This window comes from Notolabrus celidotus, chromosome 10, assembly GCF_009762535.1.
Source record: "Notolabrus celidotus isolate fNotCel1 chromosome 10, fNotCel1.pri, whole genome shotgun sequence".
NCBI lineage: Eukaryota > Metazoa > Chordata > Actinopteri > Labriformes > Labridae > Notolabrus > Notolabrus celidotus.
The window spans coordinates 23,069,015-23,204,288 of record NC_048281.1 but is presented as its reverse complement, the minus strand read 5'-3'; the positions used below and the strand labels follow the sequence as shown (position 1 = coordinate 23,204,288).

The window sequence follows — 135,274 nt, the reverse complement described above, 5'->3', positions numbered from 1 at the left end:
TGATGCTGTTTAGTATGTCCCCTCAGTCCACAGCAGTTACATATTTGTCTTGGTTCTGTCTACTCAATTTCAAAATTATGTTTGTGTTAGAAAGTTAAGAAAAAGAACACCTTGGCTGATTGGCTGGACCGTACACAGTTTTAACCCCTGTGTAAATGACAGTAACTGGTTTGCCCTGACTGAAACTGACTTCTTGGGAGCTGCTAAAAAAATATCAGAACTCTGTAGCTGTATACGTAATTTTACACAGTAATGAATTAACTTGAACAGTTTGCAGATTTGTTTTTCTTGGCATTGGTGGAGTTTTTGTCACCTTTGTCCCATCCAAAGGACAGCAGTGTCAGAATGAGCGTTTTATAGCCAGAGGACCCTCCCATAGTTAGCAACCATAGCAACCATAAACCTGCACAACTAGACTACGCCCCAGATTATCCTGAACTTTTTGAACATAATGAATGTTGTAGGTATATAGTAAATTTCTGTCTCTACACAAGAAGTTGAAACATATCTTGTTCACAAAAAAGTGCTTTACGAGGAAACACGAATGTAAAACTTTAACCTGTGAGGACATAAAAGTGTAGATCTTAGAGCTGCTTCCCAGAAAAAATGTAAAGACTGTGAAATTGAACTTAATGACCTATTTTACTGTCTATTAAAGACAGTTTATCAGAGTTTTGACCAACTTGAATGTCAGCAGGTGTGAAAGGGGGTGTGCCTGTTTTTGTTTTGTTTTTTATTGTATGAGCTAGAAATCTTAACTTTGCTGTGTATACAACAAATTATCCAAGGAGATTAAGAAAAAATCTGATTAAGTTGATTTATTTCTATTACGCCATGTACTTTTGATTTAAAGAACTAGTTTCAGGTCTCGTGACATGTGCAGTAATGTAATTAATGGTAAACAGAGTTCTCATCCAGAGAAAAATCAAAGATAAAGTAAAACATTTTTTTGTGTGGCTACCTGTGGTTGAAAAGTGGCCACACCAGCAGCCTGTCAACCATGATGTACAACGCAATTTGTCTTGTATCGGTTATCCAAACATGACCATTAATGATTCCATAGAACCTGCAAAGTAACATCCAGAGATGGAAGCTTCAAAAGAGGGGTTCATAAACTAAAGGGTGAAATCTGAGTACTTCAGTCCACTTGTTTTGTACAGTGTGTGGTGGCGACCAAATACAGAGCTAAAACTGAGAGTGAAACTTTTGATAATGTTCAGCAGGTGGCTATTAACATGAACCTATTTGAAAGAAGATGTTGATGTGTAAACTCTGGATGTGTATAAAAGCATTATGTGCTACCACAATAAGGAATATACAGCATTCTGGACAACCAATAACAACATAAAATACAATTTAAACTCCTCTTCTTCATGACAGTTAAAAAAACGTAACAATTCAATTCTAATGAGATAGCCTCTTCTCAAGATTTCTAAATTGGACTGCACCAGGCAAAGCTAGTTATACCTTATAAGGTGGATACAGCTTGTACATGCGTAAAATTCCAGTGCAAACTGAAAGATTTTGCCAATTCATATAATATATGAAAAGTATCTAGACAGGTACATTTTTGGACATTTCTTGACATGCCACATTTCCTCATTTTTAAAAGCTGTTTTTTGTAACTGTAATGTCAGCTCATAAAACACTGAATATTGTCATGTGAAGGTTGTTTTTTTGTTGTTGTAATGACTTACACTTTTAAAATATTCAATACATTTAACTTTAAATACTTATTTTTCCTTGACAATACAATTCCAATCTGATTTCTATCAGTTGGACTTGGGCAAGTGATGTCTACATTTCCTCGGATGCATTGCTGACTGTAATGCACCCACTATGATATTGCCTGAAATTGCTGATTACCACCTGTACCTTTGACCACTAAACAGATGCCTGCTTCATGGCTTTTTCTTTCTACCCTTCCTCTGAGTACAGACGGCATAAGGCCACGGCCTTCTGAGACATTCCTGACACAAGACACTGTTAAATAACTCAGCCTTTAGGCTCACCTTTGGCCTGTCAAAGTTCTTGCATGGAGAGAATTGGGAGGAAGGGGAGGAGGAAGTGGAGAGCAGGTTGAAGATACAATAGATAACAGGACAGCAGGGACTGCAGGGACAGGTGAGCTCCTCCTTTGGTCTGGAACACTGAGCAGAGAAGAGCTGGTGAGTTTAATTTCTAAACACTCAATTATTCAATTAAAAAAAAAGTATTCTTGAATATCCTGTTATCTTCCTTTAATCTTTGATTAAGTGAAGTGACTGTCAATCATTGCCTTTTAAGACTCTTAAAAACTCAGTTTTTGGTAAAACAGGTCACTAACAGTGATAAGGTTGTTATGAGAAGACGTGGGTTTAATGGTTATCATTAGTTCAAATTGTTGGGAACCATCAACATCCAGTTAAATATATATTATTTTATCACATGAACAGTTTGTGAGTCCAATTGTTGAAGGTTCGGTGTGTTGCTTTCCCTTAATTGTGGAAACTTTGAGATGAAAATTTAAGTGAACTTTTGTTCAAAGTGTCTTTTAATTCTGAGACTGTTAGCTTCTTGCTAAGTTTCCAAAGTTTAAGAGGATAGGAATCAATAAGGTGAGTTTGGGCGATGATATGTTTGGGAAATTCTACTATTTTCTCACAAATTATGTGGGTTTGAATACTTCAAACAGTAGCATCTGTAAATTCAGATCAAAGTTGTGAGCAAAATTACTCCAAAAGAAAGTTAATGTGGAAATTAACTGTCTAAGATATTCAGGATAAAATGGCTGGAATGTTTTTATTGTAAAGATTGAGACAAAGCTTACATAGTATGAAGGTTTAAAACACGACCAAACAGTATCAATAACCCAAAACAAACAACTGGCTCCAAACCATCAGCTGTTTTGAGTCCAAATACCAACACTAAATGGAAATAACATATAATAAGAGGATTACAGTGAGAAGCGTTCCTCACATTCAAAGTCCAGTTTGTCATTTAAGGGAGAGTCATCAACTCTGCCAGCTGTGCCTCAATTAACCATTAACTGATACCACAGCTCTGGTATGGAAGATTAACTTTTCATCTCAAGTTATCAGCACTTTTATGCTGCTGCTTTAGGTCAGGGGTTATCTGCTATTAAGACGCTTTATGAGTGATAGTAGGACAGGGGGTTACAGAGAACAATATTCTACATCTGCTACCAGTCATTTTTATTAATTTGAAGTTGATATAAACCAGTTCTTACCACTCTTTTCTGTAGGACATGGCTGGGTACAAGCCAAAGGTGATTTCTCTAACCAAGAAGCCAAGTCAAACATTTGGTTTTTACCTGAGGGTGGAGCATGGGGAGGAGGGTCACCTCATCCGCTGCCTGGAAATGGGAGGTCCAGCTGAACTGGCTGGTATGAAAGATGGAGACCGCATCCTGAGAGTGAATGGAGCGTTTGTTGATGGAATGCCCCATTCAGAGGTATGTGGGGTGTGGAATTACCACAGTGCACAAATTCAAACAGAAAGACTGATTTGAACAAGACCAGATCTGAAATAATATTTTTTTTTAAGTTATCGGATTTGTAAAAAATAAAACTGGATACATGATTAAATAACAACTAATTTAACTTACATGTGTATTATAATGCATAGTCTGGATTGTTTCTTTTCTAACCAGTTGGTAAAAAGAAAAAAAATCCTTAGACACGGCTAAGTTCATGAAGTTAGCTTAGTTGTTGCTAACTAGCAACCAATACTGTAAAACATCTTGGTTGAGCATATTTGACATCAGCCACAATATAAACTGAGGAGTACAGAAAGTAATACACATTTATGTTACTTCTTTTTGATGGGGACAAAAGACATGACTCTTGGAGATTATGAAGCAATGAAAAAAGAAGCATGGTGTGCCTGAACTTCACAGGAATGTTAGCAAGCTTAGCTAGCACTAGCTTGCTGTTGCTAGAACATGTGAGCTACTCTTACAAGATTGATTAGGAAAGTTTAAATGTTAGGATGGGTGGAACTTTCAGATAAATTATTAAATGTGTGTCAATAACATTGATTTATTATCAAGTAATTGTGGTGACGGAAGAAATAAAGATTAAGCCTCTGAGTTCAAGACCTTTACACTATTTAAATCAGGGTAACGGTATTTTTTATGAGTTCTTCTCTTGTATTTCTAGTTTGGCTGATAACCATTTAAAGGTGACATATCATGCAAAATTGACTTTTTAATGGTTCTTTACCTGAAATATGTGTCCCTGGCATGTCTACAAACCCCCCGAGAATGAAAAAAATCCATTCTGCCCCTGTTTTGATTTCTACACCTTTCTGTAAATGTGTGTGAAACCAGCCGTTTCAGACTTCCGTGTTTTTGTTACGTAACAACAATATCCGGTCTGTCACGGAGTCAGAGCTCGGAGCTTGTTCAGCCCATAGACTGTATAAAATAATACTGAATCCCTCCCCCGTTTTTCATTACCTGCACAAATGTGTGCTAACAAGGAGCTTAGGAGGGAGGCATGCTAGTTGTAGGCTGTCTTAATAAACACAAAGGTTGGTTTTACTCCCCACGTCTGCAGATTTGAAGATATAGTGGATGATTTTTATTTCTCATGGATAAGTGCTAGCGCTAATTAGCATAGCCACATAGCTATATGTTCATAGCTGTAGCTGTAGCTGTAGCTGTATACCAAGACACACGTCGACATACTGACAAATAAAACAACAAGAAACACTAAATCTGTGACCAATGGTTCAGAAAGGTCCCGCTGCCTTTCTGGCAGAGGTCGGTTTTACTCCCCACGTCTGCAGATTTGAAGATCTAGTGGATGATTTTTATTTATCATGGATAAGTGCTAGCGCTAGTTAGCATAGCCACATAGCTACATGTTCGTAGCTGTGTACCAAGACACACGTCTACATACTGATAAATAAAACAACAAGAAACACTAAATCTGTGACCAATCCTTCAGAAAAGTCCTGCTACAGGCGCCTCTCCGTCAGGATCAGATTCAGAGGGTTGAAGTAACGCGATCTCTGAGCAGCCGTGTATATTCAGCCAACATGTAAACATTAGATCAACGTGCTGGAGAGCCGAGGCACATCCACTTCCGGAGGGGGCGTGGTCAGAGGGAAAACAGAGTGTTCTGATGAGGAATGAAGAAGAGGACTTTTCAGGCATGCCAAAATCTGATTTCAAAGTGTTTTTTTGAGCATAAACTTTAAAGACATGTTTTGGGGACCTCTTAGACCAATATATATTGATGAAAAAAGCGTGATATGTCCCCTTTAAGACATTTTATTGGTGTCCAGCATTTCGGGGCTATATTGATGAATATAATCTGTGCCAGGCATCTGTTTCTATAACAATAAGCTGTGTATCTATCTCATTGGATGTAGGTGGTAGACTTGGTGAGAAACAGCGGTGCATCAGTGACCTTTCACATCCTGGATGAAGCCTCTTACAAGAAAGCCAAATCAAAGGGAGTGAACCTGTCCAACTCTCAGGGCGCATCAGTTGCCAACAGTGTCTCCAAACAGGCTGAAAAACCCAAACTCTGCTACATGGTTAAGACCAGCTCAGGCTATGGATTTTCTCTGCGCTCAGCCAAAGGTGAACTGACTTTCTCTGCTTTTAGCTCTTTGCTTTTGCTTACCTTTAGCAGTTTATAACCTTGCTTGATCAAAGTACATGGTGTCATCAGTATTGGGTGCGGTTACAAGTACAACGTCAGCACTGATTACATCAAACCACACAACATCTTTTAACCAGGGAGAGCAATGAAACGCTGGTTTACAACCTATTCTTGAGTTACTCTTTAATTTAAACTCAGTTACATTTACCACTGCTGACTTGATGGAGTGGCTCAAGAAACCTGTAGCCTTCTGATTATATAATAACATTTATGATGAAAGATGTGGACAGGTAAACAACTGGTTTGTTTAATTCCACTGCTAACCACTGTGAACTGCTCAAAAAATGAGAGAAAGTGTATCTCCAACACTGTTTCGTACATTTGGGGGACCCAATTCTTGTGTCTCCAGTTGCATGTCAGACTGTAAACAAAGGAACCATTACTGTGTACTGGATTAGCTAAGCAGTTAAATCCCATGTCCTATGTACAGAGGTTTTGGTCCTTGGCCTGGGTTAAACTCCAACTCAGGGCCCTTTGCCAGAAGTCATCTATCAGCCGATTGGCTCCAAGATTGTTCTTAATCATGGAACACAAAAATTCTGAAGATAAAAACAGCAAAAGGGATCCAATAGCAGCATAGAAATTAAATTACTCGCGAATAACTGTCTGGATACAGTAGCATCTTAAAGCTTGTACATTCTACTATTTAATACCTCTTTCATATCCTTTCTAGATGAGAGGGGTTTGTTCATGACAGAGGTGGTCTCAGGCAGTGTGGCTCATCAGGCGGGGGTCAGAATCAACGACCGTCTTCTGGAGGTAAATGGGGAGAATGTAGAAAGCCTGACACACGAAGACGTAGTGGGCAAGATCAAGTCCGCTGGCAACTGCATCATGTTCCTACTGGTTGATGAAGAAACAGACAAGTACTACAAGAACAAGCATATGAAGATGGGGGCATGGTCAGCCACAACCAGGTATCTCCCACACAAGCCACGTAAAATCAACATCACCAAAGGACCTGATGGCTACGGCTTCATGCTGAGGAAGGAGACCAACCAAAAAGGCAAGAGCATGATTGGTGTATACTCACTAGCATTTTAAGGGGTTTGTTTTAGGCTTTGTTTTTACTGTGTGCTCATTTACCCAATGCAGAACACTTCATCAAAGACATTGACAGAGGCAGCCCAGCAGAAGCAGCAGGACTGAAGGAGATGGACAGACTTGTGGCTGTGGACGGCAAGGAAGTAGAAAGCTGCAACCATGAGCAGGTGGTGGACAAGTTCATGCAGAGTGGCAACAAATGTCTGCTTGTGGTGGACAAAGAAACGGACCAAATGTGCAAGCTGGTGAGTCAGTGTGTCACTGTCATACTTTGATATGGACAGTAGACGATCTACATAAAAACATTCTGATGTCCCTCACAGGGGAAAGTAACGCCGATGCTTTTCTGGGAGGAGATGCATGATTCTAACTTGCCGCCCAGTTACACAGAGGCTATGAAGTCACCTGCTCCAGTCCAACCAGCCATACCTGCTGTGGACACAACAGTGCTAAAGCCTAAGCTGTGCAGGATGGAGAAGGATCCTGCAGGCTTTGGCTTTCACCTAAATGGCATTCAGGGTGTGTCTGGACAGTACATCAAGGATGTAAGATTAACCAGAAATCAACAGCATTCAATCAAGCATGTTTCACTCGCAAGTTTTAAGACACTCTTTCTTTTAGGTGGTGAGGGGTGGGGTAGCAGACAGATCGGGTCTGGAGGATGACGACATCGTGGTGGAGGTAAACGGGATAAATGTGGAGCAAAGCGACCACGATGAAGTGGTGCAACTGATCCGCAGAGGTGGAGACTCCTTGGAGATGTTGGTGGCCAAAAGGAACGTCTATGACCAACTCAAAGCTAAAGGAGTGAACGTCACACGCCTGCTCCTCGGGGAAACATCTTATGCTCAGGTCCACAAGGAATACACTCCAGAGGCTAGCAGAGAGGAGAAACACGAGGAGGCCAGCAGAGAGGAGAAACACGAGGAGGCCAGACCTGAAACCCCCACTGAAGCAGTCAGAGAGAGGGTGAGTGGAGACTTTTAAAGATACTTATCAAAGAACAAGATATGACCCTCGTTGTAAAGACATATTTTCCCAGACTACATGTTGTATTCTTATCAACCAGAAGGTCACTAATCTTCAAAGCATTTTATTGAGACTACACCTAGTCACTATGAAGTTCCTTAATATTTATGATTGAACATATAAACAACAATTACCAATGTCTAAAATATTTGATTTTACATTTTCTCTCTTCTAGACCTCATCTTCATCATCGTCTGCATCAGTGGACAGTTTAGATGAGAGATTATAAGAAGCCACCGGATGACGTCCCTCATTTCACCCTTGTCATTCTTAATGTTGATCAATCTTTTTGACAATTCACGCAGCCGATCAATGTCAGGGGAGTTAGAAAGATGACATGGATACATGGACAGTGATGACTTTGGAAGCTCAGTGTCATACCTCAATCATGACTGAATAGCAGCATGTATAAAAAGTTGAGAATGAAGCATAATCCTGAGTCATTTTGTCTTCCTTCAATGCAAATCGTTGATCCAGCCACAGATGTGTCGGCACGATGATCAGAGGAATGCTCTTATTTAAACTTAAAAACCTTGAGAATGAGAATTTACGACCTGCAGAAGCTCAAATTAAAATGTTGCCAGTTAATGCTGTGGTCTTTAATGTATAGTTCTGTAAGCAAGAGTTGCTGTCTTTATTTAATGTTCTGAAAATTTAACTTTTTATTTTCATTTCTGAAATTACAACCTTCATGAACACAAATAAACACATACGATCTGAACTCAGCGTACGTCTTTGTATATGTTTATGTTCCCAATAAAATCACACAACAGTCTTCAGGATGAAGTTCACACAACATGTTGATCTTTCCTTCAAAGAGTCGATTTATGCACTAAAGTGGAGATGTGCCAAGAACAGTCCGGCTCCAGTGTGTTTAGACTGCAGGAGAAACCCTTTAAGCCAAAGTAGTAAAAAGTTTAAGAGCACAAAGAACAATGTTTTGTTTCGTTGGTGAATCACATAAAGGTATGATTTTTGTTCTGTGAATACTTGAATTAAGGAAGTGGTCTTTAAAGGTTTATTCATCCTTTGCTCCATCACCTACCTCTAACAAACAGCCGTTCCTGATTCAGGAACAGGCAGTCCAGATAATTATGTCCAATGCTTAAAACAAACTCATTCTGGATGTGCCGTAATACCAGATTCAAAGTCCTCCCAGGAGCATGGGGATCAGAGGGCCATGTGTTTCTCTGGTGCCTGCTTGTGCGCGAGATAAAGGAAGAGGATGCTGGAGAGGGCGCTGACCAGGAAGATGACGTCAAACCACCGATGGTAGAAGTTAAACTGCAGCTCTCCCAGAACCTCTGTCACGATGGAGCGATACTCCAGCGGCATGCTCATACGCATGAGCAGCACGGATGATACAAAATACATCCCCTTAGAGAGAGGCAGAGAAGAACAGTTTCAGCTTATCCGTCTCTTGTGGGTTTATGCTCTGATTATTAAGTTAAAGCAACACTCACCATGATCTGAGCGAGGACTAACACGATGACGTTGGACGACTTGCTGCTTGAAATTGCGTAAAAAAACTAAGGATGCAAAAAAAGCAGTAGATGTGGTTAGATAGACGTACATCTTTAGCCTCTGCTGTTTGTATCATGTGATAGCTTTACCTTAGTGAGCGTGATGAGTAAGCCACGAATAGATGTGACGATTATTATTCCCACCAAGATGAAAGAGATGTGCTGGGACCAAAATTTAACCTGCGATGGTTAGAGAGAGAACAAGAACAGAAGAGAAGAAAAGAAAAGCAGTTAAGTACAGAAGAGGACAATTTTCTATCTGCATCTATCCTCTATTCATTAAATATAAAAGAAAGGCCACACTCTGAGTGTGAGCGATGAAACTCACTCTGAGTGTGAGCGATGAAACTCACTCTGAGTGTGAGCGATGAAACTCACTCTGAGTGTGAGCGATGAAACTTACACGTATCATTTTCTACATGGGAATGATGTGAAGTGATTGTTATCAGGTTTACTGCAGAGAAGGCAGCACAGAGAGATGATAATGCTGCAAGTGATTATCTTTACAGGAGGCCACGCAGTGTGACATGTGGCTGTTTCTGCAGGTGTGTGTAGGTGTGTGTTTGTGTGTCTTACATCAAACTGGATGCCCAAGTAGTTTACTGTGATTTCAATGCCCCTTGTAACCGGATCTGTCTTTCCAACTCGATCAAACACAATGTTGATAGTGGCCTGTGATCAACAGAAGGAGGATTTTAATCAAAGATTTTAACAGATTATTTTTTGTTTTATCTGTGAATGTCCTCACCATGAAGATCTTCCAAACACAATAGATGGAGAAGAAGTAGCCCAGGAAGTTGAAGTACTTCCCCTGGAATGTCCTCGAGTACTCGATTCGTTCCTGAAGATAAGGAGAGGTGATGGTGAAGACTGAGCAGAATGTTTATCACACATAGGAACATCAAAATGGGCAGAGTGAGTGGAAATAAATGTGTTTATCTGTTATGGCAGTAAGTGGCATCACAGATACACACATTAAAATAGTAAAAAACTTTATCAGGGACTGATTTGAGCAACGATTGATAAACATGATGTTAGATGCAGAGGACTCCAAAATCTAACCTGTATGTGTTTCAAAAGAAAGCAAAACTTTGATTTATGTTCTTACTTTAGAACCTGTTGTGTGCTAATAGTAATAATGATGTAATAACAGGTGCTTAATTTTTTGTTCGGTACCAGATTAGCAGAGTTAAGCAAAATTTTGTAGAATATTTAGTTATTCAGCTATCATTACCATTAGCATTAATGAGGATTACATGGTTTTTAGAGATGATAGTAAAATGGTCAGACAACTAGAATGATCGCAAGTTCAGTCTGCAGTATGCATCAATGACTTTCTAAGCCTACATTGGATAATCACAACCTTAACCCTAACCCTAATCACAACCCTAACCCTAATCACAACCCTAACCCTAACCCTAATCACAACCCTAACCCTAATCACAACCCTAACCCTAATCACAACCCTAATCACAACCCTAACCCTAACCCTAATCACAACCCTAACCCTAATCACAACCCTAACCCTAATCACAACCCTAATCACAACCCTAACCCTAATCACAACCCTAACCCTAAACACAACCCAAACCCTAATCACAACCTTAACCCTATCCCTAACCCTAATCACAACCCTAACCCTAATCACAACCCTAACCCCAACCCTAATCACAACCCTAACCCTTACCCTAATTACAACACTAACCCTAATCACAACCCTAACCCTAACTCTAATCTTAACCCTATCCCTAACCCTAATCACAACCCTAACCCTAATCTTAACCCTATCCCTAACCCTAATCACAACCCTAACCCTAATCACAACCCTAACCCCAACCCTAATCACAACCCTAACCCTTACCCTAATTACAACACTAACCCTAATCACAACCCTAACCCTAACTCTAATCTTAACCCTAACCCTAACCCTAATCACAACCCTAACCCTAATCACAACCCTAACCCTAATCACAACCCTAATCACAACCCTAACCCTAATCACAACCCTAATCACAACCCTAACCCTAAACACAACCCAAACCCTAATCACAACCTTAACCCTATCCCTAACCCTAATCACAACCCTAACCCTAATCACAACCCTAACCCCAACCCTAATCACAACCCTAACCCTTACCCTAATTACAACACTAACCCTAATCACAACCCTAACCCTAACTCTAATCTTAACCCTATCCCTAACCCTAATCACAACCCTAACCCTAATCTTAACCCTATCCCTAACCCTAATCACAACCCTAACCCTAATCACAACCCTAACCCCAACCCTAATCACAACCCTAACCCTTACCCTAATTACAACACTAACCCTAATCACAACCCTAACCCTAACTCTAATCTTAACCCTATCCCTAACCCTAATCACAACCCTAACCCTAATCACAACCCTAACCCCAACCCTAATCACAACCCTAACCCTAACCCTAATCACAACCCTAACCCTAATCACAACCCTAACCCCAACCCTAATCACAACCCTAACCCTAATCACAACCCTAACCCTAACCCAAATCACAACCCTAACCCTAATCACAACCCTAACCCTAACCCAAATCACAACCCTAACCCTAATCACAACCCTAACCCTAACCCTAACCCAAATCACAACCCTAACCCTAATCAAAACCCTAACCCTAATCACAACCCTAACCCTAATCACAACCCTAACCCTAATCACAACACTAACCCTAACCCTAATCACAACCCTAACCCTAACCCTAATCACAACCCTAACCCTAATCATAACCCTAGGATCAGGGGGAGAATGGTTTTGTAACAGAATAAATGCACACAATTGGGCAATTATAAGGCTTCTCATAAGAACACCGTACGTAAAAGGGTTTTCAACACAAACCATTAGTTTTTTGCAAAATTAACTCTTACACTCTTAGTTGCCCTTGGAACTATTTGTATTGTAAAACGTATCAATGTAAATACTTCAGACCTGTACCATAGTGATAAACAGATAACACTTCAATTTGAATCAAGTAAATACCACTTGTATACTTTAAAACAGAGTGTCATTTCATTCCTTTAGGACTCAACATGACAGCATTTATACTTTTCAAGTAATTGATCTTAAACGCTTTCAGAAAATTAACAGTAACAAGACTCACATATCCCAGCGAGCCACCAAATGGTATCATAACAATGGTGTATGCTGTTTTGTAAAGACACAGCACAATTTTATGATTTACTAAATGTATTCAAATTATTTCACGGACCCCCCAGTCTATGGTTCGCAGACCCCCAGGGGTCCCAGGACCCCACTTTGAGAACAACTGAGCTAGAGTACGCTAATTGAGCCAAATGTACAACGTAAATGTAAACCTTAAACAATATACCCCCGTTTCCTGTGAATGCATGATTATGAAGTGAAGGAGAAAAGATGTGAAAAAAGTTGTGCAGTGTCGCTGTCTTTCCCAGCACAGCATGCACTCAACTTTCAATGAATGGGGATGTGTTTTGTTAATCGGGTCAGGTCAAATGCAGCCATGTTGGAATAATTCTCCAGGACTATATGGGATTTTCCAGGACATTTTACTTTTTCTCCCATTTTCCAGGTGTTTTCCAGTACTGGAAAACTGGTCAACTGTTTTCCAGGTTTTCCAGGACGCGTGGGAACCCTGTTTAAGTGTGTTCTCCCCTTTCCTTTCCTACCTCAGTGCAGTCTGCTTTTAACTGTCTCAATAATCTTTGACTGGCTTGGGCCTCCCACAGCACACACTGCCCATACTGCCCACTGTAATAATCAACTGAGGGAGGGACAAACTAGGATCCCAAACAGAGATGGGAAACACAAACAAGCAACCACACCTGTATCATGGTGAATAAGTGATAAAATTCTTATCTGATAACAGTCAAGAACTGAGGGTCTGTTTCAGAATAACTGCCTTTGTTGACTGATTCCAACTGAGACAGTGAAAAGTCAGTCAGTTTGAGTCGGACATCTGTAGTCGAAGAAACTACATCCTATATATGACTTGATTTGAGCCTTTTCATAAGTCTTGACACGGTCAGAGCTGTCACTGTGCAAGTCAGGACAAACACAACAACTAAAATAAACATGACGCATTGACAACAGATTTACTCGGGCCACTTGAGGGCAGCAGAAACACGTTTGACATATGACCTTTTAAGCTGTTGTGTTAAACTTTTAGAAAGCATCTGATTATTTATCAATTAGTGGAACCAAGCATGATTGGCGTGTTTGTACATCTGCATACACATATGTGTTACCTTTGTGGCTTGGAGGTCCACAGTTTCCAAAAAGAGCTGTCGACTCAGTTCCTCGAGAGCATCAACCTCCTGCTGGATCAGAGAAAGGTCTACAGAGAGGAAGTTAAGGCTTGTATCTACTTTATAACTTTATGATGACATGGACACAGCTAAACATAGTATGTTATTTTAAATAATGATGTAAAGGATACTTTCACTGCCTGTTTGAGTTGAGGTAACACTTTTGATCATGCCCCAGAATCCTCTTTGTGTGTTCTGGTCCTCTCCACGCTGGTACATCTGCCTCCGTGTCATTGCGATTCTACACACACAGAACAAAAGTCTAGACACACTACAAATTTGTTTTATTAATCATATTGAGTTCCTTTTTGTATTGTGTGCTCACCGTTTCTTTTTGCTGACAATCATGTCCATCGTCTGGAGCAGCCGCCTCTCCAGAGCAAGAATGTCACTGTCTGTTACATTTCTGTGACAATCAGAAAACAAGCAGCATTAAAGCATCATGTCTCACACAGGTGATTTTGAATGATGATGTCAAATGACAAGAAAACCCAGAGCGGAGCTCACCTGAGGAAATAAGACATGTACGTGTAGGGACAGTTGACCGCACCAAAGCCGGACAACAAGGCCATAAGCGTGACTCCGATGACACCAACTCGACTGATTAGCTGCTCAATGGACAGAATGCCTAAAATAAAAGAAGCACCAGTAACACTTTTGTTTTGCTTTACTTTTCATATGTGTTGCAGGCTTTTAAAATCTGAGGAAGAAACGTCAACAAGTAGGCATAAAATGTCAAAAAAAAAATGGGTGCAGACTTGCCGTGTTTTGGACTCAGGATGGGGAAGGGGTCTCCCAACTTCCAGAAGAAGTACATGAAGGTAAACCAAACCATGCAGGCGAACAGAAGCTTCTGTCTCTGCACTACACATACACAAAGCAAACAGCTCACTGATATGTGTAAAAACATCTTTTTAAGAGCACCTGCCACTTTAATTCAATGTATTTATTTAAGAATTATCAGCTAATCAGCTTTACTTACGCAGGCGTATGTTACTGACAACAAAGTACCCAATGTAGAAAGGCACCACAAAGATTAAAACCAGCAGTATCACATATAGATTCAGCTTCCAGTGGAAATACCTAGAACTGGGGCAAAGAAAAGAAGCAATGATCAATAAGCAGATACATACAGAAAACATATGGTCATATATTACAGAAAATGAACTTACCTACTACTTAAGGCACCCAGGATCTCAAAGATGATAAGCTCAAACATAGTACATGAAAAAGCAAACGTGATGGAGAAAACCATCTGGACAACATACTGTCGCACCTGTCAGCAACGAAACACAAAAACATTAAAAAGTGAGTCCTCAGAGGACTTCCTGATTGAGATACTGAGTCCTCTGGTTATTTGACTAGCAGTCAATACATCCATCTTGATGGTTATTTCAACTTGTGAGTAAATGTGCTTCAAATGACACTGTACCTCATAATCTTTGAACAGCTGCCGCATAAAGAATAACCACCCAAATCCAAAGAACAGCACCTGTGTTGGAATAAATTTTAAGAGAAAGGAGAGAGGAGAAATTACAGTGTGAGATTTTACAGCAACCAAAATACAACATACAAGTTTCAGCAATACCTCTGTCGAGAGATGGCTGTTTTTTACTGTAAGGAATGTGTTTATAAACCTTTAGCCATTGTAATAATAAACCTGTTAATATAAAAGACAATCATATGTTACAATGTTACAATGTTACAATGTCATTTAGCAGACGCTTTTATCCAAAGCGACGTACATACGAGAACAAGAACAACACAAGCAAATATCGAGACAAGAGGAAACAAGAAAAGTATGGATAACAAAGTGCTTCAAGTCCATTTGGGTGCAGGTACTGCCAAGCAGTGTAAAAGCAATGCACAAAGTAAATAAGAAAAGGCAACTTTTCTGAGAAAAACTACAACGTGTCTGCGAGAGCCTTCAAAGCTAGCTACTTAGTAGCTGAACTCGTAGACAAATCAAAAAGCCACACACTGTGGGAGAGACATTAACACTACCTGCAAAAGCCATTGTAAATGAGATGCTTTGCCTTGACACAGTTAAAGAAGTAGCCAAAGCCCCTCTCTCAGATAAATACATTCATATATTGAGAGAGTCATTTTGGAACACTTTTGGGGCTTCCCCCCTCACCACCCTCAACAACACTGTGTATAGTGTGGACAACTTCCGGTTCCTGGGATCTACTGTCTCCCAGGACCTGAAGTGGACCTCCCACATCAGACTCCATCAGAAAGAAGGCACAGCAGCAGCTGTACTTCCTCAGACAGCTCAGGAAGTTCAACCTGCCCCGAGAACTGCTCATCATCTTTTACACCTCCATCATCCGGTCTGTCCTGTCTCTCTCCATCACTGTTTGGTTTCCTTCTGCCTTCAAACGTGACAGGCACAGACTGCAGCGCACAGTCAGGTCTGCAGAGAAGATCATTGGAGTCAGCCTGCCCTCCATCTAGGACTTGTACCGGTCCAGGACCAGGAAGCGGGCCAGTAACATCTCTGCAGACCCCTCACACCCTGGACACTCACTTTTTAAACTACTCCCCTCCGGTCGGTGTTACAGAGCTCTGTACGCAAAAACATCCAGACACAGGAACAGTTTCTTGACCCAGGCCGTCACACTGATTAACACGTAACACTGTGGCATAAACTAGCTACCTCATGGACAGAGCCACCTTCATCCTTGCACTATTGCACATTTTCATGTTGTCTATTGTTTCTTTTATTGCACTCGTGCCTTTTGTACTTATATATACTTATATATACATATATATACATATATACATATATATTTATTTTTTTACATATTTTTTATTAGTACTTGATTTTTAGTTTCTGTCTACTTATGTTTATACAGGGAGTACGCAAAAATACCGGGGTCAAATTCTTTGTATTCTTGAGATACATTGTGATTAAAGTTCTTTCTGATTTCTGATTTCTGGTGGTGTGACTCCGGATTTTTTTAATGTAAGAAATAAGCCTCTGCTCTACAAAGGTTGAAAAACACTGAGATAGCTAAAGAGTTATTAGCACTGTTTAGACATCATCCACATAACATCCAATCCTTCAGTAAATCAGTCTGATCAGTGCTTCTTTGAATACTTATTTAAGGGTGAACACACACAGTTTGACACATCTGACATAAAAATCTGTGCAGTTGTTTCTTGCAATGCAACAGGTTATTAACTTCCATGTTTTGTTTTTTTTAATGTATGAATTTCACAATGAAATTACTGAAACAGGCTATGTGGTTCAAGTAAGGAAAATCAATTAATTTGTCAAGGTGTGCTTGGCAAGTAGGTTTGTTTTGATGCAAATTTTTCTATAGCATATTATTGCAAACTGACTGAGATTAAACTAGACTACTGGTTTCACTCAGGTCAGCTGCTGTTGTGCTGGTTGTGTAAAGAGTTTTTTAAAACAGTGTGAAAAGGGTTCATTCGAGTGCAAAAATCAAATCAACATCAGGACTCTTGTAAAGACAACGTCAGCACTTCTACTAAAACAGTATGTGTTTTTAAACTGCTGGAACTTTTCTATACAAAAGTACGCACAGGAACAACTAACACGTTGTGGCACATAATAGCCACAAATCTAAGGATAACAATGCAAAAACAAGTTCATCTTATTCTCTGGAAACACGCGCTGAATGTTATACTTAGTGGTAGCTTTACATGTAGCAATGTGCCCGACTTTACAACTCATCGTTACCTGAGAGGTGAACATGATGACTGAGTCCACCAGAAACGACATGATGCCTGTAAAACAGCTCCTAGTCCGTAAAAAACTGGCGCAGCATGAGCAGAAGGGTCAATAGTTTTTTTAGTTCATGTTGATATGAAGAAAGCTAGGCTTGAAATGTTTGTTACGTTGTTATCGCGCTCATTTTGAAGCATTTGTGTCTCAGCTGTCAAGTTTCAACCAGGTTTCAACAAGACGGTAGTCCACATGTACGTCATCAATGTGAGCCAAATGAATACACTTCCGTCTCAGGAGTGTGACGTCAGACAAACGCGAGACTGAAATATGGAAATATCCCATCACAAAAATACTCCAAAAGGAAATAATTCAACACAACCCACGTGTATTACTGAAAGTAGCTTTAGTTATTAACTTAATTGGTATTAGTGTTACTTTATGTGACGACATGAGGACTTTGCGAGATCGTTGCAATCCCCAGGTTCACCTGAGGAGGGCGACAAAATTGTAATCTCCCAAAATGTACTGCTTCTTCTTACAGTTGTTCTCAATTGTTTACACACATATATACTGGTACTTGAGACACAACGACCACAACATGTAACCCATGCACCAACCCCCTGAACCAATTCTGCTAAACTACAAGCACAATTCCTGCTTTACACTCAAATTGTAGTTCTAAATCACACTTTTTTCAAAACACTACACACAACTCTTTGCATTTGGCACAATTTTCATGAAGAAAATCTCTAGAGATCTCCACAGAAAAATGTGGATTAGGTACTGTGGCAACAGCAGCATGTTGTTTTTTTTTTACTGTATCTGTATACAGTGCATTCTTCAGTTGTTTTGTATGTAGACCACTGTATGTGCAACTTTGTGTTGGTTGTGATGTACACTGTGTATATGTTTTTTTGGGGGGGGGGGGGGGAAATAAAATGTATTTGTTACCGTGTATTTATGTGTTTTGAGTATAAAAACAATATTCTAAAATATTGTACAACACACTTATGTATGTTCTGTCTGTAGTAAGTGTAACTGAACAAAAAAAAAGCCTAAGTCATTATGATGAATGGAGAAGAAGTGTTTTCCATTCATCATAGTGTTTTACATTGAGCACATAAGTGTTCAACTGGTTCTTATAAATGTCTATTTATATGGTGGTTTGTGTGTGTCATTTGAAAACAAAATACCATTTTGGGAAGAAATAACATTGTTTTGAATGTAAAGTTTCATTTTGCAGGAGCATTGATGGGTTTTGCCCATTGTGTGTATGTTTTTGGATTTGTGTGTAGAGTTCTGAGAGTATGATGCGTGCTTTCAGAAAATGTGTGTAAACAATCGAGAAAAAATTTGATGTTAAGACCAAAACCACAAGAACAACACAAATGTTATTTTGTCTCGGATATAAAGTCCATGAAAGTGTTTTTTTTTTTAATCAATTTTCCTTCAGATGGCGTATCTTTTTTTTTTTTACAAGAAGTGTACAACTTTATCTCTTAAAACCCTTACAATGAACATTCTAGTGATGGGAATTCAGACTCTTTTTAAAGATCTCGTTCTTTTGGCTCGGCTCATCACAAAGAGCCGGCTCTTTCGGCTCCCAAGTGGCTCCTCAGATTTTTTCTTGTTCAAATTAATGTATTACCTAAAATAATGTAAAATTATATGTAAAATGAGTTACTAATGTAAAAAAAAACATACATTATATCAATTGTGTATTATTCATAAGGCTTTATTTATATACTCAACGTGGAGCAGAGTGCTACAAAAAATAATTATAAAGTACAAAAACAAGACCCATCTCAATTAGACAAAACGGTCCAATCTCTGATTTATTTATAAACTTGTTAACACCTTCATTAACACCAGGTTCCCTTTCTTCCAATTGCACTAATGGATAAACACTTCGAATGTCCATGATCTGGATGACTGAGAACCTTCACAGACAGTGTCTTTGCAGGTTTTTTGTGTAGCCTGATTGATGACACTTTCACATTGCACAGTCAACACTCTGCTTTTAAACCAGGGGTGTCCAAACTTTTTTCAAAGAGGGCCACATATGATGTTGTCAGAATACCTCAGGGCCAGTGGCTCCTACTGAGACTTAGGAATCATACAAGTTATGAAATATTTAATAACAATTATTTTAAATGTTGTCTCAATAAATCCGTAACTAGGAAGTCCTCAGTTCTCCACAAGCCATGTACACATGATCAAACTTTATCTTCTTCTAGAGGAAAATGTTTTTCATTCGGGTCGGGTAATGTGGTAAAAAAATATTGTCTCATTATTTTCGTATGGCAGAATCATGATCTAGATTTCATCACACTTCTTTTTCATGTTGTTTTTAAGACTTTTCTGACCAGCAGACAACATTTTAAGAACAAAATAATTATTTTCTTGAGTTCTGAACATTTTTTATGCACCAAATTTTGCCTTTTCTCCACAATTTCTTAATTTTGATCTTGTCTTGTGTCCTCTTTTGTGTCTCCTGAAGTTTTAGTGTTCATCAAGAACATTTTCACATCATGATAAAAACATTAATTTGAAAACCTGTCAGCTTTAAGAGTTCTTGTGTTTCTTCTTTATTGCCGTCTTGCAGAATTCCCAGAGCTTTGGCTTTAGACAGGTAGTCCATATGAAGCTTTTTGAGACGGTTCTGGATTGACTTTAGTTTTGTTTGTAGAAAGAAACTGTGATTAATTTCTGTGCTATAAATAACACAATTTAAGATGGAAGCTTGGGGCCATAAATAAATGGACCTTGGGCCGCACTTTGGACACCCCTGTTTTAAACTGTCTATGCTGTTGAAATGCGTCCACATTTTACTGCGTTTCCTGCAGTCACTCGTTTTCTCACCTTTCCAATCACGTGAGGCGTTAACATGAAAAGACGGAAAATGAAAATAAGGCTCCCATCGTTCACCCCGGATTTTTTCGCGACCGACACATCACTAGAACATTCAACTAGTTTCAAAAGAAAACACACGGTACTCGACACTGGAGAGCGCTGTTGGCTCATAACAATTATGTGTATTCTCCTCCACTAAGAGCTCTGCCATATCCAGCAGACAGGAGTTCGGAGCTGCCTCCGACTGGTGCTCATTGTGCTGATGGTGCGCGCGATAGAAAACAGTGGGATGGGTAAAAAAACTTGTTTGTCGCTTGTGAGGTGATGTTTCAGAAGACTGCTGGATCATAAGGACGGGTAAGATGTTGCAGAGGTAGAACATCTTCAACTTTTTGGTTATCACCTTTTTACTGTTGGACAAGTGGAGGTAAGTTTTAGATTTATATAAGAGGGGTAAAGTAATATGTAGATCAGAGCAGATCAGTTATTTTCCATCTCTTTGGTTATAAACCGTTTTTCTTTTTTACTAAAGCAACAGTTTCAGAGTATGCAGTTAACTTTCTCACATAATTGGTGTGTAATTTTCTATATTAAAGTTGTATATTTAATTTAGCTTATTGCAATTACTGGTATTACACTTGAATCTTCCCTACCAATACATTTCACAGAGAGAAACTGTTTAAATGTTGAAAGTGTGCTAACAACTCTGATATCCACTGATAAGGGTAGATCTTAACATCTTTGTACATTGCATTACAGTGGTATTAAAGAGACTTTTAATTAAAAGAAACTATTAATTCAGTTGGAAGCACTTTAGGTAAGAGGGTCAGACGGCATCTAGTGAACACAGAGGCTGTTTGGGAGAAGGGGTGAAAAATGTTTGATCATAGAAATCCCTTGTTATCACTTTTGGACCAAAAGTTATAAGAACTATAGCAGGTTAGTCATTTTTTTAGACTGTACTAACCTTCTTTTTTCCACATCTCAGTTGTACTCATAGACCTCCCTGATAAATGAGCAATGATGAAGATGATGACCCAGGCCTCCTGTAGGATAGGTCTGCAGGTGTGTTTAGTCCTGTTGATGGTGGGCGGACTACAGGGTGAGTATGCCATGCCAGAAAGAAATGCAAAAATTCAAACTGTGAACTCAACAAATGGTAATCATTTTATAATTTATTGCTCTTGCAGGCAGGGTAACAGCACCAGAGCGCCTTGAAGCTCCTGTTGAAAACCCCTTCACCCTGACTTGCACTGTTATGAGGGATCGAGGTGAGTCTTTGAGGCAGGTGCGATGGCTGGATGACCAGAACCAGACCCTGCTGACTTACCAGCCCGGCCTCAAAGACAGTGTGAGCGGACAGCAGCATGTGGAGCTTGCCATTTCTCCAAAAGACACCTCAGCTATCACTATCCGCAGAGTGGGCTTCCGTGACGAGGGATGCTACACCTGCATCTTTGATTTGCATCCTTCTGGTTCGAAGCAGGGGCACACCTGCCTCACTGTTACCTGTAAGTAGACTTGATAATGACAGCAGAATCAATAATGGTCTGTGTGGTCACTTTGTAAGGAACGGCTAATCTTAAGCTACTTGTAACAGATTGTGTCCCCTCATTTTCTTTCTACTGCTGGCAAATAATGGCCATCAATGCCTTTAAAAAGAAATACATCTCGGCTAAATAATTATATTTTTGTTCCATTAAACATCGTTAAAAACCAATCTGTTTAAATAGTATGTTAATTAATAAACATCAAAAGAATATAGCTTGATCTTAGCCTGTGAAATGCTGGGATAAAGCCAAAAAACATATTGCTTGACATGTTTTAACCCCCTACAGAAGGCATTCAGATGACACATTAGTTTCTACAGTACAAGCCAAGAGTTGACTCTGCTATTATGATACACTTAAGAAGGTCATGAACCAGGTGGGAGAGGCTTCCTCTTGAGCAGAGGTTTAGTAGTGACTGTGTTGTTACAGGACAACACCCAACTCACCCTTAGACATTAGATAGAAGAGCTGAGGCATCCAGTGAAACTACATTAAATCAAAGGAGAGCCGTATAAGTTAGCTGTAATGTTGCTGTATATTAAGTAACAGTGTTGACATTTCAAGTGCCAGTGCTGGTGCACATGCAGCCGTTTAGCCCACACACAATTTTTGACTTCGCTCATTCTGTGAGATATTGTTTGTGTCAGAAATTCCTGCCATCTGTCTTAAGCAGTTTTTATCCCTGCTGCTCATAATTATGGTAAAAGCTGAAAGCAACATAACTGATTTTGCATGCTTTCACTGCGCTCCCGCCCATTGCTATCAAACCAAACCAATTCTCCCGCCCACCAAAACAACATTTACCTCTCCGTGTGACCACATTATTAATGTACTTTAGGGATTTACTGAGAAAATATGTGAATATAGATGTCCCTACCCCCTCCTGACCTCTGAACACAAGTTGATCTGCCAGTCAGGTTAATAAAGCGCTGGGGGAAGGAGGGTTCACATTTCTAACTAGAAACAGCTGCTGCAGATTCCAGTGATGGGTTTCTGTTTTGGTGCCTCATATTCCTGGATAATAGCATTGCCCTGTTTTTTTACCTTCTGTCTCTTTCTTCTCCTCCTCTTCGGCCTCAGCACGAATCACTGTCGACGGCAACAAGACAGCAGTGAGCGGCAAGAAGGCCTCCCTCACCTGCTCCTATGGTTTACCCGAAAAAGTGCAGGAGATCACGTGGAGACACACCCCTCTGCACGGAGACTCTGTAGAGGTTGCCTCCTATGCAAAGCGCAGTGACCCCATGATAGAGCCATCTTACCAGGGGAGAGTCTGGCTGAGTGCCTCCCTGTCCGACAGCCAGCTCATCATCCAGCCTGTTGCTATCGAGGACGAGGGCTGCTACACCTGCATGTACAGCACACATCCTGAAGGGCTGAAGAGCTCCACGGTTTGCCTCGCCACCTATGGTAAACAGCTGTTTCCAAGACAGCTATACTATTGCTGGTCTTTAGATTTCATGAACATAACAAATATTAGGAGAAAGAAGTGGGGTGGGGGCCTGCACCAAAGTGCTTAGGGCTGCTACCTAGAGAACTGTAACCACTGAATACAGGTCACACACTCTAACCACTGAGCAGAACTTGCAACCTGTGTGAATTAGGGAAACTTGAGCTGCAACCTCCGGTCTTAAAATATGAAGCCCATGCAGAAGTGTTAAAAATGCAGTTCATCAAGCGTCTGCTTGAGGCTGCCTGCAGAAACATCGGAAACCACATACACACCCATTTAAAAAAGACGATCTTTGCAGCAATAATAAACATGTTTACAGCCAGTTTCAAAAAATGGTTTAGGTCTGAATAGCTAATTTCTCTATCGGGGCACACTGTACGTGGGTGAATTATTTTATAACTTACAAGTTTTGCCCAATAAGGACATGGCTGTCTTGATTGACGGGGGCATCCTGTAGTTGTTAGCGAAAAGGCTATATGCCTGCCTCTTTATCTCACACTAGCTTGGACAAAGTTTGGTTGTGTTCAGCATTTCCAACATGGCACCTGCCCATGATAGGCTTCAAAGCAGCGCTTCAGGAACAGATGGGTTTCTTGACTGAATATTAATACCTCCTTCTCCTCCTGTTTTGAGAAGTGAAGCCAACATACCGCCTTTATGGGCACTGATATATTAGGCTGGTGGAGCCAAGGCATCCTTAGAAATCTTTTACCAGATGTTCATATGTTCATATGGTTATATAAGGCTACCTTCAGCAGCTTAGTTCAGCCTACTTCAGCATAAAGACTGGGAATATAGGGTGACAGCTGCCTTGGCTTTGGTCCTATCAGCAGCTGACTTGAGCTGTAGAAAGGTAACAGAAAACACATTTTAAAAATCAAAAATGTTTAACTAATTTCAAGTTAAGCTTCAAATTGATTTGTGTCTCATGCTGCCTGAGCAAGCCACACAAAGATTCTGATGCTCATGTGGTTTCGGTTTTTCTTATGTTTTCTCTCCTTGTGTTTCTGCACATGTGCGCACCAGAAGATATTCATCTGTCAGTGTTCTTCAATGAAACACAGCCTGTAGAAACAAAGAAAGTTACTTTGAACTAAAGAAGAAACAATGATTTGACTACCCTTTCAAAGTCCCATATTGACTTTCCGTTAAAGAAAAATCAAAGCAAATTGTGAATGAAAAGTTCATACACTAAAAGTAGAAGCTGGAAAGACAAGAGTGTAACAAAAACGAGTCGGATGTGTTTAAAGCCTAAGAGACTTTGACTTTATGTCTGCTGGAAACTTGAGTACCTCTGAGGATAAAACAGGAATGCTGAACTTTTTTTCATGATAGAGTGAGCCTAAGCTGTGGGCTGATATTTTAACACATGCAAACACAGAACAGTGTGTCCATGTGAAGAATGGTCCATTGGAGAGAATGATGGAGGCAGGGAGCGAGGTCCTGACTGTGTCAGTGTTTGCATCAGACACTGATTCCCTCTGTGCTTTGTCTTCCTCGCTCTCTTTCTGCTCATTTGCTTTTCCACTTCTCTCCCATTCCCTTTCACTCAAAGTTATCTCAACAAACAGATGGGCTTTTGTTTGACATCAGACTGTACAGTACAGTAGGTGTTTCTGGTTGAGGGGCTTGACTAGCATCCATGCTAATGTTTAATGCTGCTAGGAGCCTCCCATACACATCCCAGTCGAGCTGTTTTGAAGCTCACTCCTCTCTAACATGCCCCTAAAAGGTGAGAGATAATACAGTACATGCAAAAGTATAGACTTACAATTAGAAGTTACTGTTTTGGTTCACCCCACTGTTCTCATAGTTTTTCTTTGGTTGGTTTAAGCCAAATCAAACAAACTGTACACCACCTAAACAGCACCAAATAGCAGACAGACACATTTGGTGACAAGGTGGGAAAAAAAAATTGAGCATTTAGCAGCTTATAAGGAGTTGGTGGAGACAAAATACAGAGCTAAAAGAACTGGGATGTCAAAACTCAACTAAAAGTCCTTCATCATCATTTAAATCAAATTACATACAAACAAGACCCAATACTCAGTATTAAGTGTTATAGTTACAATAATAAGAATAATAATTCATAGGATTTATATAGCGCTAGTAAGATTTAAACAAGCTATATGAGAGCTATTTTGAAATCGCACATGATACTTTTTACTAATTTAATATTTTTCACCATTGTAGGAGGTTAAACCGAGGGCGGGGGATGACTTGTCATTATTTCCTGTCTTTATTTTGTCATGTTGTGACGTTTAGTGTTGATTCATTGTCAGCATCACATTTACCCATCAGTCATTGTACAAAATTGGCTATGCTTTGCTAGCTCTGAAAAACCCAGTGCATTGCCTTGGTGTACCCCCCATGTAATGCCTCTGGGCCCCACCTGGTGTCATGTCCCCCAGTTTGGGAATCACAGCAGTGCTCTGTAGTGAATTACCATTGCGTGTTCGACGTACGTTACAAATGTGGTTAAAAGATATGGGAACGTTTTAGATAAACTATGGAATTTCATTTTGGATAAGAACCCCAATTTCACACCAGCTTTGAGCTTGTTCACAGGGCATTGTGGTTGGGACTGTTACAATGTTTTTCTTGTGTTTTGACTCACCTTTAAATCTGATAACACCCCACCCCAATGGAGGTTTAGGTTCACTGCCTAGAACTCTGAAAAGAGGCTAAAACTATGAGGGTGAAATAACTGTGGCTAACCGTGTTCTTGCCAACAAAAACGCTCTCAGCTCCAACGTATCACATTCCTCCCTCAGCCCAGAGAGAAAGAGATTGAAAACAGCCAGAGATTCATTTGTGGATCTTAAGTGTGCAAGAATTCAAAAATCTGAGCTTATCCAAAGGCTTCAAAGTATCATCTTTTGTGCTAACATTCCCAGCCTTCTTGTTTTTGCTTTCCCTTCACAACACATGATCAAAAAGAAGAACGTCATGCTTAAATGTGATATTTTCCATGCACAAGAGGATGAGATTGTTTTTGTGTGTTATAGTGAGTTAATATCAGTTCTATGTTTACTCCTCCCAGTGCTGCCCAAACCTCAGGTGAGCTACAAGACTACCTCTCCAGGTGTGATCGAAGCCAATTGCACCTCGGTGTCTCGCCCCCCAGTAGAGATCGTGTGGAATGTGGAGAGGGATAACCGCACCATGGGCCCTCCAGTAACGACGCAGCTCCCACTGGTGGACGGGACCACTCTGGTCATCAGCACGCTGACAGTCCAATCAGGGCTGCTGAAAGACGTGTCAGTCAAATGCTTGGTGCACCACAAAGGGCTCGAGTCACCGATTGCTGTATCCATGAACACAAAAAGTGAGTTGCTGATACACTTCCTCAAAACTTTAGATTGTTTTTTTTGTTTTTAGAGATCTTCATGTTTCTTTTAAATCTCAAAGTTATTTGTGTCATCATTAATATATATGTTTTTGAAAAGCACACCTAGAAGCCTGCCGAGCCGTTACCGCTAAGAATATTCGAGTAGAGAGCAGAAAGTTGAGGGCCTAGCAGAGTGCAGCGTGTGGAAGCTTTATCCCTTCAAAAATGAAAAACAAACTGAACACAAAAGATAAACAAAATATGCACATTTAACCAACTCCTCTTTGTTCTTAATTATTTTGCTACATGATGTTCAGCCTCATGTATGCTTGAAACTGCCCTTTTTCATAGAGGCATGCTTTGTCACAGTTCATTTTGAAAGAGTTAGAGAGTAATCCAGCTGTAGTCTGAAAGGTTCAATATGAGATAAGATAAACTCTTAATGTAAAAAGCTCAAACCACCTGAGTTATGTTTTTGTTAATCTTTTATTGCTGGTCTCTGATGTTTATTAACAGTACATTATGTTTAAAATTCATATAGTGTGATCTCCCTTCTATAAAATTATCTATATTGTACAGTGTTGAAGTAAAACAAAAGAAATTATTAGTTTGACTGCATCATAATCAGACTGTATAATAAATGGAGGTAGTATCTGTGACATCACCCATCTGTTTCTGAACCGCTTTATGAAAAAATTCACCCCTTTTACAGTGTGTGCAGATCAAGAAATTAACTATCCAGAGTACACTCATTTTTTGTACCATGCTGTAAACATGTTTATTTCTGCTGTAAAGCTTGTCTTTTTTGAATTTGTGTGTATGTGGTTTCTGGTATTTCTGGAGTCAGCCTCACACTTCAGCATTGGCTTCAATTCTTGCTGCTGCTTGATCAAAATGTGTGTTTCAAATGTGCACATATGCATCATGTGTGACATCTTAGTCCTGGAGCACAAACTTCACAGAATGAAGTCAGTGGCACTACCTCATTTAAAATCCAATTAGTGTTTATTAGCCCAGTCCAGTTTAACACAGGTCTAGTAATGTTACGAAAACATAACCACATTTTCCCCTTCATGTCATTTAATTACGTCATTTAACCAGTTCAATCTATTTTAAAGAAATGTGTCCATTTCTCTCCTAGTTGGGACGGCTCTCACCATCCTGATCTCAGTCACCACGGTGGCAGCACTGCTGGTCATGTCTCTCTGCTTCTGCCTTTGGAAGTGTTTCCTTCACAAAGAAGGTGAGTCTGTTTGTGAAAAAAAAACAAAACATGTTTACTAGTGTAATACTAACAACATTGGACTTATTTTCACTAACTGATGTGAACTAAGCCTGGTTGTAATTTCTCAGACAGTTTCTGTTAAGACAGGTCCTGCACTGAGACTTTTCACACCAGACAGACTTGAGCCAAGTCTTAACTTAACCTTGTCTTTGCAAAGTTCGTCCATGTGATAGCCCACACCATGTGCATTGCTCGGATGTAATGGTAGCAAGTTCTAGCTGCCTTGGTAAATATGTAACACATCATTTGTGACTCTGCTATGGAGAATCAAAGGAAAAAGAAATTGCATTTCTCACACGTTAAGATAAGCAGAAAGAGCTGCAGGAACAAGAACAGTCTGACCTCTTTGCTGTCAATCTCATAACAAGAAGATGGAGTATTCAACTTGGAGGGAAATGAAAAACTGAACAATGCATAATCTGAAATACGACAGCTACAGGTGTAGAATAGCATGGATCTGTTGGAGAATGACTGACAAATGTGGTCATTTAGATTCAGATCTGCAGAAAAAAGTCGGAAGAAAATTCTTCAAAGAACAAAGGAAGTCTACATTGAGACCACAATGAAGCAGCAGTTAAGTCTCTGTTGTTGGCCTCGACCCACACCTTCCTCAGGTTGAAATGCATCAAACACACGTTAACCACTTCCTCTAAAGACAGAACAACTTTTTCCAAACTGATGCCCCGCGTTTCTCTTCTGGTTTACTTTGAAAAGTGTCTAAAGCTATCCCTCCATGCTATCGTCAATAGAATTTGATTTGTAGGGCTTTCTTTCTTACTGTTGGTTTTCGAAAACAGCTGGGATGTCTATGGAAACAATAAAAAGGAAAGGTACCCTGTGATGTAGTGTGCAGTAACACTGACTGAACCATAAACACTTTGGTAAGAAATGGAGGTCAGAACAGTTACTCTGTCTGCACAAGCTGTCTCTTGTCTCTGTAAGGAGTTTTTGTTGGATTTGCACTCTGAAGAGAGCTGAAGTACTGATGTCAGATCTGTCCTAACTCCTGCTCTGTTTTATCATCTTGATTAATTTCACACAGAACATTTTAAGGACTGAATAGATTCCTGTCAAGATGTTAAACATCTCCACTAAAGTGACCTTTGCGTCTTCACTTAATTTTTTTCATACTTGCACTCAATCTGCTCTTTACTCTCAGGTCAAGCTAATATTTTCTGTCTGCAAATAGAGGAAAGTAACCATGGATCTGAAAAATAGGGACAGCAGTGCAATATGTATAATACAGTATATAGTGCTGAGTGAAGTAATATTTGTACATGCGTGAAAAGAGAACTGAGGCTGGAGCCTTATTGAGAGGAAAACAGAGTTAAATCTGATAAAAGTGATATAGTCTGGTACACACAGTTATTAGCTGGAACTTTAAATGCAACCTCAATTCCATAAGAGTTTGGACACAGCAAATGTTGATTCAAAATAAAATTTTAGTCTATGTTTAATTGAAGATAGTTCAAAGTAAACATATCAAATGTTCTTAACAGTATGGACAGGGCATGTTTACCGTTGTGTTGGATCACCTCTTCTTTTAACAATGCTCGGTAAACGTGTTGTTTTGAATGCAGTGCCACCCAAGGCTCCACCGATACAACTAGTTCCATAGTTTGACTCAAACTAAACTGTTTCCAAACATCTCTCTCCTTCCCAGGTTGCCTACTTTGTTGTGTTATCATAGCTGCTACAGTTTAAGTACACTTTACATGTAAAATGTAAACATACGGGAACTTTTAAAAATGTCACTTTTTTGTTACGTTTTCTTCTCCTCTTCCTCTTCATTACTTTTCAGCTGATTAATTTTTCAGATGATACCAGACCGGGAAGAGAGGCGGGGCTTCTCAGAGTCAACAGGACAGAATTGTTCCCTGCATCTTCATCATCATCATCATCATCCTTGGGTCCAAAGGGAAGATGTTCTGACACACCTCTATAGGATGTCATATGCAATCCTATTTATGAGCTCAGACTCGTACAGCGACATTCATCTCTGCTCCTCTGAATCCGACTCTTATCTAATCTCCGGGCTGTCCTCACATAAAGTCAACAAGGAGACGCTGAGTGGATATGTTTTCTCTCTTTAGCTTTTGTGATTGATTGGTTGCACATTCCACCACACACAGCAGATCTACTGTATGATAAGTAGAAATACAGTGCTTGCTGTTGCAGTATATTGCACATGTTAAAAAATACTGTCCTTCGTCCATCTGATGTCTGGTGATATAGTATCTGTCTTACTTGGTCTGAAGTACAATAGCTTATTTCTCTGTTTCACACCATCGCTAATGTTGTCCAAAAACTATTGAAGGTGCATGAGGGCCTGTGTCCATTAGCAGCATTTTCTGCAGTAACCAATGCAGTTCAGCGTTTTCATGATTCAGCATCCTAAGCACAAAAAGCCCCTGGTGTAGGCTAATTTTTGTCGCTGTGCTCACAGAGCTCTCGGTTGAAAAGCTTTAAAACACTGTCGCAATCGTCAGTGTCATTTCTTCATCACTGACCAAATAAAAACAAGAAGGGGCGGGACTTCTGATGTAAACTTTGTCAACAATAGCAGAGGTCAACATCGAGGCAACCTACCACATTCTTTTTCCAAGGTTACAATTTCCAGATCTAAAGTGGCTGCTAACGCTACAATGCTACAAATTGCTTTTACATTTTCTTTGTGAAATGCTATTGAATGAAAGCAAATATTGAGCATACAGAGTAATTCAACACAGACTTAAAGGTCACTACTAAGGGAAGTATAAGTGCTACAGGACAACTTTTACAATCTAGCAACAGTAAGTGCCGGCTGAGGTGCTCTGAAATTGAGGTTGTGGGTGCTGGCAGCTCAAAAAAAATGTCCTTGATGGACACAGGCCCTTATTGAGTCACTTGCAACATTGGCATGAACACGGCAAATGTAGTTCATTGTATTCTATCTAATATACACCAACTTGATTAAGTATGAGAACACTAATGAATGTTTTGTCTGTGGCTAAATGTAGTCCCCAAGACAAGCACCATTTACCACTATTTGATTAGCGTTTGCAAAAACGTTACATTCCTCAGCTTTTTTTTTTTAACTTTTGTAATTACAAAGTTTTAATTTGTGCACTATTTTTCAAGATTTATGTCTTTATTATTTTCTTAACCATAGCAGTATTAGAGATAGATGAATGCTTTGTTGTTGCGTTATTTTTTTTGTTTTTGTTTCTTTCTTTTTGTTGTTTTTTTGACAATAGGAAAAAACAGTATTTCCAACTTTATCCAGTGAAATAACAGCATATTGGCACTTTGAACGCTCCCTTAATTCTAAACTTTATTTTCCTCAGTTGAAGGCATCTTTTGGCCCCTTTTGCATATTTTTAAAGCATGGTGAAGTCAGTTGGTCCTCATTGGTTCAACTGAGGTGGCTGTATACTCATGTCTTGTTTGTGTAATATCTACTGCAGATGTTCTACATGCTTTAAGATCTGTTTGTGTATGGTATGAGAGTGAGAGAGACAGAGAGTGTGTGTGTGGCATATTTTTTGAGGATAAATTCCATGGTCATAGTTTGCATGAATTCCTTGAGGGAGCCATGCAAAAACCTTTTTGGTACCCCTGTAAGGAATGCATGTCTTGTTAGCTGAAGGCATGGCAGAGTGCAGCAAGTCCCTGTATTTGAAGATGTGATCGGTTTGAGAGGCTTGTGATTTAATGCCAGTTAAGACCCAGCGAGTCACTTTCGGTGTTTTCTTTTGTTCTGTTTTATTTAAAACTTTGCCTGCTCATTTGAACATGTCTCTGGATCAAAGTGGTACTTATTGCTTCTTGGATATACCATGTTTGCATGTGTACAGGAGCTTATAGAAGTTTTACACTGATATATTCTTGTACATAAAAGCATAATGATTTGAATCTATCAGTTACAGAACATGACTCTAATGTCCAATCAGGAACATCACATTCCTCACCAGTTAGAAGACTCAAGACAGCATTCCTCTGTCTGCATAGTTTCACTGTATATGAAGACAACACTCATGAGCTGAAAGAATGTTTTAAATGAAGGGAAATGAATCCCAGTATTCAGCCCTGTACAGAACAACTCCAGTTACATTTTTTAAATGACCAGCTATGTAAAGTTGATTAAATAAATGCAACAAACAGAACAATAAAACAAATAAAAATCTGAAATCTGTCTGTGTCTTTTTGAACTTCACTTTTTGTATTTCAAAGTAATGTGAAAAATATGTAACTCCTCTCTGAAGTACCAGACCTGGCCTCCAGATGCTAAACTTTGTGGTTTTTTCATCTACAGCCAGGCGGCTGTGTGCATACACATACTGGTCATAGTGAGATACAGACACAGGGCCTGCTGCACATGTCTGCTCTGCTGTATTTATAGCCCTGGTTAACATACAGAATGCATTGCTTTTGTTGGATAAATGTGTATTCATTTCTTCTACACACTGACAGATGCAAAACGCATCTCACACATCTGGTTGAATTCAAAAGAACGTCATAGCTTGCCTGAGTCGTTTATATTGAAAGCTAGATTTTACAACTCAATCAGCTATCAGTCTCTTTGATTTATAGAAAATTGAAACAAAGTGTTAAATCCTGCTCATTTAACATTACATCTTGAATTTTGACATTTTAATACCATGGCTGACAACACTGATCTCTACTTTCTTGTAGTATCCTTGCTGGAGAAACTTTTTTGTTTGTTGGTTTGTGTGTTTGTAATGTACAAAAGCACATGCCGACTGCAGCTGTTGACTCAATCAAATCACACCAGTTAGGAATACATCTGAGGGTTTCAAAGTCATTTCAAAAGAGTGTGTTTCTTTGTTTGTGCATGAGTGTACATTGTGTTTAAATGTTAAATTCCACTGTCGGAAAGTGTGAAAGCAACATCCTACGAAAACATTTCTTGTTCCTTTAAGAGGCATGCATCTCATTGTTTTTGTGCGTTTCAAAGTCAAGTAAGGTAATATGTACTGTGTGTGGGCAAAAATATGAGCGTACAGGCCGAGCTGTGGTGGGCAGTTTTAAGAAAGGGGCTCAGTGACGCATCTGACCACATTTAGCTGTTGCCTTTTACTTTGGACAGCAAAAAAAAAACACTTTACTCATTTAAAATGAAATAAAACACTAAAATAATGCTAACTCAATAGTTTAAAATTAATTGCAGGGTTGTCTAAATTAATGCTAAACTAAAACTCCAACTCAATGTTTGTTAAGAATGTCTTTCCTGTCTTGACATTTGAATGACAGTGTCAATTTTCATCAGATTGTTTTCGAGTAGGAACAATTGCATTACTAACAGCTCTGCACCTCCACTCCTCGTCAGCTGGTTTATTTAGCCGCAGCGCTGCAGAGTCCACACACTCTCAGAGTGACCTCAGGCTTGATCTTATCGGGCCCGTCTCAAACGCTGCCTTCACACAAGCTCCATCTCTATGAGGTCTGAACCAGGGCTTTGTCCACCACAGAAACAACACAATTACTGGTTGTGTGTGTGTGTGAGATAGAGAAAGAGAGACTTTGAGAGCAGAACTTGTGTGTGGGTAGTTCCAACCAGAGACTGTTGTTGAGATGAGAAAATTCAATCCAAAGATGGTAAAAAAGTTCAGTGTAAAAGGATTTTAAGGCCACATGTATTCAACTTTCAACTCTTTACCTTTCTCTGCTGAGAATATAAATCTCTGAAAAATACAGAAAGAAACATTGAAGCTGGCTCACATCACTCAGGAGCACCTTTTCATTTTACACACCATCTTTTTGACTAAGGGATCTTAGTGAGTGTGGATAAATTGATGAAAATGTTGTGATCTCAAGTAAACAACATCCTCTACTGGACTCAATACATAAAAAAAAAAGGATTATCAGCATGTTAGGCGGCTTGACACACTGTATGAATTCAGGATTATGAACAGTGCTGGAGGATTTCTGGTATTAAGGTGAGTTAAGGTGAGCAGGGATGAGCCAACATGGTAAACAACCCCTGCTTTTGTAAGGCTATTCTCATATGTTCCATCTCTCAGGCTGAGAATGAGATTTTTTCAGTCAGATTAAATAAAGTGTAAGGTTACTCTGAGATCCTGCTCACAAAATATATTCAACTTGGGACCAAAGTAGTGAAACTGGTCCCAATAAATTTAGCCAGGCTTAACAACAAAATCATCATCTATTTTGAATTGTTGCAGGAGGCAAGCCTATGAATGGCTCCGTGTGTTACATTAAGACAAATGGTGTACCAAGTGAGGGATAAAGTAATTGGCCCCATTTGTAACAAGAGATATCTTCAATGTTATTTAAGATAAGGCAAATAAATTAATTGGGCTTATAAGCACCAAGGAGCAACCTCCGGCCGCCAGAATTGAAGCCAATGTGGAAGTGTTAAAAACTGCAGTTCTTCAAGTGTCCACTTGAGGCTGGCTCCGGATGTACCGGAAATCATACCTAAAAAAAAAAGACAATCTTTACAGCAGAGATAAACATGTTTACAGCCTAGTACAAAAAACGAGTGTAGTCTGGATAGCTAATTTCTCGATCGGCATGCACTGTACAAGGTGTGAATTTTTTCATAGAGCAGCAATCTCGAAGATATTAAGATTATGAGTGTTCCATTATGAGAGGCACAGCAGAATTGATTGACAGGTGGGAGCACTGTAGCTGCTGGCTAGGAGGCTCAAAGCCCGCCTCTTTACCTCACACGAGCTTGACAGATGTTAGGTTGACTTCAGCATTTCCAATATTGCTTCAGCCGATGATTGGCTTGAAAACAGCGCTTCAGAAACAGATGGGTGACGTCACGGATACTATGTCCATTATTTATGCGTCATGCGTCTTTGTCTGAATTACATTTGCATGTGATAAAGTTGCATCAAGTTGTACATGTGCTCCCCAACATAAGAGAGTCTTGTGAAAAATATTAAAGAGGTTAAAATAGTTTGAGAAAGAACAGCACTGTTTCCTGTTTTCATATATCTTTAATTTTCTTTTCTATAAATGCTGTTTTTTTCCTCATGAAAGGCTGATATAATTTATTTTCTCCCTCACTCTTAAAAACCTTTTTAACCCAGCCTTTTCACAACCTGTGTCCACAATCAGGCTCTACATTCAGGGCTCATAGGTACAAATTGGAGGACAGCAATAGTATCAGAATAACAAAACCTGCTGTGAGTTTGGTTGAGTTCATTACCCCCAAAACTCTCAAATTTTCTTTAAACTGTAGTCATCAGTTCTGTTTTTTTTCTTGCAGTTTAAATACCTATGATTTCTGCACACAGCTGAATCTACATGGTCTCGGTATGGAAACAAGTGGTTAAGCAGAAATGGAGGCATCTCGTACCTCGTATGTCAATGTTCATTGTGAACTTCCTGTACATTTAAACTAACCACACTGGTGAGGTCCACAGACCAGGGGTTGAATTTTGTTTGGTGACAGTACAAGCAGCGAGGTCTGCATGGGAAAGTTTGTGAAAGAAATACAAGAGTCAAATAAATGTTTGCTTCTAATTTATCTTTACTTTAATGTATATATTCAAAATTTAATATAGGTTTATCAGTCTTGTTGGGTACATTTTTCATAAAGAATAAAAGGGTGAGCTGAAAAAGTTATTTTTCATGTAAAATGTTCATAAAAAAATGAAAGCATTAGCATTTACATTCAAAGCATTTGACAAACAAAACAATAGTCAAAAATAATCCAGGGGAAAAAATTAAATGATATATATATATATATATTTACAAGATTAAGACACCTCCTCATTTTTTTTAACAGACTGCCAAGGTTCAAGGAAATTAACAAAAAAGAACGTTGCCAAGAATTAAAAATCTGCGACCAAGAGAAGATGTTCAATGATGCTTCTGGTTGTACTGTGAATCATCATGACCGCAAGTCTCCTCCGTCCATCTCTTTTTTAGCGGGGTTGACATCTCTTTTCCATGACACCACACACTTTTACATTTTCCACTTTCAGAGTGTGTCTATGATGAACTAGGAAACTTAATGGTAGCATATTCTGTGTTCTTATGGGTAGCGTGGTTTTGTAGTTCTCTGGCAGGTTTCTCAGGCTGCCGGCGGCTTACAGCAGCATACACGGCATGGTCTGACCCAAGACTTTTATCTGCTGTGTGTGCCACCGAAGACTGGTTCCCACAGGTCATCGGGGGAAGTTGTAATGCCGATGCTGGAGCAGGTGGAGAGTAATTTTCATGCAGAACTTCGAAGTTTGCTGGCAGGACAGAAATGGAAGGAGCACTCCCCTTTGGAGGGTCTGGTATTGTGTGAGTGGATATTTCCTGTTACACCAAAACACCAACAAGAGACAATCAAATACTCAAACGTATCATATTTATGACTCAACGCTTAGTTCAGGAAATTGTCACAAATTTCAGAAAATTGCTTGTTTACTTTAATGTAAAAATGAATATTGACAATACTGTCATGCCTACACACTAAAGCTAGCTAGCTATTAGCAAGACCTGCTGAGAATAGTTGCTAGCCTTGCTCTGTATCAAAGGTAACCTAATGGGGCGGCAGTAGCTCGTGGGGCGGCAGTAGCTCAGTCCATAGGGACTTGGTTGGGAAATGGAAGGTTGCTGGTTAGAGTCCCAGTCGGGACAAAGTTTGGCAAGTGGACTGGTGGCTGGAGAGGTGCTGGTTCACTTGTCTGGGCATGCCGAGGTGCCCTTGAGCAAGGCACCGAACCCCCAACTGCTCGGGGTGCGCTGGTTGATGGCAGCATCCTCACTCTGACATCCCTCCCTAAGTGCATGTACACTGCATGTTTGTGCATGAAAAATTGTATGTATATACCAAACTGTGTGTGTAGCACAAGTGGCAACCTCCTGTCTCAAACGATGAAGCCTGTGCGGAAGTGCTATAAACTGCAATACATCGAAAATCCGCTTGAGGTTGGCTGCAGAAACACTGGAAACCACAAAGACATGAATGGGAAAAAGACTTTGTAGCTTGGCCCTACAAAGCTAATCTCTCTAATGGCACACACTGTACGGGGGGTGAAGTTTTTTCTAACGTGACGGTTCAGAAGATATTAAGATTACGAGTTTTTGCCCAAATAAGGACATGACTGACATGACTCCCGGTCGGGAACACATAGCTATTGGCTAGGAGGCTCACACTAAGTCGCACTCTGCCTGGTTGAGTTCCGCATTTCCAATATGGCTGCCGCCGTCTATTGGCTTCAAAACAGCTCTCAGGAACAGATGGGTGATGACACGGATACTACGTCCATATTTTATACAGTCTATGGTGTAGCACGACCAAAAAATAACACGAGTGGAAAAATGTAATTTCCCCCATGGGGATTCTTAAAGTACATTTCTTCTTTCTTCTTCTAATAATTCTCCAACAACTCTTATCTCATCCTAAAAATTAATGGGTGTCTTGTAAAACATTGTCACATAACCTGGATCTATACCAAATCAGTGTGGGTCTACATACATAGTTCATGCAGTTTTGGGCCTGTATACACATGGATAAAGCACTTTTTATGACGCACATTGAACAATAGCAAATCATGTAATTTGATGCTACCTTCTAGGGTGTATGAAAGCAATAACACATTTTACATTGTTCATTTTCAGAAAAATGTGAATGCAAAAGTGTAAAATAATTTTTCTCAAAGTGCTGACCTAGCTTACGTGTTAGCTGGGCAGTTGCCTCTGATTATCTGTCAACCTCATTGTGATAGCAAAAACCAGGCCAAGAACTGGTCAGGCACAAAACTTTCTAAATCACTACATGTCTGATTTACCCCTCAACTTGCATCCGACTGAAACAAAGGCAACATAAAATTTTGATAGCTAGTGGGCTGAAGAGCTGCAACTTACCTGATTCTTTTTCTGGTTTATGGTCAGTATTCCTGTAAGGAAGGCAAATTATAATACAACTATTGGTTAGTTGGTAAAATTTGGACCATTATTTAGACTCTGATTACACTTGGATGTTCTTACGTTTCCAGCAATACAATCTTAAGATTGTTAACACTGTCAGTATGGCAGCCAGAGGAGCTATGCTAAGAGAAAGGTAGAAGTAGGGCATCCAGGACAAATCCTCAACATAAGCAACATTTGGCACAGCATCTACATAACAAGAACCAGATCAATAGTATTAGTCTCTTTACTTTAAAATGTTAAGTATGTAAATAGGTTAGCTAAAAAGTTCTTACCAGCATGAGTATGCACGTTTTGAATCCCCTGGTATGAGTCTGTAGATTTATATGAACAAGTTAGAATCGGCATCAGAAATTAAATATCTTACGCTTATATTTCATCACAAAAGGATAAAATGTACCCACCTGAAACTGATATGTTGATCATGTGACTGACCTCATCTTCATATCCTCTTAACTCACATTTGTACATGCCGTCATCTAGAATGGCAATTCGTTTGAAAGTCAGACGTGAGATCAGTTTGTCCTCATTCGGTTTGCTCTCCTGTGCAATTTCCACATTCTCTGAATGATTCATCACTTCAAATTCGTCTGAGTCCAGGAGTTTATACCAGGTGACATTCAGTGATTCTCCACAGTGTTTGACCGGACACTCGACTGTCAGTTTTTGGTGTGGGGCAGCTGTCCAGGTCATACCCCTCTTGACTAACAGATGAACTTCACAGGATGAAAACCCATCTGAAATACATCAAGAAAAAACATAATTAAAATGTATCCATAATAACCTAATGCATATTGGATAACTGTAGTTTGCATACTAAGGGCCAGTAAGCTCAGCCTTCGATTGTTTGTCCCGGTCGTTGTGTAGTGTCACTACAAGTAACAGCTATCACTTTGGCTGTAATTTCTGATGTGTCTTTTAAAAGAGACAGAGAGAAATCATAACTCATAGGTTGACTAGGTAGATCACATGATGTCCAAAATATGTCTCTTTTGTTTCTTAACTGTGTACGATTAGAGTTGTGACACGACATTTAAGTTTGTCTTTGCAAGTTGTGATCTCCTGGTGTATTCACCTTTATATCCTGAAAGCAAAAACTTTATATCTATAAAGTTACCCTTTCCTGTTTTGCTCCACAATGTTTTCTTATCTTAATTGCTCATGATAGATTAAATAACTGTAATGATTTTAAGAAAAATAACTTAGAGTAATGTCTAAGTTGTGCCTTCTCCCTTACTTACATACATTAAATGAGGATACCCCATGTAAATAAATAGATAGATAAATAAATCATTATAGTGCTACTTAAAAACTATGAAATACAGGTGCAATCTGAATCCCTCTGTTTTAAGCTAATGACTCACATCTATTGAAAAGGTACTTTTGTGTTGTTGTGAAAGTCATTACAGGAGTTGAAAGCCTGTTGTGCCTTACCTCGATCTCTTCCAAAGACGCAGAGAAATGTGAAACAGCTGAAAATCAGCAAGTAGGTGAAAATTAGTCTATCCATTTGCCTCGACATGTTCATGAGTCAAGACCCCCTGGAAGATTATCTAAGTAGCTACCGCATGGGCTCATTTCACCTGTGACAAAGCTCACCACTTCCTGACCACCCACATATTTTTCAAAGACCACTCAGCGCGAATGTGTATGTCAGCATATATCTTGTCATATGCAGGTTGACATGTGAACTAAAGTGAAGACTGCAACTTGTGTATTATTCTTGTTATTTCATTATTTAATCAGGTCCTTCAGAAACACTTGTGCTAATTAAGGTCATAGTCAACATAACAACCAACAATCAATACAGCTGAGAAGGTTCAGTATTAGGAAAAGTAAGGAGGATAAGTGCTTCAACAGTAGATACTTTACATGTATGTGTGTGAACAGATTGAATCAGTCAGCACCAGAGCCAGAGATAGTACAGAATGTTCTCATCATCTTCATGAAATAATAAGATGCTGCTTTTTTTGCTTATCCAATCTCTCCACAGGATGAAGAAATAACAAAAAAACTGCCAAAGTGTGTTTGTAAGCAGAAAGGATAATCAACGAAAATCAAACTGTGGTATTTATGAAAATAAAAGCCACTTGTCAGTACAGTTGGTGATGGTTGATGAATATAGGTAAAGTCATTTTTTTTGCTTCATTCAATTCAACCAGAGGTGGTGACATATGCCATATTTATTTAATTCATAATTTATTTATTCATTCGAATGAGAGCATGTTCTTGATCAATAGTAAGTGAAACACTCAGACTGCTCCAACAGTGCCCTCCAGTGTTAAGTGTTGTGCACTCCATGTATGATGGATGATTTTCAAACAACTGTGAGTTGCTACTTTAAGATAAATAAAAACTATCCATGAATCAATCAACTAGACTTTATTTGTAAAGCACTTTTCATACAATACTATTGTAACACAAATTGCTGTACATACAAATAACAATGGTAGTGATAAAATATAATACATACTAGAGTACAAAGAAAGACCCCTGGCCCCCAAACCCTACCCAAAATTCACAAAAATAAAATAAATGAATAAAATAATAAAACACTAAAAGATTAAACCAGTAGAAGATACTAAGATGCTACAGTAAAAGTTAATACAGCAAAGTAAGACAGAATAAAATATTAAAATGCGGAGAGGTAATCCGTAAAAATAGATGGAATAAGCTAATATGTAATTGATAACTAAATATATAATTAAATAATCCACAATAAGTAAATAAATAAATACACATAAAAAGACTGAATAATAAAATATATTTTTTTAATAATTTAAGATAAGACAGTACATGACTTTCAAAATGGACTATATTTTGAACAAGATAATAAGTGAATACAGTAAGATGGAATTAGTCTCAAGTTAAAAGCGAGACTAAAATCCACATTTATTACATTTTGCTTATTACCATGTCATTGACCTTAACCTTCAAAATGTGTGTGTGGGGGGAGTTGTTGTTGTTTTTATGACAGATATATAGTGAGCTAAAGGAACTGGATGGTCAGCTGAAAAGGTGAATGATGTCCTTTGTTCTGCAGCAACAAAATTTGCACAATCATGCAAATTAGAAAAGCATCAGCAACAAGAGCAAACATTACAGTTAAGAGTTACTAAACTCGACTACCACTGGTGTTCAGCCCCATTTGTTGTTTGGACTTGTACTTGTGCTTTTCTGGTAATTCTGACTACTCAAGGTGCTTTTACGCTAGCATACACACCCACTCACACCGATTCATACTATGAATGGCCGAGGATGGCATTGCAGGGAACCATCAGTATTAACTAACACTAGTGGCAGGCATTCACACACAGCAGGCTGTGCTGACCTCGGTTCAGTGTCTTGCCCAAGGACATGTGCTAGGATGGAAAGGCTAACCTTCCAATTGAGAGACAACCAACTGAGTCACAGCCGCCTTGGTTATTTATTCACACTTTTTTTTTTTTCCAGTGAAGCTGCATTAATGGACTGTTTAGGCTTTAGCTTCCATTGGCTAACAATTTTAGCAGCTTCTTATCATTAAAGTACATACTTTAACTTATTTCAGATGTGTTAGCACACTTTCTCAAAATATTTCTCTATTTTGTCAGCAAAGTGCTTCACATTTTGAGACAATTTTGGAATTTCAGCCTAATAATACTAACAGCAATAGCAATAGCAATTTTATTTATAAAGCACATTTCATTACATGTAAGTTCAATGTGTTTTACATGGAGAATTAAAAATAATAATAATAATCCAAATAGAATAAATAGAAACAGAAAAATAATAGATACACCCATCATACATTGGACACAGCAATCAAACAAGCAGCAATTGTTGCTGCACATGCATCCAGTCACAACAGTCATCATATCATTCATACGCGCGAGAAAATAAATATGTTTTCAGTCTTTTTTTAAAAGTGGAGTACCGTAATAGTACTGCAAGTACTAGCTTACTATTTTGAAGCCTATTACTTTTAGCTAGCTGTTTCAGTTGTTTACCCATTGCTCTAGTTCACTATGGCAACCATTGTTTATGTAGGCTATTTTTAGCAAACTATCCATTATAACAACTTATCCATGGCTTTAAGTTAACCATTAGGTTCAACAATGTAGTTACTCATTTAAGATTGTGAATTACTTTTAGCTGACTTTTAGCTGACTTCTTTGCTTTCTAGCTTATTTTCAAGCACTTGCTCATGATATGAAGTTTTCAGGGGTTACAGCTGAATAAAACCACAGATACGTTTCTTCTATAAGATAATGATAAGCATTTGTTTATTAGTTGAGCAACTCAGCAATCTTCATCTTGATACAAGCAAACCCTGGGGTACTGAACATTAGTGTGTGTGCTCGTGTACATGTGTGTTGTAAACCATTAACACAGGAAATCAAAACAAAAACAAAAGACCATTGTCCCAAGTACATCCCCCCACCTCTCACACTCTCTCCACTTTCTTCCTCTTCTCTCTCCCCCCCCCCCCCCCCCCCACCCCCCCACCCCCCCCCCCCCCCCCCCCCCCCCCCCCCCCCCCCCCCCCCCCCCCCCCCCCCCCCCCCCCCCCACCCCCCCCCCCCCCCCCCCCCCCCCCCCCCCCCCCCCCCCCCCCCCCCCCCCCCCCCCCCCCCCCCCCCCCCCCCCCCCCCCCCCCCCCCCCCCCCCCCCCCCCCCCCCCCCCCCCCACCCCCCCCCCCCCCCCCCCCCCCCCCCCCCCCCCCCCCCCCCCCCCCCCCCCCCCCCCCCCCCCCCCCCCCCCCCCCCCCCCCCCCCCTCTCTCTCTCTCTCTCTCTCTCTCTTATCTCTTCACTGTGGCCTGTTTGCACTCAAATGCAGCAGCAGAGCGAACAGTGAGGTCAGTGTCTACCACAGTGTCAGTCTTAGAGTTGGTTCAAAGAAACCACGTACTGCAACCTGCTACCTGCTACCTGCTGATAAATAAAGGGTGGAAATCCAGACTCAACATGGGAAGCTGCACCTCAAGGTAAGTAACTGTCCTTAGATGGACACAGAGAAGCACACTCTCAGGTGCCAAACAATCATATTGCATGTAAAAACTATATTCTTAAGCTTTACAAAAAAAAAAAAAGGAAAAAAGCTGCATATGTGGAAAGGTTATATATGAAAAGAATTCAGTAAAACACAGACATACGCTTTGATGTAGTAGTTTCAGTGAGACAGTGTTGCTCTTTGACAAGCCGCTTCTGCATTTGCCTCATCAAGGAAGTGGTGGTAACCAGCTAAAATTAGACTTTGTTTGAGCCATCTTCTTGTCAGTAATCTATAGAGAATTAACATTTTTGCTGTGATATCTTTGCATATTTGTTTTCACTTGGTAACTTGGATGTGCCATGAGCTTTCACTCACTGACATTGAGTGATAAACTTTGACAGAAGTTAGTTGTGGGGATATGCAGTGAGTTTCCTGTTGCACCACGTTTTGACATCAGTTGAGCTGTCAAGGAAACTCTGTTGTACTGTAGGGTAACCCCCATATAAAGTTGTAAAAATAGTTTTATGATGACAATGTTTGTGATTTTGGGAGGATTGTAAAGGCAGTATAACCTCTACTTGGAAGTTCAATCAACCATTTATTCATTATTTTACGATTTTAAATGAAAATACGTGTTGTTTTTTGTTGAGGTGGTAGTTTCCTTACTGTGCTCCATTTGTTTTATTGACAGGATAAAGAAGAAAAACAAAGGTAACATCACTAATAAAAGTATTGATAATGAATATGAAATAATTCAAGTTTCACATACATGCTATGTTTCATATACATTTTCTCTTTCAGGAGATTCTACAGATGATACAAACACAAATACAAAGGTAGGCTTTCCCACTTCTATACTGAGTCTACTTTTGTGGAGTCAAAATTTTCATAGCCATTAGTTCCAGCTAAATAAATGTCACTGTACTTTTATGATAGTCTTTCCAGAGTTACAGCCTTGTTAGATTTGCATGCTGAATGCATATAAATGTGAGTTCTCTGTTGTAAACGCACTGCAGGGTTTTTTATTTCACCTGCAGGAAGTCATAGCCACGAACCACATCAGAAACATGTCAGTTGCAGTAGCGCTGAATAAAAGAAGAATATCAATGTAAAGTCTAACATATGTTCAAAAGCAAAGATTTGCCATCTCATTGTATTTTATTTCCTGACAGGTGGACGAAGATGTAACATATGCTTCTATCGACCACGGCACTGCCAAAGGATCAAGAAGAACCAGAGCTACAACTGTGGATGATTGTGACTATGCAACAGTATACGTTCCTCCAGCGCTTCTACCTCGACCTGAGTCTGACAGCTCATCTAAAGGGGAGTGTGAAGATGACTATGTACCCATGGGCTGATTAAGAACAGGAGGAAAACTTCATCCGATTTTTGTTTTAAGTTCCAAAAACTCATGAGCATTTCAGCTTCCAAGTACCCAGTTGAAATGTCAACCAAGTGTTGAAGAAACTGTGATGAGAGCTTGATCACAAATGTGACGTTTTACCAACTGAAGATAAAGATGAACTGTGTTCGACCTCTGTACAGAAGAAACTCCACCTCAAAAGGGAGAGTGCAGCTTTATTAACTTTTCTGGAAATGTCCAGAGAGTAGCAGATTATTAGGAATCAGTTATTAGTATTGATCTGAAGATTTTTGCAGTGAACAGAGGAGTTTGTTGTACATTGGTTTTGAAATATTCAACTGCTGTGTCTTCTAAATAGCTGACCCAGTAGCTTTTGAGAAAAAAAATAAGAAAAAAGCATATGGCCTTTTGATGACCCGATCTCAGGAGGAACATCAACCCACTTAAAAATATATATTTTGATGATACTGTTTTTGCTGGTTGAAAATGTGGTCCTCAAAACTGATAAATTTATTAAGTTACTCACATTACTCAGAAAGTATGTGCGGTTGTGGTACAAAAGTTTTTTTCCTCTGGTGGAAAATGTGAACAATGAAGAAAAAGGTAGATATGCTGTCACTATGATTATCTACTGGAGATAAAAGTCCTAGTCTGTTTTCTGGGTCGACCTTTACTAACAACAGCTCAAAGCTTCCAATAATGCTTCTTTTGGGATTTATAATGGCAAAACTATGTGCAATGTTGGGTCCACTATTATGTGTCCTTTCCTATTCCTTCATTAAGGATGTGCGAAAAAAGTCAGAGAATGAAGCAATGTCACCCTTGCTAGTCATCACCAAAATCACTAGTCAGCTGAGCTAACTTCATATTTTTAGATTTGTAGGCCCAAAATGCCAGTCATGTTTAGTATCTAAGCTGTAGCGCAACCATCCGCCACCAGCTGGGGCTATATCTCCAGTTGATACAGTTTTTTGTTGTTGTTGTTGTTGTTTTTCCCTGGCAGGCTCTATTTTCTATTTAAAGCTGGGGTTGGTAGACAGATTTAGATACACTTTTTGTTATACTTGTTAAAAGGATCTTTATGTCCCGATGGCAATCAATACATGTGTTCTTAAAAAAGAGTAAAAAAAAGCCGCTATCTACAGCCGGAGTAAACCTGGGAAAACACCAACCAATCCCTTCCTTTAGGATCCAATTTATGAAACCAACAAACCCTGTCCTGCCGTTCTGCCCGCCTCCTGCACGTACATTTCCCCGGCGTGCACTCCCCGTCCCCTGCCTCTGCTTCCCCTGACTCTATTTACTGCCCCTGTCGCTCGACCTCAGGCCTGTCCCCTCTGACCCGATGAGGTGCTTTGCTCAGGACTGTAGTCCGGGTCAGAATCTAAAAAGCTCTCACCACGGGGGCTCTGACAAGCAAAAAAAGGAATGACATTTAGTAAGTCCTACAGAAATTTTTGATGTATTATGTATTATAGCTTTACTCCTGATATCGTGTCACCGGTACAACTTGATAATGACAGTTGTGAGTACTAACAGTAGCAATGTTTGTTTGTCTTTTTAACTTTCACTATGATAATGTTTTGGTGTTTTCTTACCACCGAGTGAGACATGAGTTGACGTAGTGCTAAACACAAACGATGTGCCGAGGACCGGTTTTGAATCAGTCACGATCATATGGTCGTGAATCAGCGGGGGCATCGTTTTGGAGGAGCTCCGAGGGGAGGGATTAGACAGAGTCCTGAGGAAATGCTACATTCAAATTCACGCTAGTTTTCTGTGACTACCAAACCTAGCTTTAAACCAAATGCAGTTCAATGTTTTCAGCACTGAAATGTCAGCTATTATTGTCGCTGTGCTCTCGCTCTCTTTTGGAACACCACCGCACTACCCCATCACCAATCAAAATTAAGAAGGGTTGAGATTTTAGATATTGTCTTGGCGACGGTCTGTAAGGGGGAGAAACTGACCATACTTGTTTAGATGAAGTACGATTTCCAGGACCAAGGCTGCTGTTCAACTTAGACACCATTTATATTACTGTTTTTACTTGATCTCTGTAAAATGCCAGAGTGAAAGCAAATGTGAAGCACACAGATCTTTTTAAAACAGACTAAATGGCCCCAGGGAAAGGAAACAGAAGTGCTGTGGGGCAACGTCTTTTAACCAAACGTCCGGCACAGTTGGGCAGTATGCTGTTCCAAAAAAAATAACATAAAGTTGTAAGTAGGCTGTGTGTGGTTGAACTGATATATAACCTCTTGACTGGAGAAACACACAACCTATACACAATGTTGACATTAGGACCACTAGCTCTGCTAACGTTAGCAATACTCAGCAAACCAATTTGACGTAATTTACCTGCAGACTCTGTGATCCCGCTTTTAGCTGTGTTACATAAATTGTGCTCCGTTGTGACTGTTAGCCGAATGTTTTCTAACTTAAGCCAGTTAGTTAGCATTCAAATTGAATCAAAGGTGAACATTGTTTCTTTGAATCATCCCTTACCTTCATCTCCTTTTACAGTTTATGCATAATTGCTCCAAAAACGCTCCTGAGAAAAATACAACCACCCAAATATTCTACAAATGGATATTTATGGTCTGAGAAGTCATTTTATCAGTTTTGCATGCCTATATGAACCTGCAGACATATTTATGTTTGACTATTCATGTAAGATAGCTGCATGTTGCAATTTACTTCATGATGCTTTTTTTATTGGTGTTTTATTTTTGGTTTATTTATTTGTATAAAGTAAAACTTGACAGAACAAACACACACTAGTTGAACAATTTTTTATGCAACTGCATCACTGAAAACCATCTGATAAAAGTCATGGTGATAATCATGTTGACTGAAAGCGTAACACGCACCACAGGTTTTGGCACCCTTTCAATGAGGAAATGTAAAAAAAACAAGAGAGCACGAGTGTGGCATGTTCCACGGACAGAAATACATTTGTGACACCAAGTTTAAAGCAGCTTCCTCTTTTCTATCAGCCTGATAATAATTAATCTGAGGGTAAGAACATAACAGTTTACACAGCCAAAGATTCAACAGCAGGATTCAAACAGAAAGTTTAGACCCAGCTTACAGCACTATTAATTTTATAATCTTTACAATGTTACAATGTTACAATGTCACTTAGCAGACGCTTTTATCCAAAGCGACGTACATACGAGAACAAGAACAACACAAGCAAAGATCTAGACAAGAGGAAACAAGATCAGTAAGAGTAACAAAGTGCTTCAAGTCCATTTGGGTGCAGGTACTGCCAAGCAATGTAAAGGCAATGCACAAAGGTATATAAGGATTTATTTTTTTTTGTAAAATAAGGAACATCTACAATGAAGCAACTAAACCATTTAAGACCTTCCATTATCATCATCAACAATTAACATCACCACAATAATGACCAAAGTACCAAGTGCTGGGTCACTCAAGAGCTGAACACAGATTCCCAGAGTAGAGCAGGACAGTGCGAGTCAACTGTAGCTGGAAGACATGATCTACCACTGTGGACAACAGTGAAGAACAGTCTAGCTAAGTGCATAGTGCTTCTTAAAGAGCTGGGTCTTTAGCTGTCTTTTGAAAGTAGAGAGGGACTCTGCAGATCGAATGGAGTTGACCAATTCATTCCACCATTTAGGGGCAACAGAAGAGAAGAGTCGAGCTAGTGATTTTGAGGCCTTGTGTGCTGGAAGCACATGATCTTTGTAAGAAGGTAAGAAAGGCATCTTTCTACGGAAGAGGATCAGGGCCACTGAAAAAACGTTTTGGTGAGGGCGGACGAGCAAAAGAAATTTGTCTAGGTTCCTTCTTAATTCTGAGAAAAAAAGTCAGAATTCTGACTGCAATATCAGAAGTCAAAAAAATATTACACCTTACAAAAAAAGAATTGGAGGGTGAGTGAGCAAAACAAATATTAGGCATTTTTTTATTCTGAGAAAAAAGTCAGATTTCTAAGATTAAAGTCAGAATTCTGAGAAAAAAGTCACAATACAATACAAGGATTACAGAACTTTAAAATCTGAAATAAAAAAACAGAACACCATAAAAAACTTGACTTTTTCTCAGAATTCACAACAACATTCTTTTTGCTCGCCCCCCTTCAATTCTTTTTCAGTGGCCCTAACCTTCTTCTGTGTCTTTCAGTACAGAGGATGAAGAGAGGGAATTTGTTCAAATGTACATGAGGACATCTGACATCTTCAAGATGTTAGTTTGTATGTATCTTTGGTTATTAGGCATCTGAGCACAGACAGTTAAACAGCTCATGATTATCATTGTGGTAGACCATGTTCTGATTTCCTACAGTAGATGGCAGAAGTGTTCTTCAGAGTAACATCCCACATCTGCAATCTGACAGAGTCTACAGAGTTGTCAAGAAAGAGGCTACATGAAAGCCTTACAGAAAGACAACATGCTGGTGAAGATTTTGAGGGCTAGGTGTGGGACTGCTGGTAACGCCTGGTAATAGGCGGACAAACATACACCCCAAGTGATTCACTATAATGACCAAAGCTCTGCTGACTTGTCCAACTCAGCCAGTGGAACTACACAGTAGCTCAGGTCAGCACTTTGGCAACATGGGCCACAAAAATCAGAATTTTAAGTAACTGAAGGGTCAACTTAGTGTCAGAGTTTCATTCCACTATTCTGGTTTGAAGTAGTTTTAAAAAATCCTTACCTGTTCACCCTGACACAAAGACACAATGAATTCCACAGCAGTGCAGAGTTTCAGCTACAAAATATTACCTACAAAGAGAGAGAGAGAGTGAACATTAAGATACCTCAAGTATCTGCTGGAAATCAATCCTACACACATATCATGCTTTGTGTCTTGTGATTAATCAACCAACATTTTTAGGGTGTGACACAAAGTATACCAATACTTACTCAAAGCCTTTAATGAGTCATTTGAGTGAACAAAGGTTTGGTTATAACAATTGTGCTGGATTGGATTTGGCTGATGTGCTGGGAATCTAACATGAAATCTTTTCATAGGGCATAGATTTGTGAGTGACGTGGCTGCCTCTGATTCTTCCTATTTGTTTGGGATGATTAAATACTGATTTAGTAGTTACCTTGAGGTGTCTGGTGAAGCCAGATGTGGGTCTATCAAAACACCTAGATGCAAATACAATGATTTATGTCTTACCTTGGTTAACAGTAGGGATTCAAATTCTGTCCAGGTATTGAATTGAAGCATTATTAGTGAGTCTAAGGAGTCAGAGGCCTCTAAGGAGCACCAACACTGATGTTTCACATGAATCAGAGCTCAGATTAATATCATGACCAACTTTTTCACTGCAGTCCCTGCACTTTGATGTCATCTAAAGACATCAATATCAGTCCAGTATCAGTGTCAGTTATATCTTATAATAAAAGGAATACAGAAAGAGAAAAAAATATAAAACTAAAGAAACCTAATGAACTAATTAGCCAACCTGTATCCTTCAATAAGATAAGATATTACTTTATACAATAGGCCAAGCTAAGATAAATTCCTGATAAGAGTGACACATTCATATCCTCTTCAAGCAACTGCCTACTTTTTCAGGAGTCACGCTAACAGAGCTAACACCGGACACGAATGCCACATTGGATGGATTTCACCTGCTGTGGGCGGACAGGATACAGGAGAGCAAGACTGGACACTGATGAAGGAGGCCAGCTCAGTCCTGGACCCTTTGGAGGTGGTGGCTGACAGGAGAATTATGGCCAAGCTGTCGCCTCTGATGGACATTTTTTTTCCATTTACATTCTTGTTGAAATTCTTGTACTGTACACCTTTGTGTTTGCTGCTGTAACTCCATGAATTTTCCCGTTGTGGGACGAATAAAGGATTATCTTATCTTATCATGCTCCTCTACATTCTCCATAAGAAGTACTGAATGCTGAAAATCTAGCCTGATGGTTTTGGTATGATCGTGGCTGAAGTCTAGTTCAACGGCAGAAATGAATGGCCAGTCATCAGTTTTCCACGAAAAAAGGATGCTTGCTCATTACACTTCTTTAGAGATGAACTCAGAGGCTGATCTCACCATTAGATTAGTTTTCTTATCAGCTGTGGGGAACAGAGTCCTTATGTGTTGTGACACTAGCTCAAAACCGAACCTGGTTGCTCATGGGGCAACCGTTCGTTTCATTTATGACTGACCGAAATAAAAAGATATACACATTTTCTATGTTTTATAGAAATGCTGATTGTCTTCAGAGTTGGTTTATTCAGTGTGTAACTCAACTTTTTGGGCAATGTTTGTAGGCCATGACAGTTGCTTTTTTCCCTGAAAAGATCGCCTTTGTAAACCTGTAAACAGGATAGGATGTTTTTCGCTTTTTTTTCTCTATTTTTGGGCTTTTCCACCTTTATTTACAGATGAGAGGACAGTGAATAGGCTAGAAAACCAGAAGAGAGTGGGGGAATAACATGCGGGTAAAGAGGCTGCAGGCTGGAATCAAACCCGGGCCACCTGTTATATGTGCATGCAACTTAACCACTATGCTAAATCCGTGCTAAGGAGGGGAAGTTTTTAATACATACATTTTAATCTTCATACTGACAATATTGACCTTTGCCCCGCCTTCACAGAATCATCATTCTAGATCCCAGGAAATCAAAAGTTAACCTTTAAAGACCTAGACCATTTTTGGGGGTGCCAGACTCTCCTGAATTTGAATTTGAATATGCTGAATGAGACAAATGTAGTATCAATGGAAAGCTGAGAATGTCCGCTGTAACTGAGTTTCTAAAGCTTCTTGATAGGATTAGCGGTTCAAAAGTTATCAAACATTTAAGAACAAGAAGCCGGCTGTCTAGGTCTTTGAGGGTAAACACCTCTACCAGTTGGGAATTTATCTTCCTGCTGCTCACATCAGACATCCTTCAATCTCAAAACCTCCCCATAGAGTCCAAATGCCAAACCAACGTGTCTCTCCTGATTGAAATATGGTTGTCTAACCAGATATGGTGACAGACCGTGTTCTGACTTCTATCAAAACACATCCTGTCTAGAGTTTCCATTTCCTTTAAATCTTAACAGTTTCGACAGAAATGGCTTCATGCTTCAACTGAAACACAGACTCAGCATTAATTTTGCCAGCCCAGCTAATCATCAGAGATATGACAAACTGAGGATGTCTATACAAGATGCCTTTTTGCTGCACGTCTACAAACGGATGTTCACGTCATTTAACCCTTCAGTGTTCTCAATCTGACCACAGTTGAGAGTTTGTAGTAATCCAACACATGATCAGCATCGGAAAACATCCAGTCCACACTGACCGAATGTTTTTCTGGATTCATTTTAGAGGATGTATTAAATTGTGTAGCTTAGCAACAGAGATATAAATTGAGTGTTTTTTAGACATTTATTTTACTGAATCATACATTAAGACAAAACATGATTACTTCATAAATTAATACACACATTGAATAACTAAATACTAGCTTTGTTCGCGTCATAGCACTTTTATTAGTTTCAAAGATGAATACCTCTTTAGAGTTGGTTTATAAATGTGTTATAAGAATGAACATGTGTTAACAGGCATACAAAAGTCTGTCTGTAGTCTCTGTGTGCTGCATCCAGATGTAGACCATGTTCTTTGTTATACAAGTGCATTGTGGTTTATTAACAGTCTCAATGACACCCTCGCATAGAGGTGTGGATCATGGAGCAGGTTTGTGGTGTCAGGTAAGTCCCCTTTTCCATCAGTCATGCACTCATTCAGCTTCACTTCTCATCAATGTTTGTTACATCCCTCACGTTTTTCTTTTTACCACAGTTTCACAGCCTTGGTTTGCTCACAGAGAGCCAGATGCATTTCAGTGTTGCATGTGTCATGAAACTGCAGAATTTTATGTGAACAAATCAGCAGATGAGTTATAGATTGAGTTCACACGTTGAACGTAGCTCGCATATGGCTCCACTTCCTCCACATCCTCAGTCTGAAAAAAAAAGAAAAGAAATACAGAGAGGTGTCATGAACAAGGCTTGTTGAAGTGCAATGAAAACTACAGATTATAAACTGCACAATTACAGAGGAGTAACCTACAGGTGGAGCTTTGGCTGAGTCTGTGTGCTGGCAGAGCCTGAAAAAAGTGCAGAAATGAAGAAACCTGCTCAGTGAGTTGACTGAAAAGCTTGAAAGATATTTTTGTTAATTTTTGAGAAAAATAATTCTTACCTCAACATTCTCAGTTTCTTTCCTGCAATGAATAATAATCCTGCCAATAACACGACGATTATCACAACGATAAGAATGTACAGCAATGGAATCTTTCCTACTGGGAGAAAGTAAAGAATATGTACACATGAATCTTCTGGACATCAGTACTTAAAAAACAACAGGTATTTTTGTAGCTATAGTTAAAACTGTGTCTCAATACTTTTAAAAGCTTAATGTATTTCTTCTGTACCAACCGTAGAGTTAAAATCTCCTCTCTCCTCTCAAAAAGCTCACCTTTTTTGGGCTCCTGCAACATTTTTTCCTCTTTCCAACAGGGGTGTCTGATAATACAGCTCAGGTTTGCGGCATCTACTTCGTCAAGGACCTCCAGTTTACTTTCCACTGTATAAAGACCCTGGGAGTCAAATGAAACATTTGACTTACAGTTCCCAGCACGACTCCAGCTGATGTTTGCAGCAGGGTTTCCACTTTCAGCTTTGCACACTGCCACTGTCCTGTTCTCCTTACGCTCCAACCACATCGATACTTTGGGAGGAACTGAGTATGGGGGAGAGAGAACCGCGGTAATACAATGAGATTTAGATTACTTTAAGAAGTTGACCACAGATTAATCATAAGAACACCATGCAGGGAAAATAGTTCTAATTTTCATGCCATAGCGTTACCTATTACATGATATCAGGATTTTCCATTGATTAAACGTGATTTTTCCTGCAGAAAACTATCACATACACAAGTGCCACCAATGTATAGCACAAGAAGTTACAATACCTCATTCTTTTCAGGGTCTGAAACATAAAAAGCCAGGCCATTGACAAACCTGGCACTTCTTCTGGCACTAGATGGCAGAACCTGTGGCCAATCAACTTGAAGCACTTTGTCGCACTTACTAAAGTTTTTCCCTCCAGTCTAAATTCTTGCTTGTGTTGTAGGTCGCTTTGGACAAAAGCATCTGCTAAATGAAATTGTAGAATTGTAGAAATCTTCAACAAAAGGGATAAAAAACCAAACAGATATCCCAACCATAGTCTGTCAGTATTTACTCCTACGGGTTACTAGCCGGACTGCCCACCATACAAATGTCAGTGAGGCAGTTTCGACCCAGTCTATGTTACAGTCAAGCTAAGTTGCTATTGCTAAGTCTGTATCGCTTGATGAAGCTTTTATTTTGGTATTTCTGCTAGGCGGCAGTGTGATTTTGCATATTAGATAAATATTTAGGATTGCAGAGCAACATATAACATTTATATTTAACAATCAACATTTATATTTAACATTTATATTTATATTTAACATATAGATTTAGATAGTAAACTCAATTCTGAGAAAACAAATGAGAAAAGAAAAAGTCAGAACTGAAAAAAAAAAACCCTCAGTGGCCCTTATCTTCTGCTGTGTACAGTATGAGTATCCTGGGCATTTTGAAGTTACCTTATTAATAAAGTGGTTTGTGAAATCACTCTTGTAAGGAGAATAATCCTACCTGTAACAGCCACATTGATCTGAACATCTAGAATTCCTCCTCTGAAACTCCACTGGCAATTGTAGACCCCAACATCATTATACGAGAAGTTTGGGATGTGCAGGTATGACTGAGAGCTGGACTTGTTTCGAAGAGACTTCCTGTCGTTGCAGGTGTTTTTACTTTCACCAGTAAGGGCGAAGGATATTGTACAATTACTGTTTTCCTTGCGTTTCAAGGTCATGTTCCAGATGATATAAATGCTTTCATTCCAATTATGATCGCTGCATGTCAGGTTTACATCACTCCTCAGATTGAAAGATGCATTTCTAACAACTGCAAAGAAGAAAACAAGTGACAAAAGAAATTACATAAAGCATGAACAGTGGGGAAAGCATTGAGGTAACAGGACATCAACAAAAAAATGAGTGCGAGATTTGTAATGTTAGGTAACCCTGTATAATAATGTGATGTTTAATCCAAAAGAACTGCTGTCAAAAATGATTATTTAATTTCCCCTTCAATCAACTCTAGTTTTAAATAGTCCTTTAAAAAACAATAGCTAACAAGTCATACTTGAAACATTTGGCTTATATTCATTATTTCATATTCACACTTAATTCCAAAATAAACTAAACAAAGAAAAAATACCAACCCTTTTTTCCAGGATAAACTTGCTTGCAAATCATTCATTCCAATAGTGGCAATGTATTTCAGTTCAAAAGATGCAACATATCTGAACTATGGTTAACAAGGACAAGGATAGTATAAACTGCCTATTAACTTTCTGTGTCACTGTCATTTTTGTCCTCCAAAATGTGTTCCTCAAAATGTCTAGAAGTAGGATAGAAAGAATTTACCATAGATTATAGGAGAAAGGTTGCTGGGGATCTCAGGAGTGCTTTGATAAGGTCCTGAGAGAGACAGAGGTGTATGTGAGGAAAAAGTTAGTAAATCATCAGGGGTTTTTTGTCAGTCGGAAAGCAGTAGTTATGATAGAAAAAATCAATTTGTTCTGGATGTTATTAGTCATTAGTTTGTTAGCCCGTTAGTTAAAGTGTGAAGCTGTATGATAAGCATACGACATGATCAGCTCCAGCAGAGCTAGCTTAGATCGTTCACAGCTTCTGAAACGGCACCATATCAGAAAACGTCACAGAAAACTGTATTCAGAGCAAACATTCACTGCTGATTGTGACACGGGTCTCAAACTTGTTTACTTCAGACAGGTGTAAACAAACCCAGTGCATGAAGCGAGCTTGCAAAACCACAGACCCTCAAAGAAGAGTGTCTCTGCCACTGTTTAGAAACCCCACAGTGGAGAGAAAGTTGCAATCAGGGGGTTTTCACTCTGATCTACGACCCCAATTTCCACTGAGGAGACAAGCCTCGCCATATTCATTCAGAAACTGTGGGGAAACCTTATCATACGTCTGTTGTGGAACATTTCCCTCCCTTGTTAGCTTCTTTCACCCCACCTCCATGCACGATCTTTCCACTGTGAGTCAAAACTCCACAGTTTAACAGAAATCTCAGGGCCCCCTGCCAGTTACGTTCTCTTACCATTACAGTCTCTTACTTGAACTGAGTCAGAGGAAAGAACAACCGCTTTATAGTGCCAGAACAGATTTACAGAGTATTGAATAATTGGCAGATTTGTATAAAACATGAACAAAAACTAAAACATATGCTTGTATGTATGAGCTATATTTCATCAAGGCAAATAAAAAAGTTCTTGAACCACCTTCAAACAAATGTTTTAAAGTTCAAACCTTTATCATTGCTCCATGCTTCAGAAAACAAGAGGATAATCACGGCATAGCTCCACATCATGTTCCTCATCTCTGGCTGCGTCAAGTTTCCTCTGAAAACTGACCACCGCAGTCCTTTTACTCCAGTGAGAAACGCATAAATTGGGTTACTTGCTCCTCAGTCCAGATCCCTCAAACTGGCTTCACTTGAGATAATGTCTCATTTAACCCTTTTAGATAGTTTTCACTTTCTCTAGTTATGCTCGCTAAGCTCAGAGTTTAAGAACAGCAGGTTCTCTACCACATCCAGACTAGACTGAAAATGCTTGGGCAGCTCTTATGAGGAAATATTAGATAAAAAAAAAAAAAACCATCTGACTACCTAATCCCTCCCTTCTTCTTTCTCTTCCTCCATCGCCAAACTGCTTTCCACATGAGCATCTGCCTACTTCTCCCACACAGGATGACATCTGATAAGTCAAGAAACCGGTTTCCTTTTGTTAGTCACATGATCATACTGCAGAGACAACAGAAAAAGCACACAGACATTCACAGTGCGGCTTGGCATTGTTCTCATTTATAAACTCCAAATGGATTGAATGTAAGAAAGCCTCACTACATGAATGCCATACTATTTAGGGCACACATATCAAGCTAATGTTGTTCCATGTTCAAGGATCAAAAATTCAGTTTTTTGCTAAAACTAAGACGGATGTGTTGATTCTGCGTTAACAGTTGAGAGGCATACTGTAGTTGTGACAGTAAAATAAATGTAACTCCAATCAAACTTGATTCAGCAAAAGGTGCTCAACAGTTTGGTCATATCAAAACTCAATGCGTTTGTATTACTCAGTGTCAGTGGAAATCTCTGTTTTGAGACAAAGGTGCTTGTTTGCCTTCATCTAAGGACTTCCTTCCAGGGTGCAGGCGTTAATACCGACTCTAACCCCATTTGTAAGTCAGAGACTAGCTGACAACTCATTTTGCAGTTTCTGTGCATTTGTATATGTGGTTTTGATGTGCAAGGCCAACATGTAGTTTGTGGTTTCTGAGTGGGTTAAGCTTGCAATTAGACATCTTGATACCATCTATCCCATCGTTTAACTGTGAAAAAAATGACACTGTTCTTTTGTGTGTATGCTGACAAGTCTTTCAGTGCAGAAAACTGCTAGACTTTTATTACGGTTAATAAAAAACATTTAAAAACGCTGGTTGGCTGGTTTTCATAACCAGTGTTGGTACCATTGGGAGGAAGTCATTTTTGAAGTAATCCAGGCTTTTAACTAGTCACAGGACAGTTCTTCTTTTTCTGGGATCTAATATTAGACATTGTTTATCTCATATATATAGCTAGCAGAAGTTCAGCTGACTGTGAGCTGGCAAGCTGGCCAACTTCACACTAGTAATAGCTTTTCCACAGAGTTGCAAAGATCTGCAAGAATGTGAAGTAATATTGCTCAGTTTTGTTCCTCAAATCCAAGAAAGCATTTTAAAAAATAGGTCAAAGCTCACTTTGAAGGGATGAAAAATAGTCTCTGTGCCACATTTTGTTTGTATGTGTATGTGAAAACTGTTTCCCTCTGATAACACCAACTTCCTGTTGATGTCAAAAGACCTTTTTTTTTTAGATCTGAGAAAAGAGAAAATGGGTGTATGAAGTGAAGCAATGAATATTTTCTCCAGACAAAAAATAGGAAAATGAACTAATTTTTTAAACCAAACAGAGCACTCTATTGGGTATTTACTGGGTAAAAGTGACAGCTGAAACGGACCAAATATTAACCAAATACATGACGTTTTGAAATTTTTTAATTCAAACAGACAATAGATCTTTTGTTTCAAATACATGGACCAGACTTGACCATAAAACAGACCAGAGGACCTGGTCCTGTGCCGTTCCCAGCTCATTAGTGCAAGTGAAAGCATCATTACTTTTGAAATAGATAGAGCCTTGGTCTAAAAGTGTTAGCAGACAAATTCAGGAGTTTGTATGAAGTTGATTAAAAGTATCTTTATGGCTCACTCTAGCATATTTACATGGATGCTATGCTGAAATGTTCATTAATATGCACTGTCCCTTGAAATAAATACATGTTTGGCTCTCCCTTCCCTCTCCCTACACTGTCCCTCCTCTCTCTCCTCTATTCGGCCAACTCCAGCTTCAAATCAACAACCTAATAACAATGAGGAAGCAGCCTAACCACCAGGCCAGTTTGCCGCCTGTTTTGTTTTTACTTTTCAGGGTATATACACACTTTCCTTTTTATTCTGGTAGTTCCAAAGCTTTGGCCCAGCTCTATAAAGAAAGGCTGAAAACTGGGTACAAACCCAGAACCCTTTCGCTGTGAGGTAGCAATACTAAAGACACAAATGTGCCTCTTTTCAGTGCTTACTTCTAAAAAGGTAGTGTACTCTCTAACTCATCCTAGTAGTTCAGAATCAAAGTCCACTGTACAGTGAAAGAAACCAAATGCACTCTCACACCACACAGGCACAGAACCCTTTTGTCGTCAAGTTTGCAGTGTTTATCCGACATTGCAACAGCTCACTTATTAACCCCCACACTATTGTGCAGCCCAAATGTGCAGCCCAAATGTGCATGCTTGTTAGGGCTCTATAACTTTCCAATTTAGTCATGTTGTTGGAAGTTATGATTCACGCACAAATGAGGGTGGGGGAGCCACAATCAAGATCAACCTTGTCCAAAATCACGGTTGACACTTGAGTTCGAGAAAGCTGGAAATTTAAGTAATGCTCAGTAAGGCCTGAACTCTAAACCCTCTTGCTTTAAGACAACAATGCTAACAACTTGAACACTTACCAAGAGGATCAATTAGAGAACCAGGTCTCTCACTACTCGCATACAACGATCACATCAGTTTTGTTAAACCACAATCTTTCTTAAATATTTGGGGTAAATATTAATTTTGCCTGCAGCCCATGTTTCATTACATTATTGCACAAAGTGCTAGTGCTATGTGGTGTATTTAATTTTCAGTGTGGTCCTTTCCTGGCTGTTAAAAGTTGTTAGGAAACATGAGTTGCTTCAGGACAATGAAATATGATTTTGATCCTAGGGTATATGTTACCTGTAGTGTATTTATTTGCTTTAAAGCTCAATGATGTTCCATGTAAAAAAAAAAAAAGAATTTACTCAGAAAAAAACAAATACTGCTAGATTTGAAAAAAAAAATGTTTTGAGGGAAGAAAAGCAATTTTTAAAAACCTTTGTGCTGGGTGTACAATAGGGCACTGTGTCTACAAAGATTGAAATGTTGCCACTCTCTTCTGTTACTTTCTACAGACAGAAATATACACAGATATATAAAATCTTCCAATACTGTAGATGTTGCACTGGTAGATGTGATAAGTGGGGATAGAAAAGGTATGGGTGTGCGCGCAGTGCACATGCAAGACCTACTGCAAAAGTCTGTGCCCTAGTTTGGTCAAATATGTCTGGTTCTGCTTTTTCTGTTAGTGTTGTGCTGATATGAGATATTTGTGCTAAGTGGAGGTTATCTGAGGTAATTATGAGTTGGGTTGACTGTCTCTGTCTGAAGATGAATAAGTCAGGAGGGAAAAACCAGAGTCACTTCAAGAACACCCTCTTAATTTACATACTTTCTCTTACAATACAATACAATACAATACAATACAATACAATACAATAGAAATAAATAGAGAAATGAATAAATGATTCAATTAATTAATAATTTATGGAATGAATGAATGAAGAAATTACATAGAAAATGAAATATACATATAATTTAATAAATGCATAATTGTACAAAATACATCTCTGACATGCTTGTGTCGTATGAACCTAGAGGACACTACGAACATCTGGGGCTGGCCTACTGACCGTCCCAAGAGTCAGAACAAAGCATGGAGAAGCAGCATTTTGTTAATATGCAGCACAGACCTCGAATAACCTCCCAGAGAGTATTAGACAAGCCCCGACTCTGACCACTTTTAAGTCCAGACTAAAAACACTACTCTTTCACGCTGCTTACACTACTCAATAATGGATGCAACCAATTTTTAAACCTTTTAACTAATTTTACGTCTTAATTTTGTCATTTAATGTCATTTTTTAAAGTTAGATATTTTTCAATTTTAATGTCAGATTTTACAATCGGATATTGTTGGGCTGTCAGGAACCCTCAAGAGGTTTGAGCCAGCTTTGGGCTGCTGCTCGACACAGTAAAGACTCATTGTGTGAGTCTTAATCCTTGGTAAGAAGTTGTGATATTAATCAAATGATTAAAAGGGCTCATTTCGGTTAAGACAAGATCAGTTGTGTTAATCAATTGATAATTAAAGGGTATTTAAAATAATCCCTCCCAATTACAAAAAAAAAGACCCAACCGACTAAAACCTTAACTCTGTAAAGCACTTTGAATTGGTCTTTGTATGAATGCTGCTTTATAAATAAACTTAACTTGCCTAATTGCAAATATTTTATAATGTAAATAAATAAATATAAAATTTCAGATAAGGCCTTGTGATTACCAAAATATATTCAGGTACTAATGTATTCATTAATTTCTTTTTTAAATAATAATAATTTATTTATTTAATTTATTTATTTATTCAAACGTATTTCGTATAACATAAGCTTCAACTTTTGCTATTTTTACGCAATAAAAATACAAGGAGCGCCAAGAATAAATATATTATATATTTTATACAGTCTGTGGAATAAAGCCCATCTACTTTAAAACGGTGTGTTTACCGTCCCCATGGTAACCTCATACACACTCGGTCTTCGCCGTCTCTGTCTGTGGGAGATTTGTTCGACAGTAAAAGTCGTTTAACGATTAAAATAAGAAAATGAGCGAGTCTGTGACTCACACAGTTCACCGAAGACATAAAGCAACCAAGGTTGTTAATCGACAGCGGGCTTATGACCACCTTTACGGTAAGTAAACACACCAAAACGGCCTTTGACGTGAGCTCACATGTATGAATACCTGACTGTTGTTGAGTTCATGCGAGTTGTTTTGCTACAGATCCAGTTTACACAGTGTCATCGGAGGTAGACCATGTCAGGTCCAGCCTAAAGGCCCATGCCTCGAAGGACCTAGTAAGTTGTGTCCAACATTCTATATCTTTTATGGTTGTATTATCCAATAACACTTGCCACATATAATTCCAATTAATTATGACAATAAATTGCACAAACTAAGTCCATTGGCTTAATGATTCTTACACATTATTAGATTAATCCGTGTTTTTATTGCCATAGGTTTATTTATTTTTAAGTATGCACATGTCATTTCTAAAAAAAACTTAAATAGATGAAAGAAATCTGTTTAATAATTGACATACTCATACACACAAGAAGCTAGAGGCCATTCTAAATTACACAGATCATCCACTTCACAACTTCTTTGTGGACTAGAGAAACAGAGGCAGTGGACGGCTCATCTCTCTGCACAGCAGGACAGAAATACAGAAAATCATTCATCCCTGCAGCCATTAGACTTCATAACTCTCTAGCCAATGGGAGATGAGCTGACAGACACCTGCATTAGTTGTTTTATGTGATTTTTATAATTGTATCTGCCAGACACCTAAATTACCCCCTTGGGGGATGAATAAAGTACATTCTATATTCTATTCTATATTAAATCTACTCACTAATAACTGCAAACAATTGCAGTTTACTATAAATCAGCTGGGGCCATTCTGTGAAGCTTAGTTGTTTAAACAGAAAAAGAATAAGGAAGGTTATGAAGAAAATCTTTGCAACTATTTCTCTCTGTCCATCAGAGGAGAGTACCTGAATTTGGGTCAATGTTCAGTAACCTGCCTCACCACCCGCGGTATACTATTAAACTGGACTCCTCTGACCCTGTACCACCCACTATTGATCGTCGCTGGCGGGGCCACACGGAACAGCGCAGAGGAGCACTGCAGCAGCTGGCTGGGTAACACAAACAAACACACTTCATTTGTATGACCAGCTCCTTCTTTTGACTAATATAAACCCTGTTTCTTGTCACATATGACTTTGACTTTCTTGATTACTTTCTTCACAGGGTAATTCCAAATACGCGGGTGTGGCTGCAGAGCGAGGATTGCCATGTGACCGGAGCAGACCGCTGGAAATATTTCCAACGGTTTGATTTACCAGTCTACACACTTGACACTTAAACTATAGCTGTATTACCAACATGTAGTGGGTGAGCTCCATGTTCAGGTTACAAGTCAGGGAAATTGACAGCGAGCGAGTTGGCTGATGTAATGACATTTCTATCATGCAAGCGTTGTGATCATTCTGCACATGAAGCTAATTCATACTTTGAAAAGGGCATATGTTGGAATATAATACCTCAAATGTCACAGTGAAGCAGTCACCCCTGCCTGACATTATGACAGTTCACTATAACACACTCATTTCTCCATGACATACCGACAAAGTCTTTGATTTGGTGTTCCCTTCTGTTTCTTTCAGCCCTCTGGTTCCCTTCTCACAGCATGTCCCCCCAGATTTCTTTCGTGCTTTGCCAAAGTAAGTTCAACAACCTGCATTTCTTTCCCTGCCATTTCTGCTGTACAAGTCTCTTTTTCATCCTCTCAGAGATGATTTTGAACCTACATGTGGAAAAAATGCAGAGAAACAGCCTACTCACTTCACTGTGGGGGTCCAGACGGACTACAGAGAAAGCGAAACACAGACTGACCCCTACAGCCCAGAGTATGTGGTGCAACCAGGGACAACACCTTCAGAGCTTCTGCAACTGGCAACTTTGTCTTGGGGTACGTAAATAACTATGATACTCTTCACCATACTATACCTACTGGTGCTCTTAGTTCATACCTCTACAAAGTTTACCACTGCTGACCCTCACCTCAAACATCATATTAGATTTAATTACATTAAATATACTTTATTAATCCCCCATTGTGGGAAATGATTTTGTTCCAGCAGCTTACAACATGGGACAGGGGAATGCAACAATTGTACTTACATACAGTTGTGCTCATAAGTTTACATACCCTGGCAGAATTTGTGTTTTTTTTTTTTTTGGCCATTTTTTCAGAGAATATGAATGATAAGAGAAAAACATTTTTTTTTTCACTCATTGTTAGTGGTTGGGTGAAGCCATTTATTGTAAAACAACTGTGTTTACTCTTTTTATACCATAATGGCAATATAAACTACCCTAGAAATCATTAATTCTGCCAGGGTATGTAAATTTAGGAGCACAACTGTATTTAAAAAATATATATATATATATATATATATATATATATATATATATATATATATATATATATATATATATATATATATATTCACATATAAACAATAATAATGGTAAAAATAAAACAGAATATAATAACGCAAATATTACAGATATATACACTATATACACTTCTATCTTATAAATAGATAGTAAGGTAAGTTATGCACAGATAACATTGCATCAGTTTATTAAAAACATAGTATGAAAACAGTGCGATTCAGATGTGAGATATTAAAACCTTCTTTGATTCCCCTCAGAGCGAGGTCTGCCTGCAGGCCGAGCAGAGGTGGAAATGATACAGCGGGCTCGTTCCAGACGAGCTTGGGAAGCCACCCTTCCGCCATTAGATGACCTCAGTCAGCTGGACAAAAGGAGACGTATGATGGAGGAGATGGAGGTCGAAGAGTGGGCTTTCAGAGAAGGAGAAATCCAGAAGTGAGTGTTGCTGCATCTCAGCCTCTTATATTTAGATTTGTGGCCTCAGTTGGGTATTTTATAAATGGGTCATTGACATGACGTGCATATTTTTGTGTCCAAATCCATTATTTCTTTTGAAATAATTAGTTATTTCTAAGACATACATCAATTGATTCTATAAAATCTGCTTATTTTAAATACAATTTCAGTACAATCAAATATAGAGATTTATTTTATTTTAAAGTATCTCAAACCCTGAAACTGTCCGAGCAAGTGAACTGACTTAAAACACTATAAAAAATGTATTTTAAGAATAGATACAAATTAAAACACCATGGCATGGTTTTACATATACAAGCTTTGAAATAAACATAATTTCATAAATGTCAATAGTGTAAAGGCACCGAGGTTATTTAAAAACTTTTGTCCGGCAATTTGCATGTTCTCAAATGTCAGGGTGGCACCACTGTACTCATGGACCTTTTATTTTGAAAGTAAGTAGTTATAATGGACTTCAACATATTAAATCATTCAGAGGACCCCAACTAATTGTCATGGCTGAGTTAAAAGGTTTGTAGAGGTCTCTTAATAATAGAAAAGCTTTTATCAACTTATAGGTGGACGGTAACACTTTCCATGTCAGGTAGTACAACCAACCTAAAACTGTAAAAAATTATATTTTATACCTGGCCAATAGAACCACTCTAAGGGATACTTACTAAAAGTTTCAGATTTGAATAAATGATAGGTAAGTACATGTATTTTGACAAATATCTGGTTGCACCACCTGACATTTTTTGGGTGTTCAAGTTAAGAAAAGGGTAAAAAAAAACGATTGAAACACTTAAAAAAAGCTGTTTAACGTATAAGCCTTGTTAGAACACATTATTCCAGACACAAAAATATGCATTGCGACCATTCTGGAAATACTTAAAAAGTTTTTGAGGCTTATTTGTCACCGACCCAAATGGAGAAATGTGTTGGTGGAGTGGTTTAAGCTACCTGAAAGTCCCTCTTGGCCAAGATGCATTACAGCCAAAGCTTCCTGCAATACCATGAAGTCTCAGAACTTGTGTAGTGGCATTTCTTGCACAGATTATAAGAAGGTTATGATCATTATTGTTTTTTTCTTAAAATGACTGTAAATGTGAGATTGGTCAGTGGTAAGAAACCAGCATAGAATACTTACTTGATAAAGCAGTTGTTGTGGTCATAGCTCATTTTTGCTGCCCCCAAGTGGACAAAATTGGTAAAGACTGATACATAAGTTTGAACAAGATTATTTATATAATTGTTAAACCACCCTCTGTTATCAATACTACACTTAAGGGGACTATATGTCTGACCAAAACATCTGTGGGTGTTTTCCAGGTTGCAGGAGGCTCGTCTTGCTGTGCTGAAGGACCTCTTGAGGCAGAGAGATGAAACCCAGAAGAGAGTTACAAGTGAAAGAATTGACCAGATATATTACAGACACCTAAAAGACAATGATACTAGGATGAATAAGATACAGAATGACTACCTCAGGTGTAAGTTGGACAGTCTTCAGATTATAGATGTAGTTATCTAAAGCTTTGTTTCACCCTTTAAAAATGTTCTTTTCTTTGTCATTGTTTTTGTCTTCAGCTCTCAGAAAATTAGAGGCAAAGAGAAGAAATCTTCAAGCAAGGAGAGAGCAACGTGTCACTTTAAAAAACGACTCAAGTTCTCGGGCATATGCTTCTCATACCTCCAGAGACACCAACAAAAATGCATTAAAAAGCCACTACTTGGACACATATGAAGGTCTGGATTTAAATTAAAGTAGAACTAGGTACGCAGTTTCATAATGATGTCATTTGTTTGTAAAGTAATGTGAAACTTTGACTCACAGGCTTGCAAAAGCTAGAAGCAGGACTCTCTGCTTCAGTTCTCAAGCCACAGGTCATAAAACCCAAACCCCAAGTCAAACCCGTAAAGGAAGTGGTCAAGGCCCCTGTGAGCAGAGCAGTACAGTTGATGACGAAATACAAGGTGAAGAAGAAAGACGTGTTCCTTAATATGAATCAGGTTTGAGATGCACACTGATAAGCTGTTGTGGCTCTACAGATGCTGAGAGAGGAGCAAAAGCAAGAGAGGGCGGCTCTGCGTTTTCAACTGAGGAAGGAGAAACCTGTTCCTCGTCCCATCACCCCTAAAGTGGAGGAGCCACCAGAGGTCAGCAAATTATCTCTAAAACAAATTGACCATGTTTGTTTTACATTATTAGAGAGGGTATTGATTCATTTATATTTGCTTATTAGGGGGATGAAGAGACAGAGCTTGCAGTCATCCATTTGCAGAAACTACTGAGAGGAAGAAGTGTCCAGTTTGAGGTCTGCACATGTCTGCTAGACACACATGTTTGTGAATTCTGCATGTTTGTGCCTACAAGTGTGTTTCAAGTTGAAAGTTAATCTCTATTAATCAGTGTACGTTGTTGTGCAGATGTTTACAGGTAAAGAGAACCACCTCAATCTCATCCAGGAACTGAGAACTGTCCATGCCCTCCAGGCAGAGAAGCAGGAGTTACAGAAAGCTGACAAAGAGCTCATACTCTCAGAGAAAAAGCAAAGAGAGAAACTCAGACACAAGGTGAAACACAGACACAGACACACGCACAAAAGTTTATGAACTCCAATAAATCTCATTCCCTTCTCTCTCTCTCTTCTCAGACTTCTCAAGTGTTTGCGTCTCAGGCCGCAGCAGTGGGTGCAGAGCTTGAACACCTCTTCAACACCTTGTCTAAGGACTTGATTCATCTCCAGGAGGAACGACAGATCCATGCCTTCACGCTACTGGCTGAGAGAGACCGTCGGCAGAGAGAAGCAGAGGAGAGCGGGAGGAGGCAGGCGGAAGAGCGAAGACGCAGGGAAGAAGATGAGATCTTCAGACAGGTGCGCACGTTTGAACCAAGCAGCAATCTCCGGTCTCAAAATATGAAGCCCATGCGGAAGTGCTAAAAACTGCAGTTCATCGAGTGTCTGCTTGAGGCTGGCTGCAGAAACACCGGAAACCACATACACACCCATTCAAAAAAACGATCTTTGAAGCAATAACAAAAATGTTTACAGCCCCTAAAAACAGTTTTGGTCTAAATAGCTAAGTTCTCTATCGGCACACACTGTTCAGGTCGTGATTCTTTTTTATATTTGTGTATTTTCAAAGATATTAAACTTGCAAGTTTTGCCCAAATAAGGACATGGCTGACTTAATTGACAGGAAGGCACCCTGTAACTGTTAGCGAAAAGGCTAAAGGCCCGCCTCTTTACCTCACACTAGCTTGAGCAAAGTTTGGTTGCATTTCCAGTATGGCAACTGCTGATGATTGGCTTCAAAACAGTGCTCAGGAACAGATGGGTGATGTCATGGATACTGCGTCCATTTTTTATACAGTCTATGATTTGAACACTTTTGTAAGTCAGGAAGGGAGATGGTTGTAAGGATTGTATCTGTGTTTGGTTCACAATTGAAAGTATTTGTGTCACAGGTGGTGCAGGTGCACCAGGAAACTCTGGATTTGTACTTGGAGGACATCATTTTAGAGACCTTGGAGCAGACAGCTGACCAGCAAGCCAGAGAGGAGATCCACAAGAGGGCAAAGGAGGTCAATGATATTGCTTATGCCGTGGAGGAAAGGTGATTGACACCTCAGTATGCCTGTCAACGCATTTCAGAATGAAATTCAAGCCCAAGAATATTAAAGTCATGTCCTTTATGTTTTTGTACGTAGCGTCAACAGTCTTCAGTCTGAGGAGATTGTGTCAGAGCTGGTGTACAGTTTCCTTATCCCAGAGGTTGAGAAGATCACCGTCAGACAAAGAGGTTTGTTTTTTTCCTCTGAAATTTCTATGGTTATCTACAAATGAAGATGCACCACATTAAAGGCCCTTTCCAAATAACAAACAAGATTTTTCCAATGAATCGTAAAAGCTAATCTTAACTTGTGCTCTCTGTCTCTCCTAGTGCACCAGAGGCAGCTTAGACACTTGCAGGCAGCCCGGAGTATCATCCAAGGTCCTGCAGAGCACTCTGGGTTCCTCCCTAGTATTCAGGAGGCCTCTTTGTTGACCTGTCCTTCTGAAAGGGCCTCAAACCAAATTCTTGAGGGGATGATCCACCAAGTTGAACCAGAGCAGAGAGAGGAAGAGAAGTAACACCACACAACAACTATAGGAAATACAAATGTGTTCAAGATGAAGTCCGATGTCTAAAATGACTCTTCTCTCCTTTGATTGAAATACAACATTTAATTTCAGCATTATTTCATTTAAATGGGGTATGATTTGTCAATTTTAAGGAACTTAATACAGCGCAATGAGTGCATCATTTTTCGTTCTCCACATTGGTACCGTAATTACACTAATAGAGGCACATCTGCAGACGCTTCTAGCAGGGTTTTGCAATCGTCCCACCTAAATTTAGTGAAAGTCCCTGACATGTTGGACTTTCGGGTACAAAGGAAAATCACCAACATGTCATTGCTTGTCATCAGGAAAACTTATAGAATTGCTAACAGTACCAGACAGGAGAGGTGAGATGCAACAGAATGAAAACAGTAAAACATATCTAGAATTGTTCTTAAAGAAGGGGTATAATGTTTTGTTTTAGACTTTTTCTGTCCCTCTAATAGTGTTTTAGAAGCTTTACATGTTTAAACTTCTTATTTTATCTCAGGCAGGTGTTGTATTATTTAAGGTTGATATTTTTGAGTGTTCCGTCATGGTTGTTGTGGATAGTCATTGTCTTTTGCAAGCTACCTAATGTGAAATCCACTATTCCCTGGGGTCCTTTCATGCGGTTGTGCATTGGTTAAAGACAACAAATGTCAGTACTAACACTAAATAAACATGGCTGATTGTGGTTTCATATTGTGTGGAGATCAATGAGAGGGTGTGTGTCTCTGACTAATAAGATTTGTAAAATCACTTCAGATTTTGCATTGTTTTAGTTTCATTTAACAACATTTATTGCCTTGATGACTGAACGCAATAAGACAATCGTAATAAACTTTTGATGAAAACCTGTATTTACCAATTTGTTTACAATTATAGTCCTGATTTAAGTTTTTGATAGTCGTTCATATTAACGGCTATCAGGTAAAGGAAACTTTTTTTTTTTTTTACAGTTCACTGTGCTGAGACCACTGTGATGCAGATCACTTCAGATATGTATTATATTATACATGTCTTTGTTAAAAATATACCATTTTGAGGCAAGATTCCAAAGGCTGAAAATCAATACTGGATGGCCAAGATCTGCGCCCTCAGGCATTAAAAACAGACATGACTCTGGAAATCACTGCATGAGCTCAATATCACTTCCAAAAATATTTTGCCTGTTAACACATTAGTTCAGATGGACAACGTCACCCCCTGCAGGAGACACTAACAACACTGGGAAGCTAGTTCAGTGACTGGCTCCTTCACCCATGGTGTCTCACGGAGAGATACCACAGGGCTTGTAAATTTACTTATTTAGTTCTGTACATACGTTTAAGATTTGCTAATTTACGTTTTTAATTTTTTTTTTTGCTTGTGTTTTTATTGAAGTTTGTAACCACAAAAATACAGCTTTATCATTAATAATTTTCCACTTTCACAACTGTATGGCTGTATCTCAAGGTTTAACAAATGAACAAACAAGACAATAACAACTAAACAAAATAAATAAATAAACAAACAAACAAATAATAATAACAAATAGAATGAGCAAAGCTTCTCTAAATCAAACAAGGCTGTTCAATTTGAACGGAATTAAATCAAGGTCAGTTGGCATATATTAAGACAAAATGAAAGAATCTGCATTTCTACATGGATTTTGGGACTGCAGTGTTGAATTGTTTTTTAACATAATCAATAAAGGGTTTCCACATTTTTTTAAAAACATGTTCTTTGGCTCTCTGGATGTATGTTATTTTTTCTTATAGGAGGGTTGACAACATCTGATTTAACCAAAGGGTGGTACTGGGTCTGTTGGTGTCTTTCTAGTTTTGTGCAATACATTTCTTTGCAGACAGCAGACTATGGTCAATAAATGTGCATTCACTTTTAGTGTAACCATGTTTTTCTGGATATATTGCTAACAGAAACGATTTGGGGTCTAGTATGATCTGTTTGGCAATTATCTTCTCAATGATATTTTTAACCTCTTCCCAAAATATTTTTATTTTCTTGCATTCCCATATACAGTGCACCAATGTTCCTTTACATTCAATACATTTTATACATGTGTCTGGAATGTTCTTATTCTAATTTACCTTTTCAATTTCTAATATTTTTTAAATAATTACTATTTATTTGCTCTTGTTTACTTTATACTGTTTTGCATCTGCTTTGCTGCTGTAACACTAACACACAAGGAATATCTTAGCTTATCCCTGCTTCCACAAACGCAGGTTAGAACTGCACCATGCAAAGAAGAAATCATTGTCACAATGGGTAAAGAAACAAAGGAAGAGGACCCATGTGAGGAAATGAAGATGTATTAAACAAAAGAACAAAACATAAAAGGTAAAACAACACTTACTTAAAGATGTCCACCAAGAAATATCCAAATATGTCCAAAGAAAACCACTGGGAATGACGCAGGAGACCACACAATGATGCAACAAAGAGTGGTGAAATCAGGGAGACTATATACACATGGGGCAATCAAATACAGGTGTGATAACGAGACACAGGTGAACAAATTAGGGTAATCAAAGTGGAGGGAAACACACACACAGGGGCAGGAAGTAAAGCTGAAGCAGACACACAGGGAGCAACAACTACAAAATAAAACAGGAAACACTATAGACTAACAGGAAACGAGTGAAAATACACAGAAAGCATCTAATTAACTCTATCACTGTTGTTCTCATCTTACCACATCATTTCTGTTATTTTTGTTAATCCTGTTTTTCACCACACTCTGAGAAATCTGGATCTGCAGGAAAAGGGGTACATTCTCATGCATGCCATGTCTCTGCCAGGTAGCAGCAGAACCTCAGCAGGTCATCCAAGTTCCTTCTAATCAAACTTTCATGATCCCTGTAAATATTTCAACCAGAGAATTCGTCAAAGCCAGCCAAACATAAAAACGCACTTTCAGAAGTTCGCAGGTTGCTTTTGATTTATACAGATTTGTTTTCTATTTGACCCATCATTGTCCTGGCTTACAGCATCAGCGTGTAATTGATGAGGTCAATGAAAACCTAGCACTGGCACTAGGATTCTGGATTGACTGCAGGAGAACAGCACCAGAAAACAGAAAGTGATATTAGAGTCATTTCAGTACATTCAGTCACAGATTGGACCTCCTCTGCTTCCTCTGTGCCTCCAGCTTGCCGTACTCCATTGTAATGCCATCTCGCCTCTCATAATGGAGGTGGTCAGTTAAGACTTCTGAAATTATTCTTAAAACTGACTCATTCTGAACTGTATTTAACTTCTCTGGGTCTACGTATGTCATTGAATAATGGTGACACTTTACTACTGAGTGTGCTGAGAGATGGAGACTGAGAGCTCTGTGTTTCATAATTGAAAGAGCTTAAGCTGCAAAGACATTTTTTGCATTTATACTTTTTACCAGGATGGGAAATGTGGTGTAATAATTACACCTATTGCAATAAAGATTGCCTTATTGTAAATAAAACAGACAAAAAGCATCAGGCATAGTTAACAGCATTATAAGAAAAACACAACTGTCTATGTTTACATGAGACTTTTAATTCCTCTTTAATTCCGAATTAAGATTAAATCCTCTTTAAAAAGATTAAAAATGACCATGTAAAAACCTAATTCCGAATGAAAATGATAATTCCGAATTAAACTTAAATCCGATGTTAGTGGCTGGTTTATTCTGATTTTAAATCCGAATTGAATAATTCCTTGATCATGTATACGTATTAGATGAACATGTTGCAAGTACTAATGTCCTTCTTGATGATATCTTAATGATTTTCGTTAGATCCATTGACTTCATCTAGCCATCGTTTGGTCAGAATGTCAGAACACCCTGCTTTAAAGGGGAAGTGTGTAGAAATGTAAATAATAGCGACATCTAGCGGTCCGATTCTAGAATGAACCCCTCTGTTCTTAACATAGACTGTATATATAACGGACAGCGTCGCTTCGCCTTTTCCCATTGTACGGTTTTGAAACCAAAATATCCCGTTCCAGAACGCTGCCATCTTGTACATTTTCTGCAGCCAGAGTCTGCACAGTAGGGAGGTCCTAGCTTCCCGAGGTCCTACAGAGTTTCTCTCTACGGCAGTTGTCAATCAAAGTAAAACCCGTTAGTAAAACCGTGTTTTTTTAACCTCTAATAACTAACGAAAAAGAAACTTTTCAGAAAAAAGAGGCCTTGAACACAAAACAATCAAATAATAACTACAAATCACCATCGCATACGGATGGGAGAAACATTCATACAACGTGCATTTATTTTTTAAAGTTTGACCGCAGCACCATTCAAATGAATGGGGGTAACAGAGTTTTTGACCTATACTGCAGCCAGCCACTAGGGGGAGGAGTTTTTGTGGCGGCCTCACTTCGAGCCGAGCAAGATGACGTCCATTTTATATTCTAAAAACCATTTATGGAGGGCATAACATATTAAAAGTAGTACACAGAAGTGCCCCCTTCACAGACTTAACCCGGTCACTGACCCCCCCCACCCCCCCAAATCAACGCTGAGGTCTGTCATCCTCAGGACTGAAACGCACACACTCACTTTGATTTTAAATTGCACTATAGCAAAGTTTTTGCACTATTTCAAAACTGTATTTTATTATTTTTATTAGCTTCCTCTTTTTAATTTTAGCTTATCTTTTTCTAGCTATTTCCTATGTTTATCTGGTGTTGTCATTGCTAGGGTCTGAGAGAGAAACGTAATATCAAATCCTCTGTATGTCTGGTGCATACTGCAGTTTTTGACAATAAAGAAGACTTTGACTTTTGACTTTTAAAACAGCCTCTTCATCATGACTACTGTTAAAATGACACTGTGATCATGATGTCTCTGAATTTGTCTGTACAAAACTTTGGAGTAAGTTACCCTTAAAGAATCAGAAGTGACACATGCGCTTTTAATTTAATTAGTATCGATTTTTTATTAAAGTAATCGATACTCAAATGAGTGCCGTGTAAATATCGATATATCAATACCACAGAATTGATACGCCCACCACTAGTGTTAGGATTCAGCCCAAAGCGCTGCTGTGTCACAATGCACTCTCACAGAGCTGCTAGAATCTAACCTTTCGTACACTGGAGACGTTCTTTTAAAGTTTTAAAAGTGTGAAGAGAGAAAGGCATGACAGACAAAGAGCGTGATCATTTCCAGGCTATCCTACTCTTTATTTAATGCAAATTACAGTACCAGGGAACTATTCCTCAGAGCACGCAGAGGGATTATTTACAGAGGTGCACATTTAGCATACCTTCACAGAACAAAAAAAAAAAAAATAAAAACAAACAAAAAAAAAAAAAAAAAAAAAAGAGTTCAGTCACAAACAGAGGCATTCAAGTAGTAGTACTGTTATACAGGATGTTTTTGTAGTATTTTCTATGATTTTTCTTTTATTGAACCCCAGTTAGCATATGTATGCAAGTATTCTATGTTATACTAGCATACATACTTGTTTGCCTTCTTTTTTGGTAACTTTGTGGTGTCTTTGTTGAACTGGAGCTGGGGGTAGGGTGAGGTGGTCAAACTGTCTGGTGGTAGCAACACGTTCATGAATGCAAAAATTACAGCAAGCAGGAGACGGGAGAGAAGCTACATGACTCGACCCCCTTAGGTGCTACTGAAGTCCCCCCCCCCCCCTCCCCCTGGATGGCCAGACAGAGAGGGGGACAAGCAAGAGGACAGAGAGACAACAAAATATCCGGAGATAGAAGAAGAGGCACAGAGGTGCCTTCGAGGATGGCTCAACAAGACTACATCTTAGTTTGGCTTTGGTAACGGAACCAACACTGTGAATAATACAGAAAATGTACTGTATCCTTTGTATACAGTATATGAGGCCTTTATAAACCCCTTGCTGTTAACCATAACTCCTCCCCTCCCCCACCGAGCCCTGGAATTGGTGCCAGGACTGTGGTGTTTCCATGTTTGTGCGTGTATATGTGTCCAAGATAAAACATCTCAAATAAACACTTCATTTAAGGAGAAGATCCTTACAATTAACATTGTTTTTTACATTAAGTGTGCAATGACAAAGGGGAAGAGGGACAGACGATCAGGTGGAAGAGTGTATTGCAGGATAGCAGGACATTCAACAGCACCAAAGGGAGAGTCACAATTTAAATGTGTGTGGGGGGGAGTGGAGGTTTGATGGCGAGGGTTGGGGGCAGGGGAAGGAGGGAAACAAGGCGAACGTGTATGAAAGCAAAGGCACTCCAAACTATAGTTACACTATACATGACTAGTTCTTGTTACAATAATACAGCTGTCATCTACTGTACTGTACAGGTAAGATTGAACATATGGCTGGATAAAGCTCATCATCATCATCTACAATATCCATGAACAACATCAGTTTTGCCCTGATTCTTTTTTTTTTTTTTTAATCATTTTTCTTCCCCTACCCTTTGTCGTCTTTGTTTTTGCTCATAAACAGTACATGGGTCTGCATATATACATACCTTGAACACAACATGGAAAAAAATAAACATAACAACATAAAAAAACAACATACGAGTCATACAAGTCAGACTTTTGGTGAGGAGCATTTATACTGTATATACAAATTCTGCTTTTTTCTTTTCTTTTTCTTAAACGTAGTGAGTATTCTCTGTAAATAAGACGCTTCGACAGACTGTACCGAGTGGCTCTATGTGCGGCAGGTGGAGGAAGAAGGATGCTATAGGCTAACACTTCAGTCAGTGGTCACAAAAACATGAGAGAGAGTCAAACGGCAAGCAGAGGACCACCGCCTAAAAACTTCTCAAGGAGGTCGAGGAAAGGATAAAGTGTAAGAAAAAATCTTCACGGAGACAGAAAGAGAGAAAAGAAAGAGAGAGAGCGAGAGATGGGGAAGATGTTTGTCTGGACGCTGCACTGTCACAGAAACACTGCTACAGACAGAGTCGGTACAAAGACGTGGAATAGGGCAATGCCCTAGATCCATCTACGGCCTTAATACAGACGACACAGGAGAGCAGAGAAGTGAGTGCTGGAATCTTAACACACTCCAGCGAAAAGAAACAGAACACCACCTTCTCTAAATCTATTGTCTTTAGGCAGCAGCAAATATTGCCGCTGCTCTGCCAGATATGAGCTCACCATAAATGATTTCTGAACCATTGTAGTTAATATACATATATCTATATATACTTTTTATACATAAGGAAAAGTAATATATAAACTGTGTATGAATGCATGTTTGTTTTGTATTGTATGTATATATTATACAAGCACACAGGACCAGATACATGTCACATCCATCGTACATGGCAATCCAAAATCAAAAAAACAAACGTCATCTGCCTGGGAGTACAAAACTAAACTTTAAAACAAGGTCGAGTAAAACAGCTGCTAACCATTTAAAACCAACCCCAGGCAAAGAAAAAAAACAATCCGTCCAAAATGTACCCCCCAATCACAGGTGGGACTGCTTCTTCTTTCCACATACATCAGGGTCATCATGCATCCAGGTGTGTGTGTGTGTGTCTGTGTGTGTGTCTATGTGTGTTCTGTGGTGTGTGTTTATGAGTCTGTATGTGTGTATACCCGTGCGTGAGCCTCATGCCTTGTCTGCAGAAGTGGAGGTGAGAGGGTGGGGTGACCCCCGGGTGATCCTAACCATACTCAGGCCATGCACTACAGGAGGAACTGAAGGAGGGAAGGGGGAAGACTGGGAGAGTGGGGGTTGGCCAGGGGGGCGCAGGGGTCAGAGGTCGAAGGATGAGGTGGCAGAAAAATGGAGGAGATGGGAGGAAGAGAGGGTCAAGGGGAACAGCTTTAGGACTTTTTCTACAGATTGTCCTCTTACAAACATTAGCAGGCTAGCATTGTGTATACATGTACAGTGTACTTTGATCAATAGTACAGTCGACGACACCTCTGGCCCTGCGCTTTGCTTCCCCATCGAGAAGGCGCGGAGAGATGGAGTAGAGTTCAAACAGCTGGGTGAAACAGGGGCCAGTCGTGGGGAGGGGGGGGGGTGTAAAAGAGACAGATCGGAGGCGCTTTGTTTGTGGTTGTGGCGTGGGGTAAGGGGGTGGTTGTGGGGGGCTGTTGGCTAGCTGTTGAACCCGTACTGCGTCAGCATCGCTCCGCTGCTGTCAGGGAGGAGAGCGGGGCAGAGCAGAGCAGCGCTGAGCGGAGCGGAGCTCGACCCCTGGCCGGGGCAATGGAGAGGCCGTGGGCTGGGGCTGAGACCGGGGCGGGTGTGTGGGGTGGACTGCGGGCTCAAGAGGTGGAGTTGGAGGCTGAGGCAGAGGCGGTAGTGGTGCTGGGACCTCGCTCTGTGCTGCTGCCATCTATGGACAGGAAGAGGATATCATCATGTGTTGTAAATTTCTACATCACTTTTTTAAGGAGATGGGACAATTATTACAAACAATTTTAAACACATTCACTTGTAGCATGAATCATATTCTACAGAACTATAAAATGTAACATAGTGACCATTTTAACCGTGGTTCTAACCTGTGGTGGCAGAGGCATTAGTTGGGGTGGAGGCAGCAGCCTGGTTGCGGGCGTGGGCAGGGATGAGTATGGAGGCCAGAGAGGGATTACTGGATAACTCTGAAAGACACAGAAAAAAGTTTTTGTTGTTGTTGTTGTTGTTGTTGTTGTCTTTTAGTACCAAATTTCTTTTATCCCATGGATGGATATCAGGCTGAAATCAAACTGCATGTCAGCCTCCATTGGAAACTGTCCAGGGGTGATATACAGTTATAAAAATAACAAGAGACAGGGCGACATTTTTAGACATAATAATGCCTAGTAACAAAGTTTGTATGAGTAATTACTACTGAAGTGTTGTGCTTATGTGACTGATTGTGTATGCAGTAACAAGAGATGACTTTTGCATTGTTAAATGTATCATTTGAAAGAGTTTTTGATACATTTAATTTTAATTTGACGCTGGAACTCATGTTCAGCATGCATTTGGTTTTTTTTGGTTCAAGTCTTTCCCACTCTCATATTCTGACCAAGCAGCAACCTCCTGCAGGGAGAAATAAAGCCAATGTGGATGTGTTAGAAACTAGAGTTTCTCAAGTGTCTGCTTGAGGCTTGCTCCTGAAGTACCAGAAACCACATACACACCAATTCAAAACAGCTGATCTTAACAGCAGAAAAAAACACGTTTACAGTCTGGTACAAAAAAATTATTTAGTCTGAATAGCTCATTTCTCAATCGGGGTTGAATTTTTTCATAACACGGCAGTTTTGAAAATATTGAATTAATGAAGTTTCCATTATGAGAGGCACAGCGGACTTGATTGACAGGCAAGAACACTGTAGCTGTTGCCTAGGAGGCTCAAACCCCGCCTCTTTACCTCACACTAGTTTGACAGAAGTTAGGTTGACTTCAGCAGTTCAAATATGGCACCTGCCGACAATTGGCTTCAAAACAGCCCTTTAGAAACAGATGGGTGATGCCAGGGATACTTTGTCCGTTTATTATACAGACTATGATTCTGACATCAAGACTAAACTGTACAGTCCCTAGAATTGAATTAAGAAGAAGTCCAGTCAAGATAGTCAAGGAGGGGCTGAGAAATATCTCTGTGATAAAGACGCCATGACAAATGAATGTACTGTTCCTTTAAGGGCAGTAAATATGTTAGTAAATCGTGTTCAAACTTCAAGGCAGGCTTCAGTCTTGGAGCAAATAGTTTTGCAGATTTTGTGTTTGCATACCCTGGGTGGTGAAATTGAAGAGCGAGGGCTTCTCCCTCCCGTTGGGCAGTTTGACGTTGGGGTCACGCAGCTCATCGAAGAAGGAGTGTGCGCAGGCCTCAAGAGGGGTGAGGCGGGCCGTCGGTGTGTACTCCAGCAGGCGAGAGCACAGGGCGATGGCCTCCGGAGGCGTGCGCGGCCGGAACACCTGAACACCAGTCACAAACACAGAAATCATCAATGACCACAGGATTTTTCAAATAACAGGAGATCATTTAAGTTTGTTAATTGACAAACAAACACATAAATGAGTATGAGCTCTCTAACTCGTCTCCACTGGATTTCATGAAATATTTCACATTGGGTGTATTAGTTTATAAGTAGGGATAGACTGTCTTTGATTGCTGCACAGTGACTGAACGCAGTTGCAGAAAGAGACCACAGCAGGGCGCCCAAGAGGGGTTAAGGAGGACCTGCTGCTGCGTGCTGATTCGACGACCTGGTTATCCAATAAGAGGGCAGAGCAGCTGAGGAGGCTAGGAAGAGAGCATAATCCTTCTCCCTCTTTTTAGACAGTTTTAAGTCAACAAACCGATACCAGAGCTTGAAGAGTCACATTGATGTGGTGTTTATTAAAGACAGGCTGAAATAAATCGATATATTAATAAAATACATTATACTCAGCTCTGTTTAGCCTGACACTTAAATGTTTAAAAATGATCATGTTGAGCGATGAAAACCGACAAATGGTGAGGAAATGAAGAAGCACGCTGAAGATTGTTGACGGCACAGTAGGTTTTGAAGAGATTTTTAAAGATATGAATACTTTTTGGCTTATAAACCGTCAAAAAATACTCGTCCAATACGATAATTATAAATGAAACAGCTGCTATCTTTGCTTTTTGAATATGTCAGAAATGCAAAGCAGCCATTTTCCCGTTGAAATACTTCTCCAAAGACTAGAAACTGAAACAAAAACGACTTAAGGAGTATATTTGTAATGTTCAGTCATTTTTCATGATGTCTGGAGAGCTCAGAGCAGGCGTGGAGCTGTTTTGGCCTCATGCAGCTCTGTTGAGTGGAGGTTATGGGGTTGAGAGGGATTGGAGTGGCATGCTGGTGCAGTATGACAAAGACGCAAGCATGGAGAGTGGTGAGGTCTTAGAAAAGTAAAAGGGCTCTTGTACCTGTTGACTCACCTTAGTCCAAGGATGTGCCTTGATCTGGGGGAACTTGAACTCGGTATAGTTTGGGTTCATCTCCCGGATCTGCTCTCGGGTTGGGGTGCCGAGAACCTGGAGAAGACAGGACAGAGAGGAGGCAGTGTTACCAATTCTATCTATCTCTGTATTTAAGGTAAAGAGTATGTCAAGACTTTTTCCAGTCCTGGTGATCACCTTGATGATTTCAACCAGCTGATCTACGCCGCTGTCACCAGGGAAGATCGGCTGTCCTAGCAACAGCTCTGCCAGCACGCAGCCAGCTGACCACACGTCTGAAAGACAGAGGCAAATCACCACATGGTTTTTTAGCATCAAATGACTTACAACATCTGATCACATGTCTACAATTGGATACATAATGTTGAATAAGAAGCAAAATGTATATGTGCTGCCTTTTAGTTTACTGGTAACAGCTGGAGTCGGCCTACCTATGCTGGAGGTGTAGTCAGTCGCACCAAAGATGAGCTCAGGAGCTCGATAGTAGCGAGAGCAGATGTACGACACATTAGGTTCTCCACGGACCAGCTGCTTAGCACTGCATGGAAAAAGGAAGCACATGACAGTCATTAAAGTACTGTGGCGTATTTTGACCAAAGAAGAAGAAGAAAAAGTAAGAAAAAAAAAAGGTTTATTAAATTAAAAAAACACTACTAGACTCGATCCTTTGTGGTTGTGGTTCTGTAGTTGTTAGAATAAAGTTGCTAATTGGTTCATAGCCGTGATTTAGAGATCAGACTCTGGTTAGTGCCCTTTCTTTTTTACTCTGCTAGCTCTTCAAGCCAGCTGCTGGCAGAAGATCATCATCCCGAACATCCCTCCCAAACAAAATGACAAACTGTCCTCGCCATGCTGTGAAAACAAGACCACCGCTGTCAGAAATTTTTCAGAACACGGCTCCTGCGTCTCACCTGCCAAAGTCACAGAGCTTGAGCACAGCGGTCTCCGGATCCAGCAGCAGATTCTGGGGCTTGATGTCCCGATGACAGATCCCGAACGAATGGATGTATGCCAGGCTCCTGAACAGCTGGTACATGTACAACTACACACAGAAACACACAAAAGTTACTGACAGACACACTCAGTTAGGCGCTCAGTTTTCTTTGCAGGGTTGAACACAGCCACTCAAGATTTTCATTTAATCCCCTTCAAGCACAGAACAATTAATCAGCTGTGTTTGAGCAACAGTGTCTCACTCAGCCTCTTTAAACCCTGAAATGGTGTAAACAGAGCTTTTAAGAGATCAAACAAATGACCTGTCTGCAGAAATAAGACTTGATGCTCTGCTTGGATTCATCCTGAAAGTTGTGACTTAGATGAAACTGGTTCTTTGGCTGTTAATGCATTACTCTACATTTTGTATCATATACCTCTTTTAAACCTACATACTTGTCAAAAAAAATTGGCAACATCTTACTATAATTCAGTTGCTTTCCATTATATATTTTTATTATTTGATTTATCTATTTATTTAATTATAGGGACAGTGAAAACTGATCCAAATTTCACCGCAGCATATATGTAAATATGCCATTTTCATGTATAGTCCTGGTAGGTCATAGCAGAGTTCATAACAATATAACTTTGTTTCCTGTTTCCTGAAAAGGACTACTACTTCCTGTTAATTTAGTGTTCCAGTATGTGCCAGATCATCTCTTCCATCTCCTCTGCTAAATGATATTCACTCTGATGCCTGCTTTTTAAGGTAACTCAGTTCTATGTCACTCGTTGAAGTATTTAGACTTTGCAAATTATTCACATTTTTTAAATGTTTGAGTCAGTGAAGAACTGGAAAGGTAACAAGTCATCTGCGCATACAGCATTCAAAGTGTGAAACAGAAAACATATTAGACCCAAGGGATGTTACTTTTTGCATTTCATTACATTCGTCTTTCAAGAGCAAAATATTTTCCTCTCACATAGAGCAAGAAAAAACTGTCTTTACAAAGTTGATGAAACCAAAAACATCTTAAAAGGTGAAGTTAACACAAGGCCATTGCACCTCAACGCAGTGTCAATGAGTGATATTACTGTGTACTCATCTATCAGGGTAGACTGTTGCCCTTTTCTCTACTTTTCGTTTTTTTTTAATTTAACCTGTGTTTTTAAATCACCTGATGCTGGTATGTAGATAGCTGGAATGTCATTAACTGTTGTCCTTGTTTGCTTCGGCCACCATGTGTGCTCGGGCCTGAACTGATTTTATGCTTGAAGGCTCCTGATCTGTCATTTTCTTTTTGGATCCAGAGATGCCTTATGGCACTATACACTCCATGCCATTGAATTAATGTGCACTAATGTAGTGTTTAGGGACAATTGTGTTGTTGTTGTCTCATTTGTTGTATTTTGTGGTATATGTGTACTTGTTATTATTTGTTTTATGTTGGGACCCCTACCAAAAGCTTTTGGAAGCTTATCTGAGGTGTCCCTTTCATGCATCTTTATTTTCTTCACGTAAGAAAAAAATCTAATCTAATCTAAATTAGCTTGAAGTAGAATTGAGTCAAGAGTAGTGGATCAGTGAGAAGTTTTTTAGAACAACAGACCTTTGTATGAATAATGCCTGACAGCATGTCTCAGTGGAAGCTGGGCGGATTTAAAGATGTGGGACAAATGTGAGTTTAAAACACAAACAAGAGGTGTAAAATGTGTGGTGCTTTCAGGGACAGGTCATAAAACTACACATTTTTACCTTCCATTATTAATAAAAGAAATACAATTCATGAGCAGCTTTCTGTCCAGCTCACTGCCCAAAATGCTCTCTAAGAGTCTAAGAAAGAAATTAATATACTACATTTATTCAACAAAACGGGTATAAATGACTCTTTGGATATTGTCAAAAAAAGATCTATATTTTTTTTTAATTATATCAAATTTATAGTATTTATAGAAAGATTGATTTTACCAAAAAAAAAAAAATAATAATAATAATATTAATTAATGCACTGGACTGATGCTCTGATAAGATGCTGAATAGATATTCAGTAAGGTCTTTATTATATAATGTCTGTACCTGGTATTCTTGAAGATAAGGGTTAGAGACACACACATATACACACACATTTGCATACCTTGACATAAACCATGGGCAGAGTCTGTTTGGCTCGGCTGTAGTGTCTGGCCACTCTGTAGACGGTCTCAGGTACATAATCCAGAACCAAATTCAGATAAACTTCATCTTTCTGTTGAAGAGAGAAGCAAAACCAAGAAAAAGAGAGGTTAAACATGCACACACACAAACACACAGTGGAAATAAACAGCAAGAAATCATTAAGTATGACAATAAAAATCTTTGCAACAATCAAAGAACAGTGAGTAATTTAGCTAAAAGTCACATTCATAGTCTGCAAGTTCAGACATTCCAGCTGCCAAGTAGGTCAACTATTCTGGAGAAAATCTCCTGTCACTCCTTTCCTTTTCTCTCTCCTACTCTCTGCCGCTGAGATGCATCTTCCCCTGATGAAAGAAACTGTTTGTACGCTGATGTAAGCGACATTTTTTTCGGGGTCTAACTGGTGGTCCATTGTGCACTGCTCTTCCCCCGAGGACAGGAAGCACACACAAGCATGCGTCATAATGGCCCTGCACTCCTAAAGAGGCCGCAGACAGTGATATCATTTCCTCATTTCCTGGTTGGACGAGTTCGATGCTGAAGGGCGGGACTCTTGCACGTTCTCCTCCGGAGCACACTGACCCCCTGAGAGGATGCTGTGTCGAGGCTTCTCCACCCAATTATTCCAGGACTTCCTCTTTCCTTTGATTCTGAGCAGGGTTGGCCCGCACTGAGTCACGGGGTGTTTCTCATGAAACTATTGTTCTGGGGGCTATAAGTCAATCTGCAGATCACACTCAAAGCTTTGAAAGCAATGAATATATATCTTTGTATCTATAAATACTCACAAAGGAAATATCTATCAAGCTCAGCCATGCATTCACATCCAGTTTGTAGGACCCTGAAGGTTTGTGAGGAGGAGGAGGAGGAGGAGGAGGAGGAGGAGGAGGAGGAGGAGGAGGAGGAGGAGCTGGACCTTGAGACGACACACTTTGGCCTGATGAAGGGATGGAATGTGATCAAGCAACAACTGGCTGAATGTCCAGAAAAGTTAGTGACTTCTTTAATCACCATTTTATCACTTTTAGACATCTCAGGGAAAAAAATGAGGTCGAAATTTTAAAGATTTTATCTTCTTTTCAACTCTTCCATATATGTAATTTGACCTAAAATTAAGGCGAGGCGATAAACGATAATTGTTGTGATATTATTTTTCTCAATATAAATATAACGAAGGTATGATAAAACGTTGATATATCTAAACCTGTAAATACACACCCAACCACTGGAAATGGAGGGAGCTTGTGTGTCTTAAACGCGAGTTCCCTACATTAAACAGAAGAAGAAGAAGTCAGCATGGAACAGCCAATGATGTCGCAGGGTGAGAGGTAGGCTGGGCTTAAAGACGTTTTGAGCGGAATATAAACACAGCTGAAACGAGCGACAGCGACACGGAAGAAAACATAAACCTATCAGCTGATAGAGTGAAAACCAAGCGGCAAACTCCGGTCTCAAACGATGAAGCCAATGCGGAAGTGATATAAACTGCAATACATTGAAAATCCGCTTGAGGCTGGCTGCAGAAACACCGGAAACCACAAAGAAATGAATGGGAAAAAGACGATCTTTGCAGCATTAATAAACATGTTTACAGCCTGGTTCAAAAAACGGCTTGGCCCTACAACGCTAATCTCTCTAATGGCACACACTGTGCGGGGGCGAATTTTTTTCTAACATGACGGTTAAGAAGATATTAAGATTATGAGTTTTGCCCAAATAAGGACATGACTGATGTGACTCCCGGTCGGGAACACACAGCCATTGGCTAAGAGACTCACACTACGTCACACTCTGCCTTGTTGAGTTCCACATTACCAATATGGCTGCTGCCGTCGATTTGCTTCAAAACAGCTCTTAGGAACAGATGGGTGACGTCACGGATACTATGTCCATATTTTATACAGTCTATGGTGAAAACATGCTCAAAAAGAAAGGACACTAATATCATTAGTTAAGATATTTTGGATATTTACTAGACTACTAAATCCCAGATACAGGCTAACAAACCATCTGGTTTCTTCAACTTTCACTCAGGAGGAAAAAAATCTGCCTTTAAAATGATGTTAAAGAATGATTTGATATTTCACATGAAAACTATCAATATCAACTGATATGAAAATTGTTATTGTGATAAAAAATGTTCAATATCGCCCAGCACTATGACTCAAATTCCCAGATTTTCACGACTCACTGCTTTCTCAGTTTTTAATCGATCTGTGAGCAGTAAAATAACTCCAGAAGCATTCAGCTTCAACAGCGTGACCCCTAAACGTATCTTGATGGCAATTGAGGACAGTGTCAGGGCGCCAGTTTAGCTCAGCTGGTGGAGCAGGCTGCGCCACATGTACAGAGGCCACAGTCCTCAATGCTCTGGTCATAGAATCAATTACAGAAATTGAATCTGTAGCATAAGTCTCTTTCACACGTGCTGCACTCCTAGACATTTTCCGATATTCTTGGGACTTGGGTGCATTTGTGAACATAACTAATAATATTAATAATACATTTTATTTAGAAGCGCCTTTCAAAGCACTCAAGGTGACTTTACAGACAGATTAAAACACAATAAATAAAACAACATGATGAAATAAATAAAAACAAGCATTACATCAAGTTAAAATGAGGCAGTGTAACTAGCCAATTGTCTTCACCGCCACTTTTTTAAGACAGCTTCCTTGTATAATGAGTGTGAAGTTGAGGTTAGCGGATGTGTAAACAGCCGGTGATGGTCCAGAACATTTGCTGTGAGTAACTGAGCGGGGTAATGACATCACTTCACTGACTTTTGCTAGTTTGTTCTCTTAACTGCTCGCCTCAGTTGTCAGTATTGTTTATTGTGTTAGTTAGTTGTGCAAAAACAATCCTTTACATTTCGCAGTGACATTAACACGGACACCGTCACCATAAAGGAAGTGTAAAAGTGTCACTGAACAGTACAGCTGACCAGCGTCCAAGCGTAAAAACTCACACTGTGAGACATACTGCCTCGGGGAACTATGGCAGGGCCTCCGACTTTAATTAATGAAATTATGCTCTCCCTCTCACTGAGCGTCGATTTCCCTTTGCCTCCTCTCCCCCATCTGTTCACAGAGTTGACAGCCCGCCCATCATGACGACTACAGCTTCCTGCAAAGCTCAATGAGTGAGCGAGCTTGGCTTTGTGAAAAGCTCCTAGACAGACTTTTTTGGTCCACTTCATTTGGCTCGACGTCGTCTTTTCAACTGGTTTCCCTCTCTTACTCTCTAACAGGCAAACACACACACACACATATATATATATATATAGAAGGAAAGTGAAACACAGGGAGAAAAACAGGTGCTGATATCACGCATGGTTAGAAGCATTTCTCCACCAGCAGGATTGCTACGTTTACACACATACTGGTCACTAGCCCCCTCACACTCTTCTTCTGTGTGTCTTTCTCCTGCAGCCGTGTGTGTGTGTGTGTGTGCGTGTGCATCCATTCTTTCTCCAATCGCAGAACTCCCATTGATAACATTTGTGACGACTAAAGGGCCCCACTCCACCTCCTGGTACCGCCACCAAGGCTATATTTAGCCTAGCAACAGTGATGACTCACTTCCTGCCTCACTACAAAGCCACTTCCTTGGCTCTTTCCCAGATGGTTAGCCAGGCGGGGCTGTGATTGGCTCCTGAATCACTCGCGGCTAAATAATTCAGCTTCCAATTTGCTGAGAAAACCACTTGCACCTGAACGACTGGTTCAGCTATCTATCAACTGCAATAATCATGCTACGTCATCCCAGAGGAGGGAGGGGGGGGGGGGGGGGGGGGGGGGGGGGGGGGGGATCTGTGCAGGGAGAAATACACTGTCTGCAAGCCAGGGTCTATGAGCTTATATTAACATGTATGATCCCTGGTTACTGGCACATATCATGAATGGCACATTAAATCTGATCATAAGTCGGTAATTATGCAGAATGCATATGTTAATACATCAGATCAGATTAGTGCTTAGAGACATTTGCAGTTCATGATAATCAATCTATGATTCATCAAGGAACACAAACCGAGGAACAGAGAGGTAGAAGGACAAACAAAAAGTAAATTTTCCTTATTTTTGTTTACAATATTTAAAAAAGAATAGGTGTAACTTCACCTCACAGCTAGAAGAACAGCACTGGAGAAATGTGCAGGAGCAACATCATGACATGAAGCAGGTAGTGTGTCACCATAAAACTGTCATGACTGTCTCACTGTTTCATGGCGAATCCTGTGGATGTAACAACCACACACCAGACCTCACTCACTCAGTATCCAGAGGCAGAGCTGTTCAACCACAGATGGTCTATTAACATCAGAATACAAATGTGCACTTTGTAGTGTGCTTTTATGTATACCAATTGAAATTTCCATCATACAATCACAATGTTTAGGATTTGGGGATTGAAGTCTATTTTTGTAGGATACAGCTCGGCCACGTTAACGGCCCATTTGTGTGACAGTAGATTCAACCGGCACCGGGGTGAGGTGCCGCTGGCAGGGGGAACTGGCAGCATCAGTATTTCTGTGACGCAGCAGCAATGGCGTGTATTTTAACATTTTACAGCCATGCTCAGTCCCTGCAATTTTCTGAATCTCACAGTGTTATATTCGTATTTCAAGCAACTGTCACAAATGTGTTTTCTCCTTCTTCTTCTGCTTTTTAATGGAGTAAACATTCTTCTTCTCCTGTTATTTATTGCGGTTAACAAACAGCTTTAAGATGCTCTATAGCCACTGTCTGGTGGGAATTCCGTATTACTACCAGGCACCACTGAAAATGATGAAAAAATGTACTTTTTTTTTTTTTTTAAGTTATGTTTTTGGGCATTTTTCCTTTATTTCATAGGACAGCCAAAGAGACACAGGAAATGTGGGGAGCAGAGAGTGGGGTAAAACATGCAGTAAATGGTCGACCGGCCGGGATTCGAGCCGGCAACCTCTGCAACGAGGACTGTAGCCTCTATAAACTGGGCGCTTAGACCGCTAGGCCACCAGCGCCCCGAAAATGTGCTTTTAAAATGATATAATTTTAATATTAACTCTTTGATTTTTAATCAGTCAACAAAAAAATTGAGCATCCAAAAATCCTGCCCCATCACTCAGCACTGAAAAATGGAGCCCTCTTCATCTCCTGTTACCTAAAGCGGTTAGCAAACAGCTTTCTTGCGCTTTACAGCCTCCGTCTGGTGGGAGTACCATTTTACAACCTGGGACCAGGAAAAATTAGGTAAAATTGTATTTTAAAGACGAGATAATACTTGTATTGACTCTTCAATTTTCAATACATTCATGAATATTCGAAAAATAACGACCCATCCCTATGCAAGTAACCATCATAGAAACTGCATCGCATAGACTAAACATGGCTGCCTCTGAAATCCTATTACTGCAACATCTCTTGATTGCTATTTTACCCCAACCAGACCACACACTTTTTTAGGGATATGCACCATATGAACAGAATCAAAATAATTATGAACTGAGTTTGAAAGCCTTTATAATTTCTATTAATACTTAAGCATATTATGGTTACTGTATGTATGCTAGCTATTGTCAATGTCGGATCTCATTGGATCAAACATGGGACAACAACATTTGTCTGATGTGCTCAAAAAATTTACTTTTAAATACATGTCTGGACAGAAAAAAAGAGACAGAAAGAAACAGCTGTTCAGGTTTCCCTGACTTGATTACAAACCATTCATAGCCTAAGTTGCATGCAGTGTTTCTTAACTCTCCTGTTATGTTGCAGGTCAAATTGACCCTTTTTAAAGTCTATTTTAGGCAATATATGCCTCCCAAACTAGCTTAATGCAGCAAAAAAATCTGGGCAGCATGGGACAGAAGAGGTGTCGTGTTAATTTATCAAAATCACTTCATAAAAAAATCAAAAAAATCAAAATGTAAAATGAAATAAACAAAAATCTATGTCATGTAAAAGTATTTTATTTATATTTAGGGCTTTCAAATGTACATTAAAACTGTTTTAACATGAATTTTAATGAAAAAGGAGCTAGTTATCCTCATTGAACCATGATCTGTGAGAATTAAAGAACACTAATGGACTAAATCTTGATTTGAATGGTTAGTGATGGAGTTAAAAATTAATGTGTATTGGGATTTTTTTGGGTTCTCGCACTTTTGGATAATTGAATATGCCACGGGTCAAACTGACCGAGGAACATTATTGCTGTTCCAAAGAAACGAATATAACAGGAGGGTTAATATGCCACACTTACTGTAATTTGTTGTTCTGTAAATTATAGTGTGCTAAATATGTAACAATAAGGAGCAATCAATGCTAACATTACAGGATTGGCTACATTACCAAATCTGATGCCAATATTTTAAGAGCTATGGTGCTTTATGGTGTTGATCATACAAGATTAAAGGTGGTTTTAACAAACTACACACAGAGTAAACCTGTTATTAAAAGCGTTTGTGATTTTTTTTGTGTGTACACAGATGTGACCCTGAGAGGCGCTCACAGCAGAGGGCAGCTCTAAGTCTCTCACACACACACTCACACACACTCTCACACACACACACAAACACTACACACACACACACACGCACACACACACACACACACACACACAGTCTTTGTGACAACACATTTTAAAGAGGCAAAAGTCAAACCACTGTTTGCAGAACTGCCCACGCAGTTTGGACCTGTGGCCTTCTGTTTGAATAGTATTATACAAGTGGTTAAAGGGTAAAAAAGCAAGAGCATGCTGTGTATGCCAAGGGCGCCGCATGCCAGTAGTTACATAAGCCTACCTGTGCGCACGTTGACTGCTACGCTGACAGCTGTGGTCCTAACCTGCTCACAGCTGCACCCAGCGTGAACCCCCCCCATCAGGACATTGACAGCACCCCACACAAACTCATGACTTGACCTCATCTTATCTGTCTCATCCTGTGTATTTTTACACATCTGCCAGCCATCCGTCAACCTGTCTGCAACTGTGCATCCATGCAGTAAACTCCCTGACATTACCTTTTGCCTTATTCACAAGCACCCTCTACTCCTCTCCTTTGCCTCGCTCTGGGCTCTGCGGGTGGTAAATCCCCACACCAACAACATGGTGCCAGTCTCCATAATTAGCCTGGATTGATATGGAAGAGAGGGGGTTGGATAAGAAATTGATATACGACAGGGAATACAGGAAGGGGTGGGGAGATTTAAATGGTGCAAATATAAAAGATTGAAACTGGATCTAGTATATCAGATACAATCCGAAACATCAAAGTCCTGTGATTGGATCAAATCAAGTTGGAATGGAGCATGGTCTTCTCTGTGCCAAGTCAGTGTGTCAGTGTACCCAGAATCAGCTTCAATTCCCAGAGTTCACCAAGCACATGGCATGAGGCGAGGGGTGGGGAAGTGGGTGGAGCTTGCCATGCAGATGGGAGGGTTTGGCTGAGTCTAAATTTAACCCATACCAAGTGCTCTAGCAAACAGAGGCCCCCTTCCCTGACTCTCATTTGTCTCTCCTTCCACCTACCCTCACCATCCCCCCCCCCCCCCTTATAATCCCCCCCTCAAGCCTTCCTCTTGCCTCAGTAGGTGTCTAACATGGGAGCATTCCTAACTGCAGAGTCATGGTTAAAGTCCCCGTTGCATGTGAACGTGTGCTGGGTTCATGTGTGTCTATATTTGACACATGCTGCCCGTTTGTCAGATAGTTAAATGACACATCCCCCGCCTTGTAGTCTCCAAGGGGACTCCAGACAGACAGCAAGGCTGGGCTGCATCCAGAGAGAGGGACATCCCTGTCATGATGGACTGTGTGCTCTAATGAATGCATAAAAGGCTGTACAGGCACAGAAGAAGACGGATGAATCAGGCCACTGCAGGCGAGAGGTTACAAACACACTGAAACAGGCTGGAAAGTTGAGATATCGTGCGTATTAATAGTGATTACACTAAGTCTTTGTGATGGGAGAGAGCGATATTATGTTACCACTCTGATTCAAGCCAACTGCTCAATGCTTTGAACACTGTGATCCCAGGAAACTTCACAGTGCTCTTAAAGAAGAAACATCTTGAAAATACATGCTTCAAATAACCTCAGATAGAACGAGGAGCGCTAAAATGCGAACGTAACAACAACAACAACAACAGGAGAAACTTAACTTACTTATTTAATATCACAAATAATATGAAAAGCTTCACCAAACTGAAGACTTTGAGACTTATACCAATATTGATTGTGGAGAGGAAAACCACTGATAATGAGGTTTATAAGCTGTTTCCTAATAAGGATCCTTTGAAGGATGCAGCCTTTGAAGCCAGCTAAGGCTGGACGGAAAGGAGACAGATTTCCTGTTTGCGTCAATACAATAAAACTGGCACTACACTTAGCACTGCTGCCTGGCTACAGGAAGCTTGCTTGTTAAATACAGTGCTAGTGTCACTTAACTTAACGGTCATCACTATAGATACTAAAGATCCTTTAGAGAAGTTTCAAGGCATTTTTCTTCTATCTGTTTCTGAAGCGCTGTTTTGAGGCCAATCGTTGGCGGCAGCCATATGGCTGCTGTCGAGCCAGTGTGACATAAAGAGGTGGAGTTTGAGCCTCCTAGCCAACAGCTACAGTGTTCCCACAGTCAGCTGTGCCTCTCATTGGAAGACTCATAATCTCAATATCTTCGAAATTGTCGCGTTAGAAAAAAAAAAAAAGCCCCTCAGTGTGTGCTGATCGAGAAATGAGCTATCCAGACTACACTTGTCTTTTGTACCAGGCTGTAAACATGTTTATTTCTGCTGTAAAGATTGTCTTTTTTGAATTGGTGTGTATGTGGTTTCCGGTACTTCCGTAGCCAGCCTCAAGCGGATCCTCGATGGACTGCAGTTTTTTAGCACTTCCACATTGGACTCATATTTTTCGACCGGAGGTTGCCGCTTGGTTGAAACCAAAGGGCAGAGAATCGTGCGATATGATTGGCTGCTAAAATTAGGACACATTTGTCGGCCGCATTTGAAGGAGCCTTTAATGGAACAGCCTTCAATGCACCGCCGTAACACAATCAGTTTTCAAACGCACCATTTGAAGGACACAGACCCTGAAGTGGGACACGGCTATCGTTCATTCCTGAGCAAGAATGAGAACAGAGTTCATCTTGTGGATTGTGCATCGAATTTGAGTCTGGGCCACAGACTCCTTGGCCTAAATGTTCTCTTACATGCGCCGTACACAGTGGTGAGGGTGAGGTGATCAGTCCATTGCCATAGACCCACAGATAGGGAAGCATATAAGCCAATGCTCAATTAGCTGCGTGATAGGCTAACACAAGTCCGTCTGACAGGTCCTTCAATCGGTAGATGATCACATTACCAATTTTATTTTGAAAACAGTCGTGTCTCCTGAGGTAGAGCTCGTCCTGCAATCACATGCTTGGCCACCTCTTCCTCTCCACATGTGGAAAGAAGTGCCTAATCCCAAATTCTTTCCACATGGTCAGTAAGGACAGAGAATGAACCAGTGAAACCTGAGAAGAGAAGATGGAAGAATGGGAATCAGTGTTCTCAGGTGACTGACCTTGTCTCCACTGGAGTAGAAGAAGTAGCGAAGGCGGACTATGTTGCAATGGTCCAACTTCCTCATGATCTGCAGCTCGCGGTTCTGTAAAAACACAAGAAGATAGACACGACGGATTAACATTTACAGCACAATAAGAGAGTATACTCAAGAGCTGTTCTCACACATGCATCTTACGCCTCAGACGTCACTGACACCCAAATGTCTGATTAGGCATGGCATTGAAATAAAGTTGAAAACCAGTCACCAAACTCTGAGATGGGAAACACTTCAGCCATTAACTGACTTCTAAAAAACAATCGTCTTGTCCGGGATCAAGATGTCACAACATTTAAAGCTGGAGCACCAAAAAAAAAAGCAAATCAAAGGAAAAAAAGGGGCGTTCAATCCTTCGGGATCTAAACCCCTCAGGCTGAAAAACATGAAGACAGTAATGCATTGAGTGGCACGTTGCCTGTTCCCATCAAAGCCACAATAATTAAACCAAAAAGGCACAGGAGAGCACAAAGAGGTCTAAACACAACAGAAACATCTCAGAAATAAACACCTCAGCAACGCTAGAACAAACTGTAAGCCCTCCATGTGTCTGTATTACGTCTACAGAATGGTTGTGCTTATGGGCTTCACTGTTCTATACACAGAAAGGAATTCAAGCATTACATAAAGCCCTAACAGCTCCATTATCGTCCATACTTTCTCATTTCTCTTTCCCTCCCTCCTCGTCTTCGTCACAGTGCTCGGAGTCGATCTTAAGTGCTTGTGTAACATTTAAAGAGCGTGGAATGGAAAACCCAGAAATAAAAGGAAGCAAGATAGAGAGGACAGAGGATTAGAGTGACAGTGTGGCAACCTTTCCCTGTGGACGCTGTAGATCAATCATTACAAACTCGTATCCAACTGGATATCACTTCTTCTTGCCTCTTGAGTATAAGCTAACTTTCTTGGTATTTTGTTTAATCCAGTTCTAAAAATAGAGAGGTAGAAACTCAAAGGAGAGCGGAACAAAAATAATGAATTAAAACCAGTATGTAATCAGCTTATGGACTACATTTACTGAGACATTTCTGTTGTGTTTTTCAGCTGACCAGAAGGCTCGACAACCAGTGACTAAAGCACAGACATATTCCCTAGTTGATAAACTCAACACTTGGTTGTTAAGCTAAATCAACTGTCACTGCTTCTTCCTCACCAACAACTCAACCTGGGGCAGTGTGTGAGTGTCTCTGTGGAAAAGGGTCAATGGGACTTGTAATTCACTCACTATCTGTCCACTTTTTAAAAGAAAATAAACTGGATATCTTTTAGTATCTGACATTTGGGGATGCCTCCTTGGATTTTGTCATTCTGGAGATGGAAAATCCATTCAATAAACAAAGCTTTTGAAGCCTTCGACAGGGACGTGATTGGCACTGGACATAAAAAGCAGGAACAGCCTTCTGTATTAAGACACATGGGAACAAAGCGATGATTGAAACCGGATCAAACTGATTAACTGTGACGTAAGCTGGCGGCTAATGTCATATTGTATTTTGAAATACAACAGGGCCTGTGAATGAACACTAAAAGATTAACATGGCTCCTTGTGTCAAGTTATGGTATCAGGTTGAGTTCAACCTCTACATAAACATCATCCCCTCACATCTAGTAAGTTTTGCTCGTTTCACTTCCCCCTTTCTTTAAAAATGTTGTTCACATAGACTGTATAAAATATGGACGTAGTATCCATGACGTCACCCATCTGTTCCTGAGCGCTGTTTTGGAGCCAATCGACAGCGACAGCCATATTGGAAATGCGGAACTCAACCAGGCATAGTGTAGCGTAAAGAGGCGGAGTTTGAGCCTCCACACAAACAGCTATGTGTTCTCGACCGGGAGTCGTGGTTTATACTTCATTGAATCGACGCCATAGCCTTCGCCGTAGCAAACGCCTTAGGTCTGCGTAGCCCTTTTCCAAAGCAGAAGCTCACACATGTAGCCTGATGTGCACCTCTCCAAAACGTAACTACGCGGCAAACCGACGCTGACCACAATCCATGTGATTGGCCCACTGGATGGCACTGTATTTCCTGTATTTACAGCACTTCCCGAATCGCCATACATTTCAGCTCCACCGACATCTCCGCTCTATTCTTCCATGTAATAATTGCTATGTGATAAACAGCAACATGTATCAGCTCTAATTCAACATAGTACACTTGGAATCGCTGTGAAAAACAATCAGAAAACGTAGCAGGACCAGATTATCATAGAGACCACACTGCCCTCAAGTGTTTTGGCGGCATACTGCAGAGCGACGTGGACACAAGTCTCGTAGCCTCCTCTATCTGACGAACCTGAACCTAAAAGGTATCTATAATTAGACTATTGTCCTAGAATATATTTTTAAAAAGCTGCAGATTTGAGAGGATAAACTAGCTTCAAAAATGTCTTTGACTATTACTTGATTATAAATGATCAGAATTGAAGCTTTAATCGATTTATCACAGACCTTCCAGGTGCATCTATAGACTGTTTGGTATGTCATCAGTCAGTTTTTACCCATAATTCCTTTCAGTCAAAGTGCTGCGTGCTCACAGGTTACCCTAAGCCCTGTCAGCGCCCCCTGCAGGCTGTAGACACCCTGATGATGGAGGTGTCGTGTGAGTTTGTCCTGATGGTGGCGCTACAGAAAACACATTCTGGTCCATCCGAGTCCGTCCTGTGAGTTCACTCCCTGTTTGAGCTCAGCCTCCCCTTCCTGTTTGCCCTCCATGTTCAAATGAATCAGAGAGGATTCTGGGAGGTAAGACATCACCTTTGTTAAAGAAACTGGTGTCTGTATGGTTTGACATAACAGTGAAAAGCCATGCTAGCTGACTGACTGATGGGGTGACTAATGAGCTCCCCTGCTATGTGGGTCAGGACCATGCTGGCTGGCTGGCTGGCTGGCTGGCTGTCATTGGGAGATATGCTGCTGTCCTTCCACACTCCTCTGCCACTTATGTGGATTTAATCCTCCTTCATTCATTTTTTAATGGAGCAGAGTGAGTAGTCTGTCCACTAAACGAGACACCATCGTCGTCTCGCAGCAGCAGCAGCAACAGCCGCCTGGTATGGACAATTTTCTTGTCCTAATTCACTTACAGGCAGACACCAAAGGTTCCCACAGTCCTCTTCCCTGCTTTTTCTCCCTTTTACACAACTGCACTCACACATGCAAAACCCCCACAACATAAAGTGACATCATAGCGTGTGGGTCACCGACCACCAGCCATCGAACCATCGTGCACTGCAGACAACGCCCTCGTCCTCTTGCAGTGGCTTAGTGGGAGTGTTTGAGGTTGAGTGTGTGTGTGTGTGTGTGTGTGCGTGTTTGTGTGTGTGTTTTGTAATGTGTAAGAAAGATGGTACCATATGGAGGAGGAGCAGACAGGCTGTTCAGTGAAGCCCTGCCCAGCTCCAGTTATACTGCAGTCATTCCTGCTGACCTGTCATCCTTCAGTGTGTCAGCAGCACAGCCAGCCAGAGACACAGAGACACAGATTGAGGGACGACGATGGAGAGAACACCTCGACAGCATACTATGAGATCCATCCTTTTTTTGGTGCCGATGTGTACCGCCACCTCCAGTTTTCAAAAAGATTAAGAGGAGAGAGCAATCCAGTACACCGCCCTCACAAAGAAAAACACACTGTCTTACTGTTCTGCTTGAGTTCCAGCTTACTGCTGATAATGACTGCAGAAAGTGTTAATGTTAACTAACTTTTGGCTTTATTATCATTTGGATTATTGGCTCAATATAGATTTGTTTAAGAGGGAGTCAAGCTTTCAATGGTAAATAGCTCTCTTGTCGTTGAAAAGCATGTCTATTAGCTCATGTATGTAAGCAGAGTGGAGGTCAGGCAAGTTAATCAAATTTATATACCAGAACTATTTTTCGGTTCAATTAATCTTGAATATTTTCATTATTGCAGGCCTGAATTACTTAGCTGTAAGCCAGCCACCCTTTACTAGCTAGTTAATGCTACTGCCATTATGCTATAATGCTCTACTACCCGTATGTAAAGAAGCACAGAGAGGTTTAGCATGGGAAGTAAAGTAGTATGTAGGCTGTGTCTGATCTAACTGGTGTATTACTACTCAACCTGAGGCATGTAGACCCGCAAGGAAGACTGACAGCTGGGGGTGCTAGCTCTGCTAATGTTAGTCATAGTCAGCGAACTACTTTGACATAATTTCCCTGCAGACTTTTGACATCAATGATATAAATTATACGTTAAGTGTTTTCTGATCTCAAAGCTGCTGTTGGTGGATCGTTGTGCGCGTTAATGTGTTTTACCATTGTTGCAACAAACATTTACTTCTTTTGCGCGTTCTATGTGGAAGTAGTGCCGGCTTCAAATCCAATCAGGATGACGTAGCAGGGACCATCCCTCAACCAATCATGATGAAGGGTCAGAGATTAGCTCCGATTGGTCTGTGATAACAGGAACGAGGGGAATAATAACATTGCTTGATACAATGGCATTGGAAAACAGAGATTTTGCCATAATCTCAAAATACTTCAATTACTGAAGAATACCAATCGGTATTACGACTGATTTTCGAAACCCAGCACAAAAAAAGTAATTTTTTTTACCACATTCCTACCAACTGCACCTTTAAGGCTAGTTAGTTAGCCAACATTTTGGTTCTCATTTAATTGACAATGAAAAATAGTGGTTCTGGACTATTTTACAAAATTTAGCAAATTCACTAAGAATATTTGTAAACATTTTGAAACTTCTTTTATGTTTTTCTTTTTAATCTTACAAGTGAATTCAGTTATATGAAGATATTTCACTACATCATTTTGCCGTTTTACTTCTTGTGTGACCAGGCCTGAAGTCTATGTCTAACTGTCCCACTCTGAGTGTGGTTAGTTAGAAAAAAAAATGTGCCTAGGAACTGTGACAGCAAAAAAATTGAATGTCAAATATATAACAAAAAAACTACTACTACTACTACTACTACTACTACTACTACTACTAATAATAATAATAATAAATCTAATATTAATCTAACAAACTGGCACAGATTTTTGCAGAATTAAGTCTAACAAATGCAAACTGCCTTATAGATAACTATGTACAGTTGCAGATTAATAATGCATTTTAGACAGATGTGGCTACGATATGTGATTATTTAAATAATATTTCAAGCACTTTCAATGCTGAGGAATATGGTTTATCTGGCTCTGACTACACAGACATCAATTTTTAGTCAGATAAATTAAAAGGTCATCAAATGTTTTTTTTTGCCTGTATGAAAAAACACAGGGTATATAGCTGGGGATATTCTGTAACAGTGTTGTGTAAATGCCATTACCAGCAGACATGCTCTCACCCTCTGTCTGTTTGAGTGATTGTTGGTTCTAACATGAGCATCCATTTTCCAATAGACTGACATGTGATCCCTCTGATGGGAGTGGAGGAGAACCTATCCCACAATGCATCAGGAGCAGATTGTAAACCCACCAAGGTTTTTCCCTACACATTCATCAACTACTCCTTCACACAGAGCCTATTCACATGATTATCCTGTTTTGACTCGTGTGTGTGTGTGCGTGTGTGAGTGTGAGTGTGTGAGTGTGTGTGAGAGTGAGTGATAGTTAAGAGAAAAATAAACCGTTCGCACATGTTTGACTTGCATGGTTCTGCTCATCCAGGCTCATTCCACAAATGAACACCAAATGAGACAGAAAAGAAGAAAGACCAAGAAGAAAATAGAACGCAGGTGTTTGGGTATGTTTTCGAGTGTGTGTGTGTGTGTGTGTGTGTGTGAGAGAGGAGAGGGGGGTTGAGGTACACAAACCAGCTTGGCTGTCATGTGAGGAGTCTTAGAGCTCATTTGCTTCAGTTTTCATAACAAGCTGCTCACAAGGAAGGAGTGGAGGCAGGTGGACGGACAAAGAGACAGCTCTACGTGACACACGAAGAAAACAAAGTGTGTGATCGTCAGCTGACCCATGCTTCAAAATGTAACCTGCCGGTGCGTCATGCTAACCACAGGCTAACCATGAACAGGCTAACAGGAAGCGCAGGATATGACCTCATCATGGCTAGTATGCAGAGTCACAAAGAGTGCGTGTGTCTCATGCAAACATTTTGTGTATTATGACAGATGGTCCCCCCCAACAGCACTGTGTGACATCATTTATTTTAGTAGAGCAAAGTACTCACACCTGCTGAAAAGCTCCAAGAAGGTTGCATTTGGGGCATGGAGCTGCTGAAGCATTTGGTTGAACCGGTTTGCTCAGGGGTAAAAAAAGTGCTACAGGCAAATGATCTGAATGAACTTCGACTAAACTTCAGCGACTGTCATTGAATGCAGCTGGTTTGCAGTCCAGAAGACAACGCGGGACAACTCATCACTGCCGTCACTCTTTTTCTACTCTCTTAGGAACACACCCTGACTCTCCTGAGAGGACAGAAGTAGACATTAAGTAATGAGGGATAGTGGAGGACAGCCCTCAGCGTAGTAGAGTGCTTCAAGAGACACTCTACACAAATCAAACTGAATTAATTTATTCATGTGATGATTATTCTCACTCTCTCTACTTCTTAAAGTTTTGCATGCCTATGTCTGATTTATAAATGTCTTCTTGGCTTGGTCCCAATGTATTTGTGCGTGTATCTACAAAGATCAAAAAGCCACTACGCCTTGCGCTCCTGTGACACCTTTCAAATGTGTGTTCCCCGAGTTCGGACAGAGTTCGGTACGAGAGCGTTTAGTTTTGCTGCTCCTACTGCTTGTAATAAGCTCCAGAAGGACTTGAAATTGTCAGATCTTAACTCACTTGACACCTTTGGCTCCATCTTAAATGAAAGACAGACCCCAGAACAGTGCCTGTGTTTTAAAATGCTGTTTTTTTGTAATGACAAATTGCACTTTATTTGCAAATTAGTTGCACTTTTAAATTATTGATTGTTTCTACATACCGTCTGTTTATATGCTCCATGCTGTTGAGTTGTGCTATTTATTTTGACGTGTGCTGCTGACCTCTTGGCCAGGTCGCCCTTGTAAATGAGGTCTTGATCTGAATGGGTCTCATCTGGTTAAATCATGCCTGTATGGCAAATATGAAGCTACAACAAGCAGCCGGTTAGCTTTGTTGACTGCTAAACTCCACAGGAAGCATGTATGTTGCATTCCAACAGCACCCGATTTTGCTCAGTGTGCACACCTCTCCTCACTGGAGGCTTGTTTTCAGCAGCTGGACTCAGTATACAGAGATCAACATACTGACAACATGTTAGTATGCCTTTCTGTGGTTCATTTATTGCTTAACTGTTGTCACTGACATGGATCACAGATGTGTGGTTGTTTTGAAGTCATCAACAAGATCCATCAACATTTTTTTATTCCTTATCTATACGATCTGAAAACAGTAGGGAGTCTATACTTGGTGTTTTATCTTAAAATTGACCATATGGTATGTACCGTTCCCCAGTGTGACTTCCTGTTCAGGTTCAGGACTTCCTGTATGCGTGCGGAGTGGGGGCTCCATCTAAAAAGCTGTCGGGACGTATCTTTAGCAGAGGGGGGAGACACTATCACCGCTCTTTCTCTCTCTTAATCTCCTCGATCCATTTTTCCAACCCCAACTCGTTTGAGGCAGAAGCTCTGGGTTTCTGCCTGTTAAAAGGAAGTTTTTCCTCGCCGCTGTAACTTGCTAAATACTGCGAGGTGCAATGCTCATGGTGGATTAAGATGAGATCAGATCGAGTCCTGTCAGTAAGAGGGGACTGGATCATATCCTGTTTTGTGTTGGGTCTTTCTTAATAATTTAACATTGAGTGGTCTAGACCTGCTCTGTTTGTAAAAGCGTCTTGAGATAAAGTTTGTTGTGATTTGGCGTTTTACAAATAAAGATTGATTGATTGACTTCTGAGACAGGGTGTTGCGCTCCCTATAGAAACACGAGCACTGGGGTGCATTGGCCTAGCGGTTTAAGCATTCACCCAACATACAGAAGCTATAGTCCTCGTTGCAGCGGTCCCGGCCTCAACCATTTGCTGCATGTCTCCCCCCACATTTCCTGTGTCTCTTCAGCTTTCCTATGTCCCAAATAAAGTCAAAAATGCCCCAAAAATGTAACTTAACTGGTAGTAAACACATTTTCTCCAACTTATTTGAACCCTATGCTTTTATGTGAGGTGGTATATCCCTTGCAGCATTGTTACATTAACATTTTAACCTTCATTTTCTCATACAGTCAAACATGTTATGCAACATGATACTTAGAATACTTTTGAGAGGCTTGTGGGTAGATTTTCCAATAATGAGACAGCCAAATTATATGCAAAGACAGCCTTTTTGCTAAAGCTTAATATTTCTATACAGACGTGAACGATATTTTAACACTGAGTTTAAAGGAAACCGAAACCTTGTTTGGACCAGAGCATAGCGGGTTGTTTTTTGCGAGTCCACATGTGGAAAGCATCATAGCTACAAAATGTATTGCATCATCTTAAGTGTGTCCCCTGGCTATATATATACTGTGCCCTGTGTTGTGAAATTCAGGGCTGGTGCGATAGTAAATAATAAAAACAACATACTAAAGTGTAGCATGCATAGAGGCCATCATTAATGGGACCATTACAGATGATGTCAGCATTTTGGGGGGGCTTCTGCAAGAGGTTATTATTTGACATCTTGGATTGATTACAATTATTTATTAAAAATATATCTTTTTTAGACAGCAATATTTCTAGTTTGGTGTACTAATTGAATGTTGGGAAAATGTTGACAATTAAAAGGAAATATTCTGACTACAGTTGAAAGTTGATAACACTTATGTTGGACCAGTAATACCACCGTGCACCCATAACTCTAACCTCTGAAGACTATAAACTTAATGAGAACCTAAACAGCTGTCCTGCAGACCTGGCATCTTCTGCTCATTTATGTGAGCTGGCACCAAAGACAATTTAACCCCCTCCCCACCACCGAGAGTGAAGGCAAAGGGAACGCAGACAATGCCGTCCCGGCGAAGAAACAACAAGGCATCAGTCAAATCTATTCAAAGCACGGGAGGAGGTTTCCAGCAGAGCTTTGCCTGCAAGTTAATACGACGTTCACACGTTGGTGACTGAAGTGAAGTTGACAGATGACTGGGTATTAATGGGTTCAGGTTTGTTTGTGCAAGAGTTGAGCTTCCCACCAAACACACACACACTTCCTGTGAGGAAATGCACAGATTAAAGCAAGGATGTTTCCCTCTGATGTGTCAGGAGCTAAACATGATGTAGCTCTGCCTTTGTTTTTTTCCTTTTGCAGTTTCACTGATCTCATTGTTCTTGTGAAAGATCGCTCCATTCATGTCTTCTTCACAGTTACTCAGCCACATTCATTTATGCAACAGGTTTCTACTTTGGTTACATTGTGAGAAAGTAAAAAAAAAAGAAAAAAGAATGACCACCACAAGAGAAGAGCATGTTGAATGTGTTAATGTGTGGTGCTCCTCTTTTACCTTAAACCGCTTGTCTTGCAGGACCTTCTTGATGGCAACAAGTTCTCCGGAGTCGCACAGTTTAGCTTGGTAGACGACGCCGAATGAGCCGTTGCCGATGACCTTTGTGTCCGTGTAGCTCACCTCCTGTGGCCGGTCAGGACCTTGACCGGGAGTGGCCACGACTGTTGTTACCTTGCTGCCATCTTTATCCCCTTGAGAAGGAGAAACAAAGAGATTAGAGAAATGCTTATGTGTAGAGCCAGGTTTTCTTGTGCAAAAACTCAGCACTGGAATTAGGAGTACAGTTGGAGGCTATTGAGAAAGTGCAACAAAAACCTGCTTTTCCAGCATAGTGTAGTAAATGGTTAGTTGAACTAAGACACCCTTCTGAGAATAGGCTACAATTATAGCTTCACTGTATATATCAACAGTTACAAATATGATTTCCTAGTCTGAAGTCAATTTATCATTAAAAAGAAAATTCAAATTCTAACTCTGTGACTAGTCTTACAAAAACCTCTGTGATAAGCTATTGTTGGGCGGCTAATGCAGAGGTACCACCACCAGCCTTCAGCCGAACTGATTACGCATTTCTCTGATCACATGTTTATAAGCTAGTTTAACAATACATAGCATACATACAGCTCTCATCTCTATGTTTTAAAGCAGAATATCGTCAAACCTCGCCTCGCTGCGCTACGAGATGCCATCTGTCATCTGTGCTTGTTTACATCCTGGTAGTAGAGCATTATAGCAGTAGCTATTAACCGCAGCTACAGCCCCTACCTAGTACAGCTCTGTCAAAAGATACGACCATCCTATAATAATAAAAACATTAATCATTTGTTTGACCAACTAGTAAGTCAAGTGACAACTAGGAAGGGTGATGACGAGATATCAGATTTCATTGTGACGGCATAAGTGTAGCTGCAGGCTTTGTGGTCCTACATTAGCATTACAAACTTGTAATGTAGTGCTTTTTTTAGTGTGAAATTGTATTTCAATATCTCCACATGACATCATGAAAAAGGTTCTGACCTCAATTTTCTTTGAATGAACCCGAGTGGAATGTCAGAATTCAAAATTGACCCTCACTTCACCTTTGAGGCCCACATCAAAAATATCTGTAAAATCTCGTTCTACCACCTCAGAAACATCTCCAAACTCCGCCCCTCACTCTCTCTCCCCGATGCAGAAAAACTGGTCCATGCCTTCGTCTCCTCCAGGCTAGATTACTGTAACGCACTACTCACTGGTATGCCTGACAAAAGCCTTCAAAGGCTGCAGTTCACCCAGAACTGTGCAGCCAGGATCCTGATGAGAGTGCATAAACATGAACACATCACACCCATCCTGCAATCACTCTTCTGGCTCCCGGTTTCATACAGGATCGACTTCAAAATCTCTCTGCAGACACATCAGTGCATGCATGAAAACGCCTCCCACCTACCTGAAAGAAGGACTGAACCCACAGGCCACCACAAGAACCCTCCGCTCCACCAACACCAACCGTCTTCACTGCCCTCGAACCAGGCTCTGCACTATGGGAGACAGGGCTGTCTGTTTTGTTTAACTACACTGTTTTTAACAAGTGTCTGCAATCTATTGTCTGTTTTTACTTTTGCTTGTTTCAGTGACATGTAGCACTTTCAGATTTGCATTTTTTTTTTCTCCACTACAATTTTAAGAGACGGGCATCAAACATCTAAACAGTCATTTTTTTTCAGTTCAACAGCCTTTTGTTTACCAATGTGCCTTTTCCACATCTTGTGAAACTAATCCTTTGACAATGGCTCAGTTCCATTCACCATGAGAAATAATGGTTGACAGTGAGCCACCATGAGCAAAACAAGGAACCCGAAACTGAAGCAGCTAAAGAGAGTTAACTCATCTCTTATTTAATAAGCTACACCTTTGCTTCCCCACTGTAACTTCTGTAAAGTCTTTCAGAGTCTTCACCTCTCCAGCGTGTAACATCCCTCTTGCTGGAGAGGTTGATTTCTGATTGGCAGGTTGCAGGTTTCGGTATCTGCTGAGAGACACAGAACAATAAGGCTTCCTTACGGCCACTTTAACCCTCATTTGTTCCAGCTGGGCTTTCTACTGGTCAACAGCTGTGGTTGTGCTGCTCAGCTCCCAGCTGACTGGCTGAGTGTGAATCATGAGGTGAGCATCAAATTGCTCCTTAAAGACGCACTACATGGTGCTTTTAAAACAACTGAAGAAGTGCATTTTTTTAGTTTTTGTGTTGGGACAGAAATACACTTGCCCTGTTTGGATGCTATTGATCTTTATTACATTATAAAGTATAGCTGCTTCCATCCAGATGGATCAATCCATCAAATATGGATTATAATGGAGTATTTTTCTGAGACGATCCACCCTGGATACGACTCATTACCCCGGACGGACTCACCGACCTCCGTGCGCAGACAGACTTCTGCAATACACACGATTATGATCAGTGAAAAGTCAGACACTAATAAGACTATATCTGATGCTAATGCACTATAGATCAGTATCTGCCCCTCCCTCCTCTCCAGTCAGCGAGGAGCTGCCTCTACTCCCCTGAGATCCCAACATGGAGGCTCTTTCCTGTTTAAGTGGGCTCTCTCCCTCCTCCTCCTCTCGACAGTGTCAAGGGGCAAAATTCACATTAGCTGGCTGTTAAAGGACGAGCAGGGGAGAGTGAGTGTGTGTGTCGTGTGCCACAAATGTGCGGCAAGCAATCTCAGTTTAACCACACATTCTGTGCAGTTAAATCCCCTCCATATTTATCTATTATACTTATTAGTTATCCCTTTTTATAAGCAGGAATAGTTATGTATATAGAACAAAAACACACACTTTGCTAAAATAATCAAAATATCTGTGTTAAATTTTGGACGTGGCAGTTGGCGGCAAACACATTTGTCACAAGCTCACAGTGGGCACAAATCATGTTGATGCGTGGATTAGTGTTGCTTAATAACCATGACTGTTCCAGATTACGGCGCCATTTAATAGAAACTTCCTGCAGCACACTGGGAGCAGACCACCTCCACGTGGAGGACTCTCTCAGACCCATACAAGGATGGAGTGACCATGTTATGCTGTTATCTATGGAGCCAAAACGATGACTTTAATGTTTGGTATTGAAAATAAAATTTGGCATTGAAAAAACATCCTGAAACTGAAAAAAGAAACATTGGCCTTGAAACACTTGTATTGTTAAAAATTGTAACGGCATCAAAACAGGTATTGGCATTGAACACGTTTACTGAGGTTAAAATCACAGACATCAAATGTTATATTATTTAATTTCTAGAAATGTTTGCATTCTAATATATTTTTTGAATGACAATCATATTATATTATTTGATGTCACTAGAACAACAAATGCCCCAGCCCCTCCCCTCAAACCCTCCCCTCCACGCCAAAACGGTGTCAAAAATTTAAACTGAAAAACCAATCATTGAAAAAAAAACTGCATTAAAAAAAATAATCTGTCATTGCAAGAAAAGTGACATCTAATAAAAATAATATGATTGTCATTCAAAGACATATTAGAATGCAAACATTTCTGGGAATTACATAATATAACATCTGATGATTGTGATTTTAACTTCAGAAAAACATTTTCAATGCCAATACCTGTTTTGATGTTACAATGTTTTACAATACAAGTGTTTGAATGCCAATGTTTCTTTTTTATTTTGATTCAGGGTGTGTTTTCAATGCCAAATTTTATTTTCAATACCAGACATTAAAGTCATTGTTTTGGCTCCATACTTATCTGGCAAACTGTGACCGTGTGGCGTGCCTATTTGTGAGTTTCAAACCAACTACATGATTAGTTGATTAACCCTGAGTGGCTTACCAGCAGAAAGTGGCCGTTTTGACTGCGACAGTAACGCAGGGAGCAAAGGTTTACTGCCGTTATCCACACTCACTGGTCTCGTTTTCCAGCAGCGTTATTGATTTTGACGCAAATAGTGCCTACGTAGAAACTCAAACACGAGCGTGAAAACGGTCCAACTCGGACATAAAATAATCATATGTGTGTATGCGGGGCTCCTTGATGTCACTGTGTGGCCAGTGAGTGGTCCAATTACCGGAGATGTGATTATGATCAAAGGATAAAAAGAGAGGAAGGTGGGGGTGTGAGGAAGCAGCAGGTCGTAGCTCTCCAGGACTGAGTGTAGAAAGAGAAACTGAACTTGCATTCTGTAGCGACAGAAATAGACCTTCCAAGAGAGAGAGAGAAGAGAGAGTAAGTGTGAGTGTGTATGAGAGAGAGAGAGAGAGAGAGAGAGAGAGAGAGAGAGAGAGAGAGAGAGAGAGAGAGAGAGAGAGAGAGAGAGAGAGAGAGAGAGAGAGAGAGAGAGAGAGAGGGAGAGAGGAATATGCCTCTGCCTACATATTCCAGCAGGGCCACTTCTATGACGCCTCTGCACTTCCTCAAAACCGTGAGAAAAGTCTGTGCACACTCACACACACAGACACATACTGTACGATCACAGTGAGGTCTCATACTGAGAGAACACGGAATGACCGAGCATTCGTGTTTCTATTTAATAGCCTTTTTTTTTTTGCATTGCATTGCATTGCAAGTGTCTGATGGAAAGCTGCTGCTGAGTATGGCTTTCTCTCTTACAGTAACTGTCGGCTTAACTACAGGAAACTGTTTCAAACTAACCGCTACGAGGTAAAGGGTGCCTTTGTTACTACTGCAGTGTAATTTAACTTGTTCAAAAGTAGAATAAACCTATTAATTAAATATTTCTAATACAACAAATAGGAAAATGAAACATCCCATGGTCCCAGTTTATTTGTAATTACACCAAAAATAAAATCACAAAATATAGGTAGCACAAAAACATTGCAACATGTGCCTGCAGCATTATTATAGCTACTTTGTGAATCGTTCTGCCCAAATTAAAAATAACAATTAGGAGAAACAGTGTGATGGTTCACACCGCATGGTTCCTTGTATACCCACTGTATCGAAATGACAGAGTGGAAACAGCTGCTGCAACTTTTAGCCACAAGCATCAATAGTCAATTCAAGCAATTCAGGTCACCCGACTAGCTCAGGCCACAACAGTATATGGCTAACAACGTGTGTATTAATGGGGCCAGAGCAACACCATTGCTGAGCGCCTATGAGGCACATGTGCAGGCAGATGATCAAAGTTTCTGCTTTTGTCATACCAGAAAAGAAAACGAGTAACAACATGATCAACCAAGCACTTTGTCACTTTGTCGTGTCTTGTCCCGTGCTGTTTGTTGGTTGATTTTAAAGGAAGGCTGGACTCACTGCAAACAAAAAATCTACCTACGGGTACAAATAAAGTAACCTTGAACCTTGATATGTAGACACACAAGGTTGGCAGGCAGAAGTGGGCGCGTTTTTCTGACTGTAATTCAATACGTCGATGATGGTACGATGTTGATGAGAGTGCAAACACACACCTGTGACAGTCCAAAATAACAGGTGCAGCTCGTTATGGAGCTTTTAATGGGCCTAATTAGGGGACTTGTAAAATGTTGAGGTTTTTAAATAAAGTTAAGAAATTGTTATTTTTGGGGCCACAACATGTGCACAGAGAGGCCATAGTTTTTGGAGTGGCATCCCCAGATTTTACCCCAAACCCCAGCAATTTGCATGTCATTACCCACTCTCTCTTCCAACTGTATCCACTGTCTTTTCTCTCAAAAAAATGATCTGTTTAATTTTTTTGGGAAATGCAGATGTTGATGCTTGACATAATTTTTCAGAAAAATCTTTAAAGGTGTTTCTGTATTTTTTCAAAATAGAATTTCAATACTTAAACTACTATTGAGAAAACAGTTTTACTCCTAGCATATTTCCCTACTGGTTAACATAGGAAAATATACTATCACAGGCTTTAAAATAAGTGCTGAATATATTTTCTTAAACTAGAAGTTTTAACCTCAATTGGCTTGAGACGCCTAAAGGTTGTAGCAGTGACATTATTCATGGATTAACAGCAATTTAAGGAAAAATCTTCCCACCACTCACACCCAATCACGAGGACCGACAGTCACAGAGCCTGATCCTGCATACTGCTCATATTAATATCCATTCTACAATTTGGTAAACACATGCAGTCACGTGCATACACACAGCTTGTTTTGACCATTTGGCTGTTGCATTCAAGTTCACACTCTGACTTTAAACACTGAGGCTGATAACTATGAGATTAACTTCAACAGTAACTCAAGATGCAGTCAAATGCTGAGTACACAGTAGCCATGGACTGCAGGGCAAAGGGACATTAGTTAGGAATGTACGTAGAGATTGGTTAAATTCTTGAACAACAGCTGCCTGGACGTTCTGTTTCGATGTGTTCAGGTACAAACACTCCAGCACAGTGCAAAGTGTTCAACCACTGAGAGTAATCATGATAAGATCATTCCCTACAGTACAGGGAGATCTTGTCGCAGGAATGTCGGCACAGACACAGGGCCATTTGGCTAACAAATGCTTAAGACATCAAGGTATCAGTGAGCAGACACAATGGTGGTGCAAAGATTGAAGATAGCAAAGTGCTGTGTAGTCTCTCGCTCTCTCTCTCTCTTTCTCTCTCTCTCACTCTCTAAATGTCCTGTACTCCAGTTTTTCAGATTTATTTTAAAAACTCCAAAGAGCGAACCTTTCTCTATCCTGAAATTGTCAAGCCACGACTCACATTATTGGGACCCACTTCCTAGCTAACGATAAAGTGTGTGTTTAACAGAATTTGAAAAGAAAGGTGTTGCTTGAATCCCCATTAGCCATGCAGGGTTAGCAAGTCAGCCTTATAGCTCGGTATGCTAGCAAGGAATTTTGCTAATAGCTTGCACAGAAGCCAGATGATGAGAGGCGTAAATTTCAAGCTAACATTTAACCAGGAATTTACGCCTTTGTTATTCAATCATGTAACACTATCAGGCAGTTATTTTGCAGGGATATTTTGAAAGGCTCATGTTGCTAACGTATAGCTAACTAGTTCAAATATGTTTTTACCATAGACTGTATAAATAATGGACGTAGTATCAGTGATGTCACCCATCTGTTCCTGAGCGCTGTTTTGAAGCCAATCGACGGCGGCAGCCATATTGGAAATACGGAAATCAACCAGATAGAGTGTGACATAAAGAGGCGGAGTTTCAGCCTCCTAGCTAACAGCTATGTGTTCCCGTCCGGGAGTCAAGTCAGTCATGTCCTTATTTGGGCAAAACCTTGTAATCTTAATATCTTCTGAACCATCGCGTTAGAAAAAAATTCACCCCCTGTACAGTGTGTGCCGATATAGGGATTAGCTACGTAGAGCCAAGTTGTTTTTTGAACCAGGCTGTAAACATGTTCACAGTTTACAACACTTCTGCATGGGCTTCATAGTTTGAGACCGGAGGTTGCTGCTTGGTTTTTACTTGGAAATGGAACATGTTTCTCTAAATTTTGACTATGACTTCAGTTTCTTGTCTTTTTAAAAGCAGTACAATTCTAACTGTTAGATTCCCCTTGTCTACAGCAGAAGGCAACATTCAAGTATCCCCCCAGATGTGGCGTCAAAGAAAAATGGCCACCGTGTGAATATGGTCAATGACTTCCAAGAATCCACCCGATGGACTGCTCATAAAACTGTCACCTTCCAGTGACTCACAACCTGACTCTCTTTTTAAATCCTCAACAGGATGGTAAGAGTTCTTCTCTCCTGACTGTGTCATTTGGAACCAAAGAGTGTAATTAGTTCATTTTGTTCCTATCATCATCTGCAAAATGAGAGAGGGGACAGAGAGAAGATGGGGAGAAAATAGGGAGAGAGAGAGCTGCAGCTTTGAAATGCTAAACAGGCTGCTCGTTGTTCTTGGCCAGCTGCCTCACCCCAAAAAAACAGACCCGAAAGAGTGCTCATGTGGGTGTGGAAATGCATGCATGTATATGTATGTGCACGTGTGTGAGTGTGTGTGTGTGTGTGTGTGTGTGTGTGTGTGTGTGTGTGTGTGTGTGTGTGTGTGTGTGTGTGTGTGTGTGTTCCTGTCTGCCCGTGTGGGAGGAGTAAGTGCATTCTCTCTAGGATCATGCACGATGGCTACAGCTGCTTGAGATAATCAGCCAAGTTATTCACACACATATAAGGGGGGTTGGGTGCAAAGTGTGTGATGGTAGATGAAATACTGATGAATAAGATAAAACAAGAGTAGGCGGATACTGACACGGTGAGTTATAGGAGTTGTAAGGATTCAGTCCAAAGTACAATCATGACATTGCAATATGAGTATCTTTGGATAATGAGTCAGATTTGGATTTTAAAGTCTATAACTGTGGTCACTTGTTGGTAAGAAGAACATTATTCTTATATACAATCGAAAAACCTCACTTGAGTGGAGCTAAAGCACTATCTTTCTAAAAAAATAAAAACTTTCTTAGTGCTATAAAGATATGGCTGCTTAAAAGGGAAAAGGCAGTCCCTGTTAGGGCACAAAGAACTACAAATATGGCTGCTATACTGCTTCTTTTTTTAGCAACAGCCCAACTTCAAATCTAATGACATGTGGCCACCAGCATAGTAGACTCTTAATCGTGTTATATTGGACTCTTCACTCCATCGATGTGTTAAACGAACTTCAGAACATGCTGGTGTAATTTGCAATCTCATGCACGGCTAACCCTTTTGTGTACTTGTATTTGGGGTCAAATAGGTTTCAAATAAAAGACCTCTTGATTTAACTGTTTGTCGTCTTGCAAATTCTGCAGATGTGAATGGCATGAACAGTTCATCGGAATACATCTAAAAGATATTTTTATTTCCAGCTGGGCCAGATTAGTAGAATTTTTAAGTTCAAATTAATACGCTTAGTAAATACAAGGTAACAACCAGGGTCTCAAGTTGTGGTTTCCTCATCTATGCCTCGTGGTTTGCCATGGCATTTATTCCACATATGCTACCATTGAATCTTCAGTTTTCAAAATAAATAAAAATTTTCATACTCTACATTTTTTGGTTTCCCTGCTGCACTGAAAATGAACGGAACCTTTAATTTCATACACTGGAATATCTTGTAAAGACGCACCAACATCACAAGACTTGGGTATCAACTTTTTGGATGTATTAAACTCCAACAAAGCTGCTTAGCTGAAAGTTATCCGACTTTTCCCTTCAATTCTTTGTTTTTCGCCCTTTCCAAAAATCTCTCAATAAATGGTTTGTGTTCTTTCTGCTTATCACCTTCCTCTATGGGGATGAACACCACCTGCTAAAAGAAATCCAATTATTTAACACCCAGTTAATTGGAAGACTCCCAACACTGCAGCTTTTAATGGCTGATAATGATGTACTGACTTACCAGATGAGCCACTTAGAGAAAATTTCCAGAGAAACTGGTGTAAAAATTCACAAAATGTTAAGTCCACGCAGTCAGTCTGGCATTTGGGTGCTAATTCAGTAGCTTATGTCTGAACAACAATATAGACAAAGACTTCATTTTCCTGACTTACTTACTCACACAAGATTTCCACCCTGGATAGCTTGCCTTGACTATAACACACTGACAGAAGCACGGCAATGCCTCAGCAGCACACATATATCTGGGGCAAGTATTACATTTGGGAGGGGAGTGTATCTCCATGTATGTGTATGTGTGACCCAGTCCACTGGGTGGTTTCCTGTGCCAAAGCCCAGAGGAAAACCTTGGGCCTCACCCCACTTACACACATCATGACCACATCACAGCCTTAAAGCACCACCAACACATTCCTTAACAGCGTCATTCTTTCCTCACACACACCCCAAATGTGTGCCTGCATATGAGATAAGAAAGGGTGGTAGTAAGGTAAAGTGGATATCTCCAGCCGGGGCTGTTACCAGTAATTAACACTGAGAATATTATCATCAAAATCACTTTACTATTTGAACTTACTGCAATCTATTATACAGATGCACAGTGAAAAAATTGCTTCCATAAGCTATTTTCTGCAAGAGGAAATCTGACACAGAGCATGCAGTGGGGAGGTGCATGATTTGGAACTGACACAGATATACTGTAAAGCAGACATTGTGGCATATATGTGAATGGAGAACCTTCTCAGCCTCCCTTCTTCTGCAGGTAACGTAGGGCCTAGTCAGTCGCATGGCTCTCTCTCTCTCTCTGCAGCCAGTCTATAACCAGCCTCGGGCACGGTGCCACTGTGGCTTCATGAACAGGATCCTGTGTGTCACACTCCCTCCAGTCGTCGCGACGTCTGCCTACGAAACGGCCTGTAGCACATAAGACCAGTGAACCAGCCTCTCCGGGAGCACGTCAGTCAACCGGGCGCACCTTCCGCTTTGACAGTTGCGTAATAGACCGGCCCTATCGTTTTAACTCTATTACGCATACGGTTGGAGCTATGTAGCAATACTAGCTATACGATCAAATCAGCATTCAGATAGAAATTAGTCAGGCAGGATATGCAGTAGAATGAGAAGGCTAGATTTCAGAGCTGGGTCGGAGCCAGCCCTACCTTCCCCTGGCCCGGCCCTGCCCGGCGAGGCCTGCTAACCCCGGTCAAGCGGACCGGCCCCTCGGCTGCGCGTCAGAGCGCAGCGTTGTGTGGCGCTCACGCCGAGGAGAGCAGTGTGCGTGTGCCAATCTCAGTCAATGACATAGATAGATTCATGACAGGGCTAAGCTAACGTGTGCTAACGTCACATTTGACACATTTTTCCTGGTGAGTGAGAAGACATCTCACGAGGATGTGTAGCCCCTCACCGGGCCTGGTGCATGCAGAGAAAGGTGGGCTACTCTAGAAACATAAGAGGGGCTAATACTTACTGCTGACTTTCATGCTGCCGAAAGCTGAGGGCTGCGGCACTGGTTTGCAGCTCTCCGCGAAGGATGTGGTCCTGGGCCGACCCGACATGATCCAATCCCTTTGACTCTCACTGGACTCGGAGACTGATGACTCTCTAAACGGCAGGGTTGATCGATCTGCCGAACCTTCTCATCCAAAAAAGGATGACAGTAAATGAATAGCAGTAAAAATTAAAGGGGAGACAGACAGAAAGCGATCCTAAGATCCTTCAGTCTTGTCCGTAACACCTAATAAAGCACCCTTTCTGTCCCACCAGCGGTCAATCAGAGCATCATTTATTCCTTATGGTCCAGGTTTTTCTCTCAGCGGGCCTTTGAAGACACGTCTCCGACTAAAATAGTCATGAATCTGGCCTCTCCCTGTGGCCCCCCTGATTAAAACCAAGTGCGATTTCTTCCTGGACGTAGCCTCAGTGTTACAAAATGAAAAAGGTTGAAAACAGCTGATCAGATTGCTGATCCGGTGTGGTGGATCACTGGTGTATGCGGCGTTTTCTTGGCGATTCAGGGACACATGCAGTTCCTCTTCATATCCCGATGTGGAGGCTCAATGATCCGACTGCCATGGCGGCTCCCTCGCTTTACGCTAGCCTTACAGTCCAACGGAAAACCTGCCCGTTGCCTCAGTCTTCTGGAAGGATTTCAGCGGCTCAACGTGGAGTCAAATCCCGCACGCGTTGCCCCCAAATTTTCGGTGTCCTAACCGCAGCCCCGGGGCAGCGACCTCTCCAGAAAATGATGGTCTATAAGTACAGAGTGCGACGGTGCTGAATTTCTTTTTTTATTCCTTCCCCATAGGTTTCAGGCTCGCTGTCTTTGTCGCTGCGCATACTAGTACGCCAGTTCCGTCCAGGGTTCCAGGCTTTGGTCTTCTATCATGGAGGAGACTTTACGCTTTTGACGGAACCCTCAACCCAGAATGGAAAAACTGTGCACGCGCAGACGGCGAATCTGGGGTGGCGGATTGAACCAATCAGAGAGGTTATACTTCAGAAATGGGCGTTAACCGTGTTCATGTGATCCAATGAGGACGTCGTTCTCGAGCACCACATGGCACAATTTGCCTCGCGCCGCCCTACACTACTTCAAAGGCTTTTTTTCCTGTGCCGCGGCGGGGACAATGGGCGTATCCGCTCCCAGGATGGATGATTCTGTGAACCAATGAAGCTCCAGAACCGGGCTGTCAGTACAAATGGGCCCAGCTGTCACAGAGCACCGGTGGCCATGCAGCACTGTTGCTATGTTAGATACAAAAGCCCATCCTTCCTCTTATTCTAATACACGCAGCCCCCTGGCGCATCCATTTAATTAGTGGCATTATGCTTCGTAATAGTAAAAATAAGTGTGTGGACATGTGCAGGCTTGCCTTGTCACTACAAAACTTATTTCAGGTTCATTTAACCTCACCTTTTTTTTTTTTTAACAGCAGCTTTATATTTTTATTATAAATAATATATTTACACACACACACACACACACACACACACACACACACACACACATATATATATATTAAATATATATACATATATATATATATATATATAAATTACAGTGGCCCTGAATTGCAAATCACAATGGCAACTCAGAAATCACAACAGCAATTCAGAAAACACGACATTAACCATTGGGTAAGGGTTAAACTAAAAAGAAAAAAATATATCACAAAATCGGCATTTGCCTTAGTGTTTTCAGACTTGCCGTAGCGTTTCCTGAATTGCCGTTGTATTTTCTGAATTGCCGTTTTGATTTGCACTTGAGAGTCATCATATTAAATACATATTCAATTTAAAAAAAAAATATATATATATATATATATATATATATATATATATATATATATATATATTATACTACATAAAAGTTTCACTTTATTATATAATTAATTGTCTGTTACCTATAAATGACAGAGAATTGTTGTATTTTTCAAATTGTGATTAGTTGCTTTCCGCCCCTTTATACCCTGATTGCTCTATACCTTCATTCAAACCATTAGCTACAATTTTCATATCCTCTACAGTGTAGTTTTTTCCTCCAGTACTACTTTCCAAAGTTTGCCAGATTTTTATTTTTTTTTCAAACTATCTTCGATTTTTATCTTAAAGCCATTAATACAATTTATTTGGCTTGCCTGCATTTTCTTCTTTTTTTAATGAGCAATGCTGTTGTAGTAAATGTTATAAGCCAATTCTGAACAATGTCCTTAGAAAATTGACTAATAACCTTGGAATTTACAGCTCTTTTTGCAAGTTAAGTGGTCATTCAGAGCAATTACTCAGAGATTTTACACAATCTGGCATCCTGAAATGTAATTACAACCATAAGCTTAATGAGAGTCATTAGCAACATCTTAGAAACCCATCATTAAAGGTAAACAATTAGAAAATACCGCCTCCTATACTCCTCCTTCACACCATTTAGGTTAGTTCTACTATTAAAGTTGTGATAAATGCAGCAGGGAAGTTTAAATAGTAAAGGTATGTGTGATTGATTCAGCCACTCTGTATCTTCAAGAACATGCACTCTCCTTGGCTTGCAGGAAAGTCTTCCCTCCTGCGCATGGATGCTGGCAGTCGCTCTTTTGTGTGGTTTATTTTTACCCTGTTATGCTCTGTATCAAAGGGAATTTCTCCCAGGCTGCCCCTTCAATGGTTCGTATGCAGAATAGAGAGCTGTAGAGACTCAAAAAACAGGCAACAGAGCAGAATTAATGTGAGAAGCTGTTTTCCCTTCATATAGCAACACCCCCCCTGGCGTAGACTCATATTCCCACCAGCTAAAGAAAAATTACAGAAAGAGTGAGTGGAGATAGTGGGAGGGAGCGAGAGAGCGGAAGACATTGGAAAGAGATACAGAAAAATGAGGGGGAGATAGATGCTCTATTTATATCTATATTGCAGGGATATCATGAGAAGGCCTGGATCTACACAATAGTCTGTAGTATTTGAGTCATCTTTAAGGACAAATATGTTAATCCTGGGAAGATGTTTTACCTTTGAGAGGCAAACAAAGGTTAGGTTTTAATGTATTTAAAATAAGGCAAGCAAGAAGTAAGGTGGTGAGTATGGGGGTTGAGTAGAGACTCTTTTTTGCCTTTACATCTACTAGCAGGTGAACCCAGGCCTAAATAAGTTCCGAGGATATAAAGAAAAGAGGCCTGGAAATCAAAGGGCATGAGAGCTCTCTGTCTTTCTCACACAAGTGGCACACACTTCAGATAACTGTGACCTTTGTACACTGGGTACTCCCAATCAGTCAGGACTTACACATTGTGGAAAGTAATTAAGGAGAGTAGAGTGATAGCAGGGCGCTGTGTGGCGTCTGTGGTGTCTTGTGAAGCCAACACAGATCTGAAAACAAAATGCAGAGGAATGTCTTGGCGGTATATATAGATTTAAACAGTGAATCAAACTCAAACAACAAAATGCAGAGTATAAAAAATGTGAAATAACTTTAAGAAATGTGTTTGACAACGCAAAACAAACATACAGAGACAGAAAGACATTCTGTACACCACAAAAAAATCTCCTAATAAATACTTCAATAAATACAGAATTTGCACAATTGCTAATACAGTGCACACCTCAAACTTTCACTCTGCAGTACATGTTGAAGTCAAACATTTTTGGAATGTGAGGACTTTTCTTTGACAACAGAAATACACAAATAATGCCCAACGTGATATCAAAAAAGAGCTACATAATGACTTACAAGAGCCACTCCATCCCAGGCTTCTAAATTCAAGAATACGAATCAACTCTTGTAGAGATTGCAAAAGACACATTGCATCTAAAGTCAAATTACGCACGTAAGCTTTATGCACTGTGAACTTTGTGCCTGCTCTATCCTCAGAGCTAACTGTGTCTCCGCACGTGAATTCAAGAGGTTAGAATGGATGACGGTGTAAAGTGCAGTAACCCTGTGCTCACACAAAGGTAGGTTTAAGGTCTTCTTTGAACACCACAGGGTGCGGGGAGCGGAAAGGGTCAGCATAGCCCTCGTACTCGCTGTCGGAGGAGTCCGAGGAGGTGTCAGAGGACAGGAGGGAGCCTCGCTGCAGGCAGGAGTCGCAGTACGGACGGTGGTAGTAACAGTAGTCTGTAGAGCTGCTGGAGTCGGAGTCCCAGTACCCACAGGAGTCTCTCATCCGCCTGTTGTGACTGTTTTCCCCACCTGCTTCGATATCCAGTGGAGCTTTGGGAAATCTGTGGGACCTTAAAACACACCTCCGACACTTTCTCCTTGCTTCATTTCCTTCTACATCCTCCTCCTCATCTCCTTCCTCCCTCTCCAGGTCAGAGTCTTCCACCTGGGTGAGGGTACCTTCCCGTGTGGCCCCATCAGAGCGCTTTCCTCGCTCCTGGATGCCACATTTCTCCCGTATCCCCTCACAGCCTGCTGCTTCTGACCCTTTGTAGAAGCAGGAAGGGGCAAAACCTCTCCTGGAGGAGCGGAAGGGTGGCCGACGTTTCCTCATCGCGTAAGGGGAGATGCTGGGAAAACGGAAGAGAAGAGGTGGATGAGGGGAGCGTGGAGTCCGCAGCGATAGAGGGGAGAGTGCAGACGCAGGGTATTTCAGCTGGGAGGACGCTCTGGATGCCTGTCCCGGAGATCGAAGTGTGGTTTCCATGATGGCGTCCACACTCAGCTCCTGAAGGATCTCCTGCAACTGCTCGCTGCTGACAAAACCAGCTGGTCTTGCACTTGGTCCCAGATGAAGTCTTAGGCCCCTCTGGTTGTTGAAAGGCTCAACCTGAGTGGGGTTAAATCCTCTGTGGGATTGTAAGGAAGTGACAAAGTGAACTGTTTCTTCTGCTGTCCTGAGTAACCCATGAGGCTTGAGGGACGCAGGCTCTTTAGGGCCCTCTGTTCTGGACTCAGCTGTGTCTCCGCCTGTAGTGCAACCAGCAGCAACACTTTTAGTGTTTCCACCCTCACAAATATCATCAGAGAGAGGAGAGATGACGGAAATCGGTGCTGGAAATTTCGAAGCCGAGCAAGGTGTAATTGCAGATGATGGAACAGCAGCAGCAGCAGCAGCAGTGACGGGGGGTGGGGCAAATTGGGATTGAGTGTCCTTCTGAGGTAGAGAGGAAAAAGAGACCCGGTCAGACTGAAGCTCTGTGGTCTGAGTGGAGGATGAGTTGAGGTTGGTGTTTGAGGACTCCATGTCTTGGTCCTCAGGTGGCCGGCTGGCTGACATGAGTCGCAGGAGTTTGTCCTTGGCGTTGTTCACTTGCTCCTGCAGACCGTCAATCACAGCGTTTTTCTGGGGAACGCAACAAAAAATTAAATTGAAACAGTCTGACACAGAAAAATATTATCTTTAGTGGTTAAATCAATCCCATTTTACAGTTAGGCTAAGGGAGAATAATTTTTATCTCATTCAATTCTGTCTTTTTTCTCTTTTGAAATCCAAGCTTTTTAAATTATGAAGAGCATAAATCAAGAAAAGGGATTTTTTCTGATTGATTCCATTTCTTTTTGTTGTTTTTTTGGCATTTTCGCCATTAGTCGATAGGACAGCTGAAGAGAGACAGGAAATGTGGGGAGCAGAAAATGGGGGGAAGACATGCAGCAAATGGTCAAGGCTGGGAGTTGTACCCGCGACTGCTGCGACAAGGACTATAGCCTTTGTACGTGGGGCGCACTCTTTAACAGCTAGACCAACGTCACCCCTGACTGATTACATTTATATGACTACAGGGCACCAGTTGGCCTAGAAGATCAAGAATGCTCCCATATATATATATATATATAGAGAGAGAGAGAGAGAGAGAGAGAGAGAGGCTTACAGTCTGATGCAGTGGTGGCTAGTTCGACTCCTAGCCACGACTATTTGGTGCATGTCTTCCCCCTCTCTTTATTTCCCACATTTCACGCCTCTCTTTAGTCTTCCTATCAGTAAAAGCAAAAAAATGCCCCCAAAAAACTTAAAAAATAAAAAATAATATGGGTAAATATGGGTAATAAATTCCCATATTTTACAAGTGTAAGAGGTCAATCAAAATTTGATGTAATTCTGATTTCAACGTAATTTGCAATCTTATTGAAAATGAATTATTATTATTTTACTTTTATTTAATATTATTATTATTATTATTATTATTATTATTATTATTATTATTATTATTATTATTATCCTTTTCATTGATTATTGTATATTACTTTATCCATCTGTCTTCTTTTTTTCTTTCTTTATTTGACTAGCTGTAAGTAATAATCTTGAAAAATGCAAATAAAAAATAATAATAAATAAAATAAAAATAAAAAATGAAAATACACAATAACTGAGCACAGAAGTGCTCCCTATCTTTGTGAGCTAAATCACAATAAAGGCCATACATTTTATGTCCATTCTGTCCTTTAACATATGAAAACTAAAGAAAACTAAAATATTTATTTTGATTATTTCAAATTTAAAATGTTTAAGACAGCAGGAGGCTAAAATTAAAAAAAACAGGCCGCTGTTATATCAGAATATGCTGATGCAGCTAGCCACTGAAACTAAAAGTCAAAGTGTAACGTAGATTAACGGCATCATATTAAAACTGATACCTGAACTTTGATCCCATTAATAGAAATATTGAGAGCAGCACCCACATGCAACCTCCCCCTGCTTCATTGGACGTCTTTCTTATTTGATAAGTGATATCTTCAAACAGTGCAGTACCTCATTCAGCAGCTTTTTCATGGAGTTGTTCTCCCCCAGCAGGTAGTAGATCTCATCCTGGCTGTACACCGATGGCTGGCTCTTACTGGGGCTGCTGAAATATTTTGCCATCTGACTCGGGTTGTTCTGATCCTCTTCAAACTGCCTCCACTGTGTCAGCTTGCAGAGAGAGATTTTTTAAAAAGTATGTTACTTCACTGTCCTGTAATCTGAAGATACATTTCCCACATTAGGAGTAAATGTTCCCAGGATCAGTCAACAACCTTATTGACCAGGTGTGTTTGAGCGTGTTGCTCACTGTTCAAATATTTCCAGCCTTTTCCGCTGGGGAGGCATTCCTTTATCGTAACACAAACCCACTGCCAGACACTTAAAGAGTCATAAACCTGTTTGCAGCAGCCTACGTAGATTTGACTCATAAACACCTTCTGTGTGAGTCACTCTCCTCTGATAGACATGGCACACTGGCACGCATACGGAAAATAGAGATGTGGGAACCATGGTCAGTCAGAAGATTTACAACCTCATCCGAATAAAAAGAGAAAGTCAGACTAGCATCTGTCATCCATGCCTCTGTCTGTCTGTCATATATCTGCATATCTGTAAACTGTCTGTATGACTGAAACTGTATGTAAAACTAACTCAAACATGTAGCATCCCATGATACTCTGTCAGCAATACTAAAATGAGCCTGTGATACTGGATACATTCAAGACATCTTGCACTTCTTTTTCATCATCTTTCTAAATCTCATGGTTTTGCTCTTACCTGCGGTACAAACAGCATGCAGTTGGTAGCCAGTGTGCTGATGAAAATGGCTCCTGCCACAGTGCTGTAGACAAGATTAGGATAACCCTGCAGAAAAATGGAGACAGGAACTGCCACCACGGAGGAGAGGGTGACCAGGGTGACAGCTGTTATGATGGTGGGAGACTGGTTGACTGGAGGGTGGCTGACGGTGCTGGTAAGGCCAGCTAGGTATGTGCCATAGAGGAGGAGACAACCCTGAGGAGGAATGAAGGGGTAAAGATAAGACAATGGTCCTCTGGTTCAGAGCTGAGAGCTAAAATTTAGAATTAAAAGGAAAAAACTTGAGTCATACATCTATTCTTTTACACATTTGCGTGTCATCTGCATAACAAAGGTAGTGTTTTTTTTTATCATGTCTGACTCCTTTTGGCAGCAGGTTTTCCCAGGATACAGGATAGGTCAGACGAGCATAGAAGAGAGGTACTTTTTCAACTAATGGTTTTACCATCCCAAAGTTTTTTTCTTTTATAAATACAATTTGAACCATTTAAAGGCAGCATCCAGTAGTATGATGATTTTAATACTGATGCCTCAACTTTTTCCAAGACAAGCCACCAAAACAGAGTGATTGAGATCGAGATCAGTCAAGAAGATCTAAACTTAAACAATCTGCCCACATGGATTGGTAAAGGCCACTTGTTAATTTAGGGAGCAAAATATCTGAGTACTCCTGAATATAACCCGGGAATGATTATTTTTGGCTTGAATGATTAGATAAAAAGTTTATTTATGGACCATGCATCATATAAAAAACAGTATCAGATTTAGAAAATATATAAAAAATGTGGCAAATATTTTAATCCAGTCCTCTAAATTCCTTAAAGAAATGGTGTTATCTGTAGTGTGGAAAAACAACTCTCCCACTGCATCAGCTGTTATATCAGCTTAGAGAGTGTTTTGCATGCAGAGAACACATAAAAATGTGAATCAACCATAGACTGTATAAATAATGGACGTAGTATCCGTGACGTCGCCCATCTGTCCCTGAGCGCTGTTTTGAAGCCGATCGTCTGCGGGAGCCATATTGGAAATGCTGACCTCAACCTAACTTCTGCCGAGCTAGTGTGAGGTAAAGAGGCAGGCTTTGAGCCTCCTCGCCAACAGCCATGTGTTCCTGTCTCCAGCTATATGTGGTTAGAATGTGCCTGTCAGTCAATCAGTCATGTCCTTAAATGGGCAAACTCGTAATCTTAATATCTTCTGAACTGGCACGTTAGAAAAAAATAGATAAATGAGCTTCGTAGAGCCAAGCCATTTTTTGAACCAGGCTGTAAACATGTTTATTATTGCCGTAAAGATAATCTTTTTTGAATTGGCGTCTATGTGGTTTCTGATGTTTCTGCGGCCAGCCCCAAGCGGAGTCTCGATGAATTGCAGTTTATATCACTTTTACATGGGCTTCATATTTTGAAACCGGAGGTTGCCACTTGGAATCCATACATAAAATCTTCATAATAATGAATGTGCTAAAAGAAGATGAAAATCATTCTCACCTTTTGAACTATTATAAGGATCACCCAAAGATGTGAATAAAGAGAGGAGCAGGTGTCCAGTTGAGACAAAGAGTAGGAAATGTCTCTCTCCACCACCTAGACAAGGAAACATCAGTTTTATTATGTCATTAACAACTTGAGAATAATCACTATGGGAGGATTAATGGTAATCTGTATAATCATAATGGCAAAGTATCATGTGATTTTCTGCAATTAAAAAAATCTAGAGAAATTCAAAACCCACATTAGATTCTACTTTGACTGCAGCGCTGAGAGAGCGTGAACACCTGATGGGGTCTGTGAGGTTCCACACAGTGAGAACCAGGAAGTCCACCAGGATCAACAGACCCACCAAACCCATCAGCTGGATGTCTCTGATGATCTGAGACAGAAAGAGGAGTCATTGTCTTTGTCAGTAACAAAATATGTTGTCATTTTGCAGCATTTTTCTCTCTCTCCCACTCTTACACCATCTTTTGGAAAGTTTCAAATACAGGGTTAGAATGAATGAAGTGCTCCACTTAATGTACCAAGCTGGAATATATTCATGTTAAACGAAGGCAGAAGTCAGTGAATATGCAATGTTGCATTTCTCTTTTTTTTTCATATAAATCTGATGGATTTCTAAATTTTTTTAGTCTCTTAAAATCAATTTGTAATATCTAATACAGATAAACAAGATCATAAATAAGGATATATCAAGACTGTGTAATTACCACATCACATGGACTAAAGGAGCAATGAAAATCTGAATTAAAAGGAGATTCGGTCTGAAAATACCTGATATCCATCGTCATCTGAATTTTTCATGATGGCTATTTTATTGACATAAAAAAGGTAAAAACTGGTCCCCAAAATTAAATATTTATTATTAACGCATTCTGGAGCAACCTATTTACAAAATGCTCACATGGTCATCATTGCTAAAAACACACATGGCCACCAGGGGGCTAGTGGAGCACACTTACCACTCTCTTGTCAGGCACTCGCTGGGTGAACACTCTGTACAGTCTCCATGTCTTCCCCAAAATAGGGCCAAACACCAGGGTACTGCCAACACAGAGGGTCCACATCCGAGCCTGTACCAAAACACACTTCATATTTATTCACTACTGGTTTAACTGAGAGTGTTACTGAGGAGTGACAGAGACTGAAGGGCTGACCTGCAACACTGCTGTAGATGCTTCACCGTGCGAGTGTGTCCGTTCATCAACAGCAAACAAGAAGCCACTGATATAGGTGAGGACGCTTCCAAAGAGAGTCAGGACGTTCAAGTTGGGACTGGACATCTTCACTATTCTGATGATACAACAACACAAACACAAACACAAACACACAGGGTTGATGGTTCAGTTTCTGTGATTGTCTTATTCATATCATTGATACAAAGGTTTCATCGCATGCTCTACCTGTTGTTTTTGAAGCGCAAGGTAAAGAGGAGGAAGCAGAAAGCCAGCAGGATGCCACAGGAGAGCAGCGTCCACATCACAGCACATAACACCGGGGAGAGAGACCGCCGGGGGAGCTCCACTGCCACCTGCAAACACACATGCACATGCAGCCGCCTTAAAATCATACCTTATAACAGATGGCGCTCACATAGGTGCATTATTTTATCATCAGTTGTTAAACAAGTTTCTTAGCTTTAGTTTTTAAAGAAGGTGCTTAGAAGTTAAAAGAGAAAACACAGGAGTCACACAAGTAACCAAACTTTATTCAGACAACAGAGCAGCAAAGATCATGCTAAACCAAGGACATTAAAATCATTAGAGATTAAAAATACATCTTAGTATAATACAAATTAACAATCATAACCATCAAAGAATCTATTCTCTTTTAACTTTTTTTATTGAGTTTTCCATAAACTTTACCATAATACACTTTATTCACAGCACACATTGCTGGTAAACAAATACAAAAAAAAAAAACGTAGAACAGCTGCTGCAGTATTTAAGGTTTCCATTCCCCTTCCATGCCCCACCCTATCCCACCCCACCCCATCCCACCACACCCCATCCCACCACAGCCCTTCCTTCAACCCCACAGCCCAGATTTAACATAGTGTGTCAGTAAGCAAAAGGGGAAGCAAGATAATATATTAGTAAGAAATAAATAATAAAAATAATCAATAGACACAGAATAAAAAAATAAAACATCAGAGAATCTATTCAAAACAGCTTATTTATTCTAGACTATTTCTCAAAACTGTGTCAGCATAGCATTCATGTTTTAATTCAGATCTTTCTGGTTCCAAAAAAAACCCAGCGCATGTGAGAATGAGTGTTGTGCAGCCATAAAAATACTGCTGGTTCAGCTGAGTCAGAGGAGAGCAGAAACTCTGCCAGTGGAAAATATGTAGTTCGATTGGTCACAGAAAGGAGAGTGAAAATTGTTATGCTATCTATATCATAGTAAGCAACTAGAATACACATGCTACCTCAGTTGAGATGCCCCTATTTGTTCTCACAAGGTGCATTTCGACCAAGAGTTCCGGGGTCTTTTAGCCCCCAGAACTACTTTCCCCGGAATTAAAAGATTCCTGTGCCCCCATTGTTGTCTGCCTTTCGACGACGGGCTGAAGTCCCAGGTAGATTGTGCAAATCAGGCCAGTGATGTATGGAGAAAAAAAAATTATATTAAATAATATTTGAAATCTTAATAAAAAACTAAACTAGTTTGCATTCCCAGGAACTCCCTCTGTGTTTCAACAACTGTGTAAACTCCACAAACACAGTTACATTCAACCGAAAGTCCCAGGACCTTTGAAAAGTACTCCCCACCAAGCAGGTGCTTTTCAGGGAGGGAGATTATCTACCCATGAACTAAATTTAGACCCTGGTTCCTCCGGTCGAAACGCACGTAGTTCTGGGGCAAAGTTCCTGCGGTGGAAAAAACGCCTAAAGCTCAGGATGTAATGCTAAATGATAGCTCTGTGCCATCAGCTAGGTCCATATAATTACAGAGCCAAACTCCAACAAAACAACACACGCCAAAAAACTACCGTAGGACTTTTCATTTGTTGGCTTGCAGAATTTATGACAAATTATTACCCGACTATAGTAAATACTTGATTCTGATTGGTCAAAACCTCATAAAAACAGTGATTCATTCTCAAGATGCCAGATCACACACGTCCTATCAAATCAATGAGCGGGAAGGAGACTTGCACATTTCACCTTTGCCTGTTGACACTGTGGCAAATCTTTGGTTACTGTTAGCATTCTAAGTTGGTCAACATTGTAGCACATTTGTTTGTTCCCGTCTCAAGCTGGTCTTGAGAAGCCAGAAAGTACCTGATTACACAAGTCATATCAAATCAGTGAGCGGGAAGGAGACTTGCACATTTCACCTCAGCCTGTTGACACTGTGGCAAATCTTTGGTTACATTAGCATTCTGAATTAGTCAACATTGTGGCATATATGTTTTCGTCTCAGGCTGGTCTTCAGAGTCAGGATATGACAGTAACTTGGCACAGATGGTAATGGTAATGCATATTTCGTTTATTACAACAAATATGTTAATGTTTTGACTTTACTGTGAAGCCGTGGAATCAGAGGGACTGTCTGTTTTAGCTGTATTTGTAAAAAAACAAACTGAAATCATCTTCAAATCAAAATTTTGAGTCAGCTTGTTTAGAAGTGTGGTTGGCAGCCAGGTAATGAGCTAAATATAACAATTTTGTCAACAAGACCTTTTATGGATATCAGCTTCCAGTGGTTTTAAATGGTGTTTAACATTTGACATTAACAGGTAGGATGATCAAAGGTGCAGAGTTGACTCCGCCATGATTACGCCGAGGATTAAAGTAGGGGATAAGTCTGTCACTGAATGAGTATCCAGTGAAAGAGTAAATATGGGAAGCAGTGTCCACATTGTAAAAAGAAACCTGTCCTCCCTCCAGATCCACATACACCCCAACTCTTTGGGGCTTCTCAACCAGGGGCACATGGATAGGAGTGTTATTGAGTGCCCAGTAGCTCTCGCCCTGCCTCATCCCCATCGCCCAGTAGCCACTTTCAGGGTTCAGCACGTTTCCTCCTTTCCTGTTAACAGACTCCAGAGCAACTCCAATATCCCACTCTGTCTTCCCTTTCACCTGGACTTCATAGTAGAACCTGTCCAAGGAGAAACCCTCCTTCCCTAAAACGCTGACACCAGGGTAAAATCTCTTTGGGTCGTCTGGGGAACTCAGTGCTGCATCACCGTGATGAACCTGCTTCCTGTTTTCAGTCAGCACAAGTTTTGGATGAGCGGTATCAGGATCAAGAGTCACATCCACAGCACTCTGCTGAGCCCTCTGAAACTCGGCCTCACATAGCCTCTTCACCTCAGCTTTTACTGTCTCCTCCAGCTGACACGCCACTCTCCTGACTGCTCTCCTCAGCATGCCCACGTAAATAGCACTCTCTACACATGTGTTGGACCAGTCTTCAGAGGCTGGCAGTGCGGTAAAAGCTGGGAAGCTCTGGAGAAAGTAGAGGTCGTCTTGGGTCTGCTTGAGCTGCTCGAGCTCAGTGTTTCCCCGCCTCAGCTCGTTGATCTCCTGCGTCAGCTCTGCAATGAATCGGCCAGCTTTGCTTTCAACTTGCTTCTGCTTTAAACCAATTTCTTCAGCCACCTCAGCTTGGCCTCTCTGGACAAGGTGGAGCAGTTTGCTGAAGACTCTCAGACTCTCTTTGAGCTCTGTTTCAGTGTTTCTTTGGCTGTTCTCAACAACTTGATTAATATCCCTAATTTTCTGCAGCCGACTCTCTATCTTTTTCCCCACTTCTTCACTTATCCCCCAAACTTCAGCTCTTCTGTCTCTGCTCTCATCCTCTATGGGTACAGCGAGGTGTGCACGATGGTCTTTCGTCATGCAGATGTCACATACATAGGTCTGGTCATTGTGACAATACAGGCTTACGAGTTTCTCATGCTTCCTACACACTCTATCTTGCATATTCAGGGTTGGGTTGATGAGTCGATGCGTCTTGAAAGTGCTTAGAACTTGATGTGGTTCCAGGTGAGTCTCACAGAAGGAGGCCAAACAGTCCAGACAGGATTTATGAGCCTTGACTGGACTCCTAACACACACATCACATGAAACCCCCCATTTATAACTTGAATATGGGTCAACGTCTCCAGTTTCATTTTCATCCCTCTGCTCCAATGACTTCTTGAACTGAGAAGCGACCTCAGATATGAAGGTGTTGACTTTGAGCTCAGGCATTCTGCAGAACTTCTGTTTGCACACTGGGCACTGTGACAGATTAGCGCTCTGCCAGTATCCTTGAATGCAGTCTCTGCAGAAGTTGTGCCCACAAGGAGTGGAGACAGGTTGATTTAACAAATCCAGACAGATGGGGCAAAGAAGCTGCTCTTCAGTCAGCACACTTCCAGTAGTTGCCATATCTGGGAACACATCCAGAAAGAAAAGCAGGTGGGATTTTATGGAATAAGTTGGCACTGGTCCATTTTTTGTATCCCTACATGACACTATTAGGACCAGTTGTGCCTGGCGAGCTGTTTGTGTCCACAAATAGCAACATACGCCTGGTGTTACATTTCATCAAAGGTTATTTCAGTTTCCCTGAACATTCTGTATATCTATTGAGTTTAACAAACAATTTTTAAAAATAATTTTCCAGACACATTTAAAAAAACTTAAAACAGAAGCAGTTTAAATAAGAAAACACTACTTTTAAATTCAGTCTTTTCTCAAATTTCTACTATCACAACAAATACCAACATAGTGATGCTTAAGCTACTGTTCCTTTCCTTAAGATGAAGATGATAACTGCACCAAAGCTGATGTCCTGATATTACAACATCACAAACTTAAAATAAATCAGAGTTAACTTACCTTTCTCCTGCGTCATGTGTCTGTGTTGTGACATGGTGAAGAAATGAGGTCTGTCGGGGATTGTTTGCTCTCCTGACACACTTTCTCTCCTACTGTAGTTTCTCTTTGAAAGTCACATAAGACTTCCTTCTGCCCGCCTCTTGTTGTGAGCTCCACTCACTCCCCTCTTAAAGGACCAGTGGCTAAGACGATACTTAACATAGCTTCACTAATCCATCACCATTACTTCTTCCGATCTATAGTAGCTCAAATCTGTAGTATTGACTCACCATATTCACAACTTCACAACTAATAAGGAAATGAAAAGACAACAGGAAGTGAGAACTCCTGATGGACATCTGGCCATATTTCAAGGAAAAGCAGCATACCTCATAAATCATCAGCTACTGTAAGAGAATGGCTAATGCTAGCTTTCAACCACTTCATTAGATATCTTTACATTAGCTTGAAATAAATCCTTAGCAAGCTAGCTGGGAATTAACACATTTTTTATGGTTCTATGTATCACTACCTGACAGTAACATTAGCTTACAATCACATCCTAGCTAACTCTAATGTTAGCTTTAAATGGCTTAATGTTGATGCTAGCTGTTGCTAGCAAATGGGGGGTCAAATATATTATCTATCCCCTACAAATTTCCCTTCATTGCCTCTTCAGATGAATCATCAAGTGCTTATATGATAGTGACTATTCAGTTAGCCATAATTCTTTTTTTATTATGTAACCTTTATTTTAACAGGAATACTCCCATTAAGATACAGAGTCTCTTTTACAAGGGAGTCCTGTCCAAGACAGCAGTATAAAATTTCGCACAAATAGAACAGGACAAAACATAAAGTGACAAGTAATTATTACATCGATTAATAAATTAGCAGTGTTAAGCTCTAAAACATGTGCACAAGCTGATCAGATCATCCTTTATTCTAGTTTTAAAATCCTTCAATCAAATTAAACAATCCAGTTTCAGGTGACCCTGAAGCTCAAACCAAGAAGAGGGAGCAAAGACATTAAAAGCACTTTTACCAAAGACAGAGCGAGTCCGAGGAATGACAAAATGAAATTGTCCATGGCACCGAAGATGAGATGAATTTGTGTGAATGCAATCCCAGAACGCAAAAAGATGACATGACAACAACATTTGGGCTAACAACCCTGAGCATGACATCATAGTGATTGCTGCGTCAATATGCTCAGCAAACTGGGTGAACAGCAGTTCATCCATAAAACATATATTCAAGCAATGTTTGCCAACACGTGCATATGTGAGCTTCCATATACAGTTGTGCTCATAAGTTTACATACCCTGGCAGAATTTATGATTTATTGGGTACTTTCTGTTGTCATTATGATATAAAAAGAGTAAACACAGTTATTTGACAATAAATTTCTTCACCCAACCACTAACAATGAGTGAAAAAAAAGTTTTTCTCTTATCATTCATATACTCTGAAAAATGGCGAAAAAAATAAAAAATTCTGCCAGAGTATGTAAACTCATAAGCACAACTGTATGTCCATACTGCATGGTTCAGCCATTGCATAAGAACATGTACACATACAGTATGTGCACTCATGCACGTAAACCTGTTTAAATGCAGTTTTTCTAAGGGTGAGTGCTCTCTTCCGTACCTGCTATTGTTTGTTTTTGAGCTGTTGTGTATAAGTGCATGTGTGTATTTGTACCGTGCTGAGACCGCATAGTCTCTGCAGGATGTCGAGGCCCTCCCGTCTGTTGACTCCTGAGTGGATGAAGCAGAGTGGGGAATCACACTGGGAGCTGCAGTTCAGCTCAGGCTCCATAACTGGCCCCAGTCCGTCCACTTTCACATACACATCCTGAGGACCAAACATATGATAAGTTAGATATGTTTACATGAAAAAATAAACATAATACCTCTTGTTAACCTGACCTCTAACCACAGATGAACCAAACCATAATTACGGTTTATTGAAAACGCCTTTGCTGCATCTTTACATTTAAAGAAATGTGTGCACACACTGGGCTCCCAAACTGAGGGCACTTGAGACTGTTTTTTTTGTGGAATTTTGCTCCTATTTTCAGGTCTATAATTTCCCAAATGCTTCCAGCAACCACAGAGTGGTACTCTGGCAGAAACCTCTAAGAGGAGGAGTGATGGGAGCATGGATGTGATCTTACACTGTGTTGATATTACACCAGAAAAACCTTATACATTCAAAGCAGATATAGAGCAAATAAACACTTCAATAAGGATTAAATTCAGGTTTTAAAATAGTGCCCTGAAGAAAGTGTAAATTATTTATCATTGCACAACAAAAGAAGAAGCAGGGCTCTGCCTGTGTGACAGGAAGCCTGTGTGTTTCTGCTTATCCTCAATTTCCACTATCACTACGTCATTACTGATGTGAACCAGCCAGTACAGGATCACACTCTGACCGCAACACATCTGTGCGCACGACGAAGGAAAGGGAGAAATAAAAAGAAAGTAACAACAATTCACCGAAGCTGTCAAGGGCCGCATGATCTGCAGACAGCCTGATTATAAAACATCTGAGACTTAGGACATAAACTTTATCAAGAATCAACAAACAACTGTTTGTCACTCTCACCGCAGGCATTTTTATGGGGCTACCTGCGCTGTACTGACATGTTGCAGGTTTAATTATGCAGCATGGTATCACCTGATACTGTGAGCTGTAACTGGCACAGACGCACAGACTGACAGTCTGATCTCAGTAAACTCTGCAGTGACTCAGCTACATGTGGTCGGAACGCTGTCAGACCACTTGTATCGATACAAATTGGCAGACAGGTGAGTGTTTACATGAGTGGCATGCTATTAGTCAACACGCGTCACGTCATCGTCTGCACAATGACCTAGACTCCCAAAGAGTGTTGGGATTTTTGGATTGTGGGATATTTGTGTACAAAGACACCTGGATTTGAACATTGGAGAGAAATCAAAGTGATAATGCACACAAAAGAAAATGGAGATACTCTCTTTGGAAGATTTCTCAGGTGTGAATTATTAAATGAAGCCTTCAGTGACCCAATTCCAGAAGTTATCGGTGTCAACAGAACAATGAAGCCCACAGGCAGCATATCTGGGAAATGTCTGGAGTTCCTGTTCATGTTGTTTCGTCACTTTCCAAGTTTAGATCACAGTTCTGCTGTTTCCCGCAGGAAACCCCGACAGAGAGAGGCATTTCCGCCAGTTTTTCAAAATCCTGCCTCAGTAGGTTTCAGTCTAGGAGAAAAATCCGCCACCCTCAAGGGGTCAGCAAAGGTCAGCCAACATCCAGGAAGCCATGGAGGTCAGTGTGAAAGCAGCAAGAGCTTGGCTCTTCTTCAAGATGAGTTAGGTTTTACGGACATGTTTTGACAGTTCAGGATAGTCATGAGGAGTGTCTTTAGAAGTCCTGAAGGCTAAACCGCAAGTAATACCTGAGCTACCTGTGGCCTTGGATGTCTTACTTAAACCTAGGGCGGGCACAACCTGGATGCAGCTTAGTTTACACTGCTTCACATGCCCCTGAGCTTGTCTTTTCATCACATCTTCCAAAAATGTATTGACCTAGCAGGCATATTTAAATCAAGTGTAACTTCTAAGCCCAGAGAGACAGATTTGAGCTCAGTCCTATACATTTTTTTAATAAAACACAGAGTAGCCTAAAGAAAAGCCCATTCATTTTGCTGTCAGTCTTCCTGCTGCACTTTAAAGATTAGAGCTGTGAAACCACAGGCGCTGCCACATGTAAAGCCCAGTTCAGGGGGCAATATTGAAACATTCCTTCACAGGAAATAATCCGTTTATAAGTTTATTCTTTAAGCTGAGTTAGAATTTCACTTTTGGCAATGAAATCCCGTCTGAAGCCTTGCAAGACGATCCTTGGCACACGGTGCATTTTAGAGCATGGTTTTGGTATAAAATTAGACACCCAAATAATTCAATCAACTGGATCAATACAAACTAAACAGAGGTCATCAAACGCACCACATACTTTTTGGTTTGAGCGAAGCGTAAAGGTGGTGAAAACGTTTAGTAACATAAGATATATGAGCGAAATAGAACTACTGAAGATTGTTTAAAAAGCATGTCATTGCTATCATCTGCATTAATCTGTGACATCCAACACCAACGTTGATAAAAGACGTGCGTAAAACCGTGAGAATGATTCAATCGACTTGTTCATGAAGAATACTAGAAGAACGAATGTGAACCATGAAGACAGGAAATCATTAAAAAAGAAGTTTAAAAAGTGCAAACCTTGTTCTCCAAAGCGCACGGAGGATCCTACTGCGTCCTCCCGTTCCGTACTCCATCGCGCAAGACCCCGAAAAGTTACCATACAATTTGAAAATAAATAACTAGACAAATAGCTACCTAACATAGCTACAGAGGTCCCATAGCTGTGGAGTTGTGATAAATCCCGCGAGATAACCTGTCCGTCAGACTGTCAGTCCACAGCCGAAGAGGATCCTGTCACTCAGGAAAAATAAAGCAGACTGCAGGAGTGTTCAATTGGGCACGAGAGGGAGGCGCGTGTGTGTCAGAGGTTGGTGTGTTTGTGTGTATGTGAACTCTCTCTCTCTCTCTCTCTCTCTCTCTCTCTCTCTCTCTCTCTCTCTCTCTCTCTCTCTCTCTCTCTCTCTCTCTCTCTCTCTCTCTCTCAGCTACAACAGCCCCCCAGTGCAGTGTGATGTGACCCATGTGATGCAGGAGGGATGGGACAGTGTGGGTGCAGCCTGTTACAGGAGGACTCAGGGGACTGGGTGGCACATGGGACAGGGCGGCCAACCCTGTGCCCAAAGTGTAAATAAATATACTGAATAACAGCACTTGTTTAAAACGGAAAGACAAACACATCATCTGCAAAAGCAGGAGATGGCAGACAGTTTTGAAAAAAAAAAAAAAAAGTAGTGCTTGCTGCATCAAAAAGAGAAAGAAGAACTTCTGTCTGACTGCAGTGAGCCAGCAGAAATATTTCTGCATTTGTTCCTCCAGCCATGAGAGGCATAAAGGTGTTATTAAGACGTCACAGAGATTTATAGTGTGAGCTTACACTCAGGGTCATTCCTGATGAGGGAGTGTCACCACTACTGACAGCTTTAAGTGGGGAGCAGAGACACAAAGAGAGATCATGAAAGACGAGGAGAATATGTTATGTCATACACATTAATCCAGGAAACAACCCCCCTGATCAGTCACACACTTTTCAGTTTTGACTCCCTGAAAATGTTCTTTTGCCTGTTTTAAAGTTTTGATCATAACTTTAATTTATTGGCCTAAACTTGTGATAATTCATACCTCTAGAAATAGAAAGCTCAAACCAGTCAAACTACAGTTTTTCACTGAGACGATGCAATTACTTCTGTACAGTAGAGGTTTTGCAAAAGAATCCTGTAAAGCCGGTATGGCAATGCTCTTCTAAGTAATAATTCATTTCCAGCACCGTGGTCAAGCAAAAGGCTCATTGCAAAGTTTTACAAGTCCTTCATCTGTAAGACTTGATTATCTGTGAGGAAGTGAAAAAAAAGATCACTTTGGAAATGCAATAAGGCTAAATCAAAATATACGCTCATATATTCAGGTCAGCTGCAAACTAAGTTTATATTGCCAAATGAAGCCAATGCAGAAGTTCAAAAAACTGTAGTTCCTTAAGTGCCCACCTGAGCAGGAGAGTGCGGTTTCTGGATCGCAGTACTGGAGCCGATTGTTTGAGACCTGTGTTTTGAAGTGGCAGTTTTAGTCCGGGTTAGGGTTAGGGTTAGGCACTCAGGATGGTTACTTAAGATTAGAGTTAGGGTTAGGCACCAAAGACACACTTTAGGTTACACACTAAAAATGCCCTCCTTGGCGAGCACTAGGTGGTGCCCAGAAATGTGGTTCTCAATTTGCAGCCTCCGGTTCTGCAGACAAATGCCACTACCAGAAATCCCCATAATTATATGCTGTGTTCTACAGCAAAATGAACCATGTTTGCAGCCTGCTTTAAAAAACCCCAGAAGATATTAAGAGTAAGAGTTATGCATAGATTTGGAAGATTGGGGCATGGCCAGGTTTACTGACAGGTAGGCGTGATGCCACTTTTTGCCAGGTGGCTTAGGCCCATCTAAATTTTCTCCCACCGTCTGTTTCAAGGTCGACCAAAAGTTAGCTCGAGTCAGCATTTCCAAAATAGCAACCGTCATCATTTGGTTTCAGAACCCTTCTTCAGAAACCAATGGGAGGTGTCACTGAGACTATGTCTATGTTTAATACAGTCTATGCTTAAACCTCTAGTTTTATTCTGTGGTACATGCGCTAAGCAGTAAATGAAGAGACTCGTGCATGATTAAAGGTTTCACACTGCTGTTGTGGCAGGAAAAAATAGAAGCACTGCCAAAGACATCAAGTGAAGAGAATATAGCTTGTTACAGATATCAGTAACAGGATTAGCAGAAGGCTTTCCTTGATTTAACATTAGTCATCTCCAAAAGGATACTAACATGAACATTCATGAAAGCCTTCTGTTTTAGGTACTGTCGACTGTGGCTTCTGTTATGAGGTTAAAAAACACTAAAACGACTATAACAAATACTGAAATGTTCATCTAAATGCATACAAAAGCCTCAAAACTTCCCATTCTTATATACGAGCTCAGATCAAATTACACCACATTAGCGCCCAATTGAGGGACTGGAACAGTTGCCAGCTCTGTTACACCCAACGCGTGGCAATCACTCTCAGGTTTCCGTCAAGATCAGGTTCAAGATGGACTGAACTAGCAGCAGGTGGGCAACAATGATGCTCAGATTACCCTTAGCCTAAATATTTCATCTGTGGACATGAGGCTGTTGCTCAAAAAGCAGGAGTCAAAGGGGAGGAGCTGGCAGGTTGGTTGGGGTGGACCAGATGAAACAGGACACATGTTGCTCTACTGATGTTACCAGGGATCAAGTGTGACACAAAAATGTTCTAATTAAACAACACAGGTGTCGCAAAAAGTAGCCATCTTTTTTGGACTGTCATAGTGCGCACATGAATCAGCTGGAAGTCCACCAACCAAAATAAATAACAAGCAGAGCTTTCAAGCTAGGCACACAACATTTCCTGATCAGCGTTTCCTGACATGGAAGCATCTGTAGCTGTGATTCAAACATGTGACCAGCAAGCCTCAATATTCTGCAGGATTTAAAACTGTGTGGGTGGAAATGTATTGTTCTCTGTGTGAGACATCACCAAACCCTTTCCATGCCTAAGCTGGGCCCTGCCAGAGCCTGGACGCTCCTCAGATACATGCCCAGGTTTGCCCACTATAACAAACCCAGAGACAAATCCCTCTCCGGAACGCTGCAGCGTTGCTAAGGACATGGATTAGCAGTGCTGGATCAAAGCTCCTCAGCAGGATCCGCTCATGGTGTTTCTACTGAAAGCGGTGATTACTTTTTGTTTTAGTTGTTTTTTATGCAGAAATAAATCCATGTGAAATGTAGCAAATGATACATAAATGTGTATGTTGTCTTAGACCAGCAGGTGTAGCCCCTTTTATAACACATGTACATTGTTGATGTGGGTTCAGGTTCCCAAACTGTTGAATAAACACATCCAAAAGACTCTTTCTTTGGAGATGTGAGTCATCCCAGGAATCAAATTAAATTTGAACTCTATTTTGTTCTCCACCAACGGCTACAGAAATTTCAGGATCTTTAACTTTTTTTTTTGCTTTGTTCCTCTGGTGGTTGCTGCTTGCCAGGTTATATGCAGTGTGGTTTTGCATTGTTTTATCCATTTAACCCTCCTGTTATGTTGCGGTTCAATTTGACCCATTTTAAAGTTAATCTTAAGAAAATGTTTCATAAAAAACAAGTGAGTTATCCTCATGGAACCATGATCTGAGAATTAAACAACACCATTGCACTAAATATTGATTTAAATGGTTAGTAATGGAGTTAATAATGAGATTAAAAAATGCTTATTGGGATTTTTCTTGGGGTTCTGACTCTTTTGGATCATTAAATATGCTCGGGTCAAATTGACCCAGAAACCTTATTGCTGTCCCTAAGAAACAAACATAACAGGAGGGTTAAATACTAGAAGAAGCCTTTAGCCTCTTTCACATATTAACTCCTGAAAATGTATCATAGCTGACACATGTCCCTCTGAGTGTAAAGTCTTCTCTATTGACTGAAGGAGGTGATGAAAACTATGAAAGGGACCTGGATTTCAGTTGAAAACAATGTAGGGAAAAAGAGCAAGGTAGAGACACATTTCAAGTTATTCACCATCACCAACAAATCGAATGGATTCAAATGTTGTGTTCTTTTATTTCCCTTGCTACCTTCTACTTCTTCATATCAGCACCCAGCAGCCTTTTTTTCGCTGTCAGATTAGCAGTCTGAAGACCATGTTTGATTGTTTTGAGGGCGTCTGCAGTGTGTGTAGGTCGTGTGTAAAAGCTTAGCTAGATGTACACTTTAAACATGTCATGTGTGAGGTCTGGCATGCATGTTTTACCACACACTGACTATACTGTGAGCCGGTATGACTTGGACTGAGGGGGATAAGAGGCTTAGAGTATCACACATCCAGTATGTCAAAAGCCTTTTCTCTTTGATCTGCTGATTGTCTGCAATATGTGTGCTGCTAAGTCTGTAAGGGTTAAGAGACTGCAGTCCACATATGACTCAGCAAGCAAAGCGTTTAATGGAAAGGACTAAAACAAAGACAGCATCGTCCTTCTCTGAGACCACTTCAAATCAAAGTTTTCGAGATCACAACTTATTGTATTTACTTTGACTTTAAGAATAGCCTCAACTTTAGCTGATTTGGCTCCCAGGTGATGATGACAGCTCCCTTTCTCATCTGCCAGTCACAACTCATCCCTTCCACAGTTAAATCTCAGGTTTCACCTGTGACACTAGAATACAAAGGAGGCGGAGTGTAAGCACACAAGAACTCAAGCACATGTTAAAATATTTGTTTTTTGTATGTCTGTGGTGGTTTACTTGATCACAGTAGTTTCCTGTGTCTCTATATGGTTATATTGTGTCTCTTTGAAGATATGTGTCATTAAAGATATGGTGTTCCTCTTTGTAGTTATTTTGTTCCTCTTTATTGTTCCACTTTATAGTAATGTGTCTCTTTGAAGCAATTTTTGTTGCTCCTTTTAGTTATTTTGTCCCTCTTTATAGTTAATATGTGTCTCATTGTAGTTACTTTGTTCCTATTTTTAGTAATGTTGTCTCTGAAGTTATTTTGTTCCTCTTTATAGTAATGTTCTGTCTCTGAAGTTATTTTGTTCCTCTTTATAGTAATGTTCTGTCTCTGAAGTTACTTTGTTCCT

At 40.3% G+C, this 135,274-nt stretch overlaps 10 protein-coding genes across 17 annotated transcripts; 4 read left to right on the top strand and 6 right to left on the bottom strand.

Annotated features, from left to right (window-relative positions):
- The first annotated feature begins 2,113 nt into the window (after positions 1–2,113).
- Positions 2,114–8,474, top strand: pdzk1 (PDZ domain containing 1). 3 transcript variants are annotated; one of them, XM_034694193.1, is made up of 8 exons: positions 2,114–2,168; positions 3,245–3,454; positions 5,380–5,593; positions 6,349–6,681; positions 6,771–6,964; positions 7,043–7,264; positions 7,341–7,688; positions 7,924–8,474. In XM_034694193.1, the coding sequence occupies exons 2-8, from the start codon at positions 3,248–3,250 to the stop codon at positions 7,975–7,977; spliced, it is 1,572 nt and encodes a 523-aa protein (XP_034550084.1). In that variant the 5' UTR covers positions 2,114–2,168; positions 3,245–3,247; the 3' UTR covers positions 7,978–8,474. The 3 variants fall into 3 exon arrangements, with proteins under 3 accessions (XP_034550084.1, XP_034550086.1, XP_034550087.1); XM_034694195.1 differs by lacking the exon at positions 2,114–2,168 and having other exon boundaries at positions 3,161–3,454; XM_034694196.1 differs by lacking the exons at positions 2,114–2,168; positions 3,245–3,454 and adding an exon at positions 3,838–3,945.
- On the bottom strand, positions 8,386–17,562 carry si:ch73-390b10.2 (Golgi pH regulator). 2 transcript variants are annotated; one of them, XM_034694197.1, is made up of 14 exons: positions 17,304–17,562; positions 15,024–15,083; positions 14,764–14,867; positions 14,574–14,680; positions 14,354–14,455; positions 14,099–14,219; positions 13,917–13,997; positions 13,723–13,832; positions 13,532–13,623; positions 10,020–10,112; positions 9,848–9,943; positions 9,362–9,451; positions 9,212–9,277; positions 8,386–9,125 (listed from the first exon to the last, which is right to left on the bottom strand). In XM_034694197.1, exons 1-14 carry the CDS (start codon positions 17,343–17,345, stop codon positions 8,919–8,921), a joined length of 1,371 nt encoding a protein of 456 aa, XP_034550088.1. In that variant the 5' UTR covers positions 17,346–17,562; the 3' UTR covers positions 8,386–8,918. The 2 variants fall into 2 exon arrangements, with proteins under 2 accessions (XP_034550088.1, XP_034550089.1); XM_034694198.1 differs by having other exon boundaries at positions 13,532–13,620.
- Positions 17,563–20,200: 2,638 nt separating this feature from the next.
- On the top strand, positions 20,201–31,933 carry zgc:113337 (uncharacterized protein LOC503741 homolog). 2 transcript variants are annotated; one of them, XM_034693193.1, is made up of 7 exons: positions 20,201–20,571; positions 21,133–21,246; positions 21,335–21,655; positions 22,775–23,104; positions 26,191–26,475; positions 27,620–27,721; positions 29,581–31,933. In XM_034693193.1, the coding sequence occupies exons 2-7, from the start codon at positions 21,165–21,167 to the stop codon at positions 29,706–29,708; spliced, it is 1,248 nt and encodes a 415-aa protein (XP_034549084.1). In that variant the 5' UTR covers positions 20,201–20,571; positions 21,133–21,164; the 3' UTR covers positions 29,709–31,933. The 2 variants fall into 2 exon arrangements, with proteins under 2 accessions (XP_034549084.1, XP_034549085.1); XM_034693194.1 differs by having other exon boundaries at positions 29,565–31,933.
- A 3,487-nt stretch (positions 31,934–35,420) lies between these two features.
- LOC117819750 (B- and T-lymphocyte attenuator-like) lies at positions 35,421–48,770 on the bottom strand. 2 transcript variants are annotated; one of them, XM_034693195.1, is made up of 6 exons: positions 39,101–39,390; positions 38,071–38,403; positions 37,942–37,980; positions 37,727–37,855; positions 37,604–37,635; positions 35,421–36,049 (listed from the first exon to the last, which is right to left on the bottom strand). In XM_034693195.1, the coding sequence occupies exons 1-6, from the start codon at positions 39,192–39,194 to the stop codon at positions 35,735–35,737; spliced, it is 942 nt and encodes a 313-aa protein (XP_034549086.1). In that variant the 5' UTR covers positions 39,195–39,390; the 3' UTR covers positions 35,421–35,734. The 2 variants fall into 2 exon arrangements, with proteins under 2 accessions (XP_034549086.1, XP_034549087.1); XM_034693196.1 differs by lacking the exon at positions 39,101–39,390 and adding an exon at positions 48,700–48,770 and having other exon boundaries at positions 35,425–36,049.
- Positions 42,457–45,036, top strand: si:ch211-214p13.7. The gene is made up of 4 exons (XM_034693197.1): positions 42,457–42,635; positions 43,335–43,354; positions 43,445–43,479; positions 43,816–45,036. Exons 1-4 carry the CDS (start codon positions 42,616–42,618, stop codon positions 44,002–44,004), a joined length of 264 nt encoding a protein of 87 aa, XP_034549088.1. The 5' UTR covers positions 42,457–42,615; the 3' UTR covers positions 44,005–45,036.
- A 2,689-nt stretch (positions 48,771–51,459) lies between the features above and the next one.
- On the bottom strand, positions 51,460–69,716 carry si:ch211-214p13.9 (cell surface glycoprotein CD200 receptor 1-A; the record flags this gene model as incomplete). Its single annotated transcript, XM_034694039.1, has 7 exons — positions 51,460–51,960; positions 52,068–52,104; positions 52,200–52,296; positions 52,476–52,739; positions 53,686–54,000; positions 54,525–54,578; positions 69,635–69,716. Coding segments are annotated over 7 exons (939 nt in total), but the record flags the coding sequence as incomplete, so codon positions are not given.
- Positions 60,149–67,975, top strand: cfap91 (cilia and flagella associated protein 91). Its single transcript, XM_034693762.1, has 17 exons — positions 60,149–60,336; positions 60,428–60,501; positions 61,191–61,348; positions 61,460–61,540; positions 61,876–61,932; positions 62,002–62,180; positions 62,929–63,106; positions 64,460–64,617; positions 64,715–64,873; positions 64,962–65,101; positions 65,177–65,284; positions 65,371–65,442; positions 65,555–65,701; positions 65,782–66,003; positions 66,597–66,745; positions 66,840–66,931; positions 67,073–67,975. Exons 1-17 carry the CDS (start codon positions 60,249–60,251, stop codon positions 67,261–67,263), a joined length of 2,253 nt encoding a protein of 750 aa, XP_034549653.1. The 5' UTR covers positions 60,149–60,248; the 3' UTR covers positions 67,264–67,975.
- A 2,706-nt stretch (positions 69,717–72,422) lies between the features above and the next one.
- On the bottom strand, positions 72,423–112,093 carry gsk3ba (glycogen synthase kinase 3 beta, genome duplicate a). 2 transcript variants are annotated; one of them, XM_034694350.1, is made up of 11 exons: positions 111,108–112,093; positions 100,323–100,516; positions 90,830–90,913; positions 81,237–81,347; positions 79,077–79,207; positions 78,597–78,703; positions 78,343–78,440; positions 78,133–78,240; positions 76,967–77,153; positions 75,746–75,844; positions 72,423–75,576 (listed from the first exon to the last, which is right to left on the bottom strand). In XM_034694350.1, exons 1-11 carry the CDS (start codon positions 111,193–111,195, stop codon positions 75,506–75,508), a joined length of 1,278 nt encoding a protein of 425 aa, XP_034550241.1. In that variant the 5' UTR covers positions 111,196–112,093; the 3' UTR covers positions 72,423–75,505. The 2 variants fall into 2 exon arrangements, with proteins under 2 accessions (XP_034550241.1, XP_034550242.1); XM_034694351.1 differs by having other exon boundaries at positions 78,145–78,240; positions 111,108–112,092.
- Positions 112,094–114,197: 2,104 nt separating this feature from the next.
- gpr156 (G protein-coupled receptor 156) lies at positions 114,198–130,461 on the bottom strand. Of its 2 annotated transcripts, XM_034693143.1 has the most exons (10): positions 130,216–130,459; positions 127,652–127,804; positions 121,532–121,659; positions 121,286–121,421; positions 121,091–121,201; positions 120,367–120,504; positions 120,123–120,218; positions 118,588–118,824; positions 117,820–117,978; positions 114,198–116,415 (listed from the first exon to the last, which is right to left on the bottom strand). In XM_034693143.1, exons 2-10 carry the CDS (start codon positions 127,766–127,768, stop codon positions 115,072–115,074), a joined length of 2,466 nt encoding a protein of 821 aa, XP_034549034.1. In that variant the 5' UTR covers positions 127,769–127,804; positions 130,216–130,459; the 3' UTR covers positions 114,198–115,071. The 2 variants fall into 2 exon arrangements, with proteins under 2 accessions (XP_034549034.1, XP_034549035.1); XM_034693144.1 differs by lacking the exon at positions 120,123–120,218 and having other exon boundaries at positions 130,216–130,461.
- LOC117819719 (E3 ubiquitin-protein ligase TRIM68-like) lies at positions 123,752–126,009 on the bottom strand. The gene is made up of 2 exons (XM_034693145.1): positions 125,969–126,009; positions 123,752–125,517 (listed from the first exon to the last, which is right to left on the bottom strand). Exons 1-2 carry the CDS (start codon positions 126,000–126,002, stop codon positions 123,854–123,856), a joined length of 1,698 nt encoding a protein of 565 aa, XP_034549036.1. The 5' UTR covers positions 126,003–126,009; the 3' UTR covers positions 123,752–123,853.
- Positions 130,462–135,274: the final 4,813 nt, after the last annotated feature.

Excerpts from the sequence above, each read along its gene's own strand:
- si:ch211-214p13.7 (XM_034693197.1), top strand. The coding sequence starts at position 42,616 with ATGGGAAGCTGCACCTCAAG. Across the intron at positions 43,355-43,444 it reads GATAAAGAAGAAAAACAAAG|GAGATTCTACAGATGATACA; the intron begins GTAACATCACTA and ends TTTCTCTTTCAG. Across the intron at positions 43,480-43,815 it reads ATACAAACACAAATACAAAG|GTGGACGAAGATGTAACATA; the intron begins GTAGGCTTTCCC and ends ATTTCCTGACAG.
- LOC117819719 (XM_034693145.1), bottom strand. The coding sequence starts at position 126,002 with ATGTCACAACACAGACACATGACGCAGGAGAAAG. Across the intron at positions 125,518-125,968 it reads ACACATGACGCAGGAGAAAG|ATATGGCAACTACTGGAAGT; the intron begins GTAAGTTAACTC and ends ATGTGTTCCCAG.
- cfap91 (XM_034693762.1), top strand. The coding sequence starts at position 60,249 with ATGAGCGAGTCTGTGACTCACACAGTTCACCGAAGACATAAAGCAACC. Across the intron at positions 63,107-64,459 it reads AGAGAAGGAGAAATCCAGAA|GTTGCAGGAGGCTCGTCTTG; the intron begins GTGAGTGTTGCT and ends GGTGTTTTCCAG. Across the intron at positions 65,285-65,370 it reads AAGTGGAGGAGCCACCAGAG|GGGGATGAAGAGACAGAGCT; the intron begins GTCAGCAAATTA and ends TTTGCTTATTAG.
- LOC117819750 (XM_034693195.1), bottom strand. The coding sequence starts at position 39,194 with ATGAACATGTCGAGGCAAATGGATAGACTAATTTTCACCTACTTGCTG. Across the intron at positions 37,636-37,726 it reads AAGATTGTATTGCTGGAAAC|GAATACTGACCATAAACCAG; the intron begins GTAAGAACATCC and ends CCTTCCTTACAG. Across the intron at positions 36,050-37,603 it reads TAAACCAGAAAAAGAATCAG|GAAATATCCACTCACACAAT; the intron begins GTAAGTTGCAGC and ends TTGGTGTAACAG.
- gsk3ba (XM_034694350.1), bottom strand. The coding sequence starts at position 111,195 with ATGTCGGGTCGGCCCAGGACCACATCCTTCGCGGAGAGCTGCAAACCA. Across the intron at positions 100,517-111,107 it reads CGGCAGCATGAAAGTCAGCA|GGGATAAAGATGGCAGCAAG; the intron begins GTAAGTATTAGC and ends CTCCTTCTCAAG. Across the intron at positions 90,914-100,322 it reads TGCAAGACAAGCGGTTTAAG|AACCGCGAGCTGCAGATCAT; the intron begins GTAAAAGAGGAG and ends GTGTTTTTACAG.
- gpr156 (XM_034693143.1), bottom strand. The coding sequence starts at position 127,768 with ATGGAGCCTGAGCTGAACTGCAGCTCCCAGTGTGATTCCCCACTCTGC. Across the intron at positions 121,422-121,531 it reads TTGCGCTTCAAAAACAACAG|AATAGTGAAGATGTCCAGTC; the intron begins GTAGAGCATGCG and ends TTGTATCATCAG. Across the intron at positions 116,416-117,819 it reads TGAAAAAGCTGCTGAATGAG|AAAAACGCTGTGATTGACGG; the intron begins GTACTGCACTGT and ends TGCGTTCCCCAG.
- si:ch73-390b10.2 (XM_034694197.1), bottom strand. The coding sequence starts at position 17,345 with ATGTCGTTTCTGGTGGACTCAGTCATCATGTTCACCTCTCAG. Across the intron at positions 13,624-13,722 it reads AACTCAAACAGGCAGTGAAA|TAGACCTTTCTCTGATCCAG; the intron begins GTATCCTTTACA and ends ACTTCCTCTCTG. Across the intron at positions 9,944-10,019 it reads GTGTTTGGAAGATCTTCATG|GCCACTATCAACATTGTGTT; the intron begins GTGAGGACATTC and ends TGTTGATCACAG.
- pdzk1 (XM_034694193.1), top strand. The coding sequence starts at position 3,248 with ATGGCTGGGTACAAGCCAAAGGTGATTTCTCTAACCAAGAAGCCAAGT. Across the intron at positions 3,455-5,379 it reads ATGGAATGCCCCATTCAGAG|GTGGTAGACTTGGTGAGAAA; the intron begins GTATGTGGGGTG and ends CATTGGATGTAG. Across the intron at positions 7,689-7,923 it reads CTGAAGCAGTCAGAGAGAGG|ACCTCATCTTCATCATCGTC; the intron begins GTGAGTGGAGAC and ends TCTCTCTTCTAG.
- zgc:113337 (XM_034693193.1), top strand. The coding sequence starts at position 21,165 with ATGATGAAGATGATGACCCAGGCCTCCTGTAGGATAGGTCTGCAGGTG. Across the intron at positions 26,476-27,619 it reads TGTATCCATGAACACAAAAA|TTGGGACGGCTCTCACCATC; the intron begins GTGAGTTGCTGA and ends TTTCTCTCCTAG. Across the intron at positions 27,722-29,580 it reads GTGTTTCCTTCACAAAGAAG|ATGATACCAGACCGGGAAGA; the intron begins GTGAGTCTGTTT and ends TTAATTTTTCAG.